This window comes from Melospiza melodia, chromosome 4 (assembly GCF_035770615.1).
Source record: "Melospiza melodia melodia isolate bMelMel2 chromosome 4, bMelMel2.pri, whole genome shotgun sequence".
Taxonomy (NCBI): Eukaryota; Metazoa; Chordata; class Aves; order Passeriformes; family Passerellidae; genus Melospiza; species Melospiza melodia.
In genome coordinates, this window is record NC_086197.1 from 73009652 (window position 1) to 73153830 (window position 144179).

General features: G+C 38.1%; 1 protein-coding gene and 1 long non-coding RNA gene across 2 annotated transcripts; one reads left to right on the forward strand and one right to left on the reverse strand.

Annotated features, from left to right (window-relative positions):
• Window positions 1-62362: 62362 nt before the first annotated feature.
• On the reverse strand, window positions 62363-66809 carry LOC134418089 (uncharacterized). The gene is made up of 4 exons (XR_010027687.1): window positions 66692-66809; window positions 66021-66079; window positions 65791-65913; window positions 62363-64433 (listed from the first exon to the last, which is right to left on the reverse strand). It is a non-coding gene; the product is annotated as an uncharacterized LOC134418089 (long non-coding RNA).
• A 35-nt stretch (window positions 66810-66844) lies between these two features.
• LRIG3 (leucine rich repeats and immunoglobulin like domains 3) lies at window positions 66845-108546 on the forward strand. The gene is made up of 19 exons (XM_063155162.1): window positions 66845-67032; window positions 74183-74254; window positions 74526-74600; window positions 87012-87146; window positions 87759-87902; window positions 89808-89951; window positions 90267-90410; window positions 90837-90980; window positions 92228-92308; window positions 92971-93042; window positions 93436-93507; window positions 94681-94844; window positions 97740-98060; window positions 98579-98860; window positions 99322-99774; window positions 99984-100142; window positions 101231-101374; window positions 101460-101735; window positions 104256-108546. The coding sequence occupies exons 1-19, from the start codon at window positions 66845-66847 to the stop codon at window positions 104498-104500; spliced, it is 3315 nt and encodes a 1104-aa protein (XP_063011232.1). The 3' UTR covers window positions 104501-108546.
• Window positions 108547-144179: the final 35633 nt, after the last annotated feature.

Sequence of the window (144179 nt, forward strand, 5' to 3'; positions counted from 1 at the left end):
TTCATTAATTAAAAGATCTGGTGTTGCACATGACCAGTACTTTGAAAGAAAGATTTCATAGAAACTGTTCATATCTGATCAAAACCAAAGTGCTTATTCTAAACAAGAGCACTGGGGAGCTCCATTTTTTAAATGCACAGTAACCACATAATAATTTGAGTTGGCACTTTGCAAAGATCAATGTGTATTTTATTACTTCCCTGTACTGCTCTTGACAGTCATGGACCAGTAAAAAGACCTATATTTGTATATAAGATCATTAACATCTTCAGGGTTATATGAAAATAGATATTTTGTCTACAGACTGAAAGCAAGGCAATCTGGGGATACATCTAAATTTTCCTCCTTCTTCTGCTGGGCTTATCTGAAAACAAGACCTCAGTGGCACTGAGCTGAGTTAGAAGGAAGACAGGACTATTACAAAAATGTCCATGGTACTTGAAGGTTTTTAAAAGTCCTAGCATAAATAAAGACATTGTAGTTTTCATGCCAGATACCTAAGGAAGTTTATACAGACTCTGCTTTGCCTGAGGCAAATTCTGCACATGAAGCCTACAGGTGTTTGCTCTGCTTCTCCTGCCTGTAGTTATCCTCTGGTAAAAACATTCTTTTTTGTCAGTGAAGCAATTGAAGTCAAGGCTTCTTGTGACTTTGACAAATCACTTACTCACTCTGATCCTCATTTTACCCACAAAAAAAATTATATCAGAGTACTGTTCTGAACCCCAATTAATGATTGCAAACCATTCTAAAGTCCCTGAAGGATGACATTGTAGAAAAATAATCCTGTATTTTCTTCTGCCAAAACAAGCAAAAAAAAAGATCCATTTGACATTAAGTATTTTTATTAAGTACATAAATTATAACACATTCATGTGCAAATAATAATTAAAATAATTTTTAATCTAAAAATTGAATACTAGTTTTGTTATGCTATCAATAACGTTTCTTTGTATTATTCTTTATTCTAGAAGTCTGTGAATAGTACCAAAATACATTAATCTTTTTACAGATTTTAACATTCTCAACTTGTAACAACTACATAGATACACATGCAAATGTGCATACACCTCCTCCTGCATGTATTGAAAAATTCGTTCATAAGCCAACTAAAAACAAATCCAAAATGTTGATTTAATACAAAGTAATTTCTTCTTATAAAATTTTTAAAGACCTCCATAAAACATGTATCAATGTATATTTAAGATTATGTCTTACCTTAAAGAACGAGATGAATTGCTGAATATTTTTTTCTGTATTTGCTAGCATGTTAATCTAAATTTAATAAAAGATAGAACCAGTGAATTAGCAGAAACAACATATTTTTTCCACTGGTGCTTTATTAGCACACAGAATTTTACTATATGTGTTCCATTCATAGATGGGATATAAAGACTGTTATTTGTTTAATAATCTTATTCATTCAGCAAACCAAACTATTTTAATTTGCCTATAGCTCTAGAGACAGTAATTTTTAGCAAGCTTATCCTCAATTCTGCCTCAGACACAACTCATTTACTTTATAGACTTGTTCTTATAATTATAACTGTGGTAAAACTGAGGTTTTTCCAGATGCTGATAGTGTAGCCCTTGTATATATGAACCTTCCCAATTTTCAGGCTTGCATCTGACGCTTTCTGGAAGGGACAAGGTCGGCATTTCCAGCACAGCCATGAGTTTCTCTCCAGTTCCCCAGGGCCTCATGTGGGCTGCAGGGGGCCTTGGGACAGTACTGTGGGGGTCTACAGTGGCCAGGGGCATCCTGGATGCATTGCTAGAATATAATATTAAAGAAAGCAAGGAGGAGGTGTCGTGTCAGATGCTCTGTCTGAACCTGGGGGATACATAGTGTGCATGCAACAGTCAGAGAATTCAAAGATACACTCAGGGCTTCCCTTCAGCTGCTGTTAGATGCCTGGATGACATTTTTGAATGATGATTTCTTTAACTGCCACCTGTGATGGGAAACATCTTAAGTGGATGCTACACATTAGTTTGGTTTTGAAGGTAGTATGGCAAAAATCTCAGACTTCTCCAAGCTGCACCTTTTCAAGGCTGTAAAGCCAAGCTATAAAAGAGGCCCAGTTAAAATACTTCAAACTCAATACATCCAGTACATTTAATCTATTTCTGTCCTGAAGAAAGGTTGCCCTTCAGAAACATTATTATATAAGAAATGAAGTGCCTTATGCAGTGGTTGGGTATGAGGTTTTCTTCTCATTTTTGTGAAGGATTAAGTCTACGTGATTGTAACTGCTGACACTAGCTTGAATAGGTAGATTCGTTTCTGATAAATTAAAATAAATTATTTTGTCAAATAAGTAAAATGCTGGTACTTTATTTGTTTATGTTTATAGTTGAAAGATTTCAATACTTTCAAAATTACAAGTGATAAAAAAGTCAAATGTGATTTTTACTTTGTTTCAATTATAAAAGCAATACATTTATTTCATATGAACTAAAAGGTCCATTAAACACCAGATAGTGTTTGATACCTAATCAAAATGGTATAGCCAAGCAGCAACAGTAAAATGACTGTGAGGATGACAAATACATTTTTCATCTTTTGTGCATTTTTCCAAGACATGTTATGCACTGGCGTTTTTTTCTCAAATTTTGGGTTTCTTTACACATAAATCCTCACATTCTAAAATTATTATCATGCCTTTCATAAATTAATAATAAAGGTAATTACCTTAACAAAATGAAAAGCACTTAACTGGAGTATTTTTTGATTTGTGAGATTCTTCTGAGCAGAGTTAGTGAATGTAAATGCAACAGAGGAAGAAACAACTAACAAGTAGAAAAACAATGTACAAAACATTACTGAGATCTGAACTGTATAGAAAAAACTCAAATCTTAAGCCTGACCTGCTGAAACTGATTGTGGCATTAATATTATCTTACAATTACTCATGAGAAGGTAACAAACTTTAACAATTGACTTTCTGGGAGTTAATTGTAAGTTTCTCAAAGTAACTGTGATATGTTACAGGATACGACACGTGAGTGGATTTCTTATCTTCATGGGAGCCCAAGAATTCTTACTAAAAACCAGGCCTGACTTTTATGATCTGCTGGGACCTTATCATCTAGTGAGGAAAACACAAAGGATGAGCTGCTGACATTTACAGTTAGGCAAAATTCTTTCTTGCCTAATATTATTATCCAGCAATGACTCCAACACTGGCAAAATCAAAATTAAAGTGTTGCAATTTCTCATATCTAAAATCAGAAAGCATTATTACTGCAAAATCAGATGAAAATGAAACTAATTAACAGACTCAGAGTTAAATCACTGCAATGAGAACCTATCATTACGGTTCTTCCTTTTCAGTGTTCTTCCCAGTCATTACAGAGACCAGTCCAGATGAAGGTGTTCACAGGTCTCATTAACTAACTCCATTGCTAAATTAATCTTCAGTTGTCATCAGGAACATAATAAACCTTGCTCATTAGATTTTTATAGCCTTGAGACCCTCTTGAAAAGAGGTGTTCTCATACTTACCTGCAAGACCAGTTTGCATAGTGCAAATTCAATGATGTAAGATCGCTTGTGATTCAAAAGAGACAGAAAACCATATATAAAAATATCAAGGTGATTTTCATCTTTGTGGAAGAAGGAAATTAGAAAGCACTGAAGTGATTTCATGTAGAATTTGTAGAAATTCTCATTTGAAATAAAATATAATGGGTTAAATTGTTGTATTAATTGACCTGAGTTTCTCCCCATTCACTTGCCAATTACTACCACTTGTAATTCCTATACTATTTCATGTATTTCCAACTGTCTTTTGATGCTAAGCAGTATATGAAAAGGGCAGGTCCTGTTAGCACCATGTGCTCATCTAGGTCTTCATGGACTGCAACAGGATGCACTACACACCACCAGCAACAAAGAGCTATGCTCTGAAAACAGATCTGCCTGAAATTGTTATTTTCTTTTATCACTGGAGCTTTCTTCACATGATTTGTGCAGATTATCCATTTTAAACGTGTAACACATCAGAAGTTGCTATATTGCTTTCATATTGCCTGGTCATGCCAATAAAATGTCAGCTTAGGCACTTTGTGTCCCATCTTCAGGGACTCCTGGGTATCTGCAAACGATGTTGATTCCAGCTGGAGTTCTAGGTGCTCACCACTCTTCCTGCAGCTCCATCAGTGCTGGCAACAATGGGAGTTCTAATGCAGACAAGCTGTTTGCCTTTTCATGACCAGTGCTCACTATACAGCAGTAAATCCGTACGGTGAAGTGGAGCAGCTGCCAGCACTTTTTGCACGCTCAAGCTGATGTCACCACTAGCTCGTGTTAGTCTAACAGTGGGAAATTCTGCTAAAAGGCTCGTTGTAGACGAGCTTTTCAGTACTGTACCTCTGCTCAATAGACCATTCATGAGCACCCAGCCCCCTCTCCAGAGAGCATGTAGAGTCGAGTGGTGAGCAGGAAGGGCTGGAGACAAGGCCGAGTTTCTTACTTACAGCTCAGGCTCGGAGCTGTTTTATTGTCGCCATGGCTACAGGCCCCACATGCCTCCAGTCCCTGCTTTATGAAAAGAATGATGCAGTGTCTCGCCTTACAGCTGAATATATAAACCAAACTAGTCTACCATGCCTCTACCTGTTTTGCGGCTCACAATGAAAGAAGTAATGTATCAAGCAATCAGTCTTGTAGCAGTTATATTCTGTAAACACTAAGTCATTACACCCAGACTTTTTTATTTGCTCTTTAGAGCCCCTTCTCAGTATAATAAACTGCAGGTTTCAATAAGAAAGCTAATTCAGAATAGTCCTCTGTGATTTCTCAGAATTTCTGCAACATACCAGCTAAAAGGTACAATTCAAATCCCCTTTCACACTCCATTTTTGCATAGTCCCACTCACTAAACAAGATGCAGAAAGACAATGATGAATGTCTTTTCCAAACCTACAGTGCCAGCGTATTACTGGAATCAAACCATGCCTAATATAAGTAAAGAAGAGGTATATAGTCCTGCAGGGAACTATTTACTCTTCCTGAATAGAGCAAGAGCCTCATATGGTCCCATCCCTGCTAGAAGATTAAGTAATCCCTGAATGGCATTGAGGCAGGGCAGTGAGGGAAGGTGTGTCCTGTGATACTGCTGTTGTCAGTTTTGTTTAGAAGAGGGGGAAAGAAGGGAAGAAAACTTTAGAAGTGTGGTCTCCATTGAAAGATAAATATATAAGAGGTGGGGAAATGGGTATCAGAATAAAAATGTGTAAATCTCAGCATATGACACTGTAGTTGGCATGCTAAGGATTTGGAAAAAAAGGTGGTAAGAGGAAAAAGAGCTAGCATGAAGAGTAGGGAAGGTGCAAATTGTCTTTTATTTCCATCTCATTATACATTCTTTTTTCCCTAGCTTGTAAATTCCACCAGTTTTGATTCTCTACATGCTCATTTAGACTGTACATGTCAGTAAGTGGAGAAATGTAGTCACATGGTTCACCATCTTTTACATTCTATCTCTCTGTTTAGCAAAGAGGGCCTTATTCTCACCTCCAAAATTCCATTAAAGTATTTTGGCAGTGTGGACTACACGAGACATTTATAGCTAGGGAACTGTAAAAAGTTCTCAATGCAAATAAAGGAAAGAATAAGATGTTATGTTTTTATGAAACTGAAGTATTTCTTAAACAAATAAAGACAGCTTTATTACCTATTAGGGAAGGAACAATGTAAAAATGCATAAATTGAACATAGTCCACCAAATTACACTCACCCTGGCTACAGCAAATTGAAATTACATGAAACTTCAGCAAGACACTTCTATTTTTCTCACATTGTCCAATCTTATTTACACAAAATGTTTAGTATTTGGGCAAGTGTTCAATAAATAAGCCAATATGACCCAGTGCAGAAACTCCTATCTATAAGAGGTATGAATCCTGCTCTTTTGGCCTTCAAACAGGAAGTGGTTTAGACCCTCAAACCAGTACTGAGTTTCCTGTTAAAGCATCTCTTCTTTTGGACAATTTTTTATTATTTAAGATGTGTTATTGTCATTTCATGCTGTAGAAGAAATTATAGTAACACATATTACAGCAAATAACAGTAAAACATTTGTCACATAAATTTAATAAAAACAGAAAACTAAGACTAAGTAACAAATGAGACAAACATATCAATATTCTATTTTACTGTTTCATTGTACAAATATTTATAATGCATATGTTGTATGGGACAACATAATGTGAAAGCAGGATAGCTATTAAGTTTCAGACACATTTAGCCTGTGTTCTAAAGATTAAGTGAAACAAATTCTTTGAAATTCTGTACTTTCAGAGGTTTCACATGCATTATATTTTTCCTTTCTTTTACCAAAATGATTGAGGTATGACCTATGTACAGAAAAGAGAGGACTTTGTAAGAAAAACTATACAAATAACTGCTAATGGCTTGCCTAGTCTGTAGTTTTAAACACAGTTAAGACATTTAGATCATGTATTCCAACCTCCTGTATTCACATCCTCCCCTTCACAACCATTTTGACCAAATAGCTTATGCTAAGGCAAACAAATTGAGTCAAACAAAAACATCTCATCATTTTTGTGCTGAAGCAACTGCCTTCGCTCAGCAGAGAACAGCAAACACCCAGGTTCCACCACAGCCCAAGGCTCCTTGAGTAGCGCGGAGCTCATTAAGTAAGAAATGTTCCAAGGATCTGAAAGAGATGAATCATAACCCATGACAAGGAAAATCATAAGTAAATAAACAACTTCTCATGGACAAACACACACCAAAGAAACAACATTAAAAACCTAGTCCAGCCTGATCGGGAGAAAAGGAAATGTATTTTTGGTCTGACCAGTTTGAGCTCTGGCATATGGATAAACATCAACCCATGACACACAATTAAGATTCTTTGTACCATTTTTGAATCTTAACCTGACCTATATTGAACTGTCTGCAGATACAAACTAAGATCTAGCCAAACAAAGAAATTAAAAAATACATCTGTCACTTGTAAAGTGAAGTTAAAAGTGATTAATTTGCTCTTGCATATAAGTGTCTGAAATAATCAGGCATGTTATGTTTGATCATAGTAATTTCCATGTTTTTCTCGAGTCCAATGCAAAATGTATTGTATGCAAATAGATTCTAAAGTATGTTCTCTTTTTTCTAGAGGAATGTAAAGTAGAGAAGACTTCCCCAAAATGGAAAATAAAATGTCAACATCAAGAAAACAGTTGAGATCACATGACTCATCTCCATTTCTGATTTCCTTCCAGTAGTTTGACTTCTTTTTCTTAAGAAAGAATCACAATCTTCACAATGGTTACAAAAACTACAAATGATGCTGTATATCCTGCCTTTCTGCAGGTATTTCTGAATTTAGCTTCCTTTATCATTCAGTTTGCCTGATTTGAGATACATTCACTAGAATTTTAAACATTTTTCCTCTCTGCTCATATCAAAGCTTTCCTCAGTATCACCTGAACACAGGGGCTGTTTTCTATAAAGAAGGAATTTCACAGAAACTGAGCTACTTTTAAGTTCATAATATAAAGCTTTATACTCTCAAGTTCATCTTCAGGACTGATTGAAATTTTTTATATATCTGCATTCTTTTCAAGTATAAATGATAGCACTGATGTGCTAATCTAGTATAACAGTGCTATTTATAGAAGTAATATGGCTTGTCTTTTTCCATCTTGTGTCTTGGTCATCTCTTAAATAACTAAGATTCACAAGGATTCTTTTTGCCATAGTCTTTCACTCATAATTTGCTCATGCCAAAAAATGTTAATCTCTCTGAGCACTCAAATCTTATGTGCTTCATTGCTTTCCAAAATAGAGTTTTCTGTCCTCCTATGCTCACCTTTACTCTTGGTTTCCAGCTACACTACCTTGCCTTTGGATACTGAGAAAGCTCTTGGCTGAAGGACACCCACTTAAATTATATATAATTATCTGTAATCATAACTTGATCTCCCTCCTCATTATTTCTCCTCCCAAAAACTCTTTTGCACCTCCAAAGGTTGCCATGAAAAATATTATCACCTTCTTAATAACCAAAGAAGTGCTGCATGACCTTTACAGCAAAATAATTTGAATCCAAATGAATATGACCATTCATAGTATAGAGTGATGTGTAACTCCTGATTCTTGATCATACTTCTATAAACCTGGATAAGTTCAAAGATATCAGTATGAAAGTAGAATTTGCCATCAAGCATGTACAACAGCCTAATTGTACATCAAAACATAAAATCATAGAACCACAGAATGTTAATGGGCCTTAAAGAACATTTAGTCCCACTGACTCTGCTATGGCCAGGAATGCCTCCACTAGACTAGGTTGCTCAAGATCGCATAAAACTTAGCCTTGGAACACTCCCAAGGATGCAGCATCTGCAACTCCTCTGGCAGATGTTCCAATGCCTCACCACCATAACAATAAAGAATTTCTTCTGTATAGCTAGCCTAAATTTGCCCTGTTTCAGTTTGAACCCATTATTCCTTGTCCTATCACTGCAATTCTGGATGGGGAGTGTCTGTCTGGCTTCCACGTAGGCCCCTTCATGTCACAGCATATGTCACAGTCGAGACAGCCACAACACACAGAACATCATCATACAATTTCAGAAAGCTTCATCCCAAATAGAGCAACACCAAAGCACTTCAAATAGCTTCAGGCATCTGCCCATACAGAGTAACACCACACCACTGCAGAAGGCTGCAGGCATCTGCCCTTCTTGTTCTCCAGCCCAGCCTTTCACACCCCTCATGTTGATGCCCTGCCCCTGTGTGCCCTCTGTTCCCTTTGGTGGTGGGTCAGTGCCCTGGGCACTCCATGGCTCATTGCTGTCAGTGCTGCTCACCTGCTGCTCACAGCTGCACCCACTGGGGATGGGGCTCAGCCACAGCCCCATCCCAATCACCACAAACTGTGTGCCTATACCCCTTCAGACACTGGAAGGTTGCTCTGAGGTTTCCATGCAGCCTTCTCTTCTGCAGCTGAACAGCCCCAACTTTCTCAGCCTGTCTTTGTAGGGGAGATGCTGCAGCCCCTTTACCAACGTGACAGCCCTTTCTAGACCCACTCCACCAGTTCCATCTTCTTCTTACGCTGGGGGCACCAGAGCTGGCTGCAGTACTGCAGGTGGGGTCCCAGGAGAGCAGAACAGAGGGGGAGAATGACCTCCCTTGACCCAGTGGCCATGGTCCTTTTGATGCAGCCCAGGATTTGGTTGGCTTTCTGGGCTGCTAGCACACACTGTCAGCTCATGTTGAGTTTTTTATCGACCATCATTCCCGGGTCCTTCGCCACACGGCTGCTCTCACACAGCCCTGCAGGTGTGTCTGGGATTGCCACATCCCAGGTACAGGACCTTGCACTTTGCTTTGCTGAACTTCATGCTTGACTACCCAGAAACTATATAAATAACTATATAAACAAATATTTCAGTTTTGAGATTCAGAAATAGAAAGGGAACTGCAATGAGGGAAAAGAAGGCAAAACCATTAAGTTTATTTAGGATCTCGGTGCCACACTTTACCCGAATTTCACAGAAAGGATTATATTATTGTAAATATTCTGAATACACACTCATCCTGAAGATCCTAACATTTTTCATAGTTTTTTTTCAAAAATCATCACCTGAATTTACCATAGTAAGATCTTCTTTGTGGCAGTAGAGAAAATTCTTGTAAAATTGTACTAAAATGTATTTCATACAAAGCCTATGCTGTTTCATTTTGCTTATTTTAGAAATGTTTATGCATGTTTCATCTCTTCAAAAAGGGATTGCAAAGACTGAATGAATGTACTTTGAACCCAATGATCTCCTAGTAGAATGTAATGTTGCCTAGGTTTCCTGGGAATAAACCACAGGAACAGATGAAGATAATGTGGTTGCATATTATGTGATAATGAATATTCTGACTGATGTACTCACCCCAAGGTACACTGGAACATCTGTTAGTTTATTTAGGCATGACTCATCATTCTTATTTTAAAGATATTTAAGTGGGTGAACATATCTCTCCTTAAAGACTATCAAATTGGGAAAAAATAACAAGAAGCACATGGGATTATGTACTAGTGATGGTACGAACGTGCATCCAGGTGAGAGATGTTCTTTAATTCTGTCACTGTTCATTGCCTTAGGAACTTAGGTCTATATTTGAGGAAGATGTTGGCCTGGCTTGTATTGATTACACAAAGCACTGACAACACATTAAGAGCAAGTGCTGTAGCTGTGAAGCTTACTCATTACTGCACATATTTAAAAACAAGGTAGATAGATCACCAGTAAAATACAGTACAGTAGGGGGTAGTATCCTCTCTAACATATCAAGCCTTAAAATCTGGTTTCAATGATTTTCTAAAATAGTGGACATCAAAAAAAAAATATGTGCAATATGAAGTAAATTACATGGTGAAAGATTCTCTTCTGTGTTATACAGAAGCTAAAACTAAGGGACATAATGGTCCTCTTTCATTTGAAAGTACAGGATGTCTAAATCATTTAGGACTGCAAATCTACCCACTGCACTATAGGTAAATATAATGTTGGATCAAAGAAGTAGTACATGTGACAGTGTGAGTGGCTTCCTTGTATTCTGTGAATGACCCCAAATATAAACATTGTATTACACAAGCATCATGTTATCAGCTGATTCTGATTTCAGAATACTAGTGTCCTGAAATTTTCACTCACTAGTGGGAAGAGATTGAGCTTTCCATGTTAACCCAGCATTATTTAAGCCTGTTTTTTTGGACTTTAGCAAAGCCCTTCAAAATAAACTTTAGGAAAATTGCAGACACACTGGCTGTACTAAGTTTTTTGGTTTTTTTTCTTGCTAGTTTTATTGTTGCCAAAGGACAATTACAGACACCAAGAAAAAAAGAAAAGGCTAAAAACCCTAACAAAGTCACATAGAATACTTAGACCTTTCACAACATTTATGTATTGATCCAACCTTTGGGATGTACTAGACATAAAACATCCTGAGCAGGAAGTGAAAGGAAGTCTATCTTTAAAGATCTCCAGTGATGAAGATGAATTGAACGGTACTGGTCCCAGTAAAGATGTCCCCAGGGACACCACTTAACACTGATTTCCATCCAGACATTGAGTTGTGACCCTTCAGCCAATTCCTTACCCACCAAAGAGTCCATCCATCAAATCCATATCTCTCCAGTTTGGAGAGAATGATATTACTGGGGATCATGTCACAGACCTTACAGTAGCCCAGATAGTGACATCCTTCTCTCTTCCCTGTGATAGTGACATTCCCTCTCTTCCCTCTCTTAGTGGTGAGTACCACTAAGGTATTCACAGTTTCTTCCAGCCTCCAGCTAACACACATTTTTGCCCAAAGACAGCACATGGGCCTGGAATTGAGCTCCCTGCACTACCTGTGCTGGGCTATAGTTATTTCCACTGCAATTCTTCAGATGTGTTATGGCTTTGAGAGCTGATCACGAGTGAATCTACCTTCTGTGGTTTAAGGAATTACTGTTCATGGTTGCCAGTTCCACACCTTTTCCAGCAGGAACACTGCTGTAGCATGTTTGGCAGGTGAGGATATGTCTGTGTCAACTACTCTTTCAAAGTATATGCTGAACCAACATTTTGCTTTTAAATGAGCAACAGTGTCCACGTACAAAAGCTCCCCACCACCACAAAGATTGTTTCACAAAACAATCTGTGCAAAGTTTTCGTAACCATCTTTTCAGCAGAATGTATCCTAACTCCATCTAACTTGCAATGTTGCAGCCTAAAAAGTTCAGTTAGCCTCCCATAGTCTAATAAAATGATCTGATGGATGTTGCTTCTCCATGATCCTCTCCTTCATCCTACCTTTTATTTAGGTGTTATATTCATTTTCATTCTCTGTTCTACAGCCTTTACCCTGATATTTGGGAAAACTTATATTATATCTGGACAGGTGAATTTTTTGTATCCTTTTTATGATGTCAGTTAATAGGAGATGCTAAGGAAAGACTAAAAGATAAAGAGAAACACACAGTGATTTTTATCTCAGTAGGGTAAAAATCCCTTTACAATGACAGTGATTTACACTTAGCCTCTCTAAAACTTCATTCATATATTAGCTGTTAACATTTTTCTGGACACTTGCTCACAAACTTCCCTCACACCTTCCATGGTGCTCAAAGTATCCCCAGGCATTTCCAGTGTATTGGAGGCAGCTGATCTCTACAGCTGAGGGGAAGCTGAGAAAGATGTTCTCAGAAACCTTGCAAATATTATGTGTATGGAGAGCAAGAGCAATAAACTCCCAAGAGTCAGGGGTAGTAAAGATTACTTAGGAGGCTGGAGACAATGCAAAACTGTGAGCAGGAGTGCAGCTGGCTGGAAAGTTTTCTTTGCATATTAAAAGGGAAATACCAAAATTGCTTATGGCCACCTTCTGATTAAATTTCCAAAACCCAACTATAAGGTACGTGCCTAACACTTATGCAGACTGAACAATTCAGGGTGAAAAAAATGTACATTGAGATCAGTTTGCTGCTAATAAGAATTACATCAGACTGAAGCTGAGAGTCTATTTATTTTGTTGTTTCCACCATTGTTGTTTTTCAGCATATTTTATCACATTATGAGCCATGTGCTGATGAAAGTGTTCATTCGTGCCTGGCAAAATCTCAAGCATCCACACACCCAGAGCACTAAACACCTGACTCCTAATATTTGCTGACACATTTGGTTCAATACCTTGGGGCATTTTGACTTTTTTTACAGATTGGTAGACAGGCCAAGCACTTAATGCAGGCTTGAATACACAGAAACAAATGTTTCTTAAGTAAAGTCTTCTTTCTCTTGCCCCCATTCTCTTGCGTTTTCAGCCTCAGCTTTTCACTATGAGGGTTTTTTTTTTATTTTTTGAGAAAATGAAGATTGCCTAAGAGCATATGGGGAAAATTTGTGGATATCTTAATTTTGTTTATTATATTTTGAAAAATTCAGAGATGTCATTTGCTCAGACTTTGCAGAAAAAGCAGAACTCATTCAAAACCTGAATGGTATTTTTAGAACTAATTTTTGGACTGAATTTCTATCCTCAAATACTTTTTAAATTAGGCTTTGGAGTAATATAAGGTGACTAATCTCTTACTATTTACAGCATTGAAAGTATGTAAAATAATGGCATAATGATTACTAGTTAAAACTGAACAGTCTCTTCTAGAGGTCATTACCTTGATCTGTAATGTCACTGCAACAAACCACAGTAGGTGAGTTTGGTTGGGTCTCCCTACATTCCTCTTTCATATGAAGGAAATAACAGCATGTCTCTGCTAGCCCAGTTTAATATATCACTTGAAAAAACAAACTACATGCAATATAAAGAAGGATAATATGACCTAAAGGAATACAGTAAAACCCAGTCCAGATAAATAAAACCAGAATTGCCAGGGCTTAGCATGTCTAGGCATAGAAACTATACACTTATGCCTCTAGAGAATAGCTAATAAATTATTTTCAAGTTAAAACTTCAAGTTCATGCCAATACATGGAAAAAAGCCTAGTATTCAAAGTCAGGACTTAGTGTTAATGAAAATATTTCCTTATCTAGCCAGAGAAAACTTGGAGATCAACATATTTAAGAAACTTAGAGTAATACACTATTACTTAGATATACTCTTACTTAGAAACTTAGAGGCAGACACTCATATACTTCAGAGTCTTAAGTTAAGCTCAGCCTCTGCTTAGATTCAGCTTAAATGGCCATTATATGAAAAGTTTAGATCTCAGCTGGTATCTTTGAAAGTCTGGTCAATCAGAGGTTGTTGTTTCTCATCGCTGTACAAAAATCCTGTTTTTAGTTAAAGTTATAGAAGAAATGAGCTCTTCCGAAGGGCTGGTCTGAAGCAGCGGAGAAGTGCCTGTTAGCCAAAATCATCCTGAGGATCTTAGGCACTTCCTGTTGGCAGTATTCAAAACTTTGCTGTACATTCAACATTTGATGAATTTCTACGGGACTGAGAACATGGCACTGTGCACAGCCTCATGCATGCAGCAAAGGACAGAGACTTGGAGAAAACTGAAGTAACATACAAACCAGAAGCTGAGCATCATTTTTATTTATTTGTCCAGGAAAGCAAACTTGACAGCATTGTACAAAGGGGGGATGCGGGGCTTCTTTTGATGGTTTGTTGCTGGGGTTTTTTGCAGGGTTCTTGTTTGTTTGTTTGTTTGTTTGTTTGTTTGTTTGTTTGTGGTGTGGTTTTTTCCCTCCGAAGCAGGTAATTCTTGCTTTCTAAAAGCTGAAAGCTAAAAACTCTGACTTAGATGACCCTGACATATAACTCCAGCTTCTGGCCTAAGCTGAAATTAGTCTAAACCATTAATAAAGCAAAATCAGGCAGAAATCTTGTGGCATCATTAATGAATTTCATAATTTTCAAAGCAGTTTGTGTTTATGAGGAAAGAAGCACGGAGGAATGTAACAATTAACAGTAGTTTCTGTAGCCAAAATAAGTGAAGGTCTGCAGCCAACAGTCTGCACCACGCATTCCCAGGCATGTTGATCATACTTTCAGAGTGGAAAAACAAGAACACTGTAATCAAAGAGGAGGAAGATAAAGAGAAGCGGGAGAACAAGGGAAGATGGATGACAATAGGAAGAAAAGGGGAAAGTGAATATCCACCTCTTCACATATTTTGCAGCAAAGAGTAAAAAGTGGAAGATTCCCCTAGTATAACTCCTACTGTTCACTCCTCCCTCAACATCTTCAAATGTATTTGTGTTTTAACAGTTGCAACACACTTCTCCAGCTCATTTGCTACATCACTGAGCTCTCTTGCATTTGGTCCTGATCAACTAAGCTCACTAGTCATAAACTTTCTGACTCATTCTCACACATCAGCCTAGTTTCTATGGTGTAGAAACACCAAAGAACAAAAGCCTAAGGTGATAATCCCTCCTCTCTATACTTAAGTCCTCCATGAAACAAATTCCTTCAGCTCTGAATCTTTGTGCGCCTTCTGACACACACAAATTTTATTTGAAATCATCATATATATATTTATATATATATATATATATATATGACCTTATTGAACTATGAAATCCCACCTTAATGTCAGAAACTCTGATCACTTGCTATTTAGTACTAAGAGCCTCAGAAGATTTGAAATGCTGGATGTGAAAAAACAATAACAGAAAATGCCACTGTTTTGGTTCTGTGCACTAGAGTGAAAAAAAGCCTTCATATTAGTTTCTTTCTCTGATGCCAACAAATATTAAGCAGAGAAAACAATTTTTTTATGATTTTTTAGTGTTTTCTTTGTGGTCTTAGCATGAGAGGATGGAAAAAGCAAGAAGGGCCAGTCAGCTGAAATGCAACTTCAAGGATTAAATATGCTGTGGTATATCTGTATTCCTTTCTGAAGATGTACTCTGTCATGAGTCCTGCAAGGAATATTGATTACATTATTTGTAGCCATTGTTTGTAAGTCTCATGTTTACTCTGGACTTTCTGAGTCATCAGAATAACTCTGACAAGCCTCAGCTCTGTCCTTGTGATCAACAAACCACTTGTGTAGTTAAAGGCTCTTTATTATGGAAGAAACAATCAAAACAGCTCCACATATAAAGCAATTTTGGCTTTACCTAATCTCTTTTATGTAATGATATACTTGTTTTCAACCATGGGCAAATATTAATTCCTTCCAATGATCTAAAGTATCTAGCGTAAAAAAAAACTAAGATCAATGAAACTTTGTGCAGTTTTATCTTTAATTTAATTTCTTTGCACATGAATCATTTAAATTACTGATTAGAAAACACTTCCACTGAATGACGTGCTAAACAAAACTTCAAAATCAGTCTGGCTTGTCCCAGCAGGAATGGTGGAAAAATGTCCACGTTAAGGGTTTAGAAGTATTAGGGAGGATATGGAACATAAAGATACACGTAATAGAAAGTAGTCATGATATTTTTTTTCTTACTGACAAACTCTTCAAAACTCTTTCAGGTAATCCTAGAGTTTCAGTAAGCTCTATTGATTTAAAGAATGATTCACAGTTGGACTGGAAATGAAGGAGCTTTTAAAGTGCAATCACCAAACCCATACAGTTTATTTCACATCTTACCGCTCAACTTTAGAACAAATATAATTCAAATCACAATACAATGATGATTGATGTTTTTCATCAACACCCAATTATCATTCCATCATGGCACAAGACTTTAAAGTAGAGTTGTTTGAGCCAAGTAAAGCACAAAGTGAGCATCTGAAAATCCAGATCTGTGCTCTTGCAAAATTACTTACCAAACCACATTAATTATTTTCTAACATGTTAGGTCATGTTAGTTGTGTGTGGGTATACAAGATCAGGCATTAATTTTAATCTCATGTTCAGATATCTCATTTCACTCTTTTCTGAATTCTTCAAAGAAACTTCTGTTTTATTTTAAACCAGGCTAGAACTAGAATACTTAGCTTTGGTGGGTTCATTTCTAATTTTTTTCAATTTCACTGGACTTCTCTAATTATTTGACACTGTGCATTCAAAGGCTATCTACATATTTTTCTGGGTACTTCAAGATGATTACAAATCCCCTAAACTGTGGAGAATAGAAATACATGCTTTACATATATATAGATATATATAAATAGAGATATAGCCTAGCACCTAACATGAAACAGAAAAAGAGCCATCTTACACCATCTGACATGACCTGACATGATTGTAGTTGAAAATTAAGTTCCATAATTCAGAAGCCGGTTGTTTGGGGTTGGGTTTTTTCCAGCATTGCACAGTAAGAGCAACAAAATTACGGGAGGTTATGGGAATAGGAGGAAGTGTTTAAAAAATGCAAATACTTCGAAAATGTAGGTGCTAGAAGACCTACTAGTAATCTATGCAAATTGTTACAGTATCCTAGGTTCTACATTTCTTTTAACCACAATAAGTATTATTTTATTTTCATACTACAGCTTATGTGTAAGCTGTATTTGGATCACAGTACACATTTTGTCCTCAAAGACTGTAAAATAACCAACTCATAGCTTACATAATAAACACTTCAGATTTTGATAAAATGCTGTCACCTCAGGTGGGCATAAAAGCCCATACAAATACTAAATAATTTTTTAAAATAACACATACCAATAAGAAAAAGATAGATAATACTTTTAAAAACCATATAGTGTCTGTTAGCTAAGTGCAACATAGTAACCAAAATTGGATCTTTTCTTTTGCCTTACAGACACCTCAAAAAAGATAAGCATTTTTAAAATTTTCATCTGTGGAAAGGATCTTCATTTCATCTTGCAGCTCAAAGTATGTTATCTCCCATACTGTACTTCCTAATTCTGAATTTGTGGTATTCTGCTATAATAAGTGTTTGATGGTTTACAGATTCTTCAGGGAAGAAACAACAGACGCATTCTAATGGGGCGTGGGGGATGTCATTTTAATGCACTTGAACTTTGCAGCAATGACATCTAAAGTAAAATAAAAAAGTTGCTTTTTAAAGATGTGCTTACATTTTCTTTGTAAAAATCCAACAAGTTTCAAAAAGCATTCAATTTTTTTTTTTTGTTTAATTTACCATATGAACCATATTAGACTGATTCAAGAGTTATATGTTTTTTTTCAGAAGGCAAACTTATTATATTCTCATTTTCATTGGAGGAGAAAGGGAAATGTGTTTTAACACATTTTCATTTTCCAGTGAAGCCCTTCTAAAAGAAATTATATGCCTCGATCTAGAAGAACTAGAAGAATGAAATCATAGCAAAGATAAAATGCCTTCAGGCACATGCACTGTGATCATAAGAACATACTATCACCACATCACCCCAGACATATGACACATACCTTCTACATTTAGTTGCCTGTTCTTTTCAGATAACCATTTCAAAAAAAATAAAGCCCACAAACACGCCATACAGAGGTTTACATCAACTTTCTTGACTAACTGCTTGAGTGACATTTTGATTCCAAACCTATCTTGATTTGATATTTGTTTCTGTTGTACTTCCTATATTTTACCTCGAGGAAGAAATTATTAAAGATAATGCCTATTAAGTTTGGCTTCCTATCTTATGAAAACCAATGTGAATATAGTGTATTTTCTCTTAAGATCTTAGAAAATTTCTTCAAGTATTTCCAAAGGCCCCTTTATACCAGTCTGGTGCTATAAACCTGATGTAAAGTGGATGCAAGTAGAATATTAATTTCCTTTAAAGACAATTTGTATTGATTACACAAAATTTAAACAAGAACCATGTCCCAAAATTCTTGTTTCCAACAGATTTTTGTTATTTGTTCAAAATTTAATTTAAAAAAACCTATTTATGTTTTGTTAGGAATTTGTTTACCTCAAAGAGTCCTATAACCTAACGCTCTAATTTTTATAACTCTCTTTCACTTATGCACATTACCAGATATCTGTTCACACTATAATCCTGTGGAAAACAACTTCATTATCTGCAGATAACAATCCATCATTACCTACCAATTAGAAATTCATGAGAGACTGTGGAAAGACTCTACATTGTCTGGTTGCTTACAGTGTGTGAGGTCTGTCTTAAAAAGAACAGTTCAGTGTCAGACAGAGTTCTGTGCTGTGCTGCCATCCTGAATGACAACTCCTCTGTTGCAAATACTCACTCTCCTCTTTTGACATATATCCTAAAGTATTTAATTTGGGATCCCCAAACTGAAGGTTGTGGCACTTAAAAAAGGAGCTTACTATACCGATAGAAATTATTTTTTTTTTCTGCTCTTATGAGCATAGCAAATGACTTTAGCTTGTCTATCCATGCTTGGTTTGAGACCAACATGGGAAATGGCACCTCCTGGGTGAAGTTCATAACTGTAACTGGAAGTGATATCGTCTAAAAAATGTGATCTTCTAATTAACAGCAAAACAGATAAAGAGTGAGCAGTGAGGAGGAATAATTGCATGGTACTAAATTACTTTCAGGAAAATTGCTTTTCCTGCAATCTAGGAAAAAATGCAATATGGCCTCTTGAGAGATAAGTACAGTTCTTCTCAGTCTTTGGTCAATGAACCACAGGTGCTGATAACCACTTCTTTTCATGGTCAAAAGTTAAGTGATGCATTAACTATATATGCTGATAATCGTTTAGGCTAATGCCTTATGCATATATTAAGAAACCTCTTCTTTCACACTGAACAGTAATGGGTGTCAAATGTTGCAGAAGAAAGCAGACAGCACTTTTGTGCCCTGTGTATTCAGGTGAGATACCGTTCGTTCAGAGGCCAGGTCATTCCTAGGTGACAGTCATCGATGTGCCTCCTGGTGCCACAACCACAGGTCAGCCTTCATCTGCTCCTTTGAAGGTACTGCACTCTCTTAACCTGGTGCTTCAGCCAGTGTCAGACAGACACCAGCCTACTCTAATTTTATGTGAACTAGTTAAGCAGGACAATACTTTGGTTCTCAGGTAGGTCTAAAGATATCTCCACTTATTATATTTTCAGAGCTAGAGCAAATGCTGATAAATTCTTTGATATTTATATTGCCACGGACTGAACCTATTTTTAAGAGGGGCTTGCATGCAAAGCTGTAGACAGGTAAGGTAATGTGAATGATTACAAGATTACTGTATAGAAATGTGCATGATAACTTAAGTGCTGTCTGGATATGTTCAGGACAAGACAATTAACCCTAAGCAATGCAAATTTTAACGCTGGATTGTGAATAGTTGCTATATTGCAAGAGAAGAAACCATAGTGTGTCCCCAAGCTGCCCATTGCACACCACTGTTTGCACAGTGCACGAGCTGTGGTGAGGCATTAGCACATTAACACGCTTTCTGTTCCAGGGCATATTTACGAAAAAACACAATGTATGATGGAGAACTTTCAAACTGCTCAGCTGCCAATCCTGGTCACAATTCCCTAAGAATATTCAGTTCATGATTGCACGTGAAAACACAAAATTAAATATCCATATTGTCTAACTACATGTTTAACTCTAATGGCATAGTTAAGATACCCAATTAAGTTTTAAAATTAGTGTGGCATTACTCAGGAAGCATCTTTTCAATGCTTTATTTTACTCATTTTCAATTACTTCCAGAAAGCAGAAATTTGTATGCACAGTACGGTACACTGTAAGAACATTTAAAACAATTTAATAAATACATATTCATAGGGGGCCAAAATTAATAGACATATTTGACAATCTGTGTCTTGATTTTTGAAACCTTAGCAGTATGACTTTAATGTTCTGTTATTATGGTTTGTGTCTGATTATTTGAAATAGTTTCTGGGTTTGTATTTTCTAAAGGAAAAAAAATTCTGCTGTTGAATTGTGCAATCCATCAGCAAAAGTTTGCACATTTCATAAATGAAGACAATATTATTTTCCTATATTATTATATTAATTTTTTTTTGCAGAAAATCAATGGACCTGAGGACTGTAACTTTTATATCTAAGCAGATGTGAATTCAATGTGAATGCAAACATATACTCATATATTCTTCATTATTGTGTTCAGTGGTTCAGTAGATATTTTCAAAAATAAATTATTTTGTGGCAGCCTTTGTTCCATGTCTCTTTCAGTCTTGGAAATCTTGCCATTAATTTCAGCAATATTTGCTTTTTAAAGTGAATATCAACAGATGTCCTCTACTATAAAAAGCAGCAAAGTGCAAAAAATGTCTTTTGTTTCCAGGTGCCAATGGGGGGTAAAAAGCTGCCTTACACAGTAATACTTGCAACACTCAGTACAGAGCAAAATTGAACCCAGCACTCGGTCTTTATCATCAATGTACTTTCTGTACTCATATTTTTCAGCATCTATGACAACTAATAATTCCAGATACATTTATACTGCAGAAAATATTACTTTTCCCATGCCTTCTCTTGGAAGTGGCAAAATGTTTTAAAATTAAAGAAAATAAAGAATACTTTATGGAAAATAAAAAGGTACAGAAAGTGGTATTTAAAAATAGTAGATGTTTGAATCAAGCTGGGAAACTGACACAAGCACAGAATCCAGTCTAATACCACTGGTGGATAAACTGTGACCAGAGGATTAATGGGACATATCTATGTTTCTCTTCTTTGGACTTTGGGCTAATGGTTCCAATTACATGATTTAGCTGAACTATTACACTTATTTTAGAACTATAGCAAGCGCTGACTTTAAAACACAGGTTGAAGAGATGTCCACAAAACACTTAGTGAACTGGTTCCAGTGACTAATTGTCCTCATTCCTAACTATTGTGTCTATTGATTTTTCTTGGCTTTAGTTTGCTTCCACTGGATTGTACCATAACGTTTTGCCTGAGCTCATGCTGCACATGTGAATACAGACCCAGATAAGCAAATAGGAAGAAATTACTCACCTTAGACCAAGTTGTGACTCCTGAGGGATCTTGCTTTAGGAGTAACTGACAAAGAACAGCTTCATATTGTACATAATGTTTGAATCCATTCCTTAGACCTTGTATTTATCTTTTGTCATTTAAGCTTTTGGCTGAAACACAAAACCATGATATCAAGCAATGTACTACAGAAGTCTAGTACAATGTAACACTGATTTTGACCAAACTTAAAATCTCAATAAAACAAGTGGTTATTTTGACAAGATAACATTAAATGATCCTCTAAACATTCTTTTGATTGCTTATTGAGAATTATCCAGCATTGAGTGTATTATTTACCATGTCAGATGTCTAACTGCTTAAGATTTAAGAAAACGTACCTAGAATAAGATGGCTCTTCACTCTCTTTTTTCAAAAGTGTGATTAGACACATTAAATTTATTGCAATTTCTGAAAATGTTCATGGTTTCTCCAAATTATTAGAAAGCAGCACATGCAGATTGTAGATATGACTTCAAATGATCTAAAAGATCCATATTATCTGAAAAACTCATACCAGACAAAAGGTTATAATAGAACCTATTTAATAATGTACCTAGACACAGATGGGAATAATAAAAAAAATAGTAATAGTCATATGGAAAATACATATAACCTATCTCTTTTTGTCCAAATGCAGAAATGGATTATTTGTGAAACCTATCCCTAATTTTAACCCCACTCCAGTCAGGAAGAGCTAGGTTGTTTTCAGCAGATTATAAAAGGACTTTTAGACAACATGGATCATTTTGACAGAGGATGAGGTGAGCATTGGGAACAGTAAACTGTGGAAAAGTATATGTGGTCCAGCCCTAACCAGTGTTGACCCTGTGAGGGGCTGACCTAGAGTTCCAAAAGCTGAATTTAGCCCATGACGTTTAGAAGCAAGGACAGGCTTTTCAATGAGCTCCCTAATTATAAATGCACAGAGAAGGCAAAGAAGGGAAAAAAGATGTGAGTGTAATCAGACCAATTCTAGTTACAGCAATTCTTCTTAACATCTCAAAAAAGTCAGGGTGAGAGTGTTAGAAAAAAAAGAAAATAACAACAGAGATTAAAGTAGCAAGCAGTTGAGTAACAGACACATAACTAAAAGTATAAGTGATACTCATGACTAGAAGATGTCACATTCTGCTTTTGAAATACTGCCCCTCATCATACAGGCCTTGTGAGCCATGTGAAACCTGTAATCAAATTCGTAAGAATAGTAAATTCTCTTTTTTTTTTTTTTTTTTATCCCCTTAACTCATATGTATTTATTTAGGAGTTTTGGGTTTTTTGCCCCCAAATCAATCCATATAGTAGGTGGAACAGCCCGTCTTGTTTTTTCTTTTTTTTTTTTTTTTCCAGGGAGAATTAAGCTTTCTGAAGTGATCCAAGCTAAAGGGTCTCAAATCAGGCACACAGCTAGTGAAAGTAATGGTTTTAGGTGTAAATGAAATAAATATCTTCAGAGCTGGTGTTGCGGTTTCTTGGGTTTGGGTTTCTTGGGGTTTTTTTGGTGTTTTGTTGTTTTGTTTGGGGTTTTTTGGCATAGACCTGATAAAACAAGACATTCTGCTTTTGTTAAAATAGTTAGGCAAAATTTAAAGTATTTTGAGGGGGAAAAAAATATCTACTGACAGTTACACACATTCACATTCATCCTAGGGTGGAACATCCTTTGGGCAGATATATGTTTGCAATAACTCTAATTTCTTCTGAAAAGATAAAAAACAGTAAAAGCAGCCAAATTCCTAAGTGACAACCTACTAGTGGGGAAAACCTGATTAGAGAATAATTGCAGTTCACCATCCTTGGCCTGGCTACTGCTATGTTGGCATGACCTGAAAAGGAATGAAACCCATCTCAAGCATTGCTTCTGTTCTTTAACACAGGAGATTTGGAAAAGAAAGAGCACATTGAAGAAATCATGACATGCAGTAAACAGGACATGCAATTACATCGAGAAAGGCATTGCTAATGTGGCAATACATAAAACATAGTCTAGGAATTAGATTAGAGGTTGGATTTTATGCTTCTGTGAAATTACTTGGTTACTGGCTAGTCCAGTGTACTAGCAAGGCAGATTATTAATAATCAGGATGAAAATACCATGGCAGGTATTCATCCTTTCATCTCAAACATCAACAAAATCTTATTCCTTCATTTCAGGATTGTTTCATCTGATTGCCAGTTATGTAAAATAAGGTAAAGTGTGGTTGTTTTCTTGTGCACAGAAGCTTTTGAAATAATTCCAACTTCATTCTCATTCTTGGTGGTCTTATTAGAAGAACAGCATTTTTAGTCACAAACTTTTCAGTTATAAAACTGGCAGCACTTACTTAGAGGTGCACTTACATTTGGATTTAGTAATTGAAAAGTATGGGGTGAGCATACATAATGGGATTTTCATTGCTAAACCCTTTTCCCATCAGTTTGCTCCAGTAAGTGGATACTAAAAATGCATATGGGGCATTTTACAGCCAATGGAAAGAGAGATTTCTGTGGTCTGGCTAATACTCTCCATTGACCGTATCATGAGCTTGGATACTTCACACAATCTTGATAGGCTCCTACTATTAAAAAGGTCCTGAACTAATTTCAAGACCATCATCTCATGTAAAAATGCTGGGAGGTCTGGGCCCAAGTTAGTTCTGTAAATGTCTCCTAGTATTTGTCTGCATCTTTAGATGGTGAAGTTTAGAAACTTCTTCATTTCTGCATGCTGGTTTGAAAATCTGTAAATGTATTTAGAAATGTATTACATGAAAATGAATTTGTAAACAATTTATTATTGATCAACAGGTCTTTTTTTCCCTTTTTTTATTCCTCAGATCTCTGCCAGCAATCCTTTTATTACTAAATTATATGATAAGGTGAGAGTTTGGGTTCACAGCAATCAAGCCCCTGAATCCTTATACACATGACACTCCCACTCTTACTCATGCTGGCATGGCCATGTATCAAATCAGCTCATGGCTTTTTTGTGTTCTGGAAACTTTTTTAGGTGTGAGACACTCAATGAGTTACTAACCTGGATAGTTTTATCTTTCTATTCCAGTCTTTGTTGTTCTCTTGATAAATTGTTCACTTAATGTCTAGAAAAAATAAAGCCATCAATATCAATAATAGTGCCAATGAACTGTGGCAAACTAAGATATTATAATACAGCAGGTTAGCAATATTGCATGTCAGAGGCTTATGATATAATGATGATGATGATAATTGGAATACAAATTTACCTCTACAAAAATAATATTGTAAACAATTAGAATAAAAGATAACTTTCAATTATATGTAGCCTGCTTTATCCTTAGTGGAGTATTAACTATAAAGTTATAGATGCAAATACAAAGCACTGCAATTGTTTATTATACAGATACAAGGTGAAACCTAAATTAAACATCCCTGTGCTATTCATAAGTAATATATATTTTAAGCTACAATATATTTGATGTATATATATTTGCACTCAATTTAAACAAACTTCATCCAACTAATGTTTAAAAACCATTAAGTTGAAGAGACGGGTTTACCAGTAAGATTATTTCTTTAATTTGGGAATTAATGCTATCTGTGCCCTATCAGAACGGTCTTGTTTAAATCTTTTAAGAAATTAACCCCATTGATGTGATAAATACATTTTCATTTCTGCTGCTGATATGAAGAGGGAGGCTGTCTTTTTGTCAACTTCTGCTTATTCAGTATACAAAAGATATTAAATGACTTCAAACTCTGTTCACATCATGGTATAGTCACTTTCCAGTCAAATGAAACCAAAGTCTGAAGCATGTGTTAGCACTCCCTTCTGCCACACAGTAATTGGTCTAACCTCCCAAATGAAATTAAATTTACCTTTCTTTTGATGACTCAAGTCTGAAAGGAAATAAGCATACCCATATTCAAAGCTCCTATTTACCTTTCCCTTTGTCTTCTTAACAAAGATAATCTGGAGCTTTGTCCTAGCAATATAGATGCTAATTTTACTATCTGGGAAAATCACAACTTGTGACTCTATAAGACCACATAAAAAACTCCACTTCCACTTTCCTATTGTTGGCATCCATAATAAAATTTTGTGAACAGTTTTCTTTTTTTTCTCTCCCTCTGACTTTTCTACAATTCATATTAGTAAAGTTTTTCCTTCTCAGCACAAAGTAGAGAAAAATATATGAAAGCTGAAATGACTAGGAATCTGGAAAAGTTGCTTTATCTCTGAAAAAGACATATGTATCAGGTGAGCCCCCACTCGGTAAACATACTAACAGTTTTTTTATCAAGAAGTCTTGTAACCTGGGAATTACAAACCCAAAAATACACCCTTAGAATTTACTCAAGGATGATGCCTTCTTCTGAAATTGCTTAGTGAGATTCAGTGAGATTCAGTCTCAGCTCAGCAATGACTTTGCTGGCACACAGAACTGACACTGCACATTCCCTTCTAGGCAAAGTTAAGACTGGGCATATTTTTTTAGACACCTATTGCTCATTTTACCCCAAGCTCCATCTTCTGATTCCATTAGACCCATCAGATCCACCAAGATAAAGTGCTAATGTACTTCATTTCTAACTTACTTGGTCAAAAAGATCCAAGGCTTTTGGCACTTAATCTGTTGAAACAGATGTGCGTGTGGCTGAACTGGTTAAGGAGCAATTGCAGAAGCAATTGTGACAATAGATCAAGGCTGGCTGATGCACACCTGATACACACCAACCCACCCAGTTCTTTCATTCTCCCTTCCCCAGGCTCCCCCTGGCCCTGGCAGAATTTGCTGCTGCTTCTAAATCTGCAGAAGAAAGCCCCATGCAGGATCAGCCAAAGTTCAGATCTGGTAAAAAGGAGGTGACAAGAAAAAATACTCAAGAAGAAACAGGAAGGAGAGGAGAGTTTGAAGGTGAAAGCCAGAATCTGGCAATAGCAGAGGCTGCTGGGGACAGGGACCTTCTCAACCTGCCTGGAGGCATTCAGGATAGCAGAGGCGACAGACTGCAGAGCATTTGTCCCTGCATTCCCTAGTGCTTCTCCTGCCACACTGAGGGGCATTTGGCAATAGTTTCAAGGAGACCAGATTTCAGCATGGAGTTCTGAAATAAAAGGAGGAACTTCCCACCTAAGGTATTTTTAGCTTTGAACTCCATCCTAAAATTAGGGCAAGAGCAGATGTTTTCTCTTTTCCCCAGCTGGAGATTCCTGCCCCTGGCCACCTGTAACTGACTGAGTCTGTGGGGCAACTCCCTACCTCACCCCAAGGAAATTCAACCAAGTTGATGCCAGGTGTCTGCACGGCTAGAGCTATTCTCTTCTGTTGTGCCTGAAGCAAATTAGTGTGTTTGGGCTGACAGCCTGGCAAAGGTAGGTATGAGCAGCTGCTGTGAGCCAGATCTGGCACCCCTGGACCCAGCAGAAAGCTTCTGTCCTTGATTGCAGGTCCCTAAACAGCCCCATTCTCACAAAACACAGGAGGAGGAGTGTAATTACCCCTCTCTTATTCTACAGTGTAATGATTAAATCTCTCACCTCAGACTGGGACACAGACTTCTAATACTTTTCCTGTACAGGGTAATGTGCATCTGCATGTTTTGGATGTCCAGTTTTCAAAATTACTGAGCATTTCAGAGCATGGTAATTTGCCCTTCCCTCTGCAGTGAAATCTAAAGCAGGATACAAAAACCCTTACCATCATCTAGTGAAATTCTTGTCATCTAGAGCTTATTCAGCCAGGATAGGAAAGATGAAGAGTCCAGGCTGTCTCCACCTCCCCAGTGAACATGCCCTGTTTAATTTGAAGACAAGCCTCTTCCTGCTGCTTTAAAACACACCCCAGACAGCAGTAGTTTGACACAGCTCTCTGTCAGAATGAGCACCTCATCATCCACTTGCTGAGATAAGCACTCAAGCAGAGAAGGAAATTAACTACAGGATAATGCTGTAATGCTGTAACCACAAAAGTAAAAGGGGTATTATGTCATCTGGTCTCACTTTAAATGAAGAGCAGAAATTAAGATTTGATCTGAGTCTGCTGGCTGGTTTAGGCCCTGCCAGCCAGCCAGGCAGAACGACGTCTGATTTATATATACCTCAAATATGTTTGAAACCTAAGCTAAAGGCGGTCACATGATGATGTCTTGGCAAGTCCAATGTATGAGCAGTTGCAAACTTAGACATGGAAGAAATTTAACTGATAAAACCTTCAGTTCTTATAGTAATCAACCTCTGCAGAGTTAAGTGACTGCCAAGGAGGCCCTTTGAGGCTGTGTATTTTAGGCTTTGCAAACATAACAGCCACTCTGATACCTGAAGCTATTTTGTACCTCAATAATAAAATAGCCTGAAGCATGGTCTCACCACCTTAGAGGACAGTGCTAGTGTGGCAGCAAGCCTCTGGCATGTGGTTGCAGGGAGGGCGGGAGTAAGGAGAGATCTGGGAGACCTTGCTGGTGCAGCTCCTCTCTGCCTTAGTCCTTCACCCCTTCACTTCAACAGCCAGCACTTGAAGTTGCAGTGACCAAGAGCAGTCCCACCCTTTGAGGGTTGTGTGTGAGCAGCTTGTTTACTAAACCTCCAGTCCTGGCTTACTTTCTGCTGCCAGGAGTTTTAGGGTCTGTTTTCCACCAGCATTCATTAAGTTATCATGCAGTGTGCCAAGTTTCCAGCCCAGCAAAAACTTTTTCAGTTCCAAACCCTGTTTTCCTGATGGCAGTGCTCTACACTGTTGGACTTTCAGAGCTGTCTTGGCTAGAGAAATCTGCTCATGAAGTTTAATTTTCCTAAGAAGCTGATGGGAACATACACACTCCAATAGGGCAGAAGATTACTGGCCACAGGGACTAGTGCTTTCTAAAATCAAAACTATGAGTGGGGAGCAGTTAAACATAAAAAGACAGCCACAAAAAAAAGCCCCCAAACTGTAGACATATGTAGAATTTTGAACAGAGATGCCCAAGGCTTCAGGTCCTATAAATCCAAAGACTAATCCTAACGCTGTGATCCTGAAATTGGTTTGGTTTTCCTGAGAATCAGGGAACTAAATCTCTCCAGGTCTTATTTGGAGATGAAACAGAAATCAGTAGCAATAAATGTAGCAAATAAAAATCTTTCCTGCCTGAAGGCGGAACTTCAATCGTTCTCAGCACAATCTGGGAGTATGCAGCTATCCAGCTCCCAGTACAATTAACTAAGTCCTTAATTCCTGTCCACTGAAGTAAACAGAGGTGAAGTCATTGATTGAGCTGGGCTCTCAGCTTGCCTCAATCCACAGACTGCAAGGATGTGACTGTAATGACTAACTGCATTGCTAATACCTGCTCCTTTCTTCTGTGAAGGAAAAGCTGCTTAGAGGCTGTTCACTGGGACAAGGGAACTGTTCCAAGCAAAGCAGAATTTTGCAATTGTTTTTACTACACAGAGGAGATCTAGAAGTCTGCATCCTTTTTTTAACTACACAGCACAATTAATGACAGGTTTGGGTTTTTGGAAAGGGAGTTGGAATTACTTTATGAAATGGCACATGATCTCAACAACAGAGCAATGAGAAGTACTCATTGCGACAAGGATTTTTAAAAACCTTCCAAAAAGGATTAAGGAACTGCAGACTATGAAATCTTATATTCATATTGGGAAAACTAGTAGAAGCATTCATAAAATATCCAGTCATCAATCAAAAATTGATAAATATTTTATAGTAAGGAAGAATGGACAGTACTATTACAGAAAAAAGTTCTAACTTACAAATTTATCAGCAGTTTTGAAAGGTTCTCAAGAGCAGACAGACGTGGGAAATATGGGTTATGTAGTGAATGTACACTTAAACCTTTTTACAGCATTCATTTCCAAGAAAAAGCTGGAATATAGCATGGAAGATCCCATGAAAAATTCAGATCTGATCTGAGTGTACAAGAAAAGAGTAGAAAAAACCAACTGATTTTACAAGAAAAGGAGATGCCCAGGATCTTTGTTGAGGCTTGTGTTATTCAGTACAATAATAAATTATTAAAAAGGAAGATGATTTTACAGTTCCTGTCAATTCAAGGTTTTAAAAATGAATATTCATCATATTTTCTGGCTGGGTCAGGAACTGTCAGGGGAAATGTAATGCTTATAAATGCAGGATCATAGCCAAAACCAGCTCTAATGAGATCTATATACTAGTGGGCTGAAAACTAATTTTACTACTATAGAAAGTGATCTTGGAGTTAGTGAATAAATTTGTAGAAATCTATTCAATGCTCAGTACTGTTTACAAAGGTAAACAGTAAAAGTCTTAGAATAAAGTAAAAAAAGCAAAATTATTATTATGTGATTATTATAAATCTGTCAGGTTGTCATTTTGATTATTATTTTCATATTTGTGTCAAAAGAAATAGTGGCATAAAAACAGGTTCAAAGGCAACAATTATAATCAAACTACTGATTTCCTTTCATGTCAGCACAGGTTGACTAGAACTTGTATATTTGGAAGAGAGGAGACTCAATGGATTATGCTAGAAGTCACTGGTGAAAGTCGAAAGTCAGTGAAGATGAAGACAATGTAGTTATTCAGATGTTTATAGACAAAACTAAGGGGCAGCAAATGAGGTTATCGAGCACTAGTGTGCAAGGAAAAAGAAAGACCTGTGCATGCAGTGTGTTTAACTACTAAAGTTAGAGAATTCACTGTAAAGAGTAGTAGAGAAGCCAAAATATGAACTGGTTAAAAAGTAATATAAAAATTATATCGTAAAATAATGCATCCATGGCCCTAAATTACAAAGATACAGCTGTGATTTCAGGAAATCTGTGGACTGCAGAAAGCTGGAAAAAACAGGCAGGTGAAGAATCATGCCCGATGCCTTTTCCCAAGGCATGAACTGCTTTCCTCAGGGAGAGACAAGGTGCTTCACTCTGACCCATCATTGGTTGTTTTAATACTATGTGCCTAAGAATATTAAGCTGAATATCTGAGCTTCTGTGGGAATTGCGTAAAAAATTATTTGCTTCTAACAATAAAACAAAACTTTGAAATCACAGGAAATGCCTCAAGTTTCAACACTTTCAGATAAATTTCCCAGAACACTTTCAGATAAATTTCTTTCCATTGAAAGCAACTGGAATACATCCAGTGACTCCAATGCCTAATTGTCCCTTTAGCATCTTTATCACACATATGTCCACAGTATTTTAAATAATACTGAATAGAGAAGACTCTCCCTAGAGCCTTTTACAAGTCAGAGACAAAATTCTCATTGATTGCTGCAGGTTCAAACATTGTTAATTCTGCAGGTTCAAACATTGTTAAATGTAATAGGAAGGGATTGGCTTTTTGACAATTGATTTAAAGGCAGGGAACTGGAATATGCAGGTGTTTATACTTCAGTGCTAGTTCTGGGAACCTATTATCATAACATTTTACTACATTGCTTTCTTATTACTAAGTGTGGGCAGGACTACAGTGTGTCTTAAGCGGCGTGACACTTTCCCACAAAAAATTAGCATCACTGTTTTTCTTATCTGGGAGCTTTGCCACTGTTTATTGAGCTGATTACTCCACTGAGCACCGGAGCACACTCTGTACACTGCTCTTATTGACCAAGGAGTAACATTTAAATAGGAAGTTTACTGGAATTAGTGCTTCAGTCCTGCCAACAATTTTACCAGATCTGTGAAGAGGCCACCCCATATGGATGGGCATTCTCATGAAGTCTGTATAGGTGAGGAGACCACAGAATTTCAATGTTAGCTTTATGCTAACATTGAAGAGCTTATAAGAAATAACCTCTGTTCTACTACCTACCTAGCCAAGACTGAATAACAAAGAGCAATCTGGCTAAATGAAGATTCCTTTCCTATCATTTGAGTGATAGCTTCTTACTCCTTGGGGCAGGCTACTGCCTTTTATGCTGACAGCTGTGGAGAAAAATCTCAACACAGCTGTGTATTCAAGCTCTTTGAGTACCCACAGTGGACTGAACTTTTCCTAGCACTGCATGAGACCCCTGCTGCTATGCAAGGCTTATTTTGAACTCCAGAATCTCATGTCCCAAGGAGTAAAGCACCACACACAGCAATGTCTGAATCAGCTAAAATCAGTAAGGTTAGTTGGTGTCTCTTAACCAAGGCATTGCTGTAAGGACTTCATGAGTGATATTGAAGAAGCTGATCCTTTGAGTTCACAGAAGAAACTTTGTAAGGATTTTGGAAAACATTGTAAACTCATTCATGTCCTATAAAAAGAAAAAAGAAGGAAAGAAAAAAAAAAAAAAAGAGGACTGGCTGAACACAATAGTCCCTGTAACTTAATTTGTATTCTCATTATAAAGATTTAATAACACTATACTATACTGATCCGTGGTTATAAATTGAATGGACTTTACTTGGGTCTTTCACATAAGAGAGAGAATTAGGCAAAGTTGTAAAAGCCATGTGAATTGGATGGCAGCAGCTTATATTACTATATAATGAATGCAGCCAGTACCTTATAACTTCACCATACCTCTCTACAGAGATAGCAATGCTTCAACTGAATGCATCAAAGGAAACAAAATGTATTCCAAACTAGGCAGGAAAATACTTTATGATCCTGGAAAAGAAACCTAATCCATCAAAACTCCTCCTTTGTACTATTTTATTAAACATAAAGCTGTTTACAAAGTACTTAATCATACATATTGTACAAAAGCATGGTGATTTAGAAGACACTGAGGAATTCTCAGCTAAGACAGTAACTCTCATTTGGCAAAAGAAATGGGGAATTCAAAATAAAATTTTTCAAATACCATTCTTTCAGACAGGCCACACTGTGAATTCTGTGTATTAGAAAAGCTAGCAGATACTCAAAAGCTGTATGAATTACAGAAGGGCAAACAGAAAGAGTGGACTTGTATTAGAGGGCAGATCAACAGCTTCTACCAGTTCTTACTGCAGCTGGTTAAATTGTGGCTCCTACCAGTCCTCTCCACTCCTCTGCTGCTGCATGATAAAATGGCTGTTCCTCTTCTGACCAGATTTTCACTGTGTTCATCATCTAGTATTTATGACCAAGTTCAGTAGAATTACTCCTGTTCTCTCCCAGAGACCTTGGCATAGTGGATTGGCCACCATACAACTTTCATGCTGGGGAGTATCTCTAATTTTAGAACCAAGAGATACAGGAAAACAAGCCATGAGAGAGACAATTGCACACACCTTCAGTTTGCTGTGTGTCAGTAGCTGTAAACACAAATTCATTAAACTGCTCTACTCTCTTCGCCTGTCCTCTCCATTCCGCTTCAGGCTGGGGTTCTCTCTCCTGCTTATCTCATTAAAAAAAAATTCTGTGTTTATCTGGCTTTATGAATCAGGGCACCTTTCCCAGAGGGTGGTGTTTTCCCAGGCTTGTTTACCTGTCTGAGGAATTTGCATTAAACTCTCACTCCAGTGATCTGGGAATATTATACAAAGAACAGTGTTGAAAAGAGAACTTTTTTTTCTTGGGGGGGTGGGGGTGGGAGTGTTGAGTTTTGTGAGGGTTTTATTTCTTTCGGTTTGTTTTTGGTTTTGTTTGGGTTTTTTCTTGGTTTGGTTTAGGTTACTTTTTTTTTGTGGGTTTTTTTTTTTTTGGTTGGTTTGGTTTCGTTTTTTGTTTGGGTTTTTTGTTTTTTTTTTTTTTTTTTTTTGAAGGGGGTTTGCATTTGCATTTGTATTTGCCAATATTCTAGCATACATCTCAGTATAACAGTTTTTGAAGTTTCCAGGTTTCCAGGATCTCAATCTGAAACAAGTTATCACTAATTAATATAGATAGTATAGAAACACTTAAAGGCTGAGGAGAATCCATGAGAGTTCCTGTCTCACTACCTATTACTATCTGCTGTTTTGTGAGGAAGCAAGAGATACAGCCAGTGAACTAAATCCATAGATGTACGAAGATATAAATCCTAGCAGAAGTCTGAAGCTAGAATATTAAGATATCATAATATCACAGGTAACATACATTCATAAATCTTGGAGGAAAAATTTAATATTGTTAATTTTTTCCACTGATTCTCTAAGATATACTTGCTCAGAACAAGTTCCATCTAAAATGTGAAATGGATGTCGAAATTTTGCCACAGAATCAGAGAAAAGTACAGCCTGTCTTAATTTCCAGGGCTGTCCCATGTAAACTACATAAATTCATTAGGTGATGCCCTTTTAGCTTAAAAACTTCTGAGGTATTTACCTTTAGTCTCCCACGTATACTCAGAAGTGGAAAATGGATACTTATTTCTCCCCAATTCCTCTCCTCTAATGGTGAGTTGGATTGGTACTAGAACTCAGTTAAAGTCCCCAGAGAAGACCCAAATGTTAACTGTGGCCAGGACTACAACTAATCACATCCAATCCTGTGGTAGCAGGGAGTACATAATTGCTTAGTTGCTAGAATACCCACCTGGAAGTTCTCTCGGGAAGTGAGAGATCTGAAATTCATTTCTGAGTTATCCCAAGGGAGTAAATGCACCTCTCCAGCACAGCAGTGGTGAGGCACCAAGGAATAGGGTAGCTTGGAGAAGATCACATCCCCTGGGATGTGCAGGCAGGAGTGACAAGGCTAGAAGAGCAGATTGGAGATGTCCCTGCTGCAGCCCACGTTTGAAGCTGGACCCTTGGGTTGGAGAGGCAGGGCTGGGCTTCTATCCCTGACTCCCAGTGTCACCTGTGTTCACTAGACAATCACAGTTTAATATAAAACATCTGCACATTTCAAGATTCAGCTGCATAATATCTGTTCTGATCTGACCACTCTTAATGCATCCAGCACAATAATTTTTCAGTAATATAGAAACAGGAGATGAAATGGATAAAGGCCTAAGCTATCCCCATTTAATTCAGCGGCAGAGCTCAAATTTAAGTGAGATCAGAAATCAAACTTAAATTATGAACTCAGATCCACAACATAAATTAATGGCAAAAGTGAGTTAGAATAGATCAGCTGTTGGCAGGATTTACACACCGACAAACCACTCATACTTCTGAGACATAACTCTGATTATGCAAAACTATGATCAATGAAAATGTCATGAAATGACTGGGATCATCATATTATTAATTCTAAAATGTAAAAAAAAAATTCTGAAATTGATAGATGCCGCATGCTTAAAATATTGGTAGGATGCTTAGCAAAGTGACAAAGGTTTGATTAATCCTGAAACACCAATGTCATCAGAATCCTGTTTCTTTTGTTTCACCTGTCATGTCCGACTGCAGCCATATTGTGCCACTAATGCAATGTCTGATATTTGTCCACTTCAGACCACAGAGGGAGCAGCATACCTCTGATTCTTTGTACTGTGTCACAGGTATCTTCTGTGCTGTGCAAACAGCCAAAAAAAACCAGACAGAATCCTCTTACCTGCTTTTATATTTTCTATTTAAAATAGATATGAAGAATCCTACACTCAATATTAGCACTGAATTTCATAGGGGCTGTTTTTCAAATCTGGATTCAAGCACATAAATATTTGGTGTCAGCATGTAAATCCAAGGCTCTGTATCCCAGAACCTGCTGCAGAAGCATCCTCTGTAGAGGTCACGCGACTGAGGTACTTGAGAGAGGACTTTCATAAGATGAGCATCCTTGATCACAGGACAGAGCAAAAGTGATACTCTACATGAAACTATTTTGCAGGTATGTCCTTGAAGGTCCAGGGAAGCATAAATTTAGCTGAAGCCAAGGGAAGCATCAGTTTAGGTCCTCTGTTGAAGCACGACTTGGTGCAGCATATTCCTGCATTTGAAATGAAGCTGCAGCATTGGTGCTGGAACTAAGCTGAGAACTTTGCAGTTGTCAGCACTGTGGCTGCACAAATCCTCATACAGACAGTCTAAATCTTGTTATTTAGTATAAAATAGATGAGTCAAAACCCAGGATACCTCTTTCCATATGACTGACTAACCACCAGACTCTAAAGCCAGGTTTGTATGGCTCACTGGCTTGTGAAATTGCATGCTCCAGATCCACAAGAAGGGTCTGTGAGCACTTTGTGTGTCTCGCTGCTCTGCCCTTCATCCTCTGCCAGTGTGTGGCTCGGGGGTTCACATTTCCCTGGGAGGGAGGTGGCAGATATGCATATGAATTCTTTCAGGGTGAGAAGCAAAATTAATTAAGTGCTTCCTTTACAACTGGTATAATCCCCAGGCTTTTATGTAAAAAGGTCCTTGTCCAGTCAATAACTTTCAGAAGAAAAGCTGAATCCCGCTCAGTTACTTAAGGGAATTGTTTCAAGTTTCCACTGCAGGGGGAGGAGAGCAAGTGGCAGGTCTCAAACAGACAGAAGCCCTTTTGGCAGACATTCATTGAGCACCTCAGTGTATGTCAGCTTAATATATATGTCTGACTTCCTTAGTGACCCTGAGCAGGTCTCTGCACAGTATAAGGATCTGGGGTTCCATGTGAAGTATCTGTTTCCCCAGGCCTGTCAAGGGAAATTAACTGAAACTTCTGGATTCATTCTGCACTTTGGATACAAACCAGTTAAGAACTATGGTGCCCCATTTATAAATAACTGCTGACTTTCTTCAACAGAGATATTCTTTTAGAGTATATCAAGCACAGTGATATATTTGAAAATATCAAACACTGATATTTTAGAGAATTAAAATAGAGATCATATTATATATATTACATATATTATATATATGTAATATGTTATATTGTATTATTCATGGCAATTAACATGAAGTAGTTTGCCAAATCTTCCTTTTGTGAGAGATAGGGAGAGAGAAGATTAAGCCAGATGATATGAACTGTCTGTCAGTGCCATTCTCCATGTACTGCCCACCAATGCATAGGTTAATTCAAGGAAGCAGAATATACCACACACTGATTTGTAAGTATAAAGTCATACTTGGGATATGTTTGTGAACAGCTTATATTAAAAGCAGGTAGCTTTAAATAACACTGAATACATAGTAATCAGCTTTTTGATTCAGAAAGCCAGAATCAATAATTTTCTCCTCTTTCAGCTGACTCTTAAGAGTCATTTGTCAAAGCAGACAAACCAATAAGAGAATCATGTTTTCCAAGTGAATTTGCTCTATTCACTTGGAATACATTTTCTCAACAACCCTTCATCCTCATTAACTCAAGGCATTGTTTGACAATGCAGTAAATCCAGATTAGGGATTTTAGTACCACATTCTAAAAATATCTTGGCTACAGAATAAAAAAAGCTCTCTAACATAGCCTGAACTCAATCTACTGCAAACTTGTTAAAAGCAAACCAAAGCTGGGGTTCTTGTTATTCTGTCAAGCTTTATTCAGAATCAGGTCTTGTTTGTCACTCCACTCTAACTTTGTGCCAGATCAGGTAGCATTTTGCAGCAGCTGCAACTGCCAGAAAGTCTGGATAGGGGCACAGTGTCAACATACTTTGTTTGTTGTGTGCTCTGGGTAATTCAGCATATATATGATTGTTTGCGCAAAACTAATCCATATCCTATTTGTACTGCAGAGTCACCTGGTAAAGCAGATGCCCTGTAAGAGTTATCACGGAAGTGAAACCTTATTTACCCACCAAGGGAATGGCAAGGAAACACAACAGAGTGTAAGCAAAATAGAAATTAATTATAAAACCTACAGGAGCTAAAGGATGCCAGCAACATCTTTTGTGAACACGTAAACTCAGTGAGATTGTACTTAACATAGACCTGGTGCACACACTCATAGCCACTGCCTATGGTCAGAGAAGGCTCAAGGAATTGGTCTTGCCATGTGAGGATAGCATGACTGCCTGATCCAGCATGTCTGGTACTGGACAAACCACATGCTGACTCTAAGGATCTTCTCAGAATAGCAGCCCAAGCATTTCCCCACAGGAGCCATCACTTGGAGGGCATCCTGCAAAATACCTGCATGATTTGCCCTTCACATTTGTGTATACATGTGGTGAAAAGTCCTATTTCACTAAATCTAAATTGGAAGAACAATACCCTCTTCCTCTTTTTAAAAAAAGGAGTTGGATGGAAAAAATTTTAAAAAACCACAACCACCTTTTCACAATTATACACATTTAAGTATTGACTGCACACTGGTAGTGGTAGAGGGAATATGTTTTTTTCCTTATTCTTTGTGGCAGTCTTATTTAAAATGCTTTGGAGTCTTGGTCCATTCAGTATGAAAATCCCTTTTATTTTCTCATCAGGCTTCCTACTGTTGTAGGACAATATCTCATTTCCCTCATCTTTTTTGTCCTCTCTCTCTCCCAAATACATCCTAGAACATTTCTTCTTAATAGAGAGGCCAGTGCATTGCTCCAGTATTAGTTTTTAATGTGCACAACTGGGAAAGTGCCTTAGACTGGCACACTACTGGATCTGTTCCCTTCTAGGTGAAGCAAATCAAAGTGAGACAAACTTCAGTGCCCTGCTGCTTTGGCTTCTGATCATTCTTGTATTCACAGAAAAAAGAAAAAAACCAACCAACCAAAACCTCTGCTAGAAGTCAGCTGAAGTAACCCACTCAAAGGAAATATTTTTTTTTTTCCAGTGTGCTGAATTCATTTAAAGTTAGTGGTTAAATATAAAAGATTTGTATCAGAGTTTCCACTTAATGAAAGTATTTGTGTGGATGATCTCTGTTTAGTTGCTGTTAGTAGGAATTTTGCAAGATGTAATTTTCAACAAAGCAGCAAACTACCTTATTGAGACTATTATCAAAAGTTCTTTAAATTAGGGGTGTTGACTGTGATACAACATAACTGTCATTCCTGATTTCTTATGTTTTTTTCTGTGCTAGAAGAGGAATGTCTTACTGGAGAAACTAATACATTTGTGTTCCAAGAGCACAAATTGAGTCTAACACCTGAATATCCTGTACATGTACAAAATAACTAACTATATAATCCCATCTCATGGATCTCATCTCTTTCTGTACATCTAATAATGTACAGAAATAAGAAAAGGGAGAAATCTTATGGCTTTTCTGTAATACATTTATTGTGGCATCATTAGAGGAGTCCAGACTTAATACAAGAGAGAAAGATGAGGAATTATGTAGACATCTCTTTCATATTCACAGGAATTACTCACATATGCCAGTGTGTGAGTGTTCAACCCTGACTGTCAGGTGGAGTTTGTGCCTCCACACTCCTGTCAGGACCACAGTGCTTCCTCTCCTGTGCTACCAGGGAGTCATGCTGTCAACTTGAGGCTCTGCTTAAACTGGTCCTGTTTAAGCCCCTTTAAACCTATTTAAGCCCACCATTGCCCATACTGCCCTCAGTCAGATCCTTTTCTTTGTATCCCTCCCAGGTTCTTGCATTGTCACAGCTCCAGCCTGTCACCTCTGCTTTCCCTTCTCTCTAAACAAAAAAATGCCAAGAGGCAATTTATCTACAACAGCAATGAGGTATTTAATAGCAAGTGAAATTACAGGTTCGATAAAGGTAACAATGTCAATAAATCAAATATTATTTGACAGGACACCACACAATGTTATGAAAATAAACTAGAATGCTGTAAAGTCAATAAAGTACAGAGCACAGATTAAAAATCAGCAGCTCTTGAAATACAACTAGAAACATGAAGTAATTTTTGAGTAAAGTCCTACAGGGACAATCTTTGACCCTAATTTGCATATATATTTTAATTATCTAATTAAATGAGGAGAAAAAAACCCCCAAGTCAGATGTCACTACTGTTTGCTTTTGGCACTTTTGTGAGAGGAATGGTGGAAAAAAATGCAAAAGCACAGCTTTGCTGGCATTGTTTTACATCATTTGCTTGGGTAACCATATGATTTTTGTTATGCTCAAAAGTTAAGTCATGTACTGAATCAGGAAGACTAACCAATTGTTATCCCAGGACTGGAGAAGGGGAACCAAGAGGAGGAGACTTTGACTGGGCCTGAGCCCCTGGCAAGTAAGACTTCCTGAAGTGATGGTTGCAAATAAAGGACAATAGAGCTCAGTGAGATATACACAGGGGGATAATGGATTGAAGTGGGAAGATTTCTCTGTGGTATGCTGCAGTTGAATCAGACTTGAAGAAGTAATTAATATACAGCAAATGAGATGCCTTTGTTACGTATGAGGTCAGATGAAGAATCCCTTCTGGTCTTAAAATATATTAATTTATGTATGGGGGAAAAAATTACCCTCACAAAGCTTTATCCAACCTGACAGAATCAGTGCAGTGCACATGGAATAGAAATTAATTTTCTAGTTATTATTTTAACAAGAAAATTGCAAAGCAAATCTTAACAAATTTTTAGATAACTCAAGGTTTTCCAAACTGGAAATACCAATACTTCACCTTGAAGCTTTGTATTCCTGTCTTTTCCCTTTTCCCCTCCCTTTCACCAGTGAATAAATGATTCTCAGTGATTTCACTCTATTTCTAGTTCTCTTTCTCCCACCCCCTTCTCTCTCTATTATTCTCAGGAATTCCTCATTTTTGAAAATGTTACGGAGCGGTTCTAGGAAAGCTGGGAGGCTCCAGTGTCCAGCCCCGGGCTGTTTCCCCTAGCTCACTCTGAGCAGCCCTGCCTCGCACCCGCTGCCAAAACCCACCCAGGGCAGCAGCCAGACCCCCACAGCCCCACCGACACCTCCTGCCTCCCCTCTGCACCCTCCCTGGGGTGGCTGGCAAGAGCTCAGCCCGGGAGCAACCCCTGCAACCCACCACCACCTGCACTCTTCCCCAAGGAAAAGGATCTGGAAGGTTTATGGGGCGATTCAAAGTGGCCACAGCCACAGTCAGGAAAATCTGGGCGTCTGCACTTCTCTCCTTTTTCCTGTCTTCAACGGGGTGTTATATGGCAAATGCAAATTGTCTTGAAAGGGGAAAAACAAATGAGGAACCTTGCACATGTTCATAGAGTGAAATCCAGACTGCCTGACAAAAGGACCAACAGTAAGTTAATGAGTGCTACAAACCAGGACTTAATCATGTACTCATAGGTCATTAAAAAAAAAAATCAGTGTTGTCTTCAGACAATTTGCTAATTCTCAGTGTGTAAAGTTTTCTTTAGAGTTGTCTGGCAAGCAGATAGGGGAAATGCAGACTCCTCCATTAGAGACATTTAGGAGTAGTTTTATCAACAGCTGGATTATGAATGTGTGAAAATGTCTCTCCTATCCTTCCAAATTGCTATTTAATTGGTATTTAATAAAAACCAAGACATTTAAAAGAAGAAAAGGTATCACAGAAAGAGTTTTCTTAAACTGGCACAATCTGGCATTGAGGAATTTGGAAGGTGTTTTATATGGATTTTTGTGGGTTTTTAAGTATACTACATTAATTTTCAGTCTGCACTTACAGACTGAAGCAGAGTGAAGATAAAACAATTAAGTTCATTTGCTCTCTGAATTGTGATACTCTTGGCCTTTCATTGATTTAAAGGTATGTTGATCATATCTTATGCTTTGATAGCACCTGCCAATCCAAGATCTCAAATGCTTTATAGTAGTTAATTAGCAAAACCTACAGAATATTTCTGCCTCTTTAAGCCAGATACTGTAATGCTGAAAATGCAAATCCTTTATATGCACTAATGAAAAAGAAAATGCATGATAGTGAAAAAAATCTTTTGCTGCGGCAGGTGTTAGGAATCCTATTTTGTTTGCAGAGGGGAAAAAAACAGTAGAAAAGTTGATAGTCACAGTCAGTTAACAAGAATGCAAACATGTGAAAACTGCAACCACTCTAGCAGTAACCACGGCTGGAATATGGATTTTGAGAGGTGCTCAGTACCCAGTAATTCCTGTGCTCCTTCAACTAAATGCCCAAATAGAAACAACCAGAGCTGTAGCTCAAATACATAGCCATCTGCTAGTTCCCTTCTTTACCCTATAAGCAAGTTTCCTCCTAGCCAGAGATTACAAGATATGAAAGGCTTGTTTCTGCCGTGATGGTAATGGGAAAAAGTGGTAAGGAGAGGCCAAGAGAGAGCATGTACTGCTCCAGGCAATGCTAATGAGGGGGCCATTCATTAGCACAGTAGCCTCCCCTGACATAAATCTGCCCTGATCTGTTAACATTTGCTAATATGTAGTTTACTGTAATAAATTAGAATCAATTGTACCAGCTAAATTGCCTGTGAAGTTGCAGTTTCTCTTTGCAAGACCTGAGCTGCCTATTTGGTTCACTGTCGTGTTCATTGCTCTGCTCTGTGTGGCTCCCTGCACCACCAGCCCAAGCTCCCCCCTACAGATCCACATGCACCCAGGGGCTCCCAGCAAAACAAAATCCCAGCCCTTGAGTTTCACTTGGTTTCATTCTGAAATCATGCAAAACCAGACATCTAATTTTTAGAGAAGGTAGTGAATGAAGTTCACAAATGAGTTTTCCAAAAAGCTTCCAGACAACCTGGGCTGAGATTTGGAGCAGGTAGGTCCAGACTGAGATGTTAAGCCACAACAGCACTGATCAAAAGATCAAACTCTTTTGCAAGTGGGTACAGTAAATTGTTGATGCATATGCTGCCATCAGCACTGTTGACCACAGAATCTAGTTGAATAAGTGGAAAAATTAAACAGTTGCTCATTAATTTGTTCCTTTTTTTTTAGGATGAGGTCTGACACAGGAGACAACAAAAGGAAGGGGAAATTACTTTTTGCCATTAGCTGTGAATTCCCTTATACCACTGATGCACGTGATGCATGTGAGCAGATTTAAGAAGCTAAACAAGAAGAAAAAATTTTTTTTTTCCTTCCATGAGTTTAGTATGCTGATGATCCAGAAAGTTGAACCCAGTTCATGTAAGAGTAAGACAACTCACTCAAGTGAACAAAACCATCAGTGATTATGAAAGAGGAAGTGTGCTGCTCCCCTTTCATAAGAGCAGAAGGAATATAAGTTGAGAGGTCTTTCTGTAAAGTAAAACTCCACCCTCAAAGATCGTACATATTATTTAAACCAGTAACATCCTTACATAAAAATCATCAATAGAATCTAGATATAGTACCACAGAATGGTTGAGGTTGGAAGTGGCCTATGAGGGTCACTTGGTCCGACCCTTCTGCTCAAGCAGGGCTGCCTAGCGTTGGTTGTACACAACTTTCCTGAGAAACTTCTGTCAGTGCTCTATCACCCTCACAGTAAAAAGTGCTGAAGTTCAGAGCGATCCTTCTGAGTTTCAGTTTGTGTCCACTGCCTCTGGTCCTGTCACTCAGCACTGCTGAAAAGGGACAGACTCCTTTTTCTTTGTACCTTTCCTTCAGATATTTTTACACATTAATAAGACACCCCCCCCCCCCCCCCCCCCCGCCAGGCTGAACAGTCCCAGCTGTCTTGGCCTTTACCCACATGAGAGATTGCTTACCAAATTCTTTGAGGAAAATTGTTTATATTCCTTCTCCTGTGAGGTCAGGTGATAGAAGACAGGATACAATGTGCATTAGAATCTATTTGATTATATTGAACTGTCTCTCTTTATAATAACTTGAAATCTCGTGTGTGATCAACAGAATCTAAAGAGTGATTCATCCCATCTTAAAGTAACTGTCTAAAACAGGTGAGATGAACTATGCTCTAAAATTCCCTGCTTCAGTAAAGAAGGCATAGTGCAATTATTCACACTGAAGGAGAATAAAGTTGGACAAAATTGTCTCTTGTAAGTTACAGAGTCCTGTAAAAAAGAATTTGCTACAGCATAAACTAAAAATACAACTGATGTGTTTATTCTGCACAGAAGATATGCAGGAGGTATTCTAATGTGCTAAATTAATACTATGGTCCCTAAAAATGACATTCAAATTAGTTTTAAAAAATCTGTTCTCAACAGCAGAAATCTTATGTCATTGACATAACAAGATACAGAATTTTAAATCTTTAAAAACAGTCCCTGGCAAACAAATCTACTACAAATATGCTATTATTTGGTTCATAGGGAAATATTACACAAGCTGGCCTAGACCACAAAGGTTTTTATATCAGCTGCTGTTTCTGGGGTAATTTATAAAGCAGGATAGGACATGGGATAATTGCCATTGTAAGGAGATATTTAATGTATTGGATATTGATCACATAGCAATTTGCTGTAAAAATTCAATTTCAGTACACTACTGTATTCTTTTTGTTTAATCAATAGCCTCAGGCTGGTCTGAAGCCTTTTGCATATGAAAGTATGTAAAGTGGGAGAAAGACGAAATTATGGATGAGCTTCAGAGGAGCTTTGATAGGATACAGATTCAGCTTCCTTTTAATCATCTGGATATCATCTGGACAATCATCTGCTTCTTCACAAAAGAAAACAAACACCAGAGATTTTTGGCATGAGATTTAAGTTGGCTGGTATTAAACAGCAGCTGTAGATCACATTGCTCCATAATAAACCCTCCACCCCTCCCTCAAAAGTGATACTAATTTTAAATATTTAGGTTTCCATGTAGATGAGATTATGTACTTCTGGAGACATACTCATGCATTTGCTTATAGAAAAGGGGTTGAGATGAAATTAGGTGTGTTTTATTATTTGAAGACTTGTTATACTGTGCCTGTCAGGAGAGGTTTAGCACTGTAATTAATGTTTCCATGAATTAAACACAGAAGTCTGGTACATACAGTGACAGTATTTAAGTAAAATATATGGTTAGTCTATCATCTGTTTAACAGACTTTGTCAGTTCATAATTCATGTTTATTTTGAATATCAGTCAATCTCTGATTGTTCTTCCTCTAAAATACCATTGCTGCATTACATAGGAAGAAACATAAATCTATAGTACTACAAAGAACAAGATAGTCTCTCCAATATTCTCCAGGTACTCAGAATATTGAGTTCAGGTACTGATATGTATCTGGGGCAGCACCTCTGTATAGGCCTTATTGGTCCTGAAAATATTTCCAAACACTGAGAACACTGAAAGTTGAAACAATACTTTATACATCCTATTTCACTCAAAATGCTGCAAATAATATTTTAAATATTTTTGCTAGCTTACAAGAATATAAGCTAATAAGCAAGTAGATAAACATGTTTTACTGGAATATCTGAATTCAGATTTTCAAAATCTTAAGGGTCTGAAAGGAAAAGAAGATATCAAGATCGTTCAGATACCCACTTTCATTATTGTCAGTAAGGTCTTTGACAGGTGGGAAAATTTTAAAAGTCCCAGCGCTTCAGTACCTATGGTAATGAGAACTGCTAGATGGATGTTGAGAAAATCCATTTGATAATGTGAATGATCCCTCAGTCCAGCTGACAGTCAGTGCACATTGATCAGAAGGATAATTCCAGTTTGGCTTGCTCTCACTTCTTGTTCCATTATCCGTCTGCAAATTGGGTCCTGAAGAATTTGTGACTTCAATGTTTCTCTGACATTGGATCTGGAATAACTAAGAAACTCCATGAACTAAAATCTTTCACCCAAGTGTAGGGGACTGCAATCAGACATTATCTTTCAATATTCTGAAAGAAAACTCTGCAGCAGCTGAAAGCAAAAGGAATGCAGAGGAGCTCACAAGCATCACCCAGAATGGAATGCATACAGAGGATGTCTTAAGAGGTCCTACCATTCAGAAGCTAACCACAATGTTATTTTCTTGATAGCAGATAAGTCAAGAAGCATAGTAATGACATGCAGGAAGACAGGGTCATGAAGACATCAGGAGATGGATTTTGGAAAAGACAAATGCAGGAGAAATATGGTAGATTACAGACTAGCAATTAAGATAGAAAACCACTACAGAATATAAGGAGAGATTTCCTTATTTTACCATTTCAACATTTTTTAATGGTTCAAGTCCTTTACTCTGGTTCACAATGCAGGGTCCAGATAGTGTAAATGAGAGAGCTGAGTGTATCTCATCACAACTGCACTGCTCCTAAGATGAAGAATACAGGACTAGCTCCACAGACCATTCCTTAGGGTTATATCAAATAAAGGATGTTCAGAGATAAAGAATAAACCTATTTTATTCAGGGAGATGGAACTACTGTGCTTTGGAGTTTTTTAAGATTTTCATTTTCAGAGAAAATTATGTGACATGATACACTTCATATTTCCAAAGCTGCTTTCCAAAAGTTGACATGAACTCACACAAATCTGTTTTGCTACATACATTTAGCTCTTTTTTTTACTATTGAAGCTTTTAACTAACTAAACCCACATTAAATTAAGAAGCTGTAAAAAGATTTACACATCATTTGTTTTGAAACACAAACTTAATTGGACATATGTTTTTACCTAGAGAGGAGCTTATTTGTTTACCTGTAAACACACAATGTGGTGAGATTGCCACATAAATGGAGCAAGTGAGTGATGAATTTGGTCTCCAATATTCTGACTTCTCATTATATCAGTGAGGAAAATATAGAGATCAAAAGATAAATATATATACGGTATCAAGAGATACACAGTCAAGTGAACTTATTCCAGACAAAAACAAGTAATGAAAACTGGAATAAAACAGAGAAATAGGTGAAGATTTCAGAAGAGAGAATAAAAATAATTTCTTTACATCATTTATTCCTTACATTGGTTATGACTTTTTATACTAATTACTTTTCAAGGCCGATGTTTAACTCTCCCCATCTTAATCAGGAGAAATGTAAAAATCCCATGATTAAATAAATCAATCAGGTACCTTTTTAACTCTTTTTCTACCAGTTCTACCACTGAACCTTCTACATCACAATAATGAGTCCCTTGAATTGCTGACTAGTTTTTCTTAAATAGCCCATGGGGCAGTTTAGTATGTGCAGAATATTATTCACGCTGCATATGACTTAATCTTCCTAGCAACAGACTTTTCTGAAAAATCTTTTATAAACACAAGCCATTCTGTTATTACTCCAGAGGCAAAGAACCAGATATAGCTCTAGAATGTACAGGCAACTCTTTTCCTCTTTTGAAATGTGCAGAATCAACAAAAACTTGCACCCAAAAACCTGGAAATAGGGTTTTCCCCACTGTACAGTGTTATTGCATGGATATGATCACACATGCTGAAGTTTGCACATTGTTATGCCCCATTCTGCCCAGTGAGTTTGGGGAAAGAATGTTTGGCTCACTCTGGGTGGTGCGGAGGACAAACAAAATTCTTAGGAGGTTCAAAACCAAACTTTTACGTGCAAACTTTAGAGCAGTAAGGTAGAATAAAGAACTAGACAAAGTTTAAAATGTAGCCATTTTGGTTAGAAGTGCAAAAATACAAAACCATAAAGATAACACTTCAGAAAATGTTTAAGGGTAAAGGAGGAAAGAGAAAGAAAGGTAGATAATCACCACCCATGGGTCCTGCAGCAAGAGTTGGTTGTTGCAATTCCAGTGTCTGCTGGTCAAAGTGATGGATGCAGTCTTGGTCTGTCGGGGGTGGAGGAAACACAAAGTCCAATGGGTTAATATATGTTCAAGTATAGGTGTGAACACCCAGGTACCTCTCCTGGGGTGGGGAATTTTGTACTGTATGGATATGTTCCCTGTATGGGAATGGAGGCTAATTTAAGTGATTTGAATAACTTTTGGAAGATGTTGTATTAACTGTAACAAAGTCAGTCTTCTACTTCAGTGTGTAGGTTTGAATCACACCCAAACTAGATACTTCAAATAGCCAAAGCTCTGCTCCAAAATCCCCTGGGGTCTCTTTTGGAAGAAAAAGATTACAAATCTTGGACTTTTTATGTTGGAAAAGTCTCTTCCACAACATACCTGACAACTGTTGACATTAGAATAACTCAGATTTATTCCATTATGGTAGCAATAATAGAATACTTATAATAAATTGACCTGAAATTTATTACCATAAAAATAATTTAGAAAAAATAAACTGGTTAAAATATTTTTAATTGGACTACATTAACATACCCTCTGTTTCTAGAGCAACTGCAGTGGAGTGATCAAAAAGGGGAAAATACCCAAATATTGAGAGTTTAACTACAACTGATTTGCCAGATGGTAGGTAGAATGAACACAGCAGAACCCTATTAAAAATTCCTTATAAACTGACTTGATTTAGCCACAAAGTGAGCCCCAAAAGGATATTTTACAGTCATTTATTAAAGAAAAACCAGTGGTTTGCATTCACACTACATGAGCAATTGTTGTGGATGCGTAGAAGAAAACTGATGGTGTACATATTTCAGAGATTCATATTGGACTACCTCTGCTCTGATTCTATGGGCTGAATACCTATGTCTTGTTAAAACTTGTAGGTTCAAAATGATAGGAGGTGATCATAGAGTATCTGACTTGGAAGTGACCCACTAAGATCATTGACTGAAACTCCTGGCCCTGCACAGGACAACCCTAATCCTTGATGACCTGACAGACAAAAATATGGAATGACTGCTCAGTCCTCTAAACTTCATTTTCTTAGAAAAATGTAGAATAAAGTACCCAAAACATTACCAAAATAACTGCAGAAGTCCCAAAAAAAGTATCTACTTAAAGCAAGAAAGACACATTCTTTATTAGCTTTGCAATCAAACCTCAGGCTGCCTCACCCAGCGTGTGAGCGCAATGGGATGCTGCAGATATTTTAGCTGGAGCCACTAGCTGTTAAGCAAATATCTTTCTTTCAAACTATTCACTTCCCTTTTGGTTTTAAGTTACAAGGGCAAACAGAGCTAAAAGAACAAGCTGAAGAAGAGAGGCACTGAAATTCTGCAAAGGAACCAATCAGAAAAAGGCATTACTTCATTTTCTCATATTCACGCAAATGGAAATCTGAAAAGTGAAATGCTAATGGTACTTTCAAAGTGTTGAGTATCTTGGGCAATTTAAATCCTTACTGCAGAGAGAAAGGCATTTCCACAGAGTTATTCTCTGCCAATATCAGAAATTCCCCTTTATTAAACAAGTTCAAGTAATAGCTCAGTGTTTCCAAACTTAAAGAAAATGTGAGCTGTTATGTTTTCCACAGAGCAAAAGAGACATATTTTCTTCTCTGGAATAAGTAATTTTACATTAAGTGAACAACACAACCAGAAAAATATATTAAAAATAATAATAATAATAGTAATTAAAAAAAAGTTCCATGTGGAAACCACAGCTAACACCAGAAAGAGTAAAATCCTGGAAGCATATCCCACATGGAAAATGGAATTTTTGCTGCTGTATGTGACAGCTTCATGTACCTCTGTAATGGCACTTCTGTTGCGTTCTTCTGGAACTAGAAAATATTGTACTCCATGATTCAAAAGTTTGATTGTATTTGGTATTCCTGACTTTTCAGAAACAGTTCCTATTCTAGAAGATAATAAAATATTTGTTATAAATACATCATTTATGTAAGAATATAGTATGGACCCATCTGGAAATGATGACATTAACAAATATGACTGGTTTGAAATGAGATAATTTCTTAATCTATCTAAGAAAATAACAGATTTTTTTTCAATCAAGGAGCCAACTTTTTTCCCTCAAATTCCAATTTGAAGTTATTCCTAGAGAACAAGCAAGGATAAGGAAATTCAAGAGACAGGCTGACTGCAAATGTCTTGGCTAGGATGGTATGATTCCATATTGTGGAACACAGACCAAAGACAGGAAAAAATTACTTATATTAAAAGTATGAAAACAAGAACTCCATTATATCTTAATATCATATTAAGAACTTAGAAAGCAGCAATGCATTCAGTGATGAGTTCACTGATAGACCTGATCCATGACTTTTTATATCTTCAGGATTTTTAGATGATTTTCAGAAAATATCATATAATTTCAGATCTTTGAGGAGAAAGAAAATGTTCCAAATGTACAGGGCAGCTAGCATTGCACTTTCTGGTGCAGTAGTACACTGCATGAAAACCCAAGTTCATGTTCCCTGGAGAAGGATGAGTTATTTGGATGCATGGTCTCATCATCATTAACCATCACAAGGAAACCACCACAGGCTGCAATTCACTTTACTGAGATGCTACTACCAGGATAAGGAACAACTCTCTAGCAGCATTACTAATGTCAGAGATACACATCAAAGCATTTCTTCTGGAGACAAGCATCCTTACAGCTCTACAAAGCAGAAAATATCTGCAAAATAAAATACTTTGTTTGTCTGTTAAGAGTGCTGAGAATGGATGAGTTTTCATACTCCAGAGGTAGCAATATCTCAGGAGAAAACTCCTCAGGAAGTTAGTCCCTATCATGGATAAGCCATAAGATGGAGTTTTGTTTAAAAAGGCAGGATAAAGCAGCAGCTCTAGAGGATTTGGAAGCTGGCTCAAAAGCTTGCATCACAAGTTTGAAATAAGCTGAGGCCCATCACCAGAAGAAATGCTAAATCAGTAGCATACACAGATTTATGAAAAATTGTTCCTAGTCAAGCAATCAGCAGAACAAGGAGATCTGTAATGTATCTTTTATTTATTAAAAGTTACAGAAATTACAAGATAGTAGCAGATTAATACTCCATTTTCTATGGAGTGCACTGAATGCAGGGCAAAACTAAGGTCATAGGCAAAGATGTTTGTATTGCTTATAAAGCCTATCAGCTGGTTGCTCTGGTTGTGTTGTGACCTAACACCACTCTGACCAGGAGTTTCTTATTTCTTCTTTGCACTGCCCTATCATCATTTCTATTTGTGTGCACTGATTCTGGCTTACAAATTCAGGCAGAGACTCTTTTGATCTTTGAAAGATGTGTAACAAACCTGACTTGCTGAGACAACAGACCTCCATGCCCCACGGTAGAACACAAATCAGTCAGTGTCAATCAGGAACTTAAGCACAAATTATCATCTAATAGGTGCTTTGTGAGCAAATGAAGACAGACTTGGAGGACATTCTAGATTGTCACAGCAGTTACCAAGCATACAATTAAAGACCTCAGAAAAGAAGGCATCAAATAACAATGTTTTTGTTTCACACTAGCAGGAGAATGAGTGACAGAACAAAAAAAGCAGTAAAATATAGGGATGATAATAATCCAAGGCCCATGTATTCAGGTTATCACATCTGAGAACAGTCCTCAAGAAGTACTTTTAAGTACTTTCAGTTAAGAATGAAAAACCTAAACTGCATTGGAACAAACTGCATGGGTGACACACGGCAGATTGCCCTGCAGTAGGCAAGGCAAGTAAGGAAGAGTTATCAGTCACCTTGTCATATGCAGCTATGTCATGTATATGCCAGGACCTGAACTTAACAGGACTGTCATTGGTCAGTGACACCCAGTGCTTCTGATTTTTCCACAAGATTTGCAAACAACATCAGCAGGAATCCAGAGATTACAATTAATAGAACCCAAACAATCACATAGAGAAGACTAGTACAACCATAATGATGTGAAGGGACAGGATAGATTCCTGGAACATCTGTGCACTGTAAAGTCTGGCTCCAGAAGGCTTTCACAGAGAACACCAAGTAGTTACTAAAGGAACATGTGCATACAACTCAAATCAAGGGATATGGCCTGGAACTGTTCATTAGTTACTTCCTAAGATGTGAAGAGATGTTCCCTTACAACAAAGCTACTCATGAAGTACATGCTCACCTCATACTATCTCAGTGGAGAGAAGTTATGAGCAATATGCCATGAAGACTTTATATTTTCTGAAAAAAGTATTAAGTTGTGCATTCTCCAAAACCATCATCTTGAAAACACCTCCAAACCAGACTTGGTGCTCTCTGTTAGTGCTAAGGGATGATTTTCCCTGGGTCAGTCAATAATCCACAAGACTGCTCTGATGGTCATGTTGGAGGCAGCTAGTACTTTTCCTTCATCACTTTTCGTTCTTCATCCAAGGTGAAAACAAGTGGTATGAAAGCATCCCTTATTAAGACAGAGTAAGTTATTATATGTGTATTACAGTTTATGTTACATTGAATCAGATATATAGCAACCAAATTTGACTGACAAAACTGATAAAATCAGTGGACAGATACAGGGAGATGGCTAAGAAAGTCACTACAAGTTTCTCAAATGCTGGCTGCAGATGTTTTCTACAAGTAACTGTATTCTTTAAGAATCTCTGAATCCTCACTTGCTGAATTAACTGCTTGCCAAATAAAGAACTATTCCTGGCATGTTGCTCCAGGCAATGTCAAATGTGTACTAGGGATCCCCTGCAACCAAAACCCAGGCAGGATTTTGATAACAGTAGTCTCGGGATTAGGAACAATTTAAGGTACCTGACTGCTGCTATGGGCCCAAGTCACTTACTCTACAGTATTTGAAGACAGTGAAAACTGAGTTTTCACTTATATGCTAGAATTCTCTGCTCAAGCTATCCTTCTGTGACCGAATGGAAGCTGAATTTGCCAGGTTAATAATCTAGAAAATATATGTGAAACACTGCCCTTGACTATCTTAAAGCAGAAACAAACTCTCTTTGTCTTTTTTTCTGGGAGTGATTTCATTCTATACATCACCTTTGAGTATGTGCTTTCTTTTTCTTTTTCTTTTTCTTTTTCTTTTCCTTTTCCTTTTTCTTTTTCTTTTTCTTTTTCTTTTCCTTTTTCTTTTTCTTTTCAGTATTTTGGGAGAGAGTGGGAGGGAAGGAAGAGGAGGACATCAGTAGTTCCCTTTCCAAGTCATTTTCCAAGTACAGATTTTACTTTTCTGTACATAAAATTTTTATCAACTTGTAGCATTCATTTTGCCTAATGCTGAAAGTCCTTTCTGATTATATAAGGGAGAAAACTGAGAATTATTGGATTTGTCTACAGACAACTATAGTCTCTCCATGACCTTATGTCTCTCCACTCAGCAGAAGCTCCTGGCTTTGGACAACACAAAGTTTTGGAGCAGGAAAGCATAAGGAGATGGAGTCCGTCTGCTCGTAACAAAAGCTTCCCCTGATGAGCCCTAACATTTGCAATTGGAAATTCAAAGAAGAGTTAATGCCTGCCTCAAAGCCTGAGGCACAGATAACTTCACTTTCACTCTACCTGGCCACAAACCAGAGCTGCTGGCCTTGTTATTATGTGGCAGCCAGTCAGAATTGAGTCTAAACTGGACCCTAGCTTTCCTCATTCCTGTGAAACAAAGAATCACAAAATACCTACCTATGTCTACACACAAACAAAGCTTCTATTCTTATTGACATTTGACAACATTATTCCAAAAAAGAGCTCACACATCCACAGGCAGTGTGATTCCCAGAGAGCTCCAATATCACTGCACTGAGAGACCTAATTTACTATGCATAGTTATGAGGTAATTAATATGCATTTATTACTTATTATTTTATTATGTGTTTATTTTGGAAAGGCAATAAACTATCTGCAAGGCTCTTTTTTTAAGATTTTTTATATCTTTGACTTGTCTTGGCTTGAAAATTACCAAATTACCAATTTTGCAGGCAATGGGAGTGGGTCTTGTTTGGTTTGAAAAAATTAGTTCTCTTGTCTCAGGTACCAAATTCAAACTCAGGAACAGCAAAGGAAGTTACTTTTCCTACTTAGTTCATTAAGAAAGCAAAAGACATGTTTTGTCCAGCTGTGACAAGTTCCAATGAAATCAGACCATAAAGCTGTAGTCCTTCCACGAATTCCATTGTGCAGTCACAAAACGTGCATGGAGTAAACGGGCATCTGCCTAGTCATAGTTCATAGCCCAAGCACAGGGGTTGGTTTATGATCTGTTTTCCATTTGTTTCACAGGCATTGCCCACTGTCTAATGGATAGGATATTTGGTCAAAAATCAAGGAAATAAACTAGTTAGAACTGAAGCACTGCAAGTTCCTGACTGGTACGCATTGCTGCATTTGCATTGAGGGTTTTGGTTTTTTGGTTGGTTGGTTGGTTGGTTGGTTGGGGTGGGGTGGGGTTTTTTGCTTTGCTTTGCTTAATTTTTGGGATGGGTGGTTGTGAGTTTGTTTATGGGATTTTTTTTTGTATAAGCAATTCTGTTAACAAAAGTTTGGGCACTCTTTTTATTCATTACTTAAATGCAAAGACTTGTTCCCCTGAATAAAGTCCTTTCCATTTGGAGGTAGAGTGGTAAAAATTGAAACACTTGATTAATATATTCCTTGGCAATTTCCCACCAGCACAACCAGAGATACGATTGTTTTTCATAATAATCTTTTCCCTCAATAACTCTTAGTAGAGGTTCCCTTTAAACCTTACCAAGGCTGAGCCCTGGCAGTCCTCAAGAGCAGTTGGTTTTACCATGCTTCTTTAGGAATGTAAATGAAGTTTTTTAACTATATTTTGTTGCATTCCTTAAGGAAAAAAATTTAGAAGTTGACTGCTTGTAAAAATCCAAACAGTGACAACCATCCCATTGACTTCAAAATTTTTATGGGTCTAATTTTCTCATTCTATTTTCTTTCAATATTTTGTAGCTATACTAAATTAATTTTTTAATGAAACAACATCTAAAAAGTGTTTAAAGGTTTTTTTCCCTCCCCTTTCTTTGGCAATAAACATATTGAGACTTCACAATAGGTCTCTCTTTTTTTTGTTAAAACACATCTTTATTACCTCTTTCAGCTAACATGAAAAGGTGCAAGCATTTCGCTGTACTAAAAGCTTTTTGCTGTGCTGAACTCAGAGGAATAAACAGACTTGAATGTAATAGTGATGCTCTTAAAAAGTAATTACTGAGGCGCTTTCTGGAAGGATTAGTGCCATTTAATATGCTGATTAATCAGCTCCTAAATAGTGAATTTGTAAAATCAAAAGCAGTTAATACCTGAAGCGTGTTTAATTGTACAAACAGAATTCTTTTCAGAAAGAAAAACGTGTTTGGTAACATCTTTACTGCCTACCTATTCTGTCTCGCCGAACATTTAATTTAAGGGTTTTCTTATTCTGTCTGTAAGAGGCAATAAGCCCCCCATAGACTTCAATGACACCCCAGGGACGGCGACACCAGGGATGGTGAGCGGGCTGGCACCGCGCCCCGGGCACCCACCCAGGGAGTCAGAGCTCATCGGGCAGCTCTAATTACTGCTGAGCACTGGAAAGGGCTCCTGAAAGCTTCTTAGGACATCTCAGTCGAAGGCAACCTCCAAAAGCAAATGAATAGCAGATAAATACCTTATAAATGCCCAGTTAGAATTATTATTCACTGTAACACAGGAGTGCTCTGCCTCTTTCTTAAAAGCAAACATAATTTGCAAATGCTTCTTAAGCGGCTTGTCACACCCACGTCTTCACATGAACTTCATCAAAGTGTCAAATGTCCCCTTGGTGAAACAGATCCCAAACTTTCCCCTGCGCTGCAGATAAAGCAGGGCACTTCTCTGGTCTGTCACTTCTACACCTACTTTTGTCTGAATTTTCTTCTCTAAGTAGTCTCCTTTATGGCAATATAATTTTCAAAGTACACTTCACTATATATATGGATTTAACGTGTTGTACAAATAATCTCCAGAAAACACTGTGCTCCTGTCTTTTGTGACTTCAGATATAGGAGTAAGGTGATGGAATTAAAAGACCCTCACACTCTTAAAATTAAACAGCTCTATAATTGTTTGCAGAATGGAGGCTTCACCTTACTTCTTGTCTATTTCTAATATCTACAAATTGCATTTATTATTTGCGTCCTTTGTTATGTTTACAATCTTTACTATTTTTTTTACCCATTCTTTAAGGCTGCAAATTAAAACAAAGAAGACAAGCCTTGGCATCAGGAGCTGTACTTTGATGATCCTTGTGGGTCCCTTCCAACTCAGGAAATTCTAATCCTATGATCCTACAGGACATTTTTCACCAGTGTCTCTTCAAACCCTTTGCTGGTCTTTACTGAAGTTTTCAGCTGAAAATTTGATATGCGACAGATCAGTTAGGGAAAAAAAACAAACAAACAAACCAAATCACCACATCAGATTTAATGATACAGTCTATTGACCACTCTTGCTTAATTTACCAGAATGGACCAAATCTATTTCCAAAATAAATCACCAAATCCATAGCAGCTGTAGGACTGTGCTAGGGTCACTGGTAGACAATATGAGATAACACTATAAACTGTGGGACAGAACAGCATCTTTCTGATGATGAGAAATGTATAGCCTTTTCTTTCATGTGGAGAAGTACCAGCCTTTTTAAAACCATGCAATAAAACACCCATTAGCTGCAGTGTTATCCTCCTTACTTGACGGTTTGTTTGTTTTTTTGTTGTGTTGTTTTTGTTTTTGTTTTTTTACCGTATGTGTGGCAATAACAATATTCCAAGTTCAGCTTCAAAGAGACTCAAAGTTGCAGTTGTATAACAGTTTGGTGCATTTGGAAGACTGAAGCAAAGGTTTCTCATCTGGGAACTTGTAACGCCTCAGCAAGGAGGATGTTTCTATCAACACTGTAAATCACAGAAATCCGTGGGGTGCAGCAGGATTTGCAGGTTTTCCTGCCAGGCTGTTGAGCCTGAGGCTGACAGAGACAGTCTCAGTTGAAAGCTGCACTAGCTGTGCTTGGAACCTACAGTACTTGTGACAGAAACACATGCAGGACATGAAGTTAAATATCATGTGCAGAGAAGATTAAATTATATATAAAACATAATTATGTGTATATATGAATTTAAAGGTGCAATATAAAAATGTGTCTGAGTATTTAAATCAAGAAACCAGGACAAAATTGTGCACTAAAGAACTGTAGCATGCATGCAAACTTTGTGGCTTTAGACAAACAAATCTTAGCACTAGAAATGGAAGAACTTAAAGTACAAGCCCTGATGCATGCTGTCAGGTTTGTTTCCAAGTATTTTTCAAATTTTGAGCCCCTACACATTATTTACTGGCATTATGAATGCCTGCCAGGCTTATGAAAATGAGCTTGTTTTTCTTGTACTGCAGGTTCCATGATCATTTATACCACACCTGTGCATTACAGGAGTAAATGGAAATGCACATTGGAGATAGATCAGGTTTGAATACACAACTGCATTCTGCCAAACTGGACAGTAAGATTTTTAATTCTGTCTTTAGGATCTTATACTAGTTTTTTTTGAGCTACAGATTGATACATTCTGATCTTGCATAAAGCAAAAGCAAGAGAGACAACATTTGTGACAGCAAAGCTTCAAGATGAAAGATGTCTATGAAAAAAAAACTGAATTAGTTTGAAGAGGCAGAGTGGAGTTTTTAAGTTCAAGGGACTGTTATGTTTCTAGACTAAGATTCGGTGCACAAAGACTGGATTTAACACCACAATAAATGGTACTCTTTAGGGCACAATGTATTTGACACACTCTTTTCAGAGGTAACAACCATTTAAGGTGCACCTGGGACCCCTAATGCCTTGCTACTGGTTCATATAATGACAGCCAGCATCATTTGTGGGGCCAAATGACAAACCAAACAAATGAACAGAGGCGGGTTAAAATAACTCTAACAAAAAAAAAAAAAATCATGATCTGGCTTCATCTAAGGCACCACAAGCAGCTGTGCTCACACTGTGCAAAGGGTGGTTAGGGCAGGTCTGAGCAGGCAATGTGCTGGATGGGAAAATCTGAAGCCATGGCTGCTTGAGAAAATTGTGTGGGGAGCCATCCATAGGGATACTTATTCTCTTTGCTCTCCACTGCCTCAGCCTGTCAACCTGAAAACTTGTCTATAGGTATGGAAAGGTCCTCAGGCCACAGGCAAAAGGTTATTCAGGCACACCTGCTCTGCTGAGGGAGAAGCGCTAGAGACAGCTTAGGGAAACATGCTCAGAATGCTGGCAGCTATGAAGATTTTCCCCATCGACTGTATTCAGCTTTGTTACAAGTCCAGCACTCAAGTCTAGTTCAGAAAGGGTCCTCACCATCCATCTTACTGGGCTTAGAGTTCTGAGTCCAAACCTCCTTCTTAATTACATGCTCCAGGACTCTTTGAATAAATGACATTTTTCAATAGTCCAGCTCTGGAAATCAGTGTATGCTCCTAAATAAAGATGACAACAAAGGATTGTTTGCATTTGCAAAGAAGCTTCTCTGGTAGAATTATTCATTTCTGTGAACTGCTTTTACATATTTTATAATTAATTATACACTTAATTTTATCTGTTTAAGAAAATTAGAGAATGAAGTATTTGGAAAGCAGTAGAATAAGTTCAAGAGATTTAAAATGCAAGAGAAGTCAGGCAGCTATACCTAAAAATTTTAAACAAAATTCTACCCTTTTATATTTCACTGTTGACATTTTTTTAGACAGTCACATTTAGTTTTAACTTCTAATGATTTCTTCTTGTTGATTTTATTTTAACATATTTTATGGTTTATTTCTTATGACATCTATTCATATATATGTGTAAAAAGAACATTTATTTATAATTGATGATATAAATTTATATACTGAAATATACACAAGGCTAAGTTTCTTCGCTAGATCTCTTTTGATCTTATTTTTAAAATAGTATTAGTTTACAAATAAGATGCTAGTCCAAGGGTTTAACATTGCCCCAGGAGAATTAGTCACTGAGGAACACATTGCTCACAGCTGCAGTGAAATATCTATCACTGAAAATTTCAGCACTTTTAATTCCATCTCAGTGACATCAGTGGGATATCTGAAATATTACTCACATGTGGTACTCAGTAAGGGCATGTATGATTTTATGAAAATTCTAGAAAAGTAATTTTGTGTTTATCATTAGCAGTTTTTTCTAACAAAAAATCAGAACAAAAAAATATTACTGTTGTAACATGGTGCATTTGTGGTGGAATTTTTTTTCCATTATGATTACAATAAGACGTAAGTTTCCCAAAGTTTAAAATGATCAGCAAACCTCTTCCTGTTTACTTTAATTTATAGAAAATGATCAGCAAACCTCTTCCTGTTTACTTTAATTTATAGCTTCTTTCTTGTAATCTCCTCTGAATTGGGAAATTCATACTGTAGCAGTAGCTTAGCCAACCTTATGGAGACTTTACTGATAATTTCCCAGAATAACTAGGTTGGAAGAGACTTTCAAGATCATTGAGTCCAACCAAGCCCTAACACCTCAAATAACCATGGCACTGAGTGCCACATCCAGTCTTTTTTTAAACACATAAGTCACTCAAAGGGTAACTCAATTATTGAGCATCTGCCACTCAGTGAAATACAAGGTTTCTTAATCACCACTGCCACACTTATGCCCAGCCTGACCACGCACACGTGAGACACCACTGCTTTGACACTGCACGTATGTGCCAAGGTACACAATATCCCACACTGTGGCACTGTGCCTTCTCATCCTCAGATCCTCATACCTCAGATGGTAGGATGCTGACAGTGTTGTTGGTATCTTTCTAGAAGATTGTTTTTTCTAATGCTCAGGTCAGTTCTGTCCACGGAGAACCGTACACTGAACTATTTGTCTTGTGGCAATGCTAATGCATTGCACCCTTGCATCCTATTTATTTCCTCTCCACAAGCTGAACAGGAATAGAGAACACAAATGCAAGGCCATCCCTGGATCAGAAGTTCCTTCTCTGGAGATTACAGTACAGTACTAGGAAAGTATCTGAAGACTTGACATATACAACTCTCTGCCCTCCTAAATATTTTGTTTTATAGATTGAAGAGTGTAGAGAGGTTAGTGTAGAAAGAGTGAAATTACTGAGAGGAGATTACTAGGCTTCAAACATGTGAGGGAAAACAACAAAAGAAAGACTTCACAACTGAAAACATTATGGGAAATGTATGCTGAATGTTAGCTTAGCTTACCCTAGCAAAAACCCACTTGATAAAGTTACTTAGGGTCAAAAGAAGAACCACGACCATTAGGAAACTGACAAACCTGAGTTTCCTAGTGTTCACTGGCAGGGGTATTTGAAAGTAACATCTTCATTTCAGAGACATCCCAGACCATGTTGCCTCAATGTCAGAGATGTTCAAGAGGCCACAGAAACGTTTGCTTGTACAAAGTTCTCCAAAAGGATTCATACCAGAATCCCTTGCAGTTTCTTCTGATTCCATATTAACAAGATCAAAGCGAAGAGTGTGCTGCAGACCATTGTTCACCCATCTGGCCAGCTGGTGCACAGGACTGGTGTTTGTTGTAACCCCTGCTGGGATGTAGCTGGCACCCAGCCCATTCAGATGTACAGGCTGTGTGCTGCTGTTGGAACCAGCCTGCTCTTTGATGCTCCAGCTCAGAAAGTCAGACATTATTGGCAAACATAGCTATTTCAAGTAACCACTTGAACAGCTGTGGTAGTGGTGCAATGTGTGTTTGGCCAACTCCTCACTGGGATAGTGCTTGCTTATTTTGTTGCATATAATCATTGGGAAAGTAAGAGGCAGTAGACAACAGAACGGAGGGACCAAGTCCAGATGACACTACAGTGTGCTATGACTCACTGGTTTCCCAATGATGGCAACGGGATAGCTTTGTGCAAAATATCAAGTGTTACTTGCTGTACTGCAACACTGGGTATTCATTTTGTGAGAGCTGGAAGCTCTGTCCTCCTGAACTTGCTCCCAGCTTTTTGTAGCCTACTCCATTCCTCTCCTTTAATATGTGACTTCCAAATGGGATATAGTACTTCGTCTCATTCCTCATCAGAACATTTCTTTCTTTCTTTCACATAGAAAGATCCAAGTGATATACCCCAAAAAGTTTCCTATATAGTTATTGTTGACACATATTTAGTTTGTGATGCACTACTAATCTTCCATTAGTATTAGTACATGATACTTCACTTATGCATAGCACTTCCCCTTTGGTTTATTAAGTCTTGTAAGATTTAACCTGTTTATAAATCCTTAGTAGAACTGGTTACATCAGCAGGAAACAAAGTAAACTATTACAAGGGCATAATAAAATTTAAAACTACAATTCAGATTTGTGATAAATTTTGCTTACTATTGTTACAATGATATTTAAGGTACTGTCATGGGTTGATGGTGGCCAGATGCCAGTCACTCACTCCCTTCTGCAGCTGAACAGAGGAGAAAAAATACTATATATGGGTTGAGATAAGGACCAGGAAAGAATCACTCATCAAATACCATCATGGGCAAAACAGACTCAACTAACAAAATCTGACAAGGATAATGAGAAGTAAAATAAACCCTAAAAAATGCCTTCCCCCCACCCCTCCCTCCTTGGAACTCTATCACCTACTCCAGTGGCTCAAGGAGGCAGGGAATGGGGTTATGGTCAGTTTACCACCTGAGGTTTCTCCTGCTGCTCTGGGAGAGGAGTTATTCTCTGGCTGCACCATGGGGTCCCTGCCATGGGAGACAGCTCTCCATGAACTCCTCCAGTGTGAGTCCAACTCACGAGCAACAGCTCCCCACAAACTGAAGCAATGCTTGTCCACCGCTATGGGCAATAGTCCTCCCAAAACTGCTGCAGCATGGGTCACTCTTCCATGGGGTGCAGTCCTTCAAGGACAGGCTGCTCCAGCATGGGAGCAGGGCTCCTCTCTCCATGGGGTCACAGCCTCCTCTTAAGCATCCACCTGCTCTCGTGCGGGGGTCCTCTACAGGCTGCAGTTGGATCTCTGCCTCCCCATGGACCTCCATGGGTTGTAGCAGCACAGCTGCCTCACCATGGTTATCACCAAGGCCTGCAGAAATCTCAGCTCCAGCACCTGGAGCACTCTGTCTCCTTCACTGACCTTGGTGTCTGCAGAGCTGTTCTTCTCACATATTATCACCCCGTTCTTCTCTTGCTGAAATAAAACTATGCCAATACTTTTTTAATCTTTCTTCTTAAATGTTAGCACAGAGGCATTATCAGCATTTCTGTTTGGCCCAGCCTTTGCTAGTGGCATGTCCATTTCTTGAGCCACCAGGGACTGGTTCTGCTGGACACGGAAGAAGCTTCTAGAAGCTTCTCAAAGAAGCCACCCCTGTAGCTTCCCCACTACCAAAACCAAGCCATACAAAACCAATATAGGTCCCCATTATAGAAAGATATTTGAGAAATATGTTCCCATATTATTCTATTTAGCTTAATGTGTATACTTGAAGGCAGACACTGAGAATCATTTGAAAAAACAGGGTCTACACTAAACTAGTCAAAAGGTTCTTTTTATACAGAAGGAGAAAATCTCCAGAGACTGATTCACTCTAAATTCCTTGATTGTCTATTTTAGAAAGGTAGTAATCACTTCCTGGATTTGTATTTTTCTACTGACTACAGAAGAAGCCAATACAAATGCTTTAGAAGAGATACCAAACTTCCAAATTGCTAAAATTACACAAGATGAGTCCCAGCTGCAGCTCATTCTCCCCCTAGAACAGACAATCAGACATAAAGTCTTTAAAGATTTAGGGCCTAACTCCCATTGATTTCTTGCTGTGAGATTCTTTAAGAAGTTGACTTCAAGGAGAGCTACACACCCAGAAGTAGTGAATACTTAACACTGAGACTGCAAAATACTGATATAAAACTTAAAAATTGGCCTGTGACTATTTAAGCAGATAAAGCCTTCAAGCCCTTTTTCCTGGGGCAACAACTTCCATCCCCACTGCAGAAAGGAACTTATGTTTGAACATCAGGTACCATGATCTCCCACGCCAGGGAAGGGCAGCAGGGAAGAGCCATAGACATCATTGACTGGAAGAGCCACTGCTAGGTTCAACAGAGCACTCTTTCAGATTCCCTTTTGGAGCACTTCTTGGCCTTTCTTACCACAAAATGTTTACTTATTTTAAAAGATTATTTAAAAACCCTCAACAAACTAAAACAACAGGTAGAACAGACCTGGCAGGTGTTTTATTACAGTAGCACCATCCTGAAATTACATCTACTTATTTTTATTCAAATTGAAAACATTTCAACTTGAGTGTTCCTTAATGACATAAAACTAAGTCTTTTTTTTTTCTCTTTGAAGTTACATCATTGTGGCTGTTGATTGTTTAATTGTCCTTCCAATCAAGCACTTAACTTCCTACTTAGCCCCACACAGGACATGACTTGAAGACATTAACAATCGTCACTAATGCGGATTGCCTTAGGATGTTTTAAGTTTATTTGTAATGGAGGGAAACACTCACTGTTTGGATGAATTCTATAAAAGCTGAACATTTTCTGCCCTAGGCAAAGTTTGCAGAAAGAGTTCATATGGTTTTTCTGGTTGTAATCAGTGCATTCAAATTATGTATAATTTGGTTTTCATGGTTTCACTGTTGGATCACATAAAGTCAATTATAATTACTACCAAAAATAAATGTCTGTATGCACCTTGGAATATTCACTGTGGAGTAATGATACACTAGAAGGAGATTCACAATTACTAGGAAATTATTTAAGAATATTTTATTATTTTCCTCAAATGCAAATGAAATAGCGATGGTTAATCACAGGGTTTGAAATAAATGGTCATGAAGTCTTAGTGCCACTATAAACTAAAAGTAGTATCAATTGCAATACCAAATGGGCAGAAGTAAAGGAAGGCAGAAAAGCTCTTCATTTAGAGTAATTTCCATGAAAAATATTCCAAGATATTGGATGTGACACACAAGGAAGTGAAAAGGCTCTTCTGCATACAATACAGAGGTTTTGTGGGACTCTTCAGTAACCTCCAGACAGGTGCCTGAGGCAAAACGTTCTCTTGCCTATTGCAAGGTATTTCATGTAGGCAAGCAGCCTCCACAAAAAGCATGTCCTGCTCCACTTTTGTTTTATAAGCAGGATGGGTCTCACTGGTTCATCTCTACCTCCAGCTGTGGTTTTAGAAAAAAAAAGTTGTTAGCCTTAAGATTATTATTTTAATGGACTAAATTGGTGAATCTCCAAAAGACATAATGATCTTGAAAGCATGAACTCTTCATTTCCTTCTCTCAGATAGCCCTAAACATCTTCTTTGACAACAAATAAAACTGAACTGTGAAAGTTTAGGAATAAATAGACAGGACATTAATTCTACCACTGCTCATACAGGGCCATTTACTGACAGGAAAGTAAATAAATGGGCCATTGCTTTCTATCTCACTCTATCAGAAGTTAGATGTGTCAGAGTGTAAGCAATGTTGTTCTGCTTCGCTTCTGCATTTTGCTGCTGAACCCTACCCAAATCACTTCATTTACCCATGAAAATAGAAAAATCTGAAATGAATACCAGACACAGATTTGGATTACAAGGTGATCCAGGAGTACATGGGGAGACTTTTAATTCCTGAGGTGGCCTTAGTGGACAAAATCATTTAAAATTTAGTAGATGTAACTGTTCAGTCCTTTTGACCTTCTGATATTAATCCTGCAAATCTAACTACACATAACTACATACAACTATATGTAATTGTCTGATGTAATGACTCGAGATTCCTTTGCAAAATGCATAAAAAACCTGTAATTAGATTAACTGAACTCTTACTAATGTTACGAAAGATGTTCTAATTTGAATTCACAACAGAAAATGTATAGTACTTTGTTTAGTTTTGCTGAATTTAGCAATAGGTAAATTATTTTTAATAATCTGCTAAACCCAGTCAGATTTAGGGTTGACTTTTTCTGGAAGTAGATTATTTGAAAGCAGTGCCTGATGTCAGGGCATAAATGATATGCAAAAAAATCATCATACTTACACAGCTTCTGGGTGTGTCTTTTGCCTGAAGTGAATACATATTTTAAACAACATATGTTTGAACTTGACTCTGACTTATAATCAAAGACTGAAAATGATACCATTAGAATCAAGCCATAACATCCAAAACAGTGGGTTGTATCTCACTACACAATCCCCTGTCCTCCACTACCAACTCATCCACAGGACTATGCTTGGTAGTGTTGTGGAGGAAACTAATCTCGTTTGCCAAAGAGAGAGCTTGAGAGTCTAGTTTTACAAGAATTCTTCTCTCCAGCCATGCTCCCCTCTCCTCAACATCATTGCCCCAGGTGACCTGTATTCAGGCTGGAAAGGAAAGGACCTGTCTTTGCATAACCACAAGGAAAGTCTCTTCCTTGTGCAGCTACATGGAAAACTGGATAAGGAAATTATTCCAGCTCAGAATTAAAGAAAGTATGTTTGTGTGTGTGTGGGGGGGGGGATATGACTATTTTTAAGGGGTTTCAGACATATCAGTCCCCTAATCCTGGTGAATCCACCATTATGTTAATGCCAATGCCAAAGAATGGTCACCAGAAGTTCCTTAGTACATGTGGATATAACAGGATAGATGAATGGGAGACCTCTTATTTTGATATAAGCTTACTTTTAAGCTTGTAAGATATAGTCCAGCCAAACTTGTGAAGGAGTGACGTGTATTTGCTCATGCACAGTCACAGTGCACACTCAACCTAAAACCAGTGATGAAGACACTCCTGGAACTGAGGGTCACAAGAGCTTGCAGTGCTCAAAGGAGGTGCAGAACCAGCCCCTGAAACTTCTGAAGAGAGCAAATCTCCCTGTGGGAAGAAAGACTTTCTGTCACGGACTCTGAAGTACACATACATATAAGCATATATAAGCATTGTAGGATTCATAATATTGATTATTTTGAGAAAAGAAGCTGCAAAGACAAATGAACTAATTTTCTGGATTGATTTACCTTGCTTAACTTAAACCAGCTTCATATATTACTAGCACTAAATATGCATTAGGTTTTTCTAAGGACACAGTATTCCCTGACTGCATGAGTGGTTTTCAAAATTACAAAACCAGAAGTTCCTGCCCTTTTCATCTCTTTTTTTCCCCTGCTTTTGTTTCTCAGATTCTGTCTTGCTCCACCATTCACATAAGCACCATATATATTATTGACTGCTATGATAAATTAAGTTCATAATGCTTTGTTTCTAACTTTTCTTTTCCTTGGATGTTAAAACTGACAGCTTAATGATTCTCTTGCCACCTACTAGTGAATCACCACCCTTACCCACACTCAAGATAAGAGAAGCTCACTTTTCCCAGAGAAGCGAGGCCCTTCGCTGTGCACTCTGGGAACTATAATACAAAGCTTAGTTACTTTAAATCTATTTTAATTTTTTTAGATCCTTCAATAATCACCTGGAGCAACATAAAGATCCTTCCTTGAATTTTTGATTACTTTGCAAAATTAGCAAGTACAGCATATCTTACCTATATGTAAATACAACATGTTCACTTTATCTTGGTGTTACAGTGTGAAACAATTGGACAGCTAGAACAAATGTTTGAACTTGAGAAAAGAAGCTTTCCCACTGACTTTCATGGAAACAGGTACAGACTAATCATGGATAGCTTCAAAAATCAAACTGGGCACTGTCCTGTTGTCTGTTTAGAACAGCCTAGTGTTTCACAGGCTTTGTTGATCTAATGTCACCCCAATGTTTTCCAAAGGAAGACTGGAAAAGAAACTGTAATACTGACATGCCAATGGTACCAGGTCAGTTTTCATATACTTTAAATAAAAAACAAATTGTAAAGACATACAAAGCAATTTCTATCCTATATTTTGTTCTTTTGCTGGTTTGCTTGCTTTTATATTCAGAAAAAAGTGTGTTCCTGCAGCATTTGTTTGTTTTCCCATGGTAATTTCCTTAAGGAACAGCAATGGTCAATGGAGCACAAGCTGACAAAACATTGCAGAGCTCTGCACACTCTATGCATCTGAAACAGTCATGCTGACAGTGGCACATGAATGTTTGTAGTTACTTAGTACTTGTCAGTCTTACAAACTCATGACTCCTGGCTAAAATGTAGTTTTGTTCCTTTAACAAAAATCCCTATATCATGAGATATACATGGAAACAATAAAAACTGGGACAAAGCTTCAGCCTTACAAACCTTGATACTGGAGCTGTCAAACTTCTTGAGGCTCCAAGTTCACAGATGTCTACCATCTTTCAGGTGCACCTATGAAGGTGGGAGGGAAAGCAGTGTTCCTGAGTAATTTGATGGCAGCTGCTCCTGCAGAGTAGGAGGGCGTGAAACCTTCAGTAATGGAATCCTTTGCAGGGTCCGCGCTTACATATGGAACTTGAACAATAGGTATTTACTTAAATTACATCGACTACCTCAGACATGTGGAATCTGTACGTCCTGCCCACTTCCCTGAACCTTTGGAGCCGGGATCCTGTGGGGAACATAATAGGCTTAATTACGGTGTCTGGACTAGCCATGTAGGACCCGGAAGGCAGGAGTTAACCTCACCTCACCTCACCTTTTACATGCCAGTGACCCCAGGCTTGGCTGGGAAGCCTGGGGCCTCTAGAGCAGCTTCTGGATTACCACGACATACACTACCTGGTGTGATGGCAAAGGGAAACCCCATGCGAGCGCGGCCATAGTGCCCGTGCCTCGGCCCGGGAGTGGTGGGTGACGCTCGGGGCACACAGGGCCCGCTCCCCGCTCCCGCCCGCCCATGGAGAGGCCGAGGACGGCAGCAAAATCCCACAGTAGCGCCCGCCGTGCTGCGGCGCGGGGCCCCGGGGCTGCCACCGCCAAGGCCTGGCAGCAGAGGGGCACGATGCTGGCCCACCCTGACTCGCCATCCCACACGGCAGCCCCGCGGGGCCCGGCCGCGGCTGTCACATGGCACGGGGAGGGGGCTGCGGCGGGGCGGGCCGTGCTCGGGGCTCCCCCGGCCGCGCGGAGGCGGGCTGAGGTGGCGGAAAGTTTGCGGAGTGGCTGGCGGCGGTGGCGGCGCTGCGGTCCCCTCCTGCTTTCTTTACTTTTTTCTACACACCCGTCTCCCACCGCCTTCCCCCATCAGCGGTCGCTCCGGGGCATGAGCGGCAGCCGCCACCCGCGCTGAGAAGCAGGAGGTCGTGCCGCGCTCGGCTCTGTCAGTGGGGCGAACGCCAGGGACGGGAGCGCGGGCAGCGGCTCCGAGCCCGCCATGCTCCGCCGGCCCCGCTCGGCGCTCGCCGTCCTCCCGGTGCTGCTCCTGCTGCCGCTGCTGCTGGGCGGCCGCCCCGCCGCCGCCCGCTGCCCCGCGCCTTGCCGCTGCGCTGGGCACCTCGTCGCCTGCAGCCGCCTGGAGTCGAGCCGGCTGCCCGAGCGGCTGCCGCAGGGGGCGGTGCAGCTGTGAGTATCGGGGCGGCGGGCTCCGCGGCGGGCTGGGGGCACCGGTCTGGGTCCGCCCGCCATCTTCTGCCCCTGGGGCTGCGGACGGGCGGGCTTTGAGGGGAGCGCGGTGTGGTGGCGGCAGCGAGGTGTGGGAGCGGGCAGCACTGGGGCTGCGGCCGAGCTGCCGAGCTGCCGAGCTGTCAGCGGGACAGCGTCCCTTGGGGCGGGCTGCGGCCCCGGACGGTGGCGGCGGTAAGCGCCCGGCTGAAATGGGCCCGGGAGCGCTGCTCAGTGTCGGAGAGGGCGAGGAAAAAGTTCTGTTGACTTTCTTAGGCATCACGTTAACGCTGATCGGTGTGTTGGGAAAGCTGCTATCGATTTTCTTCGTGCAGCTCTTCATTCCTGGGGAGTTTTGGCGCTGGCGATGGTGCGGGCCCGCCTGGGCCGGTGCCGCGCAGTGACCGAACCCAGGGCAGCGCGAACTCAAGTGCCAGCTGAGGAAAAGTTACTTTCAGTAACAAACTTCTATAGAAAAAGCATAAATTAGGTCAGCTGTCTAAAAGCTTGAAAATGGCCGAGGTACTTCTCACATTTGTTTTTAATAGCTTGTCACTGAAAGATCTTCTGTATTAGTCGTATTAATTTTCTATTACATTTTCAAAGCAGATCGAGATAAGGGCTTTAAAGTAAACAGGAAGACTTTCAATTAGTTGTGGCTAATTCTGTTCAATTGCCTCGTCTGGAGGTCATGCTGCTTTACTCATGAAATGTGGATGGCTGTATTGACACCATATGGAACTGAACACAGGCATGGCTCTGGGAGTTGAATATTTCCAGGACTGGTATACGAAAGTGTGAGGGGAAAGAAACTTTTTTTTTTCTTTCTTATGTGATTGAAACATAGAGACCTACTACTGCATCTGCTTTACATTCAACAACTGATTTTGTTTTCTATTATATTTCATTCCTCTGAGTTTTTTGAAGTGTTTCAGTACGCCCCCTTAAGTTTTCTGACAAAACCTAAGGATTTTGTTTTGATATAAAGTAAGCTTTATAGTTTAATTTCTTAGTTTAGCATACGTCAATGCTGTTGAAATTCAGATGAGGTAAATAAAAAGGGTAAAATCACAGAACTTTTCATTTTTTTAGAGTTGCCTTAAAATGCCTTAAAAAGCATTTTTCATTAGCGGTAATCCAAATTTGTTTTTTCCACTTATGTTCCCGAGAGACAATAAAACACATTGCAGGGCTTTTTTTGTTAGCAGGAGGGACATTTTTCTAATTAGAATTCCCTTGGTAGTGTAAATTGCCCTTATGTAAGTTCACATTCCTTTAAAAGTGTGAGAAAATAAGTTCCGCTTGTATAAATAAGCTTTGGTCTGTTGTAAGGAACCCTGCTGTGATTACTCATTGGACAGCTGTGTCACTTGCTTTTAAACTCACAGAGGTACATCTTTGTAGGTGTCACCAAACCATGTGGTCTGGCCGCTTTTGTGTAAATATTTCTTTTGTTTGTGACAAATGCCTTAGAAGTACCCAGCTCTTTCTTCCTTCCCCTCTTAATAAGAACAAGGAAGAGTGTGGCATTGTCTGTTACCTCCAGCTACCCCAGTACTTGGACCTGGGATTGTGCAATTTGGTAATTAATGAGTTCAGCTTTACATACGCAAAAAAAAAAAAAAAAGGTTTGACTAGTTTGGATTATCGTTGCAACAAACTGCGCATTACAAATTGTAAAAGACTGTTTATGAATTTTATTGCTATATGTCTGCCGTGTTTTCCATGAAACTCTATAGCGGGTATAGCCAAAGGCTAGTAGTTAATTGCAGGCTTTCCAGTCCTCTTGAGAAAACAGCAGCTTTTTTTACCACCTTCTTAACATACACAGGCGAGACCCCCAAGCTCTGCTGCCTGAGAAGGTCTAGGCCCATGTCAGGCTTTACACCTTCCTTTGCCCATCTGTGCTCACCCAGATGGAGAGCAGGTTTTTGAAACCCCTGCTGCATACTTTCATGCCTTTTTTTTGTTCACTCTCCCTGCTGAAATAAGAGTGACCTCAGAATGGACAAAGAGAGGGGAAAAAATGAACCTGACTTATGTCCCCTTCTTCTTGGTGGCAGGTGTGAGTTGTATGGAAGTGTCTTCCAAAGTGGAGTGTAAACGGGCTATAATTGCCAGCTTCACTGTGACTTTAGCTAAAAATGCCTTCTTCCATTACCTTGTCTTCTTGAGAGGTAACAGTCTGCTGAAAACTGTTAAACATTTTTAATGCTTTTGTGTACAGATAGTTTTGAAGTTGGATTTCCGTTTAATTCCAGGATGTGTATCCTGATATTGCAAGAATGTGGGGTTGTTAGAGCTGGTGGAGGAGGAAGAGTGTTGGGCATTGGCCAGAGTCCTCCATGTGTGCAAACTCCCACTGGCACTGCAGAACCCTTTGCCAGGTTCACTCAGGAATGCTAGAACTGTCGGTGGGGCAGGAGGGAAAGTCTGAAAAATGGTTTTCACTTGTGTTTGTATTACATCTTTAGTATTTACATTTTATAAATCCTCTAGTTCTCTACCAGAATTGCCAGAAAAAAAGCTGTATGGTTTTCACAGCTGTTTTTCAATATTTTCCAGACTAAAGCTTGAGCATAGCAAGCTGATTTATGAGTCACTTTGGATCAGTGTCTTAAAACAGCTACAGCCTGGCTTTTTGTTTTTCAGCTCTGCTGATTTCTGCTGAATTAGCAGCTCTATAGGCCCCAGTGGGACTGATTAAGGAACTGTTGCTGGATTTGCATTTTAAAATTTGACTTGGGGCTCAGGTTTCTGAGTTCTCTAAGGAAGAGGATGATAATTGTGACTAAGTGTTGTAAATTAAGTTAGAGTCTAAAAGTTATATCTATAAAATGTGTGAAGAAGCACTTACCTTCTCCCTCTATGCATTAGGCTTCCTTTCACTTTTTAATCACACAAACATTGATGTTCAGAGTTCTTTCAGCTAATCTTGGGACTTGTGAGTTAGTTACAAAAGATGTCACACAAACATAATGGAACAAAGAAAATAGTTTTTTTCATAGAACAGGTTCTTTGAGGGTAAAAACCGTGGCATGCTTGTTCAAGTAGAGACAATTCTACTAAATGTCCAATCACTCTATTAGAAATGTGAGCTGAAGAACGGGTATATATGCTTACTATTGCTATATAAAGACTTTCTTAATATGTATCTGATTTCTGACTTTTCAGAATATGTTCTATCTTCTATGACTTTTGAGCTTCTAGTAGCAAAAGTACCCACAGAGGGAAGTTTCTCCCCTCTTGTAATTTGGTTTTAACATACAAGGAAAATTCAGAAATGGAAAACACATAGTACTAATGTTTGAACAATGTCAGTTCCATTTCTCTGAAGGAAAAATAGAATTTAATCTTCCAACTTATTCTTCATACATGTTTTAAAGTATGTTGAGAAATGCATTGAACTGAAATAAACTTGTAGCTTTTCAACTGGGATGATAGATTTTTATATTTTAAAAAATTGTGCCAATCCAATGCTTGTAAGTTTGAAGAACTTCTACAGGCTTAAGCTTCATTTAGATTATTAGTAAAAGGCAAATATTTTAACTCTTGGTTTCACTTCCAACCACTCTGATTGAACTTGAAATGTAACTTGCAAGGCTTTTTTTACTGAATGTTCATGAAGTTTCCTATGCCAGTGGTACTGAAGTAATGTTTAATAAAAATTTACAATATGTGTTTTATGCAACTATTGGTAGACAAGCGTATATACTGTATGAAATAGGTAATTCAGTATTGTCTGGAGGGTTGGGCATTTTTTGTTGATTTTTTGCTTTGGGATTTTTTTTTTTTTCATCTTGTGTTTGACAACCTGGTGTAAGTAAACCATGCATAAGAAATTTCTGTGTATGTATTTTTTAAAGTAGGTGCTACTTGGAAAATGTGAATGTATCTTTAGTGTTAAAAAACAAACACCAAAAAAAGTAGTTTGAGACCTAGTGTTAGTTACGCTCACGGTTGCCTTGATAGACTCCAGATGGATGTGAGCTTAAGCTATGAGTGAAAGTGTCTGGCTCCAGTGTGGTGATCATGCACAGCAGTGGTTGTAATTGCAGGATTTTTATAGTTTAAGGACTCTGCCAGATTTTTTTTTTTTTAACATGTTTTAACTCCAGCAGAACAAATCTACTCACGTCTGTGACTGTCTGGTGGGTCCTTTAGGCAAACTTGCCTTAAATAAACCTTTTGCAGAGTTTTTAGGTGAAATGAAGAAATGCAGGTTTTTAACACTAATGTTGAAAGCTCTTTGTTGAAATAATTACTGATTCCTAAGTCTTGTCTGAAGCGTGAACAACAGTAACATGTTAGGCACTAACAGCCATAACTTAACTGAATTTTGGCTGTTTATTTGCATAGTTCTTATAATCCCTACAGACTAAAGCCAAATATTGAATTAAGTTTAAGGGCAAAAGCTGTCTCTACTCTGTCTTTAAGGACCAAGTTAGATTGCTGTCTAGATTTTTGTAGCAGCATACTTTTTCAGTATTTACACTTAAGAATGCAGTGTGAGAATTTCAAACCTGTGCAGCTAATGCCCTCAGATCTTATACAAAGGGATTTTTCTCCAGTGTATGGTCTGGAGATTGTTTGCACTAGATTTTTAAGTAGTGAAAGATGCACTTCTCTAACTTTAGTGTGGTTCACCTAATATACGGGAGAACTCAGAATCATAACGGTGGAACTAAAGTTAGTGGGCTTTGGAAAACATTGACACTGTATTGGTTTTCCATTGTTAAGAGGAAAGTCTCTAGGGGTTTAGACACCTGAAAGTCAAGGCACAGATATATATTAGGTGCTTGATTCCAGAGCTGAGTCTCTGAAAACATCCCTTTTGTGGCCACCTGGAGGTGGTGGAATGTGTTCCCCTCTGTAGGTGGCTCTCCCCCAGCCCTCGGCCCCTTCTTTTGTTCTGGAAAATGCCATTCACACCTGCAGCTCTGCCCTGTGCAGTCCTGGCTTGGGAAACCCAGCCCATCTCTTTTCCCTGCCTGTGGCCCTGAACCCGGCTCTCATGCCACAGCTCAGCAACTCGCTGGGCCTGGTCCAGTTGGCTGGCTCAGAGCACACCTTACAGCTGAGTGCTGGTGATACCCCTCATAATACCCATGTGTGCCTGGGATTATTTTTTATACTTAATTCTTATTACTGGGGGATTTTTTAATTGCCACCTGTAGAAGAGGAGCAAAAGTGATGATGAAACTGTCCCGACAACATTGAACGAGTCAGTTGGGAGAATCTAAAACAGAGTTTTACTATCCACATGTTCTGCTAAGGAAACCTAGCCTAGGTGCCTGGCTGGGTTGCAGAATTACACCTGTGTCTGAGGATGTTGAGTCGTGGATGCAGGGAAACTGGATTTCTCTGGATTTGTGGGTTTTCAGGGCTTAGTCACAGAGCAGAATGCCTAGCACAGCCCCTGAACTTGGCTTTGTTTAAGCCAGCTCTGGTCTGTGTGCAGCTGATATGCTGTTCATATGATATGCTGTTCAGCTTTCTTCACTTCTGGAACTGTGGATGGAGAGCAGACATGTCCATGGCAGTCAGAGCTGTGTTTGGCGTGCTCAGCACAGTTGACTCTACTGAGTCATCTCACCCAGAAAAAGTGAGGAATCATGTAGTTTCTACATAGATTCAACTTGAAATGACACTTCATGCTTGTGTGGCTTGATGAGGACCCTGGGTATGGTGGATGACTCTTAAGTGCTTAATTAGCATGGGGAATAGTATCATGGAGTGTGAGCAATTTTTAAAAAAAAAATTTGAAAAAAAGCACCCTTTACCTGTTACTATAGCTGCTCACTGCTGAGGTGCACTGATTCGTTGCTTTATGTGTCTGCATTACAAACACTCATGAGTGAATTAAGGAACTTACTGAAATAATGTCATTTTTGTTAGCTGGCTTGGATAAATGCAGTGTTTTAACTTGGGACAAATGCTTGCAGATGTCTGGATTGATGCTGGTGAGATAGTGATAATCTGTAGTAGGGGAACAGAAAAGTGCACGTTTTGGTGGATGAGTGACTGAGAAGGGGGAGGCCTTCAACAGAGCTAGTCATGGTCACAAGATGAGTTGTGGGTCTGTACTACTTGTGCAGAGGTTAGAGAAGTGCAGGTTTGAGTTCCTGCAGTTAGCTTTTCTGTCTTTCACTTTACAGTCACTCTTATTTCTGTTATATTTCCAAAACAGAAACATAAGGCTGAGGCTACAGCAAAAATTTCTTAGGCCTCTTGTATGATGTCAGGTGTTTTAGAGGGTAAAGATGCATGGCACTGTAAGGAAAAGTATTTCTTGTGGTCAAGAAGTGTTATATTTTAGTACCTGGCTTGTTTTGTAGCTAATGCTGCAAAGGTGTTAACAATTGTTTATAAGCTGCATCAATATATACTGGGATCTTCAACATGGCACAAGCTAAGGGTTCGAGCTGCTTCTACAAGGGTCATTAAGTATTAAGTGGTATTAATATCAACAGTATACAGACATTTTAAAACTCAGAATTAGCCCTTGCTATGTCCTTTTTCTTCTGCTATTTTTTAAGATCTCTGTTGAATTTAGTTATGTGGGAATGGTGTCTGGAATTTTGTGGAAGCATGAAAATACAGTTGTGATTTATGGGTGGTCCTCATTGTGTATTTGTGAGCTATACATTGCTTTTGAGATGCATGTGAAAAGAGTGAAGTATGATTAACCCAAAGAATGAGACTGCAATGACTATGGTTTTTGAATTTTCCTTGTTGAAGGAACCAAGAGGTTGTTATAGCCATATTTTTTGTTGTGAGAGTATGTGGGAAAGCAGTTGTTGGTTTATCTGAGTCAGAATCTTAAGATGTTTTCCATGGGTCCTATGTACATTCCAATGAACAGTTCTGTATTGTTCAGAGATACTAGGAATTCCTTTGACACAGCTAGCAGTGATCAAGGTATTTGCATTTGTATTTGTATATTTACACCTTGTGTAAGCAAATGAGTTTCTATTCTAATTTTGCTAATAAAAAAAATCCTTTTATGTACTTGGAGACAAGTGAGAACATAATTTGGATTGAAATTGCACTGCTTTACCTGATATCGTATGGCAAAACTGACAGGGTGTTTATTTTTGTAACCTCATAGGGACTTAAGTCACAACAAATTATCTTCAATCAAGACCAGTATCTTGGATCACCTTCATAGTCTTCAGGAAGTGTAAGTTAATTTGTCTTAATTAAAAACCATACCAAAACATAAACCCCAACCAAAAATACCCAACCTGTGTTTGTGTATGCTAATTGTATAGTTGTTTCTCTAGGGATGATTGCTTGAACAACAAAGATTCTTGCTGTTCTGATATTTTACATTAAGTGAAACTGAAATTATTTTTTAATTTTGAGGTGACAGAGTTCAGCAGTTTAGCAAGTCCGATGTACATAGTTCTGATTAAAATTAAAGCTAACTCTCCCTTTTGTAATATTAATAGGAATTTGAACAACAATGAACTGGAGATCATTCCAGATCTGGGACCAGTCTCAGCAAATATAACTCTTCTGTCTTTGTAAGTAAATCTTACTTTTGTCCCTGTTTAGTGGAACTAACTCTACCGGGTTCATGGAAGTATGTGTATTACAGAGATTAAAGTAAAATAATTGGAAATAGAGCAGCTTGTGGTTAGGAAGTCGATTATGTCATATTATTTAGTTGTTCTTTAAAATGTGTATAATTGAGCTTAATCCTTGTAGTTTTTGTGCTTCCCAAATACAAAGACTGCATTAGAATTAATTTATGTTGTGGTAGTACCCAGAAGCCTCAGTCCTGTTGTGCTAGGCACTGTATGAGCATCTGTAAATGTTACACAAACTTGTACAGTGCTGTCTTTAAAACAAGACTTATACTCCATCGTTATGCATCTTGGCTGAGATCCTGATGTGTTAAATCATGGCTGAATTCCATTAATGTCACTGGACAATACAGGGAAATCCTCTTGAGATGCAGCTTCAGCACAAGTATCTAGGTCAGAAGATGTTTTGCCAACGTTGTGAATTTTTTTTTTTGAGCCCATTTTAATGTGTGGCGCTTTTTTTTTTTACTGCAGTTAATACATAAAGTTATGACACATGATGGTGTCCATGTTCATTGCATTTCATGAAAGAAATGAGTAGGTTGCTTGGTGTTCATGTGTAATACAAGTATAATGTAAAAGGCATACAGAATCCATAACAAAAAAAGCTGATTTTAAAGGAAATCTTATTCCTGATGTTTTAATAATAAATTAGTTGGATTTCTTTTCTGTGATTAAGTTTCAATAAACTGTTGAAGGAAGATGTAGAAAAGTAGCTACTATCATACTGCTGGTTTAAAAAAAAGACCTGATTTTCATGTGTGGGATTTGTGTTTTATCAGCGGGAATCTAAAGTGTCTGAAGCTAATAATTTGTAGCCCTCTGGTCAAATCCTGTCCTTGAATACAAATTGCAAGTTACCTTTCTTGAAGAATCCTGAAGGGTTAAAACAATACAATAAACTTTGGAAAGCTGTTCAGTTAATTAAATTGATCACTATTCAATTGCTTACATCTGGTGATTTATAGGGGTTTGTTTTTACTCTAGGCCTAGGTCAGCCAAGTCAGCTGGTGCAGCCGCTGTGTCTGGGCTGCTCTGTTTGAATAAGAACTGAGTGACATTTGATACTGACGTGGTTTCTTACAGATCAGAATCAGAAAAGAATGAAAGAAAAAGCAGATGGTGTCTGACAAATAACTGTTGAATTTAAGTACTTATTTTATTTTGTAGTAGCTTTGGCATTACTTTTACACTGGCATAGCATTCTGTAGTTCAAGCATCTAATTGATCTAAAATTTTATTTCTTATAAATATATATATATATATGTTTACCACCTTGCTAAAGTCCTTTTTACCACAAGGCTAGAAATATTAGCATAATAAAGTGATTTATATAGTCTTGCTTTTTTTTCTGAATTCTCAGCATTTCTCCTTTTCATGGAAACTCAACAATTGTTGTTTAGAGGAAGCCAAAATCATTCTTTTGCAGCTGTGCAAAAATTTTGATATTCCTTTGAGAGAATAAATAATTTTCAGTCACTGTTGAATTGTTTGTTCCATATCTTTATGTCCTTATGTCCCTGACTTGGGCCATTTACTCAGGCAGTCAAACATGGAAAAATCTTTGCTATGCACTGTATATGCTAACACTTGAAAGAAAAATAAGTATTTTCTAAAAGCTTTTATCACGCTACTAATGCAGTTAAAGTTGCTCTTGGTGGGTGTTAGCTGGTTTTCATTCTAATTCTGTGTGCGGATAATGTGATTACTGAATGGAACTGTGCTACACTTAAGATTTACTACCTATTCTACAACTACAGCAGAGATTCCTGGAGTTTAGTATGGCAGAAATAATTACTTTAATGTTTTGTGTTAACTTACAAATTCCAATCTACAGTAGTTGAGATAATTGATTGTTCTATATCAAAACAGATGAACATAGAACATGAAAATAAATTGTGTTGTATTGTATTGTCCAAAAATAATTCATCTTGTCTCTTTTACATGGCTTTTCTTTAAAACCTAGCATAGAATCATAGAATCGTTTTAAGTTGAAAAAGACCTTTAGGATCAAGTCCAACCATTAACTCAGCACTGTCAAGGCCACCACTAAACCATGTCTGTAAAAGCCACATATGCACATCTTGTAAATACTTCCAGAGATGGTGGCTTAATCCCTTTCCTTTTGCAGCGTGTTCCAATGCCTCACACCCTTTACCATGATGAAATTTTAGAGAGCAATAAGGTCTCTCCTGAGCCTCCTGTTCTTACTGGTTGGATATTATTTATGTAAAGATACTAAATTTAATTTCATAGAAAATAGTATAAATAAAGAGAAATAAGCATATAACTGTTTGGCATAAAAATATATAAGGTATTGTGATAGCATAAATGGACAAATAATCTAATGATACTTGGTTTTTTTAGATGTGAAAAAATATGTGCATTTGGTTTTTCTGTGGTGGATGTTTTTTGAAGGGAACTGATTTAATGTATCTTAAGTCATGTGAAGAGAACACATATAGAACAATTAGGATATAAGTTTTAGAATCACTCTTTAGAGAAACATCTGATGACCTTCTCCAGGATTTTAAACTTTTAAAAAAAAGGAGGTTGTGAAGCCTTTCCAAAGCAAACCACTGTTTCCATGTTGAGTCTTTGTTCTGGCTTTTGAATGATAGCAGAAAAGAGAGTGATAGTCTTCTAGCTTTGATTCCACTTCTTATGAGATACATATAGGTTGGTTCATTACTACCAGTTGAAAACCCAGCTGGTTTTTATCCAAGGAATGCTGTAGAAGCGATACCCTCTTTTCTTGCCAATATCTGCATTGTTGAAGGAACTCTATTACAATATTTTTTTCTTGTGAAGAATTCTCACTGAACTGGGGAGCCTTAGACTCTTACCTGTTCTGAAAGAATTTTCTTGTCCTGCAGAGGAAATTATACTGCTGGTATGTCTCCACAATAGTGCAGGTATCCCCACACAGCCATGTATGTCTGAATTCTTTGAAGGATATAAACAAGCATGGGTGGATTATCATGTTAGTCCGCTTTCCATTTCTGGATCTTCCTCATTTCTAGCTATCTAGTTGATACTTTATCTAAATGAGATATTTACGTACTAATGAATTATTCAGGATAAACATACCCAGAGCAGGAAATGATCCCAGTCTGTCTGTAACATGAAACAGGAGTGCTAACATTTTGTTTTTACCAATGCCAGGTGAGGGTTTAGCATCTTGGGAATTCAGTATCAGGCAGGCACGCCCCCTCACCACCACCCTGGGAGATGTGTCAGTGTGAAGGAGTGAGTATACAAGGATATTCAGGCACACTCTCCTTACATGGCTGGAGATGTAGCTATGATTTTATTTGTGTGATGATTCTATTCTTGTGAGAGCTTGTGAGCCTCCTGGCAGTCTGGATACAACTGTGACCTATGTGGGTGGTAGTTTGGGATATATCTGGTCAGGGGGCCTAGGTCAGGTCTCTGAAAATCAAATTGCAGGGTGTTCTTTTTGCACAGCCACCAAACCCTTTTATATACCTTCTATAACAGAAGGCATGAAGAGAGCAGTATATGGAGGCAGGGAATTTCGGGTATTTGCCAGAGATTGTCAGCACAATAGCTCTAGCCAGGAGCTCAGGTCCCACACGTGCTGGCAACTCTCTTGAGGAGAGTATTGGATTTAACAGCTGCTTAAAACAGGTATATAATGTGCAGGCAGTACACCTGGTAGTGTATTTATCTAACCCTCAAAGTAAAATATATTAGAAGTTTTCTAAATTGCATTCCTGAAGTAAATGTAAAAACAATTTAATTAATGGAGAATTGCTTCAAATTTTTGTAGTAGAGAATTATTCATTTCTTGGAGAAAAAACAGTTTACTTTTTACGGGTCCAAGATAGATGGATTGCTTTTGTATCAGGTACAAAATTGGGCACTAATGCCCTCATTTCAGGAGAAAAAGTGAAAGTTCTGAGTATTCTTTCCATTCCCATGACATTGCTTATCCAAGATGTACCAGTTCTGTCCTTTTTATCCTAAAAGTCTGCCTGAACCAGTGGTCTTGACACATGAGAAGAAAACTAAATACTGCCTTTCAGGTCTATTGTAGTTGTAGTTTTGGACCTAGGGGAAAAATGCAGAAACAGATTGAAACCAAATGGTGTAAGTACAATAGCCTTGTCTAGAAGTCCTGTTTGGTGTTTTACCTACCAGCTACTATTTACATAGGGGTTTTACTTAAAAATTCTTCTGAAAATGTTAACTACTTCTGATGTTACTAGTACTTTATAAGGAAGAGACTGATTTGCAAATTCAGCAATGTTAGGTAAGATTTTGTATAAGGATATACAGTTTAAATAAGAAAAACATGCTACTTTTACTTGCAGAATTAAAAAAAAAAACGTAGTTGTATACACTGTCCAACATCATCAGTACACTGTATCCTTCAGTACTGTGACGTATGGAAGGTAGCAGTGACTATGAAGAGACAGAAAAGCTTGGAGTATTGAAGTATCCTGTCTCTCCAACTAGAATTTACTGTTCTTACCAAAACATGTGCGTAGAACTGGTATTAAAGCCCCCATGTTTCTTATTACCCACATCCAGGATATGTTCCATGCTAATGCACTTGTAGTCAGTAGAAACTAAAAGAGCTGTACGTGCCCAAGTCTTTCATGCATATAGTGAAATTCTAACATTAGACTAGTTTTCAAGAATGGAGTGTTTTAAATAGCCATGTAATTTTACATTTTATTGAATAGGAGATAGTTTATTTAAAGGCACTAGAGCATATGGTGTCGGTGATTCAAGTTGTTAGATTGTAAGGATTGATCACGTTAGTCTAGAACACAAACAAATACTTGGTTGTAGTAAAGTCAGAGAGGAACATGTGGAAGTTAAAGGGTGCATGAATGATTCACAGTTCAGGAATGTTTTTCAAGTCTTACAGTAATGTGTGTTTTATATTAGGTTCCTGCTTCACTACTCTTTTAGAATGTGAAATCTTCTGTTTATGAGAGACATAACAAAAATGTGACATGGTAGAGATTTTTCTATGCTGTGTTGGAGGAATCCTCCAACTCTATCTGTAGAGGAAGCCTTTAAGGCAGGGACTGTTGGACTGTTCACTTTTGAGTTCTGAGATACTTAAAAGTGCTGCCAAAACTGGGGCAGTTTTTTTGAAATGTGGCGATGTGTTTGTTAGACGATGGACAGAATCCACAAGCCACTTCTCTGAAGGTTTTGTACAGCCTTTAGTTTGTAAATGTCTTTATGTCAATATGTGCTGAATTTAAATTTACTGGCTTTGAAGATGTGTATTGTCCTGGATGCTTAAAATGGTAAATGAACAAAAAGTACTAACAGGAAAGGTCAGGAGGTAAAACAGGACAAAAAAACTGTAAGGTAGCCAGTCCTAGGTGACTGCACAGGTCACAAGTTTTCATAGTAAGAAAAACTATTGCAGCTTTAAATTTAGCTTTCTAATCAGCCACTACAAAATTAGCCTGATGACTTATCTTACTTTATGCACAAACATAGTTACTGAAGAAAAGTGGCAGTTAATTCCTTCTACTATTGTGAAGGGATTTTTTTTTAATTTTTTTAATTTTTTTTTTTTAGTATTGGTTGTCTCTTTCTGTTTAAAATGTGGAAAAGTGCATTTATGTGTGTGATTTGATAATGGGCATCCCAGATCAGGCTTCAGATAGTCATATTAAGAAATAAAAATCAGCTAATTGAAGCAAACACTCAAAGTAAATCATACATTTGTCCCATCTGACAGTTTAGAAATAAGAGTGATAGTTTGCACTTTGTGGCAGTAACTTAAACCCTTGTGAAAGGTCTTCAGTAAAGAGAGAAGGATAGGTATGAGAAGTTTGCCTCTGTGTCATCTCACAGTGGTCTGGGAGTGAAAGCTGTGTGTAAAATCCTGGAGAACACTGTCTCAGGAGGCAGTTAGAAAGCTGCAGTCACAAGAAAGATGTTTAGATGAAACTCCTGAAAATGAAAGCTTACATTCACTAGGAGCCTTTCCCCTCTATGCTTGCCAGAGAAAGTGGTATTGTTTGTTTATAAAGCTAGCAAACTAAACTGGAGTCTGGATCCCAGTATGAAGAAAACATTGGTCAAATATTTTACATCCTTGTCATCTCTTAAGCTACCACTTTATTATGGGAAGGATTAAGATTTGGATGCTGCCTGGAAGAGTTTGTTTTGAAGAAGGATTGAAAGAAGGGATAGAGGAATGCCATGCTGGGCTTCAGCCATAAGGCTACTTGGAGAATGTCCCAAAACTGAGAGTGGTGGTAAACCATGTGTGACTTGGTCTGAAGTTATGAGCAAAAAGCTAGAGCGAGGAACTTACTGGAATTAGTTCTTGCAGTCTGACACTTGGTGTGGAGACTTAAGAGGAAGTAAATGAAAGAATTTGAAAAGAAACCTGCCTTACTCAGGCTTACAGACATGGAAACTCAATTTTTATGACAGCAATTTAGGCTGAATGAGGGGAAAGAGAAGTACATAGAAACCCATAGTTTGTTGTAGCAAAAATTGTGTGAGTGAGAACCTAGATTAATGCTTTTGCAATGAGAATGGAAAAGAATGCAGATTTTATGAGCTATTTGCAGTGGATAAATCTGTCATGATTTTCTGATCAGAGTGGTAAAGCAAAAGGTAAATTATAAAGAATCGTTATGGACTACAAAAATAGAGAACACTTGTCTGATATGACAGAATGGAAGAGTGGCAGGAATTTTACAGAGCAGTGGGGCATACGGAAAATGGAAGAAGTGAGAATGAAATTCTATTGAGAGGTCAGGCATAAGTTTGGATTTTATTTTAGAGAATTGGTGGTGGTGATTACAATAAAGCAGTGAAATCACTTGTGCCTTGAGTGAAAGAAAAGTGGATGGGAGAACATTGCTCACCTTGAATGATTCAAGTTAGGGGTACATCTAGAGGGGTGTGCAGTCTAATCTGCCTAGACTTTGGTCTGCACCCTCTAAAAGGGAGGATTGCTCTGTAATGATAAAAAATAGGTGTTTTTACTTAGGAGCTCTGTACATTAGATTAGAAAGATGATGTATAATACTCTAGGGAACTATACTGATTTTATCTAGATCATATTTAAAGTTTTCCAAGATTTTAGCTTTAACGAACTGTCACACAGCTCACCAAGTCTGCAGCGGGCTATTCCTGTTGTCAGCTTTTGCCAAAGTAGCTATGCTTGAATTGCTTTTGATTCAGTTGTTAAAATAAAGGGATGAACTTACACATTCACTTGCCTATCACATGCTAGGTAACTTGTGATTATTTTGGAAAAGCCAGAAAACTAAATTGGAAACAGACATCAGGGTATTAAGAAGAGAGTTTGGAAGAAAAACTTAATTAGTTGCATATTGGTACTATGACTGGAATCAGAAGAGAATTGTTATGGAAGTATCATGTGTTTGAAAGTTTGGATTTGTCTCTTCTTTTTGATGAGGAAAACGTATCTGATCACTGTCAGTCTGCATCTTTTCCCCTTTCCCAGTTTATGTTTGATTTGGGAACCAATAAACCTTTGGTTTCAAGTTTTGGACAGGGTATCAGTATCCTACAGAGTTCTGAGTTTTCATTTTCTGTTATGCCTGTGTAATATAAAAACACGAAATAGAAAAACAGAGTCTTTCTGACATCTGGCTTGAAAGAGGAATGAGAGGCATGGATAATGAAATGGAGACCTTCAAAAGAAGGAACAACTGCTTGCCACAAGGAAGGCAAGAAGCTCATGTGTGAGAGAGGTATCAGACTTGTAAACCTACCAGTGGAACTGGAAGTGAGCCAGAATCTAGGCTCTATTTCTGCTGATTTTGTCTTGGAGAAAAACAGTTTCACTAGCAATACTTCTGTGACTAACACTTACAAATATTAAAAAAAAACCAACAACCCAGACGTTCTTAATTCAGTCCAGTTGGGTGTCTTACTTGTGAGAAGAGCATGTAGTCCCATTCATATCAGAGGCTGCTTTTTGGTAAGGGTAGTGTTCAGCTTTAAAATTCACTATTTTAATAATGTAATTGTTCATTACAGTGTTGCCCAGTATTCAGATGAGTAGAAATTAAAGAAAAAAGAACATTTTTGCTCTTCCTGAAGTAGTAGTTACTGAGGCTCTTCTAATAAGAGTTTCTTAAAGTTGTCCAGTCTTATCCTAAAAGCCACAAAGTATGTGTCTTCCAGCACTTCCAATTACAGTCTTGATTCTTTGTATTTAATATAATTTGTTTTTTCCCTTTTGCTTCAGTTTTCTTCCACACAGTGTGTTTACATCATTGCTCCCAAAGGAATTTGGGAGGGGAGGAGGGGGACTGCAAGAAAGAATATGCCAGCTATATGAATATGATGTCAGCTAATGAATGAAGGGAAGAGCAGGTGAAAAACCCAGAAAAATTTAAAAGGAGGCTGTGAGTTGTAGTGGCATGCAGTGGAGACCGCTCAGGACATGCTCAGATGTGGACAGTCATGTCGGTTTTGCACGACTGATATGGCTGCCTCCAGAAGCTCTAACCTAGTCAGACCGTGCATCTATGAAATGTCGTGTCTTGGCCTCAGCACTGGTCAGAAAGATGCATCCAGTCCTAGCAGAAGACTTTTTTTTCCTCTTTACTCTTGTTTTCCAATAGGAGATTCCACAATGGTTTAATTTGTCCTTTTGTAATTCAGATTATTCTGCTTCTCAAGGTTTAGTTGAAGGACAGAAGGTACTGTATTAGTCCAGTTATACACGTATGTTAAGACAGTTACTTTGCATCTAGCAATGATGCAGAACAGGTTGCATGGACTCTTCTCCAAAATTATCTTTGTTGTTCTTGTTCTTTACTAGCTTGCTTCATCTCCAGGCTCCTACACATACTCTTTGCCAGTATAGTAGGGTGAGATCCAACAAAGAAGTTTTCAAAACACTGCAGATCAGGATACAGCTGGAAGAAAAAGTTATACTGGAAGTGCAGGAGTGTTTTTTTGTGCTGAGATTTCGAAGAGAAACAAAAGACAAGACTTCAGGTCCTAATCTGTTCCTGCCTTGGATTTTCCATGTTACAGTGTGCACGATGAGTTACATCTCATCAGGACCATGAAGCTTAGGTGGATATTTTTCTTAAGTAGAAAACATTTCCTACTGACAATCTTAATCAAGAGACAGTATGACTGTCTCATATCTTTAAAAGCTGGGGGGTGGAGGGGAGGGGGGGGGTAGATGTTGCAGCATTTAAGAGCTTTTATATCTGAAAGGCATTAACTGGATGCTCAACAAAATGAATACAGAAGTTTCTGACCTGCTTTGTATTTCCCCAGAATAAGGAAAGTAAAAGTCATTATGTCATATACATGGCAGCTGGTTATATAGAATGAATCTTAAGATCAGGATTAAGAGGGCTGTTACAGGATTTCTGGCCTATTGGTACACTTAAAGTCATGAATGTTGAGAAGGAGAACTAAGATTTCTCATACCCATAATGAAAAACTGGTATTCTTCTTAAGCTGGTACTCACACTTTTACTTATGTAAAAGTAATTGAATCAAGCTGTATGCACTCCTGGTCAATGGTTTGTGGGGTTTTTTGCTGCAAGTCAGGATATAAGCACTCAAATTGCAAAAGGCACGTTCAAATTCAAGTAGATATTTTTGGTGGGTTTATCTGCATTCCTTGGTGCTCCTGCTGCTTTAGCTGTAACAGGAGAAATTATAAGGAAGCTACAGCATGTTGCTGGTCCTTCCACATGAAGAAATTGTTATCATTGCTGCAGGTTTGTTTCTGGCCGAGCTTGATGTGCTGGTTTTCTTGTTGCAGGGAATCTCTTTCTCTCATCTTGCCTTGAGGGTCTGTGAAATTAAACCAATGGAGTGTATGCAGCTCCTTTTATCTGAGCACAGCAATAGTACCGTTCACAGGAAAGATTTTCTTTTGGCTTTTTTTACCCTCACCCTCCTCTCAGTGGAAAAACTTTTATGTCATTGTGTCCACATTTGTGCTCTTTGATTCTGTCTTGACAGTTAGATAGGCTTGTGTTTTCAAACATGTCCTTCTTGACTAATTTTGATGATGGTTTGGCAGTTATGAGGAGGGTGATACACTGTTCTTTTCAATCTGCTTAAGTGATGATTATGAAGAAAAATCAAATTAGAGTTAAACTGTCTCATTTTAAATAAAGTTGGGTCCTAAAGTAGAACTATTTGGATATCTTCAGTGCTGAGTAATCTTCCAGGTGTAAATTATTATATTTACATTCTTTTGAAGAGAAACTGGACTAGGAGCAATAGGGAGTGAACTGTTCAGCTATTTTGCAACTGAGTAACTTCTACAAATATGATTAAGCAGGATGGTGCATTGAGGGCTGGTTTGATTTTGACTGTGTGATGGACTAGGACTACGATGTGTAGTGCAGTTTCAGTGAGCAAAAGAAGTTGCTTGTAACTCCTCAATATGGCCTTACCATCTCAAAAAAAGAAAAATGTTCCTGAAGCAAACAAGCTGCAGGTTTTTTGTTTGGTTTTGTTGTAACTCGGTCTGTGTCAGGTAATTTGCCAGTTGGTTTAAGTGCTACTCTGAAGATGGTGTAAGAGTTTTATTTGGTTCCATTAGGTCCAACTAAAGTTTGTAATACAGGGGCTATTATCCTGCCAGTTGTGAGGAATTTCTGTTTTATGGAGCAATGCTGACACAAAGACAGTACTGTGCAAGCCGTCTTATAACTGAACACTTTCACACTGCAATTTAGGAGGCGAGCAGCTCAGGAAATTGCTGGCTTCTGCTGGAGCACACTTTTACTGCAAGGAAAATTTTATTCGTCACTCAAGTAATTGGCAGTTTTAATACCTTGTTAGGAATTACCTTGTAAACAAACTAATGCATAAAGGCAAGGCTCTATGACCTGTTATGTTATCTAACTCACATTCTTATTTGGCCAGTGGAACTGACACAGGGTGGTGGTGTTTGTTGTTGTTTTTTATTAAAGTAATTTGTTTCCATTTATTATAAATACTTTCAGCTAAGAGTTAAAAAATGCAGTGTACCTATACCAGACAGCCTAAGGAATTGAAACATGACACAAGCTCAGCATTGGAGGGGCTGCAGGATCACTTACGCATTCCCATATGTGGTCAGAAGGCCCATTAATCTCACTTCTGGTTCAGTTTGTGAGTTAGGACTTTTTTGTCTTGAGCAGTAGTTCCCCCACACCCCTTGAATACATGAGAGTTGTCCATGTTGTCCTAATGTGTGGCTTACTATTTGATCCAGAGCAAGTATTTCCATTAAAGGTAAACACTTTCCAGAATTAATATTCTTGTTGATAGTTTTCCTAAAATTGCTTTTGCCTGCAATCTCTAGGATCTGGGAAAAGCTCCTAAATCTTGGTAATTATTGAGCAAGATTTAGAGTGTACCACAGCTAGAATGACTTGAACTCAACAAGGTAACAAGAATTATTTCAGGTTACATTTGTTTAATTGGTTGGGATCTGCTTTCACCTGTGTAGTGGTAGCCCTGAACAGTAATGCTGCTGATGTGTGGTGTATGATTCTGTACATCATGCAGCTGAGGTGCAAAAACTGGTAGGTTGCTGGATATGAACATGAAATAGGGTCACTGGAAAAAGTTCATGTGTGAAAGATGGGTGTTCCTCAGAACAGACTACATTACCCACATCTTCAGATTGTTGCATACTTTTTGTTGTGGAATTGGGTGTGATGCTGAGCTGAAGTTTGACCAGACATGAAGCCCAAAACTCCTGTAACGACCTCTAATATGCAGAATTTTTGTTCTTTGCTAACTCATTAGAAAAATCTGTAGATTGGAATACTAGGTCTAATTCCATAATTACAGAATGTTTTTCAGGGGGCTGTGTTGTCATCCATTCTTTATAATCTAGCTCTGTGTTTTTTTCTGGAAATTTAGATGGACTTCTGTGCCAAGGAAGTTTTCAAAAAAACCCAAGCACTGTGTTTTGCTACTATGATATTAATTTGCTTAAAATAGAAAACAGCTCTAACTTTATTTCATTAAAATGCTGTGGTATAAAGTTTCATGCAAGTGCCAGATATTTCTACTGTTCAGAAATAGGTGATTATAGTGTTTTGCATCTCTTTTTAAAAGCCATGAATTGCAGTAATTGGATTATATTGCATTTTTTTCATCGTTTCCTGGAATTATATTTCATGAAATATTAATGAAAATTTATTTAGGCTATTTCAGTTTGTGATTTTGGATTAATATTATGCATAGAGAACATACCTTATTGCTTTTCTGTAATTCAAAATTATTTTCAAGTAGAGGAATTATGAACTAATATTTGCCAGGGTTGTGTAGTTAAGATGTTTTTACTCTGGAAATGACATTTTGACTACTGCCCTTAAATATCAGGACAAGTAACAAGATTGCCAACATTTTGTCTGAACATCTGAAGCCATTTCAGAGTCTAGAAACTTTGGACTTGAGCAACAACAACATATCAGAGCTAAAAATTTCATCATTTCCATCATTACAACTCAAGTATCTGTAAGTAGATTTTTTTTCTTTTAGGTTACTTTCAAATATCTTGTTGGATAATTTAGATTGGCAGCTGTTTATTAAGTATTAAATCTTCTTTTAATTAGAATGACATTAATATTCCTACCTGTCTAGTTTAACATAAGCTACTAACTTTGAGTTGTTACAATGAGATGTTTTAATTCATTAAAAAAAGCTAAGGCCATTATCTTGAGATGAAACAAATAGATGTGTCTCTTGAGAGAAATAATTATGTGATAAAATTAATTTAAGTTCCCCATGGATAGTCTAGTTTGTATTTATATGGAGCTGGATAGACTTCTTGTGAATACACTTCAATTCTTATTCAGGAATATTGGAATGCAAGATAGACTGACTGATAAAAAAGTAACTGGATTGCCACATATTATTTTCTTCCATTATCACACTCTGGCAGAGTGGAGTAAAATGATGGTGGTGAAATACTATTTGACTATAGAAAAAGCTGTCAAGAGCTCTAATTAATATGAAAAAATCCATTTATAAATGAGTAAGCCCCACAAGAGCTTTGTGTTTCACTTTTTGGTGTTAAGAATTTATTAAATAACTGTAAATTTAACCTTCTAGACGTTGTTTCAACAGGTATATTAACAGTAACCGAATAACCTCTATGGAGCCTGGTACCTTTGACAATTTGTCTACCACACTTCAAGTATTGAAACTGAACAGGAACAAAATTTCAGCAATTCCTCAAAAGATGTTTAAACTGTCCCATCTGCAGCACCTGTAAGTGTAACCTACAATTGACTAATTGTTTTCAGATTTTCCAAAGCACTGGCAGTGCTTGAACTTTAGCCTTTAATTTAACCAGAGGCAGAGTGAGACAGACAGAGAAAACATATTACTGCAACCCTTACTAACTGCAGCATTGTACTGAACAAAACTAGTCTTATATGTTGGTGAGATGTGAACAGTCTTTGTGTTTAAAATTGTGTTTGCCTATTAAAAGTAAAAAAAAAAAAGACTGAAAAAGGGGTAGGAGCAATATTTCTGTAATAAAGCATCAGGAAAATAGTAAGTAAAGTAAACTTATATAGGTCACTGCAGCAGTCATTTACTTTGTGCTTTCACAGTGGAATGAAGGAAATTAATTTTCTTTCAAATGGCATGACAATAAGCAATATGCTTGAATAAATAGACCTTCAGCTTTACTGACACAGTGCTGTCCATAAATGTTCTACCAAATAAATAATAAAGTTATATGAAAGAGACTGTCGGGCTTGTTTTAATTAGAAAACTTAGAAAGTGCAGAAAATGGACAAAAGAATGGGTTGCACTTTGTCAAATCCTGGATAATTACTTTCCATATTAGATAGTTAGGAGTTAAAAATTACAATTACAAAGTCTCTAAGGTTAGCCTTGAAAGTGATAGCTTATAAGAACACTGAAATATTAGAGTGCTTGACACTTCTGGAAAGAGTGACTGTGTTTCTTCTGGATATGAGTGTTGGAACAGTTTTAGTCAGGCCTCAATAGAAGTCCTGCAAAGCTCAGGATTTGTTAATGATTTTGGTAGACTTTCTGATCTTCAGATTCACCTGAACTTTTGGATGTTGCTTATATCCTTGCCTAAAAATGTTCCCTTTGTTCATAGTTGTTATGCTGACTGAGTTATGCTAGGTAGTTTATCTGCAAGGAAGCCCAAAAATTTGCGTTATCACATGAAAGTATTCAAAGAAGAATGAGGAAGAACTAAAGCCTGTTCTTACTGAATGTTCACTTTTTATTCATATTTAAACATAGGATAAGAAGTAGGGCTCTCCCTCAGGTCTGTTATGAAGTAGATTTTTGTGTCAGACTGCTGTAGAGACAAGCTGAATTCTTACAGGGTTGTGACTCTGAAAAATAATGATGGTAGTAATGTGGGGAGAGGATTATTTAGACCTTTACTTTGCATGGTGAAATGAGTTTTGAAAGGAGAGATTCTTCCTAGTTTGGTAGACCTAAGACTTCCTTGAAGGGACAGATGATCACTCCTTTTATTACCTTTTGGTAGTATTGTCTAATCCTGTCACTGCATCTTGCCCCCCTGCTAGTTACACCCTCCATCTCCCTCAGAGGATACACATTGCTCCCAGTTTCTGACCTGCACAGGGTGAGTGTAGTGGCAGAAGAGTGAGTGCCAAGACCACTTGAGAAAGAGGGAGGGCACTATGTGTAACTGGTTTTGGAGAAGGGAGAGATGTAATGAGTGCTTGACTACAGATACAGAAATAGATCACCCAGGATGTTCAATTTTGTCTCGTTATCACAACTAAAATTTAACTTTTTTTTTTACTGTTTATTGACTGCAATTACAAACCAGCCTTAACATCTGTACTTCTGGATAAACACTGCTCTCAATTTTGAATTTAAGAACAGGATTAACCATGACATTCTAGGTCTACAGGGATTCTTTAAGTCTGAAAATCAGGAACTACCAAGTACTCGTTCTCAGTATCAGAAAGGCAGAACAGTATTAACATGGTTGAACATAATGTGTTACAATAAAATATTTTATTTTTATTACTTCTTGTCTTTGTTTCATGTGCAAGAGAAATGTTTAAATAAAGTTGGTTCCAGAGAGGGAAGAAAGGTTGTTGGCATGTAGGTAAAATTACTGTGCTGTAACTGTAAATTCTATTGATGCAGGGAGCTGAATCGCAACAAAATCAAAAAAATAGATGGGCTCACTTTCCAAGGACTTCCTGCTTTGAAATCATTAAAACTGCAGAGAAATGGGGTTACAAGGCTTATGGATGGTGCTTTCTGGGGTTTGACCAACATGGAAGTCTTGTAAGTATCAAAATTTTGCTGATAGGTTCTACTGATAACATATTAAGTGGATTTCCACAAAATTAATAGAATTGTGTGATAAAATTTAAAGATGTTTATGAATTGAATTGTTTTGTTGTGGTCTGAAAAGGAGCACTCAGTCAGTAGTGAGTGTGTAGAGCAGCACATTTTAAATGCATGGATACAACTCAAGATTTATGTAGAGGCTCCAGCTCTCTAGCCAGTGTTGTGAGGTCAGAGGTGGACCTGTGGCATAGCATGCATGCTGCTGTGTTTCTAAACCTTATGTCTTTTTCTGTTTGTGGGTGTTTGTAGGCAGCTGGACCATAACAATTTAACAGAGGTAACCAAGGGCTGGCTTTATGGCTTACTGATGCTGCAACAACTCCATCTTAGCCAAAATGCCATCAGCAGGATCAGTCCTGATGCCTGGGAATTTTGCCAAAAACTCAGTGAACTGTGAGTATCTTTATTCTCTTCCAGTTTCAAAAGCCAGGTAGATGGCAAAACATGAGCTTCTTAGCACTGATCTGTGAATTTTTCATAGCAAAGTTTCCAAGATGACTACAACTTTGCTGTATAAGACAGTTATATCTTGTTGAAAAAATTTGGAAGTTAAATGAGATTGCTCCATTTCACTGTAGCAGTTGTACTGAAGCCATAACACAGTAATTTTCAAATGAGAGAAATTAATTCTGCAGTAATTTGTGAATTGTTCAAAACAATGCAAAATGCTTTGTGGTCAGAAGTGTTGTAGTGGGTTCTGTGATAATCATCAGGGGAAAACTGGTGCTTCCCCCCTGAAAATCCATGTGGGTTGAACTAAGTTAAATAAGCACTGCAGCATGAACATTAAAATGCTTTTTTTCCCCCTTAAATTTGCAGAGATTTGACATTCAATCAATTAGCAAGGTTAGATGATTCAAGCTTCATTGGTTTAAGCGTGCTGGTTGGACTGTACATTGGAAACAACAAAGTAAACTACATTGCTGATTGTGCCTTCAAGGGACTTTCCAGTCTACAGATTTTGTGAGTTGACAAACTCAATTTGTAAGGTTAAAAATTTAAGAAAAATCCTGTGTTTATAGGTTATTTCTTTCCTTTATGAAAGAGACAAGAACATTTTGTTAACTTCCCCTGATCAGTGTATGATTTTCTTACAGTAAGATTTCTTTCCAGAATAGTTGAGAAAGGAAGAGTTCCTCTTTTGTTAAGGCTGTGCACAATGGATGGTGGTAACAGTGATGCCGACTTCCAGTAGCATTGCTGTGGGAGAGGCATATCTCTTGAAGGCAGCAAGCAGAGCACTGCTACCCAGTTTTGGAGATCTGGATCATAGTTGTGTCTTAAGTGAATAATTTTCTCTCACAGCAGAAATAAGAATACAAAAATCATTGTCATGACTGGACAATTGCTTTAAGTATCAGTTTGTGTTTTTGAGATAGCATTTCTTAAAGGAAGGGAAAGAACTAATCTAAATACATTCCTCTTCATTAAAACCTTGCCATTGCATACCACTGACCCATCTGTCAGCCAGATGAGCAAAAGATTGCCTTTGCCTCTAGGCTTTATTTTCAGGGGTTTGCTCACATACACTTAGGGCATCTAGGAAAAATGCAAATTAGAGGAGTGTACACCATGTTTTTTAACAATATAGAGAGTTGGAAATCATAAAGAAAGGAACTTAGAGAATTGTGAGCTGTTTAGGTATTAAGTATTAGGCAATTTTTCCTAGATTTTTCTTTCTCCTCCTGCTCAACCCTGTGGATTGTTTGCAGACACACTATTCTGTACACAAATCTGTAAGCTCTTTATGCTTCATAGATAATTAAGTAAATGTTTTGGGATGTTAAAATGACTCTCTGGGTGTTAAGGACTTAAAACAACATGAGGGGGTTCCATTTCAAACGGACAGCAGTTGGTCCTTTCCCTTCCTGCAGTGCATGTTTTTCTAAATAGTCCTGTATCTGAATACCTTTTCAGGGTTATATCATTTGGTTTGCTCACAGTTCTAAAAATTGTTGAGTTTGTGACCTTTTCAATTATCAGTGGGAAAAATACTAACAGTCTTCCAAGTCTCTCAGTAAAAATTGAAGTGATAAAGTTAATCAGGAAAAGCTTCTCTTAACCCACCAAAACCAACTGAACAAAAATCCAACCAATCCAACAGAAAGCTGTTTTAGATTTTCTTTAAGTAATACATGCTGTGGAAGAGCTATGTGCCTTGTTCTTTTTAATAGCTTTTGTGGTTTGATTCCCCCTCCCCTCTTAAACAGGGATCTGAAAAACAATGAAATATCATGGACTATTGAAGATATGAATGGTGCTTTCTCTGGCCTAGATAAACTTAAGAAGCTGTGAGTATTGCTACAGCATTTGTATCTCATCATGCCTTAAAATAAAGACCTTATTATGTGTCTTTCAAAGGACAAGCCCAACACTTAAGGATGTTAAATTTTCCATAGCAGAGATGATTTTTTTCTCTCTTAACACTTTGTTCTCTATAACATCTTCCGTGTCAATAAAAGAAATTCAAGATTCTCCAAGTCAAACTAATCTGAAATACTTCAAGTATTGATAATATTTATGGACATATTTATCAAAGAATGAGGTTTTTCCATACTTAAAAATAATAAGTATATCATATGATAAAAGCATAGTGGCAGGCTTAGTCTTCAGTAAGGTAAAGCAGCATCCAGTGGAAGTGGCTCCATTGCATTGAAATTTTAAAATGCATATTTATGAAATTAAAAAGTGATTACAGTTTTACATTTAGAATAATCCATATCACTTAACTGCATACCTTAAATGTCTTCTAAAATCATTGTAAAATCTAGTTCTTTATTCAAGGGGAATAAATTAGTATCTTTTAGATGTGATGCAGATTGTTGCATTGGAAATGGGTGAGTGGTGAATACTAGTCACAGTTGAAAACTAAATGCCAAAAATGCAATTATTCAGCTCAAAAATACTCCCATTTAATTTCATTTCTTTTGCATCATGTGCTTAAATTTTTTAGGATACTCCAAGGAAACAGGATTAGATCCATTACAAAGAAAGCATTTTCTGGTTTGGATGCACTTGAACACTTGTAAGTAGTAGACATTCACATTTAACTCAAAATGGGAAAAAAATGAATTTTGATACTAACTGAATTTAAAGGAGAAGTAACAAGCTTTATTTATGACTTGGGATGAAAGTCATAAATATTTGATTATTTGATTAACCTTACCATGGTTGCTACTGTGATCTTCAGAAGATTTTTCAGTTTTGAAGTTACACTGAGTGTGAATTTTGGAATTAATGCAGAAATTCTTACATATGAAACACGCTGTGAAACTCCTCATTTGCATCTCCTTTTATTTTGAGCTTAAACACCCTTTGTATATCACTAAAATAGCAAATTATTGCTTGAGTCTTAAATCCATTCAGTTTAATAAATCTATTATTTTCTTCTACTCCTGTTTTTCTTTTTTCTTCCTAGAGATCTAAGTAACAATGCAATTATGTCAGTTCAAGGAAATGCATTTTCACAAATGAAGAAACTCAAAGAACTGTAAGTTTCTATCAAAAGACATAATCTCTATTAAGTATATAGATATTATCTATACATATAAAGGTATAAATAAAAGCCTTATATGACATCATCTGGTGCAGTGATAAACCCCTGCTGTAATCTCTCTGAAATAACATAAAAAGTTTATGCCAGTGTTTTGGGGTTTTTTTTCTATTTTTATATGATGGGTGTATTTAAGTGAGAGAGTGAAGGATAGGTGGCTACATTCAATTTTTGCTACATTTGTTGTCTCTAAAATCCTTATTTTAAATTAGGTGATCTCTAACAGGTTTTAGATAAGGGAGACTTTAATGTGACGTGCTCTTAAGAACAGCAGTGCTGGACCAGTGAAATGCAGTGCTGTAATTCTTTTGTAAAGACCTGGTTGTCACTGCTTGTAATTGGCTCCTCCTCTCCTGTAGTAGCAGAGACAGATCTTCAGAGAAGTCGTGAAGTGGTCACTGCAAAAAATGTATTTTAGTGAGGATGTTTTTGTCCTCTCACTCTTTTTTTCTGTTGATCAATGCAGAGCAGCACTGGCTCGCGGGTTGGGTGCAGAGGGTTATACTGAAAGGGGTGACATCAAATTGGCAACCTGCCGCTGGTGGGGTTCAGCAGGGCTCCATCATCAGCCCTGTGCTCTTCATCAGTGACTTGGACTTAGGACTCAAAGGAGATACTGAGCAAGTTCACAGGTGATGCAAAGCTGGGAGGAGCTGTTGACTCCCTGGAAGGCAGGGAGGCCCTGCAGAGTGACCTCAGCAAATGAGAGGGCCGGGCAATCAGCAGCTGTATGGCATCCAACAAGAGAAAGGGCTGGATTCTGCGCCTGGGGAAGGGCAGCCCTGGGTGTGTGGACAGACTGGGAATAAGAGGCTGGAAAGCAGAGCTGTGGAACAGGACCTGGTGCCCTGGTCAGTGGCAAGTTGGATATAACTCACCAGTGCCCTGGCAGCCAGGAGGGCCACCCATGTCCTCAGGGGGCATCAGGCACAGCATCACCAGCTGGGCAAGGGAGGAGATTTCAGCTGAGCAATATTGCCATCTTTCTCTTGCAATATGTGTGTTTAACCTAGAGCCTTAGTTTTGTTATGAAAGTGTGCTCACACAGATCTGTATTACAAACAGAATAGAGCAAACAAACAGGCTTTGATTTTAATTGCTTTTTCTTAGGCACTTCAACACATCAAGTCTCTTGTGTGACTGCCAGTTGAAATGGCTACCACAGTGGATGTCAGAGAACAACTTCCAGAGCTTTGTAAATGCCAGTTGTGCCCATCCTCAGCTGCTAAAAGGGAGAAGTATTTTTGCTGTCAGCCTGGATGGGTTTGTCTGTGGTGAGTGTAGCCTCTATTTCTCATCCTATAAAACAAATATTGCTGTGTGCTTGGATTTTTTTTTTTGTGGTTCCTTGATATGTTGTGATTTCTATAACAAAATTGAAAGGATGTGATACTTAGTAACATTTTCTTCTGTTCCCAAACTGATGTAGATGCTTAAAGCTTGAGGCTTTGTACAAGACAGGGAGACTTTGACTTTTATACCAAGTACAGCTTGCTTACATAGAACATACCATGTTCTATGCGTGCAAGTGAAAGCTCAGTACGTTGTGAGGGTAAATGTATGTGCCTCTAGATTTAAAAGATACTGTTTTGATCACTATTGTTTTTAAGTGAGACATACTTTGGGAAATTAAGGTGTAGTTTTTGGGTTTGGTTATTTGTAAATTTTTTTCCATATTCCATTATTCTTGAGATTATTCCAGGGCTGCTAAAATTTCAAGGTAAAAAAGCTATATTGGCCTCAGCTCTGATGCTTTTATGTGTGCTTGTGGTGTACTTTAAAAATTATTTGGAGTATTTAAATTACTGCCTTTTAAACTGTGTTTAAAAAATATGATTACCACAGTTACGATACTGGTATTTTTTTATTTCAGTTTGCCAGAGAGTAAATGCTAGCAAAATATTTTTACTTTAGGACCTGAGAATTTGAGGTGATAGCATCTGCTTTAAAAATGAAATTTTTCTATGTGTGTTTAGTAGCATAATGAACATCCGTGTTATGTTCTCTAAAGCAAAGTGAAGCTAAGCATTCAGGGTAAGGGCATTTTTGATTACTCTGATATATAAAGTAGAAACTTTGAAAATACCAGGAAATTTAAAAGCCAACTAACTGCATTTTGTGTATTTTTGTTGAATAAGTTTTATTTTTCTTACTAAAGAAAATTCAAACATTGTATTCTTTGGAGACAAAAAGATAAGTGTTTTCTCAATAATTTTGTCTCATAGCAAATATAACTGGTTAATTTTTACTGTTGCTACCCTTTTTCAGTGGGAAAGCAAGTCCAGAATATAAAATAGTGTACCAAAATGTTGTTTTTTCCTTTCCTGTTAGCAGACAGATATTTAATAAATAATCAGCAGATTGTAGCTACTGCCGAGAAGCAGAGGTTGATATAATGCAGGGAATTAGAGCTTATTCAGTGGCTAGAGGAATATATATGAGGTAGGCATCCTAATTTATGCAAAACACATTCTGTCAAAAAATTAACCTGGAGATTTAAATGTATGTCTTCCATTTGTTAAATTGGAGGAATTGTGATCTTTCTTTGGGCTACTGAATGCTACTTTTAAGTATTTAGTTTTAAACCATTTAAGATGTGTTAGCAAAAAGAAATGTACTGAATCAGTTTTTGCATGTGATACTTAACACAGTTGCCATGCAGAAATAACTAAAATCTCCAAACAAAATCATTGAGTGTTTCAGTTATATCTGTAAAGTCTGTTATCACTAGACCTTCTGGTGTACCCACCTTGCTTACAAGTTTACAAGGGCTGCTTTTGCTTTTATAGAATTTTTAAATGGAGTGTGTTGACTCCTGTCTGAAATTAAAAGGTGTGTATAAATGTGGATGTCTTTGTAATACATTCCTTCAAATATGCTCTTGGATTATTCTGTTCTGACAAAACAATGCTAGTCTCATCCTAGTGTGTTCTGTATTCTGTACTGTATGCTTATTTGAGTGACCTTTGTATCACCCCTTCCTGTCAGGTAATTAAGATTGAAGTATGTTCTGCTGTCCTTTCACAAGGCTAATTTAAGTACTTAGAGTGTTTTACTTAGTTATTGCCATGCAAAGTCGGTGAATGCATTAACTCACTTTGCAGATGGTAAGGCATGGGTATGAAGCATGAAAAGCAAATAGCCTGGGATGGTCTTAAAATCCATGCGTAGAGTCCCAGATCCGTGTTGCCCTGTCACTGGAGCACAGCATCATAACTGCAGGAGTTTTGCAGATGGATCAAGGTTAGGCTATCTGCACATCTCATTTTCATTTGTAACAGAGTGGAGGTTCTTCAAGGAAGTAGCAGCTTGAACCCATAGTTGTTCCCAGTCATTTGAGATGTAGTAAGACAAACGTGCTGGGAGACAGCAGGATCTGCAGGGAGGAATTTTTGGGGCACAGGACTTTTCCTGCAGTTCCTTTTGCCAGAGATTGGACACATCTTGAAAGTTCGGAATATACTAATGCTTTTGGTTTTGGGAGACCAGGCATTTACTTGTCCACTCCTTTTGCACATGCTGTGTACACACAGTCCAATTAATAATTTAGAAGGCAGCTAATTCTGTAAACTCATAACATGACACTTCAAAGGTAACATTCCTATAGTAAAGGGACCTCCAGGAATTCTTGAAATTCTTGTGTTCTGCACTGCTTAAGTGACCTTCCATCCCCTTTAGCCCAAACAGATGCACATCACTGGAACACTGACTTTTGTGCAAAATTTTTTTTTGTGGGTTTGGGTGAAATGCTCAACTGTAACTTGCAGTTTCTGATAGCAGAAGAACTATGCATTCAATAAAGAAAAACTCCCAGCAGCCTGAGGTGTTGTAAAGATGAGAGGTAGGCTTCATGATTGATGTACAGAGTAGTTCTTATGGATGTCAGGGAGTAGTTTTTCTATCTTTAGTGCTGTTATTGAAGAAGCTATGCACACAGTCTACTTTTAAATGTGCTTTCTTTTCAATAAGAGATGGCTTGGCACAATAAACTCATAAATACGGCATCTTTAAATGCCCTAGGGCTAACAAAATTTAAAACAAAAGCATTGTGGATCCATTTAATAAATACTTATCTGACTCTTCTCTCAAACCTATAAAACAAGGCTTACTAACTCTCTGGAAAGAGTCCTCAGGCATTACATGTATTTTTTTTCTTTTCCTCTGTGCAGATGATTTTCCTAAACCACAGATCACTGTCCAGCCAGAAACCCAGTCAGCAATTAAAGGCTCCAATTTGAGTTTTGTGTGTTCAGCAGCCAGCAGCAGTGATTCCCCAATGACTTTTGCATGGAAGAAGGACAACGAATTACTGCAAGACGCTGAAATGGAGAATTACGCACACCTCCGGGCCCAGGGCGGAGAAGTGATGGAGTACACCACCATCCTTCGACTGCGCAATGTGGAATTCAGTAACGAGGGGAAATACCAGTGTGTTATTTCAAATCATTTCGGTTCATCCTACTCTGTCAAAGCCAAACTTACAGTAAACAGTAAGTACGTTTTGTTTTGCTTTTGGACTTCGAATGATTTTAATCAAGATAAGGATTCATAGATTTTTCATTCTTGTCATCTGCATCTTTTAGAAGATCCATAATACAAGATAATTTCATTAAATTTATCCATTTCCAAGGTCACTATTCAATTTTACCTCTCATCCCAGTGTACTGAAGCATAGTATAGGAAAAAACAACATACCTAATTCATAGTCAATCTGGCAAAATCAATGTTACAAGATGGAAAAATGTTAACTTTTTCTCACAGGAGGTAAGTGTATGCTCTGTTTCAGATGCTATGGAAAGGTCACATAGGAGGCTGTTAGCAAAAATGAGATTTTGATCTAGGTGGTCTCACATACTTCACAGTCCCCTCCCTTTCTGCTGGCTACTGATCAGTTTAGACTGTATGTTTCTCTAGTGTTTTTAGGCCCATGAGGGGTGTTCAAGGAAAGGCTGTACAAAAGAGAAGTATGTTTCATGTACTGATTTTGGTATCACCAACTTTTCTTTAGTGCTGCCTTCATTTACAAAAATCCCCATGGACTTGACCATTCGAGCTGGGGCAATGGCACGTTTGGAATGTGCTGCAGTTGGGCATCCTGTCCCACAGATTGCTTGGCAGAAAGATGGTGGAACAGATTTTCCTGCAGCACGCAAGAGGCGCATGCATGTCATGCCTGAAGATGATGTATTCTTTATTGTTGATGTAAAGATCGAGGACACAGGTGTTTACAGCTGTACAGCTCAAAACACTGCTGGAAGCATTTCAGCTAATGCAACATTAACAGTACTAGGTAAGATATTGGCAAACTTTAACAGCACAATCAATATTATGACTCAAAATAATAAAAGTTAGTTAATGTTTCTCAGTGTATACACATCTGGTGCGCATGGGATGGAGGGAAGAAGGGGCTTCTGTTTTCATTTAGAGACTGTAGATTTGTTTAACTTCGGATTTCTTGAAATTTTGGTAATTGTATTTATTGTAGTTCTCTGCATCTTAAGCACGTATGATGTAGCATTTTTACCCTGTAAAGTAATCAAGTATGTAAATTGGACCAGTTGACAAGTAAATTGTAGGCTTTAAGTACAAATTCTTGAGTTTCTTCTTGGAATGAGAGTAAGCTTTATTAGGCCTTACTGATGGATTTAATTCAGCTTTTCCTCTTGAGCTGTGAAGGAAAGGGACACTTCTTATTCTTGCGAGGTCATTAGGAAAAAAACATAGAATATAAGGCTTGTGCTTTCTTTTCAGAAACACCATCATTTTTGCGGCCTTTGCTGGATCGAACTGTAACAAAAGGTGAAACTGCCGTCTTGCAGTGCATTGCTGGTGGTAGCCCTCCACCCCGACTGAACTGGACTAAAGATGACAGCCCTCTCATGGTAACAGAAAGACACTTCTTTGCTGCAGGCAATCAGTTACTAATTATTGTGGATACAGATGTAGAAGATGCCGGGAAATACACTTGTGAAATGTCTAATACACTTGGAACAGAACGAGGCAACATCCGACTTAATGTAATTCCTACTCCCACCTGTGACTCTCCTCAAAACGTTGCCCCATCGCTTGATGATGATGGATGGGCCACAGTTGGCATTGTGATCATAGCTGTGGTTTGCTGTGTGGTGGGCACTTCCTTGGTGTGGGTGGTCATCATCTACCACACCAGACGGAGAAATGAAGATTGCAGCATTACAAATACAGGTGCGTAAACTGAAGGTTTACCTTGGAAAGGAAAACAAATGTTTGTGGTTGCCTTGCAGTGACTTTATTGTCGGAGCGTTTGTGTGCTTTGACTCAGAGGCAGAAAGGTGAATTATTTGTTGCTTTCAGTGCTTTGCTGACAAGTTTAAAAATGTTTCTACAAACTGAAGTGTGTTGATGACTTTTGTATGTGTTTTGCTCCCCCACAGATGAAACAAATTTGCCTGCTGACATTCCAAGTTACCTGTCATCCCAGGGGACACTGGCTGAAAGGCAGGATGGATATGGCTCATCTGAAAATGGCAGTCACCATCAGTTCCTCTCATCTTCTGCAGGAGGGTATTTCCTGCAGCAGAGGGACAGTAATGGTAGGTAGAAAATGCTAAACAGATTTTTCATGTGACTTGAGGAGCTGCAGTTTGGCTATTGTCCTTCTAACTGATAAAAAGAACACTAAAGAAGCATCTTTACACAGTTTAATAGAGGACATGAAAATTATTGCTTTTCAACACGATAATAACTTGGTTCTGTTCCTCCAGATGACGTTATGGTGTTTATTTAAATCAGGAAGTTTTTCTCTAGTCTCAAGGGTAAATTTAAACTGATGAGGGCATGTTCAAAACAAGAGCATCAAAAAGAAATTACCATGGCATGTCTTTTCTCTTACAGCTTGAAAAGGGTGCTTTTAGAGGAGTGTAAAGCATGTGTAGTAATACCAGTGGAACTTTAGTATAACTCTTTAAACTTGCTGGTTAAAAAAAAAAAATCATTACAGTCAGAGTCAATAAAGAATTTAAGGTGACTGCAAGTTAAAAGCTGCAGTACTTGACATTTCTACCTGTGGCCCCAAAGAATCCCGTATATACTTGCACTAGGGAGGAAAAGGCACCTTTCTGGGAAAGGGCTTGGGGTTGAGACACTCAGGAGCTGAGACATGTGGGAATGGAGTGATGGTGAGATAATTTTGCAGTTGTGGGGTAGTGAGAGGAACAGCCTCTTTGTGGATCAAGAACCGGAGACTGTGTCCAAAGCTTTCAGGAGCCATTGAACTAAAAATCTTTATAGCTGTTTAGGCAGCCAGTGATTCCCTCAGATTCTTTCAACCAGGACTTTGACATTGACATTCTGCTTTTGAAAGAGGCTGTGAGACAGATAATGAATTTGTCTGGTGTGCTTTGGAAGAAGGAAGTCCCTGGTTCTGATCCCTGTAATTGGTTTGGTTTTGTTTTGTTATTCAGGGATTGTACAGTGAAGTGACACATTCTCTGTCAAGCTAATTAATCGAACAGTTGCTGGAGTGAGGATTGTCATCCAAAAGTTAGGTTAAACCTAGGCAAACTCTAAACTACACTATGAAATGTTGTTGAACACGTGGGGTTCTTAAAAGTTACTCAAGAAACTCTAAGCTGGAGATTCAAAAAAGACTGTGTGCTGACACATCAATTTTATTTTTAAGGCATTTGCCATCTAGATAACAGCAGTGAGACAGACTTGGAGGGTGTTGCAGATCCATTCCTTTGCCACTATCTGGGGACTTCGGGGACTTTGTATTTAAAAGGCAGCGCTTACAGTTCTGACGCATTTGAAGCATACGGTACAAGTAAGTTCATTGGGGAGAGGTTTTAGTCCTAACTCAGTCTTTGTTAAGATGAATCTATATAAAATGAATTTTTCATTTCCTTTAGGTTGCAGCCCTGACCAGAGAACAGCAGGCTTGGGCCTTTATGAGTCTGGATATTTAAAGAAAAAGGAATGCTTTCAATACTCACCTCCACAGGAAGATCCCTTTGACCAGTGTGTTGGCATTATTGGAACACAGGCTACAAGCAGCAGATTGATGAATTCTATTTATACTCAAAATGAAGGAACGGGACTGAAAAGCAGAAGTCTCAATTCAGACACATTTGATTTTAACAGAAGTTTGGAACCCTCATCTATTATGAGTAAAAGCACTTTCATGGGTATGTTCTAGCTATTGTTTTTTATTTAAGCTGCCATTGTCTTTGCTGTCTTGTTTCCTGCCTACAACACCAAGCAAAACTGATTTCTCACCTTTTTCTTTCCCAAATGTTTGATGCTGAGGAACAGAAAAGTGACGATAGTAAAACTGTGTAATGAGGATATTTAGATTACCAGATCTTCATAGCTCACACTTACGTAAAAATCTCATCAATGATATGATTCTTATCTTCTGTCTTAATATAGCTGGCAAATTTCTGCAAACATTAGCATAGATAGCTTAAATACACCTTAAGAAACTTCAGGCATACCAGAAGTGTTGCCTGACAGGCAAAAGGTGTGTAAGGAGGGCTCAGTGCAGGTGGGGAGAATTGAACTTGTGTGCATATATATTGTATAATACTATCAGCCAGAACTATTTACCTTTCAAAATAAGGCAGTATGTAAAAATGCCCTCCTTTATCCCTCCTTTGTCATTTTCTCATGATGTGCATGATAAAAGAATTCCCAAAGTTTAGTTTAGGGTTTACAATTTTAATCCAGATTACAGGGAGAGGTGGGGGAAGGAGAAAAGCATTGCTTTATCCTTGAAGCTCATTAAATTTTGGATGTTGGTTTGGTTGCTTGGTTTAAAATGCATACAAAACCACATATTGCTTTCATATTTGTGATATCTTAGTCCCAAAACCAGCCCTGGTACCATGGATTGTCTCCCGGCTGGTGTGTCAGCACTGGCTGATCGAGATCTGGGTCTGCTGGCTCTGAAGGGGACGTGGGGGAATGTGCATCACGGGGCTCTTTGTTCTCAGGGGGTGGGGAGGGAGGCACAAGCTCTGAAGTTTTCCCCGTTCAAAAGCCAGATGTTTGAACTGTAAAATGTTGCAGATGCCAGGACATCTGGCAGAGACCCTGGGACTGCACACGGCCAGCCTCCTGGCTGCCTGCCACTATTGCTGTGGTGGGACCATGCAGATAGGGCTTTAGTATGTCTCCTGCAGAAAGCAGTCCAACTGTATGTTCGTATATCCAGCAGTTAATGTCACCCCAAGGGTGCATAGGCCTCAGTCTGCCCTAAAAATCTCTGCATGAGTTACTTCTTTGATCAGTTCTCTGAGCGTACTACCCCACTTATATTGCATTGTCGTTGCCTTGGATGCTTCATAATCATTAGCACTCTTCCTTCAAAGAGCCTATGGCTAGATCTTGGATATGGTAGCTGTAGAAGAAGTTGTGATTGATTTCTTTAGTTGTGAATTTGCTTCTTCAACATGGTTGTCAAATTCAAGACCCATTTTGCCTGTGCAATCATAGCGAAGTCGGCAGCTGGCGTTAGCATCACAGTTGACACACAAGCCAGAAAGTTCGTAGCTTGTAGTTTTGTTTTTAAGACAGTTCATTTGTATCTTTGGTGCGGTGAGGAATATCCTTTCATACTGCATTAGGTCTAAACTGCTCTACAAATCATTGATGGAAGTAGGGGTTTTGTCCAATTCCTTTTTTAGTAAGTTCTCGGTTCAGAGTTTTACTTGAAACCTTTAGTTCTAATAAAAGCAGAAGTGTTGCATTTTGGGTTCAAAATTTATTTTGAAATGTAGTGTTCAATTGTTAACAAAAACTTGAGTTCTTCAAAGTCAGCCTGTGATACATTGTCCTCTGAAAATAAGTCCTTACAGACACTTTGACTTAGGATGGGTATGTCTTTACTCACTGGAAAAAGGAGGCCCTTCTTGTTGAGGTGTTGATGCTAACAGCTTCCCAGTGATAGAGAATGACACACACTGATTGTTTACTGGCTAGTAAATACAGATAGTTGTTAATTATAGTTGAACTGAAACGTGTAATTCTCTTTGGGTTACTACTGTTCTCTTTGCCCACAACTGACTGGATGATCAGTGGTGAATGCAGCATGTGGCTATCTGCATCTTTATCATTAATGGGAGGTGCTATCCAGAAGAAGATTCTGTTAGCATTCAGATTGTACTGTGGGACAATATTGTATAACCTGATAGGGGTTGTGGGGTTACATTTTTTTTTAAATTCCTAGTTTATTTTTTCTGAGCTGCATGGCAGATTGCATGTGCTATTCATTTTCTGAAGAACAAAACAGGGAGTGACTTTTGCATTAGAAAGTGTCTTATGATGTGTTTGCAGGTTGATCCCTGTTCCTAACTCCCCCCTCACCAGCCTCCCCAAAGAAAAATGGGTAAGGAAGTAGTCATGAAAACAAAATAAATGAAGTTGTATGTGGCTATGGAACTACTTGGAAACTTGGAAATGTTTTTAATGTCTCTTGTGGCAGAATCTTGCTTTATGCTTGTTATCACATGGATGTTTTCTTTAAAATGGTGGAGCAGCATTTAAGTAAAATCTCACTTTGGTGAATTTCCTGTCAACCTTGCATTTCATGTCACTTATGTTAATTTCTGTCAGTCTTGCATCTCAATGTCACTTATGTACACTAGGGTGAGACACAGATCTTTTTGCATCAATATTTCTGTGCTCACTCTTTTACTGTCTTTCAGGAACATTTGGAAAGCCTTTATGGAGGCCTCAGCTGGACTCTCTTTCAAGCTGTAGACAGCCTGCAAATTGCCAACCAAAAACCTCCCATAATAATCATCATGTCTCACTGGACTTTGATGCAGAGGCAGATGAAGAGGGAAAGGAAAGGACAGTTTCTAGAGGAGAAGATAGCTTTTATACTTGCAAACAGTCCTTTGAAAACTTTAGGACTTCTACTTTCCAATCCTCTGATTTGGATACGTAGCTCCTTTTGGAATTAATGATTTGTGGAACCAAAGAAATAATTTTGCATACTACTACCTCAGTATGGAACTTTATTTAAAAAGGGAATAAGGAGAAGAAGGGAAGAAAGAAACCCCATGATGCTCTGAAATCAGAAGAAAAAAAATATATTTTTTTTCCAATAAAGCATAATTTCCAAGATGCTCTACATTGGTTATACAGGGAAAAAACCTATATTTGTAATTATTTTATAGCCTTTTTTTAATGCAAATAATATGTTTTGTAAATTAATGGTGTAAATAATACAATGTATGTATTTCTGTGTCAGACTTCATTTTCTTGAAATGAGTGGTAAGCATTCTGATTTTGTACTGTTACTTGTACCTTTTTACAAATGGAAACTACATGCTGTTTGCATGTACCATGCATCTTATTTGCACATTACTTTAATAAAATATGCTGCCGTGTGGTCTCTGACCCACATTAGAGTATGAAGAATGAAAAGTGTGAATTATGTTTGTAGACAGTGTTGCAAATGTAGGTGCTTTCTCATGCGTGTTTGCACCTTCATTTGACTTAAACTTGTACCTTTAGATTTACTGTGTAAAATATGTTCATCTTCAGAGAGTGGGTGTGGTCCTGCCACAGCTACTGGTAAGGTGGGTTGCAGCTATATGAACAAAACAAGGCTGTAAATCCTCCAGTTGGTGAATTCCCCCTGTCAGATGTGCACACACATGCTCTCAGTTTCCATGCCTATGAGGCTGTAGTACCAGCAGTTTCCCTGTGCCTTTGTTAGTGTGCCTGCATCTGGTGTAGGGATATACACAGTAGATGCACAAATTCATATCGAGCTATTTAGCAAAAGAAAAAAAAAAGGCACTGGATGTCTGCCTGGTAACCTAGGTTTTCTCTGAGTGGCTTAGTGTCAAGTGTTTGCCAAATACTCAGTGCATGCCTGAGTCCTTGCTTTCCCATACCCTTTCTCCCTCTTTTTTCCTTCTGCAGCCACTCCCTGCTTAACATGAGGAGGTAATCCAAGAACACAATAATGGGGTTTTTTTGTTTAATTCATGCTTCTGTTCCTTACTTGGCTGCCCTTCTCTGGTTACAGATGAGATCTGTGCTTTATTTAATTGCTCAGTCAAGTTGAGAAATTGTAGACTCTTGCTGGATTATATTTGTAGTAATGAACCCAATATCTTTACCTATCCAAGACAGAGAGGATTGCAGATTGCTTACTATAAAACAGTAGTTAAACCTGAGTGAAAACAGTCTTTATTTTGTGTTTCCATGTACAGATGCCTATTGTTTAAAAAAGCTGTGAATCGTGTTGTCATCACTGCACTAAAACAGCAAGACTTCAAAATGGTTAATTCTACAAGACATTGGCTTTTTAAATGTGCCTGCTTTGAAGGTGCAAACTTATATGGTTGCCAAATAGCTTCTTTTAAACTAAATTAAAAGCAGCTGTTAGAGTAGGCCATCACAGACATCAGGGCTAAAGTGGGAGCAAAGATTTTGTTGCCTGGTGTAGCTGAACTAAGGGCTTGTAGTTGTCTGCAGCCAGAAACCTGGTACCCAGATTGCAATGCAATTTCCCTTTAATTTCAGCACCAGTATTAGAGACAGGAAGTTAATCCATCCTTAGTCACTGGTGGTCTAAGCGTACAGAATGGATTTTGCATGCTTTAGTTGATCATATTGCCAGATTTTTTGACTTATTGTTAATTTGTCTTCATTGCTGCCAGATGTGCTGATGTGGTGAAAGACATTGGTATGGGTATTTGATTATAATTAAGTGCATTTGAAAGAGATTAATTTTTCCTCAGTTAAGCACAAACCTGTAGGTCAATAGGGCAAGAATCTGACATTTGATTCACTCAATATCTCTCCTTATTCTCTCCCAAACCCCACTCCCCAGTGGCCCTGTTCTTAGGGAGAGGAGAGCCTGGGGCCTGTGATAGCTCCTGTTTATAACCAGACATTGCTTTCTGACATACTAAAAAATACCCAAGTTAAAAACAGTAACTCCAAATTTAGTGTTTATCCTTAAGAACTCCATGTTAAAGGTCCATCATGAAAAACAAGCTTTAAATTCTGTAGTGGGTGAAGGTTGAGAACAGTGGCAATGTCATTCCTTTTTCATCTCCTTTGCAAAGATACTAATCTTCCAAAGGCTTGGATATCTGTGCCTAAATAAATGTTCAGGGTCAATGGCTGAATTTTAAGTGTTTTTTATCAAGTTGCATTTAGCAATCTAGACATAGGAATTACTTAAAATTTTATTTGATGCTTTAAATGCCCAGAAATGGAAATGAAAGCTCCCAAGTCTTTTCTGCTAGCTTTAGTTTTTATGTTTTATACGTGGATTGTGCTTAAATATACAGGGGGTATCTGTAAAGTGCAAGATATACTGTAAAGTTTCAATATCTTAGTAATTCTTTTCAAACCAATGATGTTACCAGACACCTATTTTAAAGGCTTGGAAGTTTGCTTATTCGGGGCTTTTTTTTTTTTTTCCCTCCCCTCTAGGATGCAGATGTTAGTGAGCTGGTAGTTGGGTATTTACTCAGCTGAAAACTAAATCAGGGGAAATAAATTGCAGCCAACCCTGAGTAAAGCTTGCACTGCATCTCAAGAGTTACAATGAGAAACAAGTGTTGTGTTGCTGAATGACAAAACAGACATTTTTCGGTTTTATGACCAGGAGCAGCTGGAATCTTTCTGTTGGCTCATTTAAGACGTGTAGAATGTTCTTTAAGGGCAATAGCCACTTAATGCTTTACTCAACAAAATGTTTTGCCTGTTGAATTCACACAAGCAGTTGCTGAGGTATAGTTTCTGCAAGCCTTAAATAGTTTAGATAAATAGAGTTAATCATTTACCACAATTTCTCTGGCACAAGCATTTCCTAAATGAGTTACCTAAATGGTGTCTGAGATGACACTAGGGATACTTGCCTAAGTATCAGGGATACTGAAGGGTGTTACAACACAACCTTATGGAGTACAGCTGTAATTCAGCAGCAAATGCTTTAATTTAGAATTCATAACTTAAGAGGATCTTGAAAAATGGCAAAGAGTTAGATGCAAAGCTTTCTCCAACTGAGGGCTCATTAGTGTCACCAAACATTTCTTATTTCAGTCTCGGGGAGCTCTTGAACACTTAAGCCTTATTCCTTGAGCTGCTTCAAGGAAGCTTGAAACTAAGACTTAGCTTTGCACTGCAAACATTTTTGTTCTGCCAGCCTTACAAATTAGGACTATAATTGGCCATTGTGTTTCTTCTTGAATATAAACATAAGGAGAAATTCTATTAGCTCCCTGCAAGATTTCTTCTTGGGGATATGACACATCTCAGAGAACTATACTTTCTCAGTGAAGTCTTGTTTTTTGCTCACTTTGTGTATTGCTTTGTCATAGAGAATGTGTCTTGACTAGTTGGATGTTAGTTTAGAAGTCTTGTGAAATTATTTCATTAAAAGAACAGAGAGGGGAATCTCAGCCTGTTTAGTGAAGGGAAAAAACAAACATGTAGAACAAGATGTAGTTTGTGTACATACCATTTTACTTTGATTAAGAACTTTCCAGATGCCTTCTGTTTTTATATTTCAGGGAACTGTTACAGGAAGGAATAAAATCTACGATGTCTTGACTCACTGATGTGTGGCAAACAGTGCTTTTTCTGTTTGTTGTGCTTAATTATTAAGGGGTCAGTTATTCCCCTGAAATAAATATATGCACACCTGATTTCTTACCAAAAGGCACAGGTGGCCTTTCCTGTTTCCCGTGCTGCTCTTTTTCTCATAGCTCAATACTGCTCCCATGTCCTCAGGGGGACCCTCTTTGCTAACCTGTGCTCCTCAGTTCCCAGTTTCTCTGTTTGCCCTGGCACTGTGGTGAGAGGCTGGGACAAATGGACTCAGTTTAGAGAGCACAGTGCAACTGCAGGCAGTAAGCAGCACTTGTGTGCTGGAAGAGAGGAGGGGGAAGTGTTGGAGAGAGACAGGCTAGCCACAGCTTTAGGAAGAACTTGGTGTGAGTGCACAGAAAATGCATAATTCAGGAGACGGGGATTAAATATTTATAGGACAATGTTATAAGCATAATAAAGAGCATTTTTGTACTTTACAAGATTTACAATGCTTTTTGTATATTTAATTCCACTCACCCTCTATGCTTTCAAGTGCCAAAAGCAGCAGTGCACAAAAGAGCACATCATCTGGAGATTTACCTCTTACTGCATCTAAAATCTCCTTTTCTAGTAGACAAGAAACAAGATCCATTTGTTTTTCTGTGTTTGGGTTCAAGACTGAATATTGCTGGTGCAGTGCATAGTTTCCCAGAGTCATGTGGTCTGTGGGGTCCACTGTGTCAAAATGTGTGTAATCACTCTGACTCAGGAATGCCATGGGACAGCAGGACCTGAGGGTGAAGTTGGTAGCAGTTCTAAATTCGCTGCTGGTAAAACAAATTTAGGCCTTTTTTACTTCAGAAAATTTTTTCCCACACAGCAGAGAGCAGAACCATAAATTACTCTAGATTAGACTACTGAATAGCACTTCTGCATGATCCCTGGACCTCAGCCATCAGCAAGGGCACTGCTGTTACTGCTGTTCAGTTTGGCTCTTGACCGTGGGCTGTTGACCAGCAATTTCAGTGCAGGAGTTTGCAGTCTGAGTACCTCCATGTACTCTTTTCTGAAACTAATGGTGGCCAGTTTTAGGTGGCCATTTCAAATATGGCATTGGAAATTAAGATCTAACTTAGCTTACAGAGGTAGTAAGATCCTATGGATATAAAACAGGTTTTGGGATTTTGTAGGCCTGTACTTTGGAAGGCTGGTATGCAACATTGTCCAAAGACACACTCATTTGCCATAGCAATATGGGATGTACTTACTTTCAGCACTTCCTTTGTAGGTGTGCATGGACAAGCCATGACTTATGATTTGGGTCTGCTGCTGGATTATCAAAATTCAAGTATTGATTATAGAGACATATGAAAGAACATATTTTTGGACAGTGAAGCTTCAGATTCTTTTATCAAAATCATGCAAAGCTGCATCAGTTCCTATCCAGTTAAAGAAGCGACCTTTGGTAGTATTCCTGGTGTTCAGCTTACTTATTTTATGAATCACTGAACAAATACTGTCATGGAGGAATAGACATTGATGTCCTTTGGTTGCTTGCAAAATGTTTGCAAAATGCTTGCATTTTGTTTTTCTGTGACGTGGAGAATTCGGGGCTCCATTCAGCCTCTGTTCGTCAACAAATGGTGGACTGCTTTCATCCTGATTTTCATAGATGTGCCAGCACAGACATACCTAGTTCTGTGTTGGGCTGGCATGCTACATGTTAGGAGATTAGTCAGAGCTACTGTCAGGCAGAGCTGCAGAGATACCATAAAGGGAATTCAGGAGAGGAGGGCAATAGTTCCCCTCTCTGGAGGGGTTTTGAACAGTTCGCTTGTTCCAAGGAAGTAACTTGTGCAGGTTTTGACATTTACTCCTCATAATTCTATAAACTTATCAAGGAGTTAAATCTGCCACTTTATTAGCCCTTGAATGGGAAAGGTGTGCATTTTCTGCGCGTACAATGGAGTTTTTGGAACTGCTTTTCAATTTCTTTGTGATTCTAGACCCTTAGAAGTAAGCAGAAGGACTTAGTCCTTCCTTTGGCATGAGGAGATCCCTCATGATGTGCTTTACTACATGCAGAAGAATTTTGCAGTCTGTTGAATAACCAGAGAGCTCACACAAAAAATATTTGATTCACTGGTACCACATAATAATTTTTAACACATCTCCAAGTGAGTCTTTTGTTCTATATGTTTTAATCACTGTGGCTGACTGGCACAGCAATGAAGAAGCTGCTGTTTGAGTAAGCATATATAATTAAGCTAACTCATACCTGAAACTAGCCACTCTCCTGGCTTAAAATAAACTGTATTTGAACTGCTGCCTGCTGTGGATCTGCACACCAGCAGCATCAAGAAAGCATCAGTGCTACGGCAGCCAGTGGCCCATAGCCTGGCCTCTGCCACAGAGTGGTTGGACTCTTTATTAGTGTAAAGTTCTTTCTCTATTAACCTTCCCTCAGGAAAGGGGAAACATGGCCTCCATTGTAATTAGCTTACACAGCCTTCCATGTAAGCTGAAGAATGGAAAGTGTCAGGGGTGCTTGCAGCAGCCTCGTGGGTATTTGCTGTTCGCAGGGAAAAGTTAATCTGCTCTCAGATTTTGGCAAGGGCACAAAAGCCCACGTGTAAAAATGTTCTTAGAATGAATTAAATTTCACATAAATATGACCACACAGTAGGTGAAGTAGTAAAATGGTGGTGGTGATGGAAAATATGACTAATCAGAAAGCTGCATTAACTTAATGAATAAAATTATCCTTTAACATAAACTGAGGTACTTAAGTGCCTTATTTTAAAAATGTGGTTGTTTATTGTTCTGTAGCTTATAACAACTGTGTTATTTCAACTAGCAGCACACTTTAGCAGTTTGGTCTGAAAGAGCATTTATATTCAGAGTATGGGGGTTTTCTTGAAAAGAAAAAACGGTAGCTCAAAAAGCAACTCTATGACACTGAGTCACTGAACTTGTTTTACTAAGTGGTTTAAATCGGAACATGAAAAAAGTGTGAAATATATAAATGTTTCTGATCTTTCACTTTGAAATTACTTGTCTTAAAATTATTTTCATTTTTGTTTTTGAATTCTCCCTTTGCCATTTGGAACTGGAATATAAAGTGCAGACCTCCTTGGGTTATCAGGGCAGCACAGACCAGGCACGCAGCTGGAGTGTGCAGATCTGTTGCTTGTTCTTTCCCTGCTGCACATCCCTCTTCCCAAATCCATTTGATATGAGTTTGGCAGGTCCTTGTGGATTGATTCTCCTTCCTACCAGAGCATGTTTCTCTCCTTGATTTTTTCCTTGAAAGTACTGACTCAACAAGTTTCTACAATCATAAAGAGTCAGGCTTGATATTTTTCTGTGTGATTAGAAATGTTCTGCTCCCTGTGCGCTTTGAGAGCTGTCGCAGGCTGGTCCCAGGGTGGATTCTGAGCAAGCCCCAATGGCCTCTCAGCATTGTGGCTGTGTGTGCTGCTGTCAGGGAAGCCACAGTGGCAGCCTTGCTCTCCACTGCTCCTACCCTGGGGATGCCCTGATCCAGAGATCTCAAACAGCACCTCGGATTCAGGAGCTGTGCAAGCACTGCCCAAATCATCTCTTCCGTTAAACTGAAGTGCAAATAAAAGGCTGCATCAGATAGTTATCTCTCAGACGGGGCAGCTGAGGGAACATCCTGGAGTCTGTAATGTCTGGGCACTGTTCAGGTGCAGAGGGTGAGGAGAGGGATCTAGGAAAGGCATTCCTACCTCTTTCCTCCACCCAAAGCTTTCCAGCTGTTCAGTAGTGTTGGGCCTCTTTTCTCCTCACAAAACATTCCTAAATGGAAAAGTAGGTATTTGCTCTTGTTTGCTCTTATAGTTCACAGCAATTACAAAGTAACTATTTTATAAGTTTGGTGGGATTTTTTTTCTTTTTTTTTTTTTCTTAATGAGGTCTTTCACAAAGGAGTTTTAAGCTTATGCAGTCTTCCTGCTCAAGCTTCATGTATTTGTCAGGAAATAAAAAAAAGGGTCTGCTTTTTTGAGGGCCAGGTGTTTTATATGGCTAACTTAAGACGTGCCTGAAAAGGCTGTGGTTATTTTCCTGTCTGAAAAGTTCTGCATTTATTTGGGTTTTTTTCCTTCCTTTTTGTAGCATTGAGTACATAACTGTTCAAACGTGCTGTTTATTTCTGTGTTTTCTGTTTGTGAATCCCCTATGACCATTAATTTCTTTGGAATGCTAGAATTGAAAGTGGACATTAGTTTCCTCCTCTCCTCAAATATTCTTACAGATGTTGCTGTAAATCAATTGCAGGGCTGACATAGCATTTGACTGCCTGACAAATGTGCCATAATAACGCAGCTCAGTAAAATGTGGAATTTCTGAGGTAGTTCTTGAAACTTTTTCGAAGCAGTTGTAAATTCTCATCCATGTCAGCACAGGTGGAAAGACAGACACAAATAATATGTGCACGTGTGTGCATAGAGGGTGGGGTGTACAGGTTGCCTGTACTTATTCTTTCTTGAGTTCTCTAGGTGGTTCACCACTTCCATTATTTAATTCAGCTACTTGAAGCAAATTAGAGAAAGAAATACTCTCATAAAACTCGAAATGATCTTGCTAGCAAAGTTTTGGAGAGAGTATGGGTGCCTGAAAATTGAAACAAGGGGTCTGTGGCAACTGAAGGTTGGAGCTGGGCCTGGTAAACCATGACAAACTTCACAGCAGCCCCTCAGGTAATGATAAAAGGGACATTTCAGGTACCCACCATGAGGTTTTGCTTCTGGGAGATCTGAGCCAAGCTGCTCTTGGTCTTCAAGAGCTGGTAGTTCACAGCTCTGGGCAGGGAAGGGAATGTGTTGTCCCAAGACCTTTTGCTTTCCTGTTTCCTTGTGTGATCAGTTCCAAGAGGTGAGATGTTTGGATGTTGTTATTTTTTCACAGCTAATCCTACTGGATGGTCCATGTAGATAAGGCAGCCCCCATTCAGCCTTCCTGAATTCTGCCTCCCTGGTGAGAACTTGCTTTTCATCTGAACACGTGCTGAGCCTGGCCATCCTTTCCCCAAAAATGAGAATTTTCTGTTTCCTTTGAGTAAGACTACTCAGGAGTTATTGCACAATAGCTGATGAAAAACATTAGGAAGATTCTTAGAATTTGATGAGCTGCTTCTGTTGAACTACTTGTGAGGAAGCTAGGCAGAAATTCTGGGAACACTGATTTTAGAAATATTGCCTCTTCTTACAATGAATGATAAGAAGTATATTTGCTTAAAAACTAAATAATAATCTCACCTTAGAAACTTGTTTCTTAGCTATTATTTCAGTCATCACTACAGAAACATGATTTAGAACAGAGTTCCAGCTTACACTACATAATAATATTTGTAGAGCATGGAAACGGTGATCAAGCTGCACACAAAACTATTGTTAAAAGAATATTTATTCTCATATCTAGAGACTTTAAAATCATGTGGTTTTAAAGGTAAAACTGAGTATTTGGCCTTGTCAAAGTCTTCATGAACTGTCTGTCTTTAGCTGCTTGGAAGCAAACAATTTTCTAAATCCAGTAAGGTAGTAGGTATAAGGTGTTCTCACTTCTTATATTTTAAATATAGTCCACCACTAAATGCAACACAATTTTCAACAAAAAAGGAGTATTAGAATTCAAATTTGTGAAATAAATCAGATAGCATACTTGGAAGACTAACCAGTAAGTATTCTATTTTTTTCTGGTTTCCCAAAAAAGAGCATGTTTAAACCTTGGTGCTCTCATTCATCAAAGCATTTGATTTTATGGAAAATTTATAATTCTATTCTCAACAGACTTCAAAATCAGCCTACTTTTAAAAATTATTTTTACCCTGCATGTTGCAAATTAGGATACTTCTAGATCCCATATAATTTACAACCAGTTGATCTGAAAGGTGACCCAAAATAATGTAATTTCCCTAAGTGATAAAGTGGTGGTTCCTTGTTACTGCTTCCTGATCCTTTTTTTGTGTCAAAAGCCACAAAGGACACATCTTGTGATGAAAAGCCACACAAGACTGGCTTCCACTCGTTAACACTCCTGCCTTGGACCTCAAGCTTTCACAGAGAAGGCAAGGGCTAAAATAAGGATGCGGTGTTGTGAGGTAGCTTGTATGGTTTTATCCGCAGCTTAAGGAGGAAAGATGCAATAGATGTGGAGGGAAGGAAATGCAGGAAAAGAGAGAGAGAGGAACTATGGTGTGGAGGGATATAAGGAGTAGACCATAGAGATATGCATGGACTGGGAGGAATAGGGACGATCAAGTACCTAAAAACTCTGAGGAAGTCCAAACAAACCAGCAGAAATGGTCTGACTGGCTCATCCCTGCAGCCGTGTCTGTGGGCTGGTGGTTGGGTTGGGAGGAAGGAGAAGATAAAATTGAAGAGTTACCACAAAGAGGAGCTGCTCTTCACAGTATGAGCTATTCTGAACAAATTTAAATGTCTGTCCTGTCACAGATCGTTACAAAAATACTTCCACTGCCTTGTATTAGCACCACTCAAGCCACACACCTCAAAGATAATTCTCATCTTCAGGTGCACCATGAAAAGCCCTTTCTGTACAGTCTTCAAAGGAAGTTTTTTCTCACACAAGCAGATACAGGTGGTAGTTAGGGCTTGGGTTCCTCCTGATTCCTTTTAGCTGATGGAAGGCTGGGCCTGTAGCCTATGGTAGCTGTCTTTGCTTCCTCAGGACTCGGGGGATATATGATAAGCATCTCAGGAGACACTTCTCCCCATGTCTTGGAAACCCATCTGAGAAGGAGCCGCACTGTTGTTCAAGGCTGCCCACAATTCTGCTGACAACCTCAGAAAACAGATCTAATTAAAAGCTTAACTTCTGGTCAGATAGGGATAGGTCAGTAAATCTTGTGCTATAACAATCGTTGTTACTCACTAGAAATGAGAAAAAAGAGTACAGTTCAGCTGACTTCAGAAAGCCCCAAACGATTTTATAGAAGCTGCAAACAAAAAACCCCCAGATATTTAATTGTAATTTGTTGCATCTGATGATGAAGCTGAGCTCATTACCAAAATACCCTTTTCTGATGATTTTAAATGCTTACAATAGGAATGGAGTTGGGTCTATTTTGACAATACTATGACAAGCAAATTATTGCAGAAAGTTTTCCTTTGTAAAAGCCATCTGTGTTTCCTCCTTCAATCCACTTAGAAAGGTGTGCTAAAATTGACTTTCTCACAAATGTAGGAGCCTCCTTCTGATTTTCAGCCCAAATTTATCCAGGACAGATATTTGCTCCTTAGAAAAACAGCTTTCTGTTCCTGAAAGTGGATGGAACAGTATCCAATATGTAGATTCCAATGTTTTCATAAAGACCAAACATATTCCTTCTCTGCCTTCCTGGTCTAGAGAAGCCACATTTCTATACTTTCCTTTGAATATCTTGTGTCTTTTCCTTAACCTTTTGGGCATCTCTTTCCTCTAAATTTATAAATCAAATAAAGAATCACTGTAAATCAACAATGGCAATCATCTGAAAAATTAGTTTTACTCAAAACTTTGAGTTAAATGCTGACTAATGTAGCTCCAGGAAGGAAGAAATCAATTTCTGTTGAGCAGAATCACAAAAAGGTTCTGACTTCTTCTAAAATGGGATGAGTTACACAGGGTGTAAGTTGGCCTTGTTGGATGGCAATGGTAATATCCTTATTTAAATTAGGATTTTATTAGTGTTCTGGCAGTTAAGAATAGGATGATTGAAGGAGCTGGTTACAGTGATAGGGAACACTGGGTTTGGATCTTTCTATTAAAATTATCTAATCTCTCAATAATGCAGGAAGCAATTAATTAGCATTTGCAACTATTGGAAATAAAACAATTTGGTCAAAATTCAAAATGTCCTACTTCTCAAAAACATGAATTTTAATGAAAAGCAAGAACATATTCTGACACTTTAGCTTGTCTGATCTCTATTCTAATCGCACTGAAGGTTAGTTATTTAAAGCACTTGAATAATTTTAACTACACTGTACCAATTTATCATTCTAGGTTTAAACTTGAAATTAAATATACAGAAGGCAGTGAAAGTAAAAAAGCAAAGTCTCAGCTTTCCTGAGCAAGTAACTAACTAAGCAAATGAAGTCACATTCAGACTGCTCACATGTTCAATATTATTGCAGCTCCCTTCAAAACTTTGTGGTTTTGGTTTTTTTGCTTATCTCTGTTTTGCTTTCAGCTGAGATGCACCATGAAAGAAATATGGCCTTTTCTCTGAGTTTATAATTGCTTGAATTATAAGCTTCCTGTGGGAATGGCTACCATGCTGCTATGCTTAGGCATTTATGAAATGTCTCTGTTTCTGTCTGTGTCCTGACATGGGGCAAAGGCCAAGAAGGAGAAGCAGGTTATTCTTTAAAAGGGTCATTCCTTTTGGAAGCAGAGGGACCCTTACAGCTGCCTGCAGAGCATTCCCAGTTCCAACTCATTTCACCCCTCAAGACCAGCTTTGGGCACCAAATGCTTCTTTTTTTTTGTGATTCTTCACACACCTCATGATTTCACAAATCAGGCAGCTGACCTTGTTCTGCAGCTGCAGGATGAATCTGCATTAGCTCAAAATGTGCTTACTTCTAACTTTGGCTTCGGTTTGACTTGTGTGTATTTTCTAAAGGCTTTAGGTGTACCATATTCACCCATGCCTGGCAGAGACTGGCTGAGCCCATGGCCTGGACAGCCCTTGGGAAGTGCCTGTGTTTCTCTAATGACAGGAAAATGTACTTGTGGCAGAGGCCTTGGGAAACTTCTTGGTTAGCAAGAACCACTCCTGAGCTTTTGCTTTGTGTTGCTCTTCTCACGCATGAGGGAGAGAGTACTTCATCACTAACACCCATTCAGAAGTGCATTTGTGTATGAGGTTCTCACAGCTAGGATTTCAGTATTAAGCTGGGCGGAACTGTAGTCTTTGTTTAAGCACACAAATGTGAAAACAGGCACAATTTTTGTCACACATTCCCCAAAGACCTAATATATTCAGTCTTATTCTGAATCCTGAGAGGTGAGGCTGTAGAACATGAGGCAGTATTGTGTTTAATTTGCTGTTTTAGTATGAAATGATCCACCAGGTAGATATTTATTTTGTAAGTTTGAATGGGAGAATTACATTTTGGTGCTGTAAAACTCTTATAACTTTATACTACCAGCAAGATAAATAAATAAAAGATATTATGTTTCTTAAGATACAGAATAGAAAAAGAGATTAACAATTTTTTTCCAACAAAAATATGGTTCCATATCGATGCAATCCTGAAAAAAATGTTGACCTTGTGAAATAGCTGTAGACTGAAACAAAGTCATTTTATTTTATTTTTTCCAAGTTTGAATCTTTCAATTTTAGTTTCCTATAGAGAAATTTCAAAGGAGTTCCAAAGCAGTATCCTCAAGTTTTCAGAAATGTCCAAACATCTTTACCAGTTTGCGTGATGAACCAGAAATATCTGATATTATGACACATCAAAAGCCTGTCTTTCTTATATCAGAAATATTCACTCTGTATCCATAAACGTGCACAGCAAAATGAGATTTCCCGATTGGGGCCAGGCAGAAAGATGAGAATATCTTTATTATCTTAACATCTCTGTTTCCCTGTTCAGGCCTTATCTAGCCAGATCCTTCTGTAATTAAATTAATATGTGCTTCTGGGGACAACTGCGTTTGAGTCTGTTCCCAGTGGTCAGCTGGGGAAGGAGGAGCAGTGGTGCCCCTGCAGAGCCTACTCACATGCCTTCAAATCAGGGATTCCAAAACATTTTATATGCTGTAGCACAGTCCTTACAACATTGCAGGGATTGTATGTTGAAAAAAAAGGAGGAAGGAAGGAAGGAAGGAAGGAAGGAAGGAAGGAAGGAAGGAAGGAAGGAAGGAAGGAAGGAAGGAAGGAAGGAAGGAAGGAAGGAAGGAAGGAAGGAAGGAAGGAAGGAAGGAAGGAAGGAAGGAAGGAAGGAAGGAAGGAAGGAAGGAAGGAAGGAAGGAAGGAAGGAAGGTTGATTCTCAAGAAGTAATGATTTTGCAGAGGTGCCAAATGGAGCCTGGAGGTGACCCAGGCTTTTTGGAAGAGTCCAGGGCTTTGTAGCAGAATTTGTCCTAAGCAGTGCGCACACAAGCCACACCGTGTCATTTGATCTAGAGCCAGGTATTGGTCCCTTGAGGGGATGGCTCTGATGTCTCTCTGATGCAAAACAAGTACTGGCATCTTGAAAGTGCATTTTAGGTCTTTGACTGTATGAATTCCCAACCTGATCCCCTTTAGGAGCTATAACATCATCAGGCTCTATGTGCAGGCAAGGAAGAAAGAGTACCTTTAGGAATACCTATCAGTTTGGGTTTATTTGTGGTGTTTGTGTGTGTTTCCACTTATTCAAGGGGCCTCTGAAGAAAGTATATGATTATACGCTATTTTTAATAAAGCTGTGGTTATGAACTTTGTTTCCATAGTGATGGCATGTGAAATGAGAAAAGGGAAGGAGAAAGCTGTGAAAGATCTTTAGGGGAAAAAAAGGGAGGCTGTCCCAGCCTTGGCTCCTCCCAATGCCTTGTGGACCCCAAGCACTGATGCAGAAAAGGTCAAGATGATGTGAAAGGACTGCTCAGCAATAGATAAATCATTGATGTGTTACTGACATTGTTCCAGTCACAAATCCAAAACATATTGGTCCATTCAAACTATTGTGTCCCAGTGAAAACCAGTACAGGAGGAAGAGGCACAGATTATAATTGGGAAATATTTTTAATATTTACCTGATAGCATTCTTTTTTGCTTATTTTTAAATGCCTTTTCTGTTTTATCCCATTACATTTTTAGTTACTTTCAAGACATGCAATATGGCTTCTTGTCCTTGCTAAAACAAACTAGCATTAGACAGGTCAGCATTTCACCTAGGAACTTCTAAGGAAAAAAATACTTGTATTAAAGTATAAAAAATATTTTGCAGGTAGACCCTATTTGGTAAATTTCCATAACCAATAGGATATGAATTGGGAAAGCAAGCTCTTTTAAAAATTAATAAGAACTCTTCAGAAAAAGAAATTTGCAGAAAAGGTCATAGTTTCAAAATTTGGAAAACAGCCATAAAGTCATCTAATCAGCATTCCTTGGGGAACACTTATTCAGGGCAAAATAAATCAGATTAACTGAAATAATTACCTTCCAGAAATAATTTGATCAGCTCTCCATTTAACTTGACATTAATTTGACCAAAAAGAGGAAAACAAAGTAATGTCTGGGCTGGAATCTTCTGTTTATTGTTCCTTCCTTGTTAAAAAGCTCACAGATAATTTTTATTGGTAGCAATTTGGTGTTAGTAGATAACCAACAATTTATTACTAGACTCATGCCATATTGCTTCTTCAACTTGCAAAAACCCATTTCTTTCATCGATAAAACACTTTTTAATTTATCACCTCTTGAGAGCACTTAAGCAACTGTGATTCAATTAAAGCAGTGTTCAATGTCTGTGCCTGTGTTCCACACTTGGCTGATAAAAGAAAAAGATCGGGCCCATTATACCTATTGATGGACTATATCTTATTTATGGTTTTAACCTATAAGTCTTTAACAGTCACATGAATTTGGCATGTGTGTATGTGGAGAGTGCTGAGCTGATAAACGAAATCTACAAGTGCAACCTACACAGATGAAGGAGAAACATGTTTTAATGGTTTATCTGTTTATAAACTGAATCTATAGCTTTTGCTTTTGTCTGTTCCAGAGGGAAATGTTTCCTCCTTACAAGCACCACAGGGACACCACAAGCAGTGCAACCTGTCCTAAACTGGAAGAGCCACCAATTCTGTCTTAAGGGATTTTCACAAGGATTCAGTCTCTCATCCATTCTGTTTGCTTCCTAAACTCCTGTAATAGGCTTTCTGGCAATGATGTAATTTCAGCTTGTAATGTTCATGCATCAGAGAAAGGAAAATAGTCTTTAAAAAATATGCGGGTGAGGAAACTGAATCAGACCACTGTAAACTGGTTTGTCCGAGGTCATGAAGAAAACGCCAACAAATCTATTTTACATATAAATATACACACATATATATATAGAGAGAGATATAGATAGAGATAGATAGATAGATAGACAGACAGACAGACAGACAGACAGACAGACAGATAGATAGATAAAAGTCCAAGCCCAGTTTGAATCCAGAGGAGAGCACAAAACTTCACAGGCATCTAAGCTAAGGGAATGAAGAACACAAAAATGGATAAACCCCAATCTTTTAAAATGTAAAAGGAAGAAAAAAATAACATGATTGTACTGTTTTCAGTCTCTATTTAATCTGCCATATTTCTCTCACAGGGAAGCTTTGAAACAGAGAGAATCTCAGAACACAAATGGAAGGATAGATAGTGAAAGGTTGTTGAAACTCTTGCCCTGATGTCTATTCCACAGGCTCACCTAAGTAATGCCTTTTGAAGCTGTTACATTGAAGGGGTTCAGAAGAACAAGGCAAAATGTTGTTTGTGTTTTTATTAATTCACTTGTGCAAAATGCATCTTTCAGGGACATTGTCTCACAGGTACAGCTGCCAAGATATTGCCTCAGAATCGAAACACAAAATCTTACTGACATGAAATTTGCATGAGGCTCCTTACTTAATAAAAGCTTTACAGACCACGGAAAAAGCTGGCTGAATTTGAACTGCAAAAAATATTCTTGTAAAGAGAGGTTTAAATGAGCATGAAAACAGTAGGTTGGAACTGGTGGAATATTTTTGTTTAAAATTTTCTTTGGCATACAAAATCTTTTAACAAACTTCAATTATTTTTTTCAGGAGCTCTGAGGTTTTCTATTTTTTCCTCTTTTATAAATGCCTTTTCTGCAAACATAGAAAGGCATTCATATCAAGTTTGTTGTTAAGGAAAAAATTTCCTTTTCCCCAACAATTTCATTGTGTCCAGCAGGTAGTGATGATGATGATGATGACAACACAGCAAGGATGGCTGAGCTGTCAAGTGAAAGTGGGAACCAGCAGATCCCCAGGGAAGGTGCAGTATTCCCCCAGAGATTTCTGATAGGAGTTTTTCATGAAAGAGATGTGAGAATTAAAGATTATTAACAATTTAATTTTTGGTTTTTTATGATTTTCTCAAACTTTTCATCACTGAAAAAGTATAAAGATGAGGGCTTTCTTTATTTTGTTTTGTTATTTGTTTGTTGGGTCTGGGTTTTTCCTCTCCTGACTCAAATGCTCTTCTGTGTTGTTGCTGCTCTGGTGTTGTTCCCAGTTTATTTAATCCAGCTGTTTGGGCAGGCATTCTGTTTTAGTTTGTGTTGAGCTGCTGATTTCTGACCATGGCTTTTACCTCTAATTTTGTACACAATGAACAAAATAGAAGAAAAACAAACAATAGCAAAATATGTCACGATCCTTTTCATATTTTCCATGGTTTTTGTTGATCATATGCACATCATTTGTCATGCTGCCAAGAGCATCTGAGCTTCAGTCAACTACCTTTGGGACTGTAATTCCTTTATGATCTATTTTCCTATTTATTTTGTTCTGAATGGTTTAGCAGTGCAACTTGGAAAAGATACAGGCAAAGGCCTTTGGACTAAATTTCTGTTGAATTAACATACCATTGGCCGAGCATAATGCATTTTGGGCTGGCAATTGCCCTTGAGAATACAAATCAAATGAATTTATTTTCTTTTTCAACTCCTATCTACTTGGAGCAGCAGACAATTCTTATCACAAGTTAATGCTATACTAGCAACATATTACAACTGGAGAAGGGTAATGGATACAAGAAGTTAATTCATCTGTTTATCTTGATATTTATCCTACATATGTTAATAGAATGTCTGCTACACAGAATTCATTGTATTTGGTTTCTTCTGCTTAGTTCTGGCATACAGAAATATTACTGCATCTTTTCAATTTTTTTCTTTTTTCTTAATTATCTTTTTTTTAATGAAGTGAGGGAAGAGGAAAATTATTTGCATTATTCATAGAGAAAAAATATGGCCAAGTGGTAGTTTGGGCAAATTGAAGTAAATCATAGGGTAAATAGATTATTAAACCTAACTATCTAATGTACATAAGCGCCCTGTAAAGCTCTCTCTGGCTTATGTTTCAGAAGGTGCCTTTGCAGTCAGACAACAGTGGTAGTTTTCAAAATGTCTCTAGTATAGGTATCTGTATTGAAGAAATCTATATCTAATGGTATTTCAGTCTCCTTTTTCAGACTGCTATGAGAAACAGCTATTCCTAGGAAATCTCATCTCACCCTGATTAAGAGACTTAAAATATAATAATAAATGTAAGATTTTGTATTGCCATTTGCTCTCCAATAAAAATAATCTGGCTGAGTAACCCAGATGCACCTGCCTTCCGCATCAGTCTGTTGAGATGAATGGCATTTAAAATTTTTATAGAATTTGAAATCTTGCACTGTTTTTTGCTATTAGGATAATGTTATGTTCCAAAGCATGGCATGCTTTATGATAGTAGATAGCATCCTTTAATTATGAAAATGGTTTATATTGTGTATTCAGGATCCTTAATAATTCTGCAGTGAATTAGAATCAAATATTGATCAGTATGCTTCAATACAGAGATGAGATTTAATCATATGCTTGAGTACGATCATCAAATATTTATGCATGTGGATCAATAAAGATTAAGAATAAAGTTAGCATGATACATACAATTACTTAAAAGAAAAAATACAATTTTCTTATGAAGTAAAAATTAATAGTTAATGTAGCTATGTATCCTTGTGGATATATCTTAGATAGAGACTTGCATTTGTGACCCAGCAGGTGGTGAAAACATTGCAACTGCTCAAAAATATCAAGGGTTTGGCTATGTTGCTCCCGACCAAGTCAGCAGCTGAATTAAAATCCACTTACTTTAAGAAATGATATGAAAAATCTTGAACTGAAAATCCCTGTGTCCATCCAGCTACAGAATCCTAGTTAAAGGAGCAGTTGAGGTAGAGAAATCATAAAACTGTACAGCATGACCCCATCAATGCTGGGGAGTGAGATTAGAGCAGAGTCAGTGCAACAGTCTCTGCCATCTGCTCCTGCAGTTTCTTGACCAGGTTGCAGGGCAGGCAGTATTGTCCTTTTTGTGCTATTAAAAGTGCCATGTGCTGCCTTCTGCATCAAGGTGTTTGATGCAGTCCAAACTTCACACATCCTGAATGGAAATTCATCAGAGCAGACTTAGACTGAGCCATAGGACTTTATCCTACACGAGTTGTCCATTGAAGCAATAAGCTCACTAAATGTAAAGAGTAGGCAGTAACTAAGCTATAAAAACCAGTCCTAAATGAGGTAAAATGTGTACTGGAAGACAGGAATGAGTGTTTTTCCTCATAGTGTTGGATCCCACTAAAGAAACTCTTCTGAACCAAGTCTCTAGGTTAGCTCATTTAAAGTTAACATGGATATTTCTGCAAGGCTTTGCCCTCCTCATGCATAGCCACACCTTCAGCGAGCTTGTCCCAACTACAGCAGAGGATGTTTTTATACCTGTGAAATAACTGCATCAGAAATATACTCCATAGAGAAAAGACAGGCAAAAGAAAAGAAAAGAATTTAACTAAATATTTTACTCTTTTCAGCATGACCTCTACCAAAATTAAAAAGCTTGATGATGTAATTTTTAAAATTAATTTTCTCAGTATTTCTGTGTATGTTCAGTATATCTCTGTATATTATTTCAAAATATAATTTCTTTTAAAGAAAGACATCATTTAAATATTTATAAATGTTTTGCTAAAATATGAAAAACTGATTTTATTTTTTTTCTGACCTATATCAGGGACCAAACATTACATAATTATCAGGTTTTTAATACTAAAGATTACAGCCTCACAACAAAGCTTCCCATATCATGGAAAATATAATTTTGAGGAATTTGTACTTAGTGAATCTGTGCTGTGATATGCACAAGAAATGCATCTTTGAAAGAAATATTATTTAAACAAATGTGTATTATATTTATAATTATACATGATTATATATTAAGAATCTATATTATGTTTATAATATGTTTAATCATCAAACGGAGGGTGATTTAGGTAATCTATTTGGTGAGAAGTTTCTGTTCTTTTTTTTCTCTTTTTTACTCTTCATAGTCTTTTCAAAACTACAAGTACCAGTACCTTTTGTAAAGAACAGTGGAGGAGGTGTGAAGAGATGAAGAATCTAGGAGTGCTCATCACTGGCTGAATGTTATTTTAAGGGAGCACAAGAAAATGGAGAACCTTGGTTACACAAAGACGGGTTCAGGGGATGACAATTCCATTAACGGTGTAGAGAACAGGACGGAATGAATGAATCACACTCATAAAGGATCAGAGACTGAGGGTGAGGGCTCAGCCAGCATCTGAAATGAGAGGTCTGCATCAAGCAAATGGAAATACCTCAGCTGCAAGTACTTTATAGCCATCCTCCCTTCTTTTATTATTTTCTTTGTTACTTTATTGCACGGGGAATTGTTCCTTGCTGTGAAAACCACAGCATCTTTCCTTAAAGAAGTACAACTGGTTTTGTGATGTGGATTTCATAGCATATTATAAGACTATAATTTATTTTTAATTTACAAAAGAGAACAAGATTTTCAACCTGGGACACAGAATCTCCTGTAGTGGAATCTGGATATTTCTTAGAGTCAATAAATCAAAAACATTTCAAATCTCTGATGCAAAAGAAAAAGGTATTTAAAATCTAAATATATGTAAAATAGTTTCAGGGAGAAAAAAGCAAAAACCAACAAGAGCACAATTGAATTAACTACCCCCCACAACTGTTATTAGCTGCTGATGTCCCTTGATGTAATATACTTTTGTGATGGCAATGCTTTCCCTTGTTGTGTCATTCCTCTTGATGCTAACAGCCTTCTGACTTTGTAGGATAGGATTTACAGTTGGTAAAATGTAATCAGTCTTTTTGACTTTGAATTGTCTCTTTAAAAAAAGATGAGCCAAGCTAATTATTTGTATTCTGAAGGCACTTTCACCTTGTCCTCCAATTTCAAAGGTGTAGTCAACTTTGGGCAAACAAAGCAAAATTGATGATGCACTGTTAGAAAGTAACTCTTCCAATGCTGTGCAGTGGTACAAGTTCCTGAGGAAAAATTATTTTAATTTTCTCTATTTTTAAGTTGGAGACATCCTCAAAAAATGAACATTTTTGTTGTTAAACAAAGGAAGAGGTAAACAAGCAGTTAATGAATCACAAGGGGGAAAATCCAACCTGCTGAAATTCCACCAGAGTTTCAGGCCAACATGCACTTTTTTTGTCAAAGACACCAAAGGTGAGGCTAGAACCCAATGTATAATGTCAGATTCTCTTCTATGTAAAAAAAGCACATTATGTTTTTTCAGGTGAACATTTCTTAAGGCCTCATGCAACACCCAGGAATACAGAACACTTCCTATGTACTAATTTAATGTCTCACATTTTATGTTACATCCTTTTTGCCCAATATTTAATAATATTACATATTTTTATATCAGTTTAATTTTTTTTATTATCACAAGTTTGAAATTTATTTTCAGTTTCTCGACTGTCAATAACAGACCGTTTTCAACTCAATAAGTGCAGCTATTTATGTGTGTGTGTGTGTGTACACACAGTGGAACAAAGTTGAGCCAGTCTGTATACACTCAATCCACTTGGGCCTTTGAATTAAGGCAGTGAAGGAAGGCAGCTGGGAAGGCCTGGTGGCAGCCAAGTCTTGAAATGTTAACAGAAGCAGCTAAAGAAACTCTGGCCAAGTCAGCAACACCACTCTCCCAACTGCATCCGCAGCACTGAGTGCTGCCAGCAAAGCAGATTACAGGGTTTGGTTTATGAGTTCTTTGTCTGCCAGGCAGGCTCTGTGTGTGGCCATGTATGTGACAATTAGTCCTTGGTGAAGGAAGGATGGGTACCAATGCTAGTGTACAAGGAGGGAATGAGCAGGTGTTCAAAAGTGTGCTTCTCTTCCCTCAGACATCACTGTCTGCCCTCCACGAGCCAAAAGTGACATTACAAGGCTGGTCTGCTCTGTGTGGTCAGAGACTCAGTGTATGCAGTGGTCATTGAGCTCTGTAATTAATGTGGCTAAACTAAAGTGTCCAGCTGCTGGGCCCCCATTTTGCCCTCAGATGCCTGTGTGTGGCTTCTGTGCTCCAGTGGGAACAGGGTGTGCATGGCTGGGGAGGGGATCTGGCTCTGTGTGCGCGCACTGGGGCTTCTGTGTGTACAACAGTTTCAGGGAGATTCCTGGATTATAATGTTCATTAGCTTCCCGTTTTCTTTCTGCACCAAATGTTACTATTTGCTCTCAGAGCTGTGGACTTTGATGTGCAGCAGTCTTCTTTGGCAAAGCATGTAGGTAATTTGGTGACCCTGTTTCAACCAAAGCAAAGCTTCTGTCCTAATCTCTATCTGAACCACAGCCTGAGCTGTTTGGAAATAGGAGAGAGGAGAGGAGAGGAGAGGAGAGGAGAGGAGAGGAGAGGAGAGGAGAGGAGAGGAGAGGAGAGGAGAGGAGAGGAGAGGAGAGGAGAGGAGAGGAGAGGAGAGGAGAGGAGAGGAGAGGAGAGGAGAGGAGAGGAGAGGAGAGGAGAGGAGAGGAGAGGAGAGGAGAGGAGAGGAGAGGAGAGGAGAGGAGAGGAGAGGAGAGGAGAGGAGAGGAGAGGAGAGGAGAGGAGAGGAGAGGAGAGGAGAGGAGAGGAGAGGAGAGGAGAGGAGAGGAGAGAGGTAAAAAACCAAATGTTCTGTTTGTGTCTGAAATGTGAAACAGCAATGCCAAAATATCCCAGGAAGGCTATTCTTGCTGTACTACTTACCCAGCCAAAACCAAGTGCTTCTGGAAATCCTTCAAGAAATCCTATTAGAGTTATTTCCAGTCTGGCTTCCAGACCAGAGAGGCTTGGATAAGACATTCAAAAGTTTGAATGTTTATCAGCAACTTCTTCCTTTTGCCTCTCCTATGTAAACAAGAGTCCAGATTCATCATCAGCTTTTCATGGATATGTCACTTCCTTCTGCAGACATCTCTGACTGATTCTCCACCCATACAGATCAGAAAGTTGAAACAACTGAATTTAGCTTTTCTAATCATAAAGCAAAAACCCTAAGACTGGCAAGTTATTAAGCAACATCCTGAGCAAGAGTTGATGGTGATATTATCCTGTGTTCCCATTTGTGCATTGAAATATTTTGAACATCAATAGGTATCCTCTTTGACTCAATAATTGCAGTTTATTCATGGTTAGTAACATGACTAACCATTTGCCTCTGGCTGCAGATGTGGTGTTGCATTTCTCTCTGTGTATCTATGTGAAGCTGAGTTTGTAGTTGAGGCAGCAGCTGTGACTGTTATTTTTACTCCATTTTTTCAGAGCAGAGCTAAGAATTTGAATTACTTGTTCTCTTTAAACTTAGCAATAATCTGTCCTGATTTCATTGTTCACATAAGCATCCCCATTTGATTGGAATCTGGGACAGGTGGTTTATTTCATATTCTAACTAAACAGTTTTTCTCATTCCTTATTATACCAAAGAATTAAGTGCTGGAAATATCTGGAAAAAAAAGTCAGTTTGACTAAGAATTAGAAAAGAACTATTCATAGCTATTCTGCTTCCTAAAACAAAATAGTCCTTTGAAAGTATGCCATCCATAACTAAGCCTCCTTATTCTTTTAGTCTAACAAATCTTTCATTTTTCATTCCTGCTTGGTAGATCCTCTCCAGTCAAGATAAACCTTTTAAAATATGATCTCTTACAAAAGCCTCAAGAGTGTAACCATCTATAACCTTACTTTGAATTATTCAAATCCAATTTGTAATTCTGTTTGGTTCGAAATTAGTTATATTGCATGACTCCTAGGTTACATGTTCAAAAATGGACCGGTGTGGTCAAATACCACAACCTGTGACACAGGACATCAGGCTAGCCCAACTTAGATATTACTGGAGCTAAATCATGACCTTTGGAACAACCTTTTATATGTTTTTTTCCCTCACATAGGTCTAAGCAGGCCAAGATCACCGCATAACTTCAAAAGGTAAAGTGACTGGATTTTTTTGCTATGAGTCATGTTTTCTTATAATCTAATTATTCACACAAATCTTCCCTGAACTCTTTCCAAATATCAATCCTTGTACTTCAGGCAAAGGAATTTACTTGAGTATTCTAGTAAAGTTTACTTTGGAAGAAGTACATATATGTTATTTACTATTTACACTTGCTGAGTAACCCCTATTTATAAAATTCAAGGGTCTTAGCCTTTCAAAACACGACTTTCACATGAAGCTCAGATCAGGTTAGAGTAGGACCATCCCAATGGTTTTTCCCAGAATTGCTCTTTCATGTGTTAGCATCTCTCTTCTGTCGGTATGATTTACATCCTTTCTTCTTTAGTCTCCCTCTCTCTTCCTCTGCTTGTTCAAATCAAAATGCATACTGTTTGCAAGCTTATAGCTTATCAGGCAATAAAGACTGCCCTTTGTCAATAACATTTCTTCTTTATTATTTGCCAGACTCTAGTTCTTCCTGGTAATTGCGAACTTTGTTAACGATATTCTTATGTTACCTTCCAGGTCATTGATAAAAACTCATTAAAATATATTATGCAAGCATTGCCTGTGGGACCACACTAAAAGCACACCTGGTTGATGATAATTTCTCTGACGTCTGTCAATTAGTTAATGGATAATATATATAGTGTTCACTGTGTTAAATTTGTAGCATTTTAGACTTTTAATCAAACCGTCTTTGATATGCAGTCAAAGTTTCCACTGAGCTTTGGTCACTTATACTGACATTACTTCCTTTGTCAACTCAGCTTTTAATCTCATTAAAAAAATATCATGTTTCCTTGAGAGAACCTGTTCAGCAGAAGACTAGTTTGAATGGCCTTCAAAATATTTTATTGTTTATTGATGTAATGAATCTATTCTACTATTTTGTTTGGGGTCAAGTTCAGCCTGATAGAATACCTTCAGGCAGTTCATCTAGTTTATCCCATTTAAATACTGGTGCGGCATTAAATTTCTTCCAGTTTCTGAAATTATTCCAGTATTTCTAGAGTTATTGAAAATAGCAATAATAGCCTAGAGACCTTTCAGACACCTCTTAGGATTCATAACTTTTGTAGTACTTAAGTCATAGTTCATGAATATATGAATGCTCTTGAAAACCTTGCCCAAAGACCTGGGCTGCTGAGGCACAAACTATGATTAGTGTAGGTATTATTAACAAAGAAAAATAGTGTGTTTTTTTTATCTTTTTCACTTTATCTTTTTTATTTTTTTGTTCCATTCTCCTACCATAATAGGAAAAACCTTCAATATTATGACATATTTGTAAAGAAAAATATCTATGGTTGAGACACTTTGCTTGGATGGCACAGAAGAGAAGACATAACTAAATATCCTCAGGTACTGGTTATAGCATTATTTATAATCTCAGCTAGAGGTCTCTCAGTGTGTGCTTGCCTAAATAATTTTGAATGTGTTAGATAACATTGTCTGAAAACAGACATCCTTTACGCAATCTCCCCTAACAAAATGGTGCCTTGCCCATACAGTTTCAAAAATATTTTATTATTGGCAAAGAAGATCCTGAGGAATATTCACTATGAACCTGGGAAGAAGAGGCAGTGAAGGCAGTCTGGCCATACTTTCACATTGCAGCTGTAGCAAAATTGGTCAAGCCTTGACTAAATGGCTGCTATCACCTAATCTTGCTCTCTCTTGTTGAATTTCATCTGTTTGTTCCATGAGCTATTTCTGCTTCTCCCCTGGCTTCTGTGGGGGTCAATTCAGCAGAAAGAGGCAGGATAAAAGTTTAAGATATGGAAAAGCAGAATAAATGAGGGATATTCTATTTGGAAACAAGCTGTTATATGTGGTTTAGATGCTAAAAAAATATATATATAAGACACCCAACAAAATAAGAACACATTAGCAGGATTTGAATACATGCTTTACATTTCTAGTTGAATCTGAACCATCATTTATTAACTACAGATTAGACTTAGACTAAAGATGGTCCAAGTTGCAACCTAAACATACATATTTAACTTTTTTTTGGTCACCACCTTGAGTAGAATGACCAATGCTTTTTTTTATTGCCGGTAACAATGAAACAACAAGAAATATGATTTAATCTAGTAAGAATTCTAAACTGCAACAATTTACCCTCTGAGAGCATCAATATGAAATGTAGGAGCTATGAAAATATTAATAAATTTAATATCTCAAGATGAGAATTTCTTTGTCTTTTATAACTCATTAGCACAATTAAAGCATGGATAAATTATAGAGCTAGATATGGTTCTAAGAGAGAAGTGTGCAGTTTCACAAAGAATTGAACTCAGCTAGAATAATGTTTCAGAAAAGCCACAAATAAAGTATTTGTTAAAAAGACTTAAAGGAAGCAATATATAGGACACTGTTTGCATATTGTGTGCCAACACAAACACAACCACATAAATGCAAAACTAATTTGGAGAAGCAGTTTCTACACTGTAATTCCAATGGTGAAACCCGTGATTATGGCTGCAATTCTGCAATCCCCAGCAGTTGTATTGGGTTTGTTCAAGCCAGTAATTGAGCTGGACATTCCCACATTCTGACTGTTGCTAAATTCTTATGATTCACCACACATAAAGAGCCTGAGAGCAGTGTTTTCTTTCTTCACAAGTCCATTGCTACCACTTGTTTAGTTCTGGATTTTATAACAGCCACCAACTAATTTCTAAAACCGTGCATACAGTTTTATGTTGTTTGTCATAGTTTTATCATCTCTAAATGTTTTTTTCCTACTTTGACTCTTTCTCAAGGTTTCCTTTCACTATAAGCAACCTCTAATGCCCTTTACAATCCCACCTTTCTGGTTCCTATGATAATGTTATCAAACCCTGGCTTAATTTGTATTTTCTACATATAACATGGTTTGCATGACTGCTTATTTGGCCCCTAAATAATGATTTGTATAATTTTCCTTTTTACCATACTCAATAACCTCTGAAATCCCATAAATTAAAATTTTATACTTGAAATGAAAGTTTATGCCACCCTGCATTTGTAGATATTTAGAAACAATGCCATAACAAAATTTTCAAATACAAGTCATAAAGAGGGGACTGATGATGTAAACTCTGTACTACGTAACTGCTGTGAGAGAAAACTCAACAGGTGAAAGTAGTTGAAAATGTTACTGGCTACAGAGAAAGAAAAGACCAATCTGTCCACCTGTCTCTACATATAATGATTGGCCCTATAGTCATTCTGAATGCAAGGGGAAAACATTGATGGGTTGCTTAGGTCAACCAGGTAGAGTCCATGTCATCTACACTTCAGCATCAACTGAGAAAGGAATAGAAAGAAAAAAAATATCTTTGCATAAAGAGTAAAAAAATAATTGTTAGTCAAGTCTGCCTCTTTGACAGGAGTTGCAAAGCTGTCAGTGAAAAGGGAGGATTTTTTTTAAATTATTGAAAGAGATATTAAAAAGTTGTTAACTATTTGGGGCTTGCTGATTCAGTTTCTTGAGAGCTTGAGGGGAAAGGAAAAGGTATATTACTTTTCTAATATTTTGAGGCAAATTCCCAATAGATGGAATTTCCATCAGAATATCAAATAAGTGAAATGAAAAAGAACAAAAGAGCACACACATCCATCCACTTCTTTTCTTTCATTGACTCCATAGTTTTACATTTAGGAAGGATTCAATACAAGTAAGTTGGAAAGAGAAATGAACTTGATGAGCTTTAAAATTAAGGCAATATGGCAGAGAAAACCAAGGGCCCATGCCCAACTTACAGACGTTATGGAAATTACACACACCTGCCACCATAATAGGGTTCAGCTCTATGTTTCTGCTGAATTAATAAGCCAAAGAGAGCTTCTTGTATAACATCCTTTTTATTAATAACAGTACAGCTTTCTTCCAAGAAAGCCCTGAGCAATTCCAGCATTGTGACCTGAATTCCCCGCCTGTCAATTGACATTTCAGACCAGTTGTAACGTTGTGGTTTGGGACCTTCCCGTCCCTGGGTCCTTCCGTTGTCCCTAGATGCGCATTTTCCTTTCTACTCTGGGAGGCTGTGCTTCTGTTAATGATGAGTGCAGCTTTCTTATTGTCTGGCTTGAGCTGCCTCTGGCTGCTACTTTTCCTTGCCTAGGTGAAAGTTACACCTAGCTGTCCAAAGTTTCAGCAAATTTAGCTACTACTGCTAAGGAACTTGGGGCAAACAAGTTCTAAGGGAGTAGGATACGAAATCACACAACACAGAAGTCGAGTAGGAAAATCTAAAACAGTCCAGAACACAAATAGTAATTATTAAAGTATTATTAAATAATATTATATAATATGGAAAATAGCCTTGTGCTACAAAATTCAAATCCATGTTTGCAACCCAAATTTTGGCACTTGTTTTTGGGAATAATTTTTTTCTGTGGCCCTTATTTTCTGTGGGTTTTTTTTTTCCTTAAGGCTCATAAAAAAGCATAGATTATCCTTCTTGAGAAAATTGTGATTTTTGTGACAAACTAAAATGCTTTTCTTTGTATCAATAGTAACTGAGTGAGCCAGCATGCAGCTTAAAATATTGCCTGATAATTTTTTCTCTCCGTGTCTTTACATCTCTCATCCCCACAATACAGGTGGGTTGTTACAACTTGCTGAAACTTACTGAACTTATTGAAATCAGTTAGATGTGATGGATTTTATTAAAAAAAAAAACAAACAAACCAATACACAAACATATACCAGAGAAAAAGCTTGGGTGCCTGTGATGTAAGGTAATTTATCTGTGTAATGTAATTTCCAAGTGAGGGCCTACAGTCAGTTTGTTCAAGGACAGGTAAATTACTTTAAGAAGCTGAAGTCTCTAGAAGACTTTTCCTCACATTTTTCACTCCCTGCTGACTAAGTTTTTAAGTCCACTTCCTCATCTTGATGTTAAGTGCAAAGTATAGTGGGTGGCATCAAAAATAACCATCCAGAAAGAAGCTTTAAAATATGAGCAATAAGTTTTTCAAATAGCATATCATACAGTGGGTGGGTGGGAGACAGAGTATGGATTTAGCTTAACAAAGTCCCATGACTTTGCTTCAGAGGGTTAGGAAAAAAGCTAACTAGGTATTTTTATGACTGATATGTTTACTAGGTTTTTCTTATGGTAGACTTAGAAGTAAATCTATTTTCCTACCCTCAGATAAACAAGGATTTAGTAGATCCATGCTGTATTTGGGCAAAAGAATATGTTTCAAATATGGAATGATTTTGCATCATTGAGTTTCAAGTAAGGAAGATTCAACTGCATTTTATAAGTTTACAGTATAACAAAAAGGGACTTTCAGCTCACTCTTAAATGTGGGGTAAAGGTAGGTCTGTTTTTGTTTTGTGTCTCTAAAACCCATTTACTAATGCAAACGTAATGCATTAATAATATGTGCAAATCCTTTTTTGATATTTGCATGAATATTTGAAGCTTGAAATAAGTCTGAAAATAAAAAATTCTAATGTATAAAAAACAGTTCAACAAATATTAGTGGAAGAAATATACATGCAAAGTAAAATTTTCTGTACAGTGCAGCATGGCACAGTGCTACACATACCTGATGCATGTTATACAGATTTAATTTGGAGACACTTTCAAAAGAAGCAGGAATAAGACAAAGAGACAACAAATGCTTTCTTTCCCTTCAGCTCTTAAACATGACTTAATTCAGAATATCCATCACTGTACAGAATGACACAGGAACCAGTTCCTTGGCTCTTTTTACTCTACTATAATTCATCTTTGTCAGGAATTGTCACCCCGTAACAACTTAGAGTTTTCCCTTGGCTTCATTCTCAGAAACAGTAGCTGGGGCATATGATTTACTGCATCTGCAGAGGCAGCATCAGAGGGAGAGATCTCTGTCAGGGCAGTGCTCTGATGAGTGTGACATGCTGACTTCCCAGCACACCTGCCAGCATGAAGGACCGACTTTCCTTTGGTTTGCTCAGCAAAACCTGGTTTGCTCCAGTCGCTGCAGCGCTGCAGACGGTGTTTACAAATCCTGAGACAGCGCTGCTATTGTGGGAACCTTCGAAATGCGCTGAGTGTGCCTTCATGGACACTGACCTTGGCTTTTAGAGGTGCAGAAGTATGTGTGTTTCTGGTGAGCTCATTTACTAGATGTGACATTTAACTTCATCAGTTTTGTGCACAGCCAGCCCTGACTGACCCTGACCCTTTACTGGCCCTGCCTTCACCCACCCCATGGCCCAGGACCTGCTCTGCCCATGCTCGGAGTGGCCTCTGCACATCTTCAGGGCTTGGTCTGCCCTGGCACCTGCCAGCACTTAAAAGCAAAATAGTGAAAGTTGCTGTGCTGTGGAGAAGTAAAGTTAGAAGCAGTGTTGTAGAATACTTGATTTGGATAGTGCTCAAGAGAGAAGACGCTTAGTAGAAAATATGCTTGAAAATAGTCATCAAACTACTGGGATTTAGCTTCCTCCCTGACAAGGGGGAGAAATATGCTCATAGTTTTCTGCATTTTCTCTCCCCTTGCTCATGCATACTGAAGTCTGGGTGTCATTCTTACTGCCTGACTTTATAATGGCTCTAATGTCAAACCAATAGCCAACAGTACTTTTACTCTGTCAGCTTTTGTGTGTAAATTCTATCAGAGCCCATGGACTTATGTGTGCTTGGTGTGCCAAAGTATTCCTCAGCCTCATCCTCTTCCACCAAGGGAACTCCTTGCTCAAGATTATTCTGCTTGTCTCTGGAACCTGGGATTCCTGAAGGACAGTCTTGCTAGCAAAGACTGAAGCTAAGAGGGCTTTCAGTTCTTCAGCCATATTCGGTGTAATCGGATCCTCTGATTCAGCAGTGTGCCCCCATTTTCCACACATCACCTTTTTTGTCACCCACATACTTACAGAAGCCTTTCTTGTCGTCTTTGACATCCATTAGCAAGTTCAATTCCAACTGGGCTTCAGCCTTCTTAACTTCAACCCTAGATGATTGAACAACGTCTCTGTATTCCTCCCAGGTTACCCAACATTTATTTTACCCCCTGTGCTTCCTTTGTGTGTTTGGGTTTGGTTGGATGTTTGTGTCTGAGTTTGACCAGTTCAACTGATAATCTTATTGAAGGACTCAGCCAGTATGAAAGTGATAATCTCCTGTCACAACAGAAAAATTTGTCAGTTAAGGAAATTGTGTAGTATCTTTCTTGCGACCACAAGTTGTTAGAGGAATTTAGGTATTAATTTATTTATTCCAAATAAATATATATTTTAGTTACGAGGAATAGACTTTAAAACAAGTTATAAAATTTTTAGAACAAAAAGCTAAACAGGTCAAAGCTAAAACGACACATTGTCTTCCCATCAGGAACATCTGTCTGAAGCATTAAAAACATGGAAGAAAGGAAGTGGAAGTGTGTAATTTTTATGTCAAGTTGAGAACTTCATCCAGAGGAACATATTTAGTTTATCGTCATCTTTAGTACGAAGCTCCCTTTACAATTGCTGCCCAAGGCTTTTCTCATACTGATTTAAGTTGCAGAATTTACCTTGTTACCTTTCCAGTCTGACATGGGCTCCAGGTTTTCTCCTTTACTGTTTGTTTGTGCTTTATTTTTGGATGAAATTTTTCTGCTCAATTGTTAGAGTGGAGTAACAGTGTCTAGGGACTTCTGCAGCCTGGGGACAACTTCCTTCTGGTGGAATCTGATATCTCACAATTTTTTCATCCATAGTGTCTGTGAAAATGGCCCAACCTACCTCAAAAGACTGAAGTAGGGAAAATGATTTCTTAAAGATCTTTCAATAATAAAGTTAAGCCATTAGGCAGACATCAATTTAGGAGTTTCTTCAGCAACTAGATATTGCCTTTTCCAAGTAAAGTATCTTGATTTATCCTTTCTCTTATATTATCTCACATTTGTATTTTCTATTTTTCTGATCGTGATTTATTGTCTGGACAAAAAAGAAATCTTCTAAAGATTTTCAATGTCTTACAGCAATGTCACAATTACACAAATGACAATGAACCATCTTGTTTATTTGCATGACATCATAACCTTGACTAACTAGTAGCAAATTTGGAGTGATGGTCATATAGTTAATTCTTGATTTCACAAAGTCCATGAATTTTGGACTTTGCCCATATTACTGGAAGCAAAACTGTAGGACCATTGTTTCTCATTCCACATGTAAAATTACTGTTTACATCATTCCAAGGGCCAAGCACTACAAGGTGCTTGAATTATTGCTCATTTCAAACTTCAGGAAAGTAGAAAGATGCCTTAGAAGTGTTCAACATTTAATCACTCTTAGCTATCTAAACAAAAAATTCAAACCAATAAAAAAGTTGTTGGTTTGTTGATTTTTTGAATAGGGTTTTTATTAGTTAGTTAGTTAGTTAGTTAGTTAGTTAGTTAGTTAGTTAGTTAGTTAGTTAGTTTTTGTCTTTTAATTATAAGTATGGGAAATCAAAGGAAAAAAAGGAGGCAGGAGCATTCTGACCTTGGAACACCAGCCTATTCCTAGCAAGAAATGCTATCACCTTCCAAGTGAGGAAGCAGCAAGATTTACCCCAAATTCTCTTGAGGGATGTGGTTCTGCATTTGGACTTAATCAGACTGTGGGATGAGGAGCTGCTATTGTAGTAAAGGATGGATTCTTGGGTTTCCAGGTTAGGAAGGAGCAGAAATGGAACAAGGCATGCTGACAGTGGGCATTAGCAGCTCAGTTTGCTGCATGAACTGCCTATAGCACAACTCAGGGACACTGACCATTTATAATTCACAAAAAAGTTCTTTAAGAAAAAAGAAATATTCAATAACAAGCAATTGGATCAATCATGCGAGGACACTTATTCTGGGTGGGGTTTTTTCTAATGATCAAAACCTGTGAGTTCAGCAGGTTTATGTTTAATTTCCCCCTCAAAAGCAAATTTTGGTTGGACTTCTAAATTATCTTCTTAATATCTAGTTGAATATCTTTGTCTACCTAACTAGCTTATAACTTACAGTTGCCAAGAATATGTTAATAGACCTGGGAAGATTATGCAAAGGCCTTTAAAAGCCTTTTTGACAAGTTATTGTTGTCAGTTTTGTAAAAGTGGAATTATAATTGTGAATGATATTTATTGCAAGCTTCATAAACTATACACATTATGGAAGTGATTTTGCCCCTCAGGTCCCACATAGTTCTATAGCATATGTATTCAGCTGCTTAGATTTCTAAACAATATTAGTCATTGTAAAATTTTCACTGACGTTCGTATCTTACCCTGAGGTTTTGTTCTCTGTGCAAAAATGTTGCAAAGTCTTTTTACAGGGGCCTGTTAAGGCAATTAAAATAGTTTCAGTACCTTGATAACTTGCATACCTGATAGGAGGAAATCAGACACTTCAAAGAACCAGAAAGCCTCCACCCAAAAGAAGGCTTGTTTGGACTTAGCCAGTGAGAACCATCAGGCACAGATCTGTGTCTTCACTCAGAATTCAGAACACAAAGGGTTTTCTCATATTTTTCGTCAGATGGAAGGTCTGCCCTAAAATACAAGGAGCCACATACCTTTAACACTGAAGGCTACTGTTACTCCATGCTGGACATTTGAATTCAGCTCTCTTTCAGATAAATTTTCCCCCCTTTATTCCCAGGCAATGCCCCTATTACCAAGCCATAAGCCAGTCCAGACAGGCAAGCATTTCACTGCTCTCAGCAAAGTGTGGTTGTGAAGCCAATGACTATAGTTCTGGGCCAGCATGGATAAAGTAATGGGAATCAGTGGAATATGACTCTGCTTCTCCCTGTATGCTGCTTATGAGTACTGAGCTGGCAGGTGACAAATCTGGCTTCTGGTCTGTGGAATCAGTATTATTACTGGTTTTATCCTGTCCTGGCAAAGAGCCAGGGGAAAGCTAGGAGTAGTCTGCTGCTCATTCCTTCTTCTAAACTCAATAGCTCTCAAGTTCCTCTGTTCCCAGTAGCAGGTGTTTAACTGGTGGAAAAAGAATACAACTTAACAGAATACTAAGAGCATCTCTGGTGTGGTGGAAATTTTAAGTTGGAATCTCCCCAAGGTAGTGAATGTGTTCAAAAAATCATTGCCAATACCCCATGTTAAGGTTCATTAAGTTTTACATAAAATAATTAGAAAGAGAATAAATTTTTGCTGCTTAATTTTCTGGGATGAGGCCCCTAAGGACTTACCTCAAGAGGGGATGCTGCACTGTGAGTCCCAAGGTGCATGATGTGTAGCTGAGACATAGGATAGGACTGACACATGCATACTGATGCATATCTACACACAGATTTCCTTCTTGTTTTCTCTTGGTGGATGCTTTTTTGCTCTTGTTGCTGTCCAAACCACTCTGACATGCTTCTTTCTCTCCTGCACAAAACTATCTGGATAGAATGATGTCATGGTATGGTTATTCTGTGTGCTATAAACATAATCCTCTAGGAACTACAGGTGTGTGGTCATGGGAAACTGCAGGAATCTGTTGAAAACTACCTGCTCACCACACTTTTCTATTTGGTGTGTTTGGGTTTCTTTTCTCAAAATCTGGAAGGACTGAGAAGAAACTGCGTAAGAAAATCCTGGGGTTTATCACTTCTGTGGCTTCCATAGGGCATATCCTGAGTTAAGAATAGCAATAAGCAGAGGTTATGGTTTGCATTTAGATCTGAGTGGAAAATTCTCATGGTAAGCCAAAACTCGGGAGTGCTTATAAGGCAAAGATATACTCTGTATCATTAGATAAGTCATGATTTTCAGGCACTAGCAAAATTCTATGAAGGTTCTTAAAATATTTAAGATGTTTAAATGAATATGCCTTGTCAGTAGTATAACCTACCATATAATTGCCAGGACCATTAGAGCTTTACTGGAGAAATGTGATCTGCAGAGTCACAGCAGTAGATCTAAATGTGATCTACTGGTCATAATGAGATAGACCTAGTCAAGTATCTTACTGAGCAGACAGCAAGCTAAGTCAGTAAAGTAGTCTGTTTGCATGAGAAGTGTAGGTGGTGGGCAGGTAGGGGAAATATAGGGCTTTCAGGGTCAAGGCAATCCATAGTATAGGGAGCTGAGCTCTTTACTCAATTGTCTTTTGTTTCAACCTCAAATATGGAAGCAGAGTGAAGCCAAAGTTAAGGAACAAGGTCATTCTGAGACTCAAACATTTGATGGCTTGACAATCATTAAATATAAAAATTCACTGGTAAAATGAATCCTTTTAAAGAACAGCATCAGGAATGTGTGCAATGGAATACATTTGCATAGCAAAGAATTTACAAGGTTGAACTTCCACTAAACTGAAGAACAAAAACAAAGAACAGTTAAATGTTTTGACATAATGGGCTAGTTTGGGTTAAATAGCCCATATATCCATCATGTTTGTGAGTATAATGTATCTGCAGGATACACTGTAAAGACTTTGTTACAAAAGCTTGCTTCTTATGTTCTTATAGAAGCAAGAAAATAAATAAGTTGCATTCATTTCTAAATTTGTGAACAGAAAATCTGACTGCATTTTGGAGGCAGAATAACTAAAACATTATTTTAAAATTAATAATAATATTTTTAATGTTGGCATTTTTGCCCTAATAAAATAAGCATTTCAAATTTCAGTTCATGATTAAAAGTTGGCAAACTGCATAAAGCAGACTGAGTGGCTCCACTTCAAACAATATAATGAAAAAAATATTTAAATAATATCATATTTAAGAACTATATTTGGCGTAAACTCTGCCATTGTAGAGATTGGCTATGTACCCTGTGGCCTTCCCCAAAGTTCTTGAACGTGATTCTGGTAATCAGACCAAAAGTCATGAGACACTGTAGGAATGGAGAAAATAACAAAAGTCAAAACCGGTGCCATTCCTGCATCTTGGAGGATGATCTGAGTACTCACATGGGCCATTTTTTCCTTCCTGAACATTGCATGTCTAATACGGGAAAGGTTATTTCAAAACAGCAATTTGATCCTGCCATACTCAGTGAATAATCCCACTGTAGTCACAACATATGTTCTTTCCTGTCCAAGACTGCGTGGGAAGAGGCAAATTCAGGAAATGACACCCGCCCCCACATACTTCATACACACCCCTCAGCTTGACCTGATCTCTCCAGTGTTCCAAGAGGACAACCAGAACACAAAATTCTTGGGTAGATGTCACGAGTAAGTAGTACAGCTCAGAAACTCAGGTCTCAGTCTGTGGCCTCACGGATTGCAAACCAATATGAATATTTTTGCTGTGGTTTGGTTGAAGCACCTACCTGTTACATGCCCCTGAAGCAAGGATGTCATCTGCAAATATGTTCCTGCTACTCTGAGAGGAAGTGGAAAGGAGTGTCAGGTAGTTTAGTCACTGCTACACTCCTAGAATCACAGAATTATTTGGGTTGTAGGCACCTTTAAAGGTGATCTAACACCTCTACCATGGGCAGGGACACCTGCTGCAAGACCAGTTTGCTCAATCCAGTCTGGTCTTGAACATTTCCAGGGATGAGGCATCCACAGATCCTTTTGGCAACCTGTTACATTATCTCACCACCCTCACAGTGAAGAATTTCTCTCCCAGTGTCTAATCTGAATCTACACATATTCAAATCCATTATTCCTTGTCACTTCAGGCCTTGATAAAAAAAATCTCTCACTGTCTTTCTTGTAGGTGCTGTAAAGCTGCTCTGAGGTCTCCCTGGAGCCTTCTCTTCTCTAAGCTGAACAGCCCCAACTCTGTCAGCTTTTCTTCATAGGAGAGGTGTCCCAGCCTCCTGACCATCTCTGTGAACTTCTTCAGGACCCTCTGCAGGCACCTGGAGAGCGGGACACAGCACCCCAGGTGGCTGTCACCGGAGCAGAGCAGAGGTGGAGAATCACGTTCCTCGCCCAGCTGGACACACTTTTGATGTACGAGGACACAGTTTGCTTTCTGGGCTGTGAGTGCACATTGTTGGATCATGGCCATTTTGCCATCCACCATCCCAAGTCCTTCTTCACAGGGCTCTAAGTGAGTTCATCTCCCAGTATACTGATATATTCTGCTCTGACCCAGGTGCAGAATCTTGTGCTTGGCCTTGTTCTCCAGGGGGTTCAAATGAACCACTACCCAATGTCATCTGATCCTTCTGGATGTCATCCCTTGCTCCTAATGGATCAACTGTACCATTCAGTTTGGTGTCATTTGCATATTAAGAAGTATTCTACTGTTGGTTTATAGATACAAGACATGAACCATTCTTAAAGCAGCAAATCCTTTGCAAAAAGACAAATGTATGACTAAAGTCCACATGAATTGCAATAGTAATCACAGTGTTTTGAGTTAGCTTTTTTTGTGACATGCTAAAACTATGTTACCAAGGAAAAAATTCAAAAAAAATTTAAACTACCATCAATAAAGAGCACACAGCCAACATTTTACAGGTGTTAAAGGAGAGTACACATACAGTACAATACTGAGATTGTTAGGAGGCAAGTTAAAAGGATTGATTAAGGACCCCTTATCCAGTTTACAGCTGGTGATTATCTTCATTTTTATCCCACCTTCATAGCTCATATAACATACTAAAAATCTGCAGCCTGGGAATGTGGCAAACTGGTAGACTGAAACAAAGCCTTACCCTGCTCTTTCTTTTCCAATCTGTAAGAAAGAGTGCTTACTGCACAAGTAGTTGTCCAGAGCTTTTGTTCTTATCCAGAACATATGCTGTCCTGTGCACTGAAATAATTCACGCTCTGTGGCAGGTTTGAATGTAATTGTATACCACACTGTAAGATATATACCTGAAGAAAAAGAAATTAGGGTTGTATGCATTTTGGTATTTTGAAACATCTATACTTGGATGCAATAATATATTCTTTTAATGCTCTTCAGACAGTTCATGTTTAATAATCATATGCCAAAATGTCTCTTCTGTTACTCTGAGTTTCTACTGACTAAAAGGTTTGGCTTTGAAGCCATATTATTGATACTGAATCAGGTCCATGAAACACAGTGCCCTAGCTCCATCCACACATGCTGAAATAGCCAGTCAGCATCTATATCTAGGTCATGGAATTTCAAGGATTTGGATGGAAAGTACTGTGCTTGTGAACTCTGCTCCAAATTGCCAAGTCCAGATGAAGTATTTCAGTGAATTATTTTGTCCATTTTGGTGGACAGGCTTCACTGCAGAGGCCTGGAAGATGCAGAAGGGCTCAACTATTTCAAGGAGCTTCACATATGCAACTTGTGTGAGGCATGGTGAAATTCATTGTTTACTGAGTTCATTTCTATAAACAAGTCAGTGCTTGACCAATAACTGGACTTTACATTCCTGGACTCCTTTAAAAATTTGAGACTAGAGTCCTATAGCCAGAAATAGTCCTCATTCAAAAAATTGGACAAGTCACATATATGGGGAGATTTTTACTATTCAGAAAAACTCAGTTACTCAGAGTGACTGAAACTTCAGGAAATAGGCAAGGAGGTAGGCAACTCTGGAGCAGAAACAGAGAAAATGTTCAACCTACGGAGACATTTACATTTACTGACTGGCCACTGGGGATTTTCTCAGTGTGAGTAGGATTCATTTGCCAATCCATAGGAGTGTAACATCATTTCAGATGCACCATGGTATCCTGTCCATCTTCTGTCTGATTTTCTAGAAGAAGCCTCCTGTATAGATACTATATGATACATCCTGGGCACAGGCAACTGTCACATCTTTGCACATTTTAAATTACACTAGATCACCGTGTTAAAGCAAGTGAATCCCAGCCAGTGTAATATTTTACTTGTTTCCTTGCATTCAATCAAAATTTTGGCGTCACTGCTTTTTAATTTTAAGGGACTAACTCGGGGTGCTTGAACTTCTGGCATTAATATTTAATTCACTGTGGAAACCTCTGAAACCTTGTTTTCATTGTGAAGACAGATTTTCTGCTTACTAACCTGGTTGGGTACAGATACAGAAAAAAAAAAAAAAATCAGCATCTCCTTGTGTTGCAGAAGGCTAAATATTCTTTCCTACTGAGTAGTCCCATCATTGTCCTTACAGCTACCAGGGTTCACTCAAGAATGCATTTAAAGGAAACAGCACACAGAGAAAAAGCAGCTGACCTGCTGTTTGATACTGCTTTCACAAATGAATGGTGAGTGTCTCTGTAAAAGGGGGAAAATGCTGATGGCAGGTCTGTTAAAAAACAAAGGAGAATGAAAAAAACCTTGAGTGTCCTTTGGACCTAACTCACTGACATTTTCCTGTGATATGTGAACTTGCATAGAAAAATCTGCTAATTTGCAGCTTTCTTAAAAAAATAAAAAATAGCAGTGAGTACTTTGATTTACTAGCCTAATTTGTGGCCACAGCAACTGCTACTATCAGCTGTATTTATGGTAACTCTAATACATCACCCAGAAACTTATAAATGTCAGCACTGCAGCTCCCTGTAATAGAAGTTTTTACTAATGGAAGACCACAGACTAATTACACAACCCAGTTTTTGCTGTTATTCGTCTAACATAGAGTTGCAAGCCTCCCAGTTACTGAGACCAGTGAATTAGCATTGCTAATAAATGTACTTGGAAATTCATGTGTGTAAATCTCATGTTTTTCCCAACACTTTCGAAATTTCTCACCAGTATTTTTCTCCATCTACTAAGAAGCATTAGTGACAAGGTTTAAAAAGTGCTTTAATAATGTTTACAGTTCAACTGATCTGTTGTAATATTCCCTTTTGAAGTTATTCAAATAAACATTATAAATATGTTTGCTATTAACATATGGTGCTGATACAAGAGGAAGACTTAATTCACTGTGTTATTTATGCAGCAAAACGTCCTAATCGTTCCCAGACTAAGATGAAAAGCTGTTGTGGCACCATCCATGTATTAGATAATGTCTTGGCACTTTCCCTATTATACTGTTATAAATAAATGTAGCAATGAAACCAGGGTGCTGCCTGGTGCTTTAAGATGCGTTTTTGTTTTTTCCCCGTTTCCAGACCAGATCCACCCCCTGCTGGCAGGAGGCTTCTTTGCACAGGTCCCATGGAGAAATAAAGTCA

Bases quoted from the DNA above. Each gene is read 5' to 3' on its own strand.
- LRIG3 (XM_063155162.1), top strand. From the start codon at position 66,845: ATGCTCCGCCGGCCCCGCTCGGCGCTCGCCGTCCTCCCGGTGCTGCTC. The intron at 74,255-74,525 runs GTAAGTTAATTT...TAATATTAATAG, and splicing joins CTTCATAGTCTTCAGGAAGT to GAATTTGAACAACAATGAAC. The intron at 98,861-99,321 runs GTAAGATATTGG...CTTTCTTTTCAG, and splicing joins TGCAACATTAACAGTACTAG to AAACACCATCATTTTTGCGG.